Below are 142,956 nucleotides of genomic sequence, written 5' to 3' on the forward strand. Positions count from 1 at the left end.
CCACAGGCTCCTCTGTGACAGGCCGCTTTAAATGTCACAAGCATGAAGTCTGCCGCGTGCAGACAAAAGGCACAACACAGAAGGCCCGTAAAGTCCGACTCCAAACACCTCCTGCAGATTGATATGTACTACGGTATTTTGGGAGGGAACTTTTATGAGGTGGAAAAATGTCCAAAGCCACGTTTGATGGGGGCCAGTAACATATAAATTGCTGCAGGCCGGGCTATAAAATGGCCATTGTGAGGCATCAAATGCACGTCAGGGCTTTCTTTTATTTAGCTCCTTTACATTAAAAGCTTGCTTAGTAACAAGAAAACAACATAATCGCTGTCTTAGTAGATAATAGTGCTGTCAAATACTGCGACACAAACAGAACACAAGTGTTTTCTATTCAAAGGATGAGTGCATCCTGGTGTCCTGCACCTGTCAGGGAGAAGACGCTGAGCTCTGTGTGATGTAGTGCTCACATTAACCAACCCCCCGCGGGTCACGATGCAACCCCCCCCCCCCCCCCCCCCCCCCCCCCCCCCCCCCCCCCCCCCCCCCCCCGCGCTCTGGTGGGGCAGCAATCTGCCAAGCAGAGACGCATGTAATCAAGCGGTCAATAAATACGCCCAGGAAAGCACGGCAGGAATGTTCACACAGCTAATGTGGATACCGCAGCGGGCCAACAGCTCCGCCGGGCCTCGCTGGGGATCGGGGGGCGAGGGCGCGAGGAGACGGCCGCCATCCGGAGAGTCCGCGCGGACCCTCGGCCTCTTGGCGGCACGTCTGAACCCGCGTGTTACTGCATGAGGTTAGCCGTAAGCACAAGGCGAAGGGGAGTAACCGTGGCGTGTTTGCGGAGGCGTGGGCTTAATTGCTTAAGGCCTTGATTTAAGCCCTCTGATTTCATTACGTTGCACAAGCAAACGCAAAACTACCCAGAGACCCGAAGCGCTCGCGCTCCACACACTGTGTCACGTACAGTATGTGAGAGGCCTGAACTTCAGCAAACCTCCTAATTAGCCCAGACACCGAGGTGAATGAAGACACGCCGCTGTGGGCTCTCACGTCAGCTCCAACGCCCCGCGTCGCAGATCTTTGAGTCTCTGCGTCGCAGGAGCAGCAACTCCATCGCGCTCGGTTTATTAGTCCCTGTAAACATAATTCTTTCCCATGTGATAAGACGACTACAAAACCTTTCCAAGGAAATGACGCTGACATTAAGTTATGCTTGGTCTTTTTTTTTTTCAGCTACTCTAATGACAACATCAGCATTTCGTGAGGAACAACTGCCAGTAACAACAGCAGTAACCTCTAACACACTAGTGGAAACACTAAGGGCATCTTTTGCTTTATTATCAATATTCACACGAAAGATTAGCCAGAATCGTCTTTACATGAGCTGATTTGTGTCCGAGCGAGCGCCCGGGACGGCTGCGCTGTAACATCTGTTCCAGGACACAAAACAACAAGGTCTTAACCCAGTGGAAAAATTCACAGCCTTGTCCATGTCCACTGGTCCAGACCGATGCCCGTTCTTGACAGTTTCACTTTGGTCTTTTTCAGCCGTGTTATTGTGATCCGTGCATGCGCTGCTCAATGCAGAGTTAGCCTGAGAGGAACCAAACCCCGGGAACCCGAGACCTCATCCAGCTCAGTTTGTTGTTACAGTCGCGTCGCGTACCCAAACACCCAAACATTACCAGTTCCTGCTCAAAGCATCTCAGCCTGGCACTTCTGCGAGTTTCCATTCTCCACATCCATCACTCAGTGTTTACAGTCGCATTCACAGCCTTTTCTGATAAGCAGTTGTCAAATGAGTGCAATAAAACGAAGCTAATTGAAACTTTGACCTCAAGTTATTCAAATTAAAAGCTAAAGCCGCTCAGATCTGTGCACCACAGGTCTCTACTATTCTTTCAAATGTCACTGTGAGGAAACATATAAGTTCCTCCTCACGGTTCACCGCCGGTGTCACCAAAGTACTGCTCAATTACCAGTGTTAGTGGCAGGGGAAGCGCCCAACCATGAAAGCAACCACAAAGGAACCAGGTAGCATTCAACAGGAAACATCACTTCAGCCAATTACCCATGAGCTCATGTGTTGCCACAACAGCCATTAATCCACGCGGCGAGCACAAAGGGGAGCTGCGGCGGCGTCATCGGGCCTCGGCCAAGAGCGAGAGGACCGACGGGCTGAAGGACAAAGGAGGAGGAGACAGGGTGCGTGAGAAGCCAAACAAATGAGCCGATCGCTTATCAAGGGCTGCCGGGACACTAATTCAGATGTTTCTTCCACCATGTGATGAAACAGTGCAGAGAAGCATTCAGCCTTTTGGGAGATTTACAGCTTTTCCAAGAGGCGGCGTTGATGAAATTCTCCTTCTCTACTTTAAATAGACTCCCCAGAACATCCCAGCATCGTCTGTCTCTGAGCCGCTGTCATATTAAAGCCTAAATAATACAAAGCAGCTACTAGAAGAGAGCGTGACATGCGAACGCTTCCGAAGGTATGCGCACAGAGTGATGAGCTGGGCTCACGCTCGGCGCACGGGAACGGGAACGCCGGCCGTGTCACAAATCTCCCCGGAGCCACGTGTCCCGTCATCGCGGAACGCCTGAGGGTGTGACCGCCAGACAGGCCAATAGGTGTCCTGTCGGAGCGAGAGAGAGAGAGGCTCGTGTTCACGTCAAAACTCAAAATTCTGATTCAAAATGAGAGGAGACGTGGAGGGAGCGAGACTCAGCAGCAGGTTCAGCATCACAGCCCCCGTGTGTCGCAGGGAGTTTTGTGGCCTAGGAACACACGGCTGCTTCCAGTCCAGCCGCCAGAGAGAGCCCTGCTGTCGCTGCAGTCGCTCGATGGGGTGGATCTTAAACGCTCCGAGCTGCGGCTAATTCGCCCGAGCCCGACTTTCAATTAAACAAAGCTCGATGGCCTGTTTACATCAGGCCGGGGTGTCCACCAAACAAACAGCACCGCCGCACTGCTGACAGATAAATGTTTGTTTTGTGGTGTTTAGGACGGGATGCACAAACATATATGATCGGCCCCAGCAACAGTGCATACACACACGGCAGACGCGTCCAAGCACTGGCAATTTAGCGCAGTATATATGAAAAGGCAAAGTGTTTATGCGAATGCGATTAGCAAATCAGTCAGCGAATATTGACGGGGGGGACATCTGCCCGACGCGTGAGGTCATCGCATTCCTTCCGGAGAGGCCGCGTTACGACACCCAGGGCGCGATCGCTAACCACCAGCGCCGCCACCAGCGCAGTCCTAGGAAGCTGGAGGCCCGTCGCTCCGCCGCGTCCCCTCAGAGCGAGCGCGAACCCCCCGACGGGTGAGGTCAGCGTCTGAACGCGGCCTCGCTCGCCGGGCGCTATTGTAAACACGGCGCGCGTCGATAGCCATCGGCGCAGCGTGTGTAACCGTGGCCAGATGCTCGGGCACATTCCTGTGACAGCAGATTTTAAACACTTACAATTACAAGTACAAGTGCATTAGAGTGGAAAGGCAATATCATCACACTGATCTGCTCTTAAGTTTAAGACAAAAAAAAAAAAAAAGCGATTTAATCATTATGCCAAATATGCTTTTAGGCAACGCTGAAGCAGCTTCACTGTCTGATGCTGCGAGGCCTTTTTAAATATTAAAATATTGTTAGATTAAGTATCAAACAGATTTACCTACAGCAAGATGGCTGCTTTAAAGGTATAGTTCACCGTTTGTCTTTATTGAATTCCGCCCCCCCGTCCGACGCCTCGAGATCAACTCAAGACACGGGGAAGGATCTGCACGGGGGGGGGGGGCGTGCGGCGGAAGGCTAAAAAGGACGTGGAGCGAGCATCGGGTCTGAACCTGGATTACGCCTCGCGTCCTCAATCCCTCTAAGCCATGTCACTAATTCACCTAAGTATGAGGCAGATCCCGCCGCAGGGATTCCTTATGACATCTTAAAACCATTTTGCGCACAGCAGCAGAATAAACTCATTAAAGTTTGCTAAGGTGTTGCTCAACCTGCCAGATTTGTCCGTAACCTTATCTCCTGAGCTTTTTGATGCTTCATTCCGATTCTTTTTTTTTTTTTTTTATTTAGTACATGAAAATCTGACCTATTACAGGGAAAGCCAGTGCCCATATTAGGCTGGAAGGACACTGCTCTTCCAACCATTTGAACAGAGGAGAGGACCCATGTCATGGGTTACGAGCATCACAGACGTACCTGAATCCACAAACATCTGGCCGTCGTCTTCTTTCCTTGCTTTAGGCTCCTTGTCGCGGATCATATATTTCCACTCGGGTGCTTTCACGTGACCTTCACTGTCCTCTGCGCCCTGTGCTCCTACTGTACACACTGTAGCGTGACGCCTCGCTAACACATCTAAAACCCTGATCTCCGCTAACAGCCTCGTGGTCATTAAGAAGCACAATAATGCTCCTGTGTGACTCCATCGTGCTCCATGCACTCCCTGCTTTACATGGCACAACGCAGCTTCGGGGCGCTTTGAATTTACAATGCGCCCGTATGGAAGGCAGAAGAGAGACGGGACTTTTGGACTCATGCATATTCTCCGGCGGCCTTAAAATTTACATGAGAGATATGAAGGAACATGACAGCAGCTATCAAGGGGCCATGTAAAATAACAGAGGGAGACAAAACAGGTGGTGTTGTACATCTGGACCATGTGTGCGAGTCAATTCAGTTCACTGAGGCTGGGAATAAGTGGGCCCATGTGGTGCGATGTGTTCAAGTACTCGATCATGAGCAGACCGGCCCAGCAACATGCATTTAGGTTCTCTCTACTGACTTTTTAGCCTAAAACACATCCACTCATTCCAAAACAATGGAAGTGAGTGGAATTAAAGCGCTGGAACCAGGATGCAGATATCTGGATTGGTACAAGACGCGCTAATCGGGCCCAAACAGCCGTCTGGTTATGCTTATCTACGCCTTCAGTGCACATCCTACAGCCGCACGCCGCCACGCTAATGCACAGAAACAGGGAAAACATCAACACATGTGAGTGTTAAGTGAATTTGAGCATCTCAAAGGGAACTCACAGAGAGCGTGTTATCGGGGGGGAAGATAACGTCGCTGGGCTTTTTGTCATAAAGCAGCCGAGACACACAGCAGCTGGGAAAGACTACAGGACGAGAGAATGAAGCTTATGGTGCAAAGCTGCTGTGACTGAATCTCATAATTCAGCCAACAGGACTGGACTTTTATCTGCATTTTAATAAGTTGTGGTTTTATTTTGAAATTTGAAACCAGATCCATTTATTACAAATCCAAAAAACTTAAAGTCTGTGAAGTCAGCGTTAGCTTCTCATGTTAGTCTCCAACAGCCCCTCAGAGTGATCAAAATCAGGCCTTTGAGCAAGAGCAATCCAGAACCATCAGCTATGCTAAAAATTGAGTGCTAATAAAGCACGTGAGAGTTTTTTTTTTAAATTTTTTAATTCGGGAAAAGTCTCATACTCGTCATTTAGCTGCAACACTTTGCCTCATGCCCACAATAGCAATCACACGAGTTCCAAATCCATGAAGACATATGAAAAGGCCGAGCTGCGGCCTTGGCTCACACTGCCACGCTGCCGCCTGGTTATTAATGGAAGAAACCAGATTGTTTGGATATCATATCCCCGCGATAATTAAATCCAAATGTTTAGAAAGGAAAGCCTATCCAGGACATGACTGCTGGCCGTGTCGCAGATGAATTGATTCACTGTACGTAAATAAACACGTGGATAAGAGCGTTTGAATGTGGCGGAGAGCAAACACTGACCTTGTTTTTCTGTAAATCCGCAGAGGCAGGTTATCGTCGCTGTGACATCAGGAGGCCCTCGCTGAGTCAGCGCTCACGCCGGGCGCCCGACGCTCGGCACCCACGGTCGGCCTCATCCAGCGGCTTTCCATAAACAGTAATCGGGCCCACTTGTTTTAATTTGCGCCACTACTGTAGGCTCTGTGTCACATACGTGATCACTTCAACATTTTACTCCAAACTCCCTTTGCAGTAATGACCCGGAGGAGGGCGAGTGAGAAGGTGCCACCCCGCTGCTCTGAACGCTGCAGACCTGATAGTGTCAGAGTTGGTGGAAGCAGCCGACGGGAGAGGACACACGTGCTGCTTGATACCATTTGGGATTTGGCCCTAACATGGAGCCCAGTGTGGCCTGATTATTCTTATCCATTTTGCACTAATAGCACTAAAGTGTGGCTTCCTGGTGTGATAGAGCGCCGTGCATGGATCAACTTGCATATTACATATACATACATGTTACAGGAGCAGTTTTGCCTGTGCTTTGCCTTTGACCAGCATCAGACATGGAAGCATGAGCACATTATTAATATGTACTGTACATACAAATACCGATTAGTATGATCTCACTATACAAATTTATCTGTGTTGCTTTCGCTGACCAGTGACTTGCTTGGAAAACACGTAATGACGCTGGAATGAAAAGTGATTTCAGAAACACTGTCCCTTTTCAGACTTTTGTATAATGATAACGACTTTCAGGCACCAACACAAACAACCGAGGGGCTCCGCAGGGCTGCGCTGACTCACGGTGCACATCTACTATTCCCAGAGTTTACAAGTGAGAAACGACTGTAAACATGCCACGCAAATGAAGTAGAATTCCACAACTCGAAGAGCTCATCACTGTGGGGTCGCCCAGTGGACATTGTGGAGTCACCGGTCTAATTCTGTGTTGTTGGATTATGGGGGAAAACCAGAGGAAACCCAAAAAAAACCAAAAAAAAACAACAACACACCAGAGGAACGGGAGGTCGGTCCCCTCCGTGTTAAATAAGCATCACATTAAAAACAGCTAAAGTGGGAGTTCTCGCTCCATGAAATCTGGTGGACAGAGTTACATGACTTAGCATCGTTAGCACGTTAGCATAATTCATAATTGTTGCCGTTACAGTATCTTAATAATTTGGCTTGAGTCTGTTTATTTAGAGATACCGTTCTGTGTGACGCAATAAAAGATTCCCCTTTAATGTTAATGTCTTTGGAGCTTAAAGCAGTGTAGATAAGTGAATTTAGCCTCTTTACTCCAAAAAAGCAGCTTTTCAGTCACCGAGGACGAGAAACAACCAATTTTCATGGACTCCAGACTTTGGGCCTGGATCATACAAGTATTAAAACCCATGCTCATAGGTACAATTACATCACTTGCATCTCTGAAAATAGAATGCTATGAGTCTACGCATGTTGAGTGTTTTATCTCAAATCCTTTGAGTTGGTCCATGAGCAGAGTTGCTCCTAATTAGTCCTAGTGCTGACGTCTGGCCAGTGTCAGACAACTGAACTAAGTAAAGGTTTGAACTAATGCAGCCAGTGGATCTGAGTACTGTAACACAAGTTAGTGACTTCAGCAGAGTCAGTTTGCTCATATTTCACTCTCCTACTGTAGTTTAGCAGTTTAGCAAAAAAAAAACTGACTGATATCAAAGGCTTCTGTGTGGAGATATATGTATGTCAGGTATCTCTTTTTCTGACCCCAGACAGAAAAACAAAGCCCTGACGACTCTAGGAGCTGCTGCCAGAGGAGCTTCAAGCGGGGAATTCGTTAAGTTTTATAGCCACTTGTTCAGACACGTTTTATAGTCTCGCCTTTGATGCTTACGTCTTTTACCTCCTTTCGTTTCACATTTATATTCTGAAACAGATCGATCTCCTTTAATCCGTCCTCCTCATGCTCAGCTTTTATTATGTGAGTTTTTACAAATGCACTAAAATGTTATTTTTTAATGGAAGTGCTGTCAAAAGCAGCGAGAAAGTCCCAAACATAAAACAAGCTTCTCTGAGCGAACGGCTTGATTTTTACCTGTACGAAGCCAACGTGAAAGCACGCGTTTCCTGCGGGTGGGTTTGATCGAATCAGGTCGATGAGCTAAACGAGTCTGTGATCAGAACACGGGGGCGGATGGTTCGGGGTAACGTCACCACATTCTCCGCGGTGAGTCATCCGCTGGAGGACCGCAGGCTGGAAAACGGGGGGTACGGCATGACCTTACGATGCTGTAATTCAACGTGGACCATGTCGCTTTTTCTAAAAATAACAGCCAGCGCCGACTGAAATAGCAGCTCTATTCCTGCGCGATGTTTCTTTTGGACGCGGTCGGTGTTCTCTCCCCGGGGCGTTCATGCTAGCGAGGCGGAGGAAGGAGGAAGGAGGAGAGTGTGTTGTTTTGTTTTTCATTCTTATCCCCCTCCTCTCGAAACGCAGGAGGGTAAAACTGGAGGGGAACCAAGAGACGAAAGGGAGCTGCCGGAACCTTTTCAATCATTCCTGTGAACTCGCAGTCGCCTTCAACCATGAGACTCTGGGCCCGGATGAGTCTCCGGTTCCAGTGGCAACGCTGTGGTTTGATTCAAGGCCGGAGTCCCAGAAAGCTGTGTTCTACACCATCTCGCCCCCGGTTCACGGCGTGTTCCGATGACTGGGGGAAAATGAATACCATTTGTCTCACAAAGCTTCCCTTGGCCCGAAACACAGGGTTTACAACTTAGCTCTGCGTGTGTTATGCGATTACGATGAAGGTCAAGACTTATACTGCTCCTCACCGAGAGCTGTGAATCATTAGAGTGTGAAAATATTACTCATTCCCTCTAAACTGACAAGATGTAGCCTATTCAGTCTCTCTCACACACACACACACACACACACACTCACACACACACACACACACACACACACCCTCAAACAGAGGTTAAAGCTGTGAGGACCGGCCAAAATGTCCTCACGGTGTCAAAATGTCCTAATTTTTTTTTTGGAAAATACGTTTTTTGGTTCACACACACACACACACACACACACACACACACACACACACACACACACACACACACACACACACACACTGATCTGTAAAGGAAACCCTGTTTAGGCTGACTTTCCTCCAGCAACTTCCTCGAACCTTTTTCTGTCCCAAACACAGACAGAGGAATGTATGTTTTACCCAAAACAGACTAAATCCACCGCGGAGGCTGTGAACACAACACAGACGGCCAATCGCTGTGCATCTGCCAGACAGAACCCGAACCACATACATGTTCTAGCTTTCATTACCATAAGAATCCGAGCTCGGACCCCAGCTGTCTGAGCGACAGGTGGGTTCAGCCCGTTCAGGTCGCCGGGTCTGTCGCGGGGCCGCGACCACATCCACAGCTGTGAGGAATATCAACAAGTGATTACGTTGTCAGCTGGGGCCTTGTGTTCTTGTACACATGCTCCTAATTAAAGCAGCCTGTAGGAACGAGGCAGCCGGTAGCCTCTTACGATCTCATATTTGTGCTTCCATCAGTCTTTTGACGTCTCTTATTAACATGTGGTTTTCTATGACACACTGGAATATGGAGTAAATTCCAGAAATTCCGCTTTAAACAGTGTCAAACTATTAAGTGGTCGATGGCTTCAGCTGCGGTTTCATTAGATCAGCTCAAATAAACAGCAAGTGTCTGGCCTGAGGATCTGCACGGCCCCGCTCTGTTATGGGCTGCGTGGAATCTCATCCTTCACGCTCCCGCCTCGTTTCAAATCCCGAATTCTTCCCATCCCTTCTGTCTCGGGATGTTTCCACAACGTTAATAAAGTGTTCAGGTGAGAAAATAAAGTTCTTCTTCGGCAGTAACGCCATCCACACTATCCAAAGCAGCTGCGGGTCCATCTTGTGATTATTTAGTCTGTTTCATAAGAAATATTGACGTGAAACTCCATCACCTGGTTTAGATATGAAGGCCCGTCCGTCGTTGCCAGTGCCTGTTTGAAAGAAAAACCTCGGGATGCCAATTGAATGAGGAACTCCCTGTTGAAACGGTCTGATGACAGGATTAGATGGACTTGAAAGCTTGGAGAGGCTCACGTCTGGGCTTTGCCTTTGCCAAAAATGCGATATTGCCAGACATGTGATCACTGTATGGATGTGGGCACTGGGTCAGCGCTGTACAATTGGACCTGGAGACGTGAGGCGGCCTATGGGTGATGTCATCGCTAATGATAACTGACTCGAGTCCAAACACACGCAGCGAAAGCACTGCGAGGCGGCTGCAGCGCAACAGGTCGGTGATGTAGTATCGGGGCGAGGGCGACGCACGCGAAAACCCGTGGCCAATTGGAAACAGATCGGACCGGACAAGTGTGCTCGTAGCTTGTTGTTTCAAGGCGAGCGTGCGCGATCAAAAGGAGAGCGAGGGCCCCGCGGAGGTCGCGGTTCCTTTCCGCCGTCCAACCGAATCCGCCAACGGAGCAGCCATGGGAGTCTTAAGAGATAAGGGGATGAGCCCGGAGGTGCGGGCTGACGAACACGCGGGGAGCGGCCAAGCAACATAAAACGAGAGCCCCGCGCGGCCGCTGGAGGGAATTTTCGACCAGTTGTTTCTAATTAGGTCTGGCTCCCGAGATCATCCTCGCAGATACGTTCCCCCCTCAAACGTCTGCTACTATAAACAAGCCTCCTCTGGCTCTTGAACCGACTGTGGCCTCCGACTTGGCCCCCGATGCTCATCTCCACCACAAATCCTCCTGGGCCCTCGCTACTTGATCCCTCTTTGACTAATGCTAATCACACCTGGAATAATCCTTCCAGTCCAACTGTATAACTGCACTGCTTATTTTAAATTAGTCCGTTATCATATCATATCGCTTCTCCTCCCCCGTCCTTCCCTCTTTGACATCAGGTCTAATTGTCACCTCTCCACCTACTATAAGCCAGAATTAAACAAATAACTGTTCACCTTTGCGTTATCGGCCCAAACGTCTGCTCCAGCTCCTCTCATCATCTTCAGTTACCTATCCGAGGCGCGCAGTTATGAATCTTAATACTTGGTGCCTTTGAAGCCGGTACGATGATGCATACTTGGGTGAAATATCTTCATCCTCTCCTACCACACTTTGATCAGCGATGTAGGAGTGAAGCACAGGAACTGTTACGGGAGCTCCAAATTGGACAAGTCAAGCAGAGGACAGACAGGCTTTGCAATCCTTTATGAATGACACAGCACAATATTATTTCACCACAATTTATGCTCCGGGTTCTGTTATTCCAGATTGCTTCGCTTTGGAAAACAGAAGTTCTGAATAAAAAGAAGCCGAAGACGTACAGCCTTCTAATTTTGTTATAAATTAGCTCTAGTCGGCTGCTGACGGGGGGGGGGGGGGTGACAGAAGATGTATTGCTCAACTCACGCTGGTCGGTGGATTCTTGACGGGACGGCGGAGGAATCCCGATCCAGCGAGCGGACGTCCTCGCCGCTCCGCTCCGAGGAACGCGTTCCCTCTCCCCCCGGAGCCTCTCTCTTTTAATCAGGGCTGTTGTTTGCACTCCGGGTTGTTACCTCCACTTACGTATCTCTCCCGGCTACTGGACAGAGCAGTGAGGTCACTGGATGAGAGCGATTTCCAGCAAAGTGAATGCGCGGCGGCTGGTAATGGATGAGTTCCAGTGGCTCAGGGGCTCGGCGATCCTTCACACTGGCTCAGCCTCTGCTTTACTCTAACCTGCCTTCAAGCTTCAATCAGGTTCAGAGATGGGGGAAACAACACTCTTTTATTGTTAGCTTGATTGTAGCTGTGATAGCACACAAATAGATACAGATCACATTAGCATTAACTTTTGTGCTAGTGATAATTTTATTCCGTTACTTCTATTCAGCATTTGCCAAAAAGAAATTTGCAAGACTGTGGACTGTCTCCAAACGCGCGTTCCCTCCTTTGAAAGACACCACTTTGATTGACAGCTCAGGTCCTGGGAAAAAGTGGCGCGGCCGCATTAAGAGCTCTCAGCGACGCCCAGAGGCAGGCTCATGTGATACCCCGTAAAAGAGGGGGCTAATAGTCTGCAGTTCGCCTCAGATCAAGCCCCGAGTATGAAAACACGGTGAAGATGAACAGGGTTCAGCTGCAGGCCGCGTGCGCTCCGCACAGAAACGCGTCCACGTTTTAGCGCTGGATGACGTCGACGCTGCGCCTCTAAAATGTGACACCGCCGCACTCTCTGCCCACGAGCCGAGTGATGTAATCTATGATACACGGCAATGAAATGCAGAAAATGCACTTTTCGCAAAACATGAGAGGGAGAAGTCGACTCGTTTGACTGATGGAATTGTTACAGAGTCTACTTAACAATCCACTAAATTTAGACCTGGCTTTGCGCTCTCGCGGCTGAGCTCATGCCTGGCTCGCGGAGCTCGGAGTGAGCGCGCGCGCGCATCCGCGGCGGCGTATCCCTCCGCCAAACGGAGGGCGCGCGCATGCTCGAGCCGGGAGGTAAAGGGGGGAACCGGCGCGGCCAGGCGGTCTGGGTTTCCTCAGAGCCTCTCCTTCACCCACACGCCTTCATTCGCCGCTTGACAGGCGCTGCCGTGCGGCGGACGTTACGAGCTGCGGGCCGACGCGAGAGAGGGGGAAAGATGACGACGCGCGTCTTCGCGGGGCCCGAATGCGGGATTTAAGGGGCAACGCGGTCGCTTTACCTGCGCGTCTATTAACGTGTCAGTTTCAAATCCTAAATACGGCTCGCTCCTTCACACGTCGGGCCGCTAAACGTCCTGTCTCCCCACATCTCATTGGTTCCCTCGGTCCGAATGATGATATCATAACAGATGGCGACCAAAACTATTTAAATAATACCAAAGCTGCAATAAATCAGAATTAGGCTTCAACTGCGAGGGCCTGGATCCCCGGTGCGCTTCCTTTCGCCGACAGAACCACGCTGCCCCCCCCCCCACGAGCGTGACCCAAACCCACTAACTGAACACAGATGCCAGAGTGCGTCCACAGTGTATATTAATACCTTAAACAGGGACTGAAAGCAGCATTTACGGGGCTGGCAGAGAAACGTAAGGACATTCCTGAAGAAGCCAAACTCTTTCAATATCAAAATGATATAATTCTCCAGGGACTCGTCTCTGTTGGAGCAGCGGTGAGTTTAGAACCTTCAGAACCGCACGGGTCACTTACTGCGATGTGACGCGGCCGCAGGATGAAATGCATACGCTAATATGTTCTTCCAGTTCGACACAAAACACGCCTTTCGTCCTCCCCAGACACGCACGCGCGGGAGGCCGCTTCCACAATAAAAGCATGTTTTCACGTCATTAAATGAGATTTATGAGCGTGTAATCAGAGCATTGTCAGCTTCTATAATATTCGACACGCGAGGTGCTGCTCTGCAAAGTTTCATCGTTCCGCTGGATCGCGTTTATTGCATTTAACACTCGAAACGCTTCGCCGTGGACGTGCGCGTCGCGGCCGTGTTTATGTTAAGAGCACCGTGAGGCTCCAGTCGTGTAATTAAAGGAAACACGGGGAAAATTAATTGCCCCACGCATTCCGCAAAATGACGTGCACATCTCAGCGGGCGATTTGCATAACGAGAAAGAGGGGACGGAGCGCGGCCGCACGTCAGGCGTGACTTTCAAAATAAGACGTGGACGCGGGGGGAGAGTTTGTGCAGGGTTGTGTATCAGACGCGCCGGCAGCCAGAGGATTACTCATCTGAACGTCCCTGATAATATGACAAAGTTATCGGGAATCGTGGAGCAGCGCGGCCGAGTTCTTCATTTCACCTCGCTTTGCTTTCATCTGGGCTCGGGCTTCGCTTTTAGGAGCGCCGACATCAAACGGGGACAAAATAAAAGAGCTTTCACCTGCGCGTGTAAACAACATTCAGCAGTGTCTTTAAGACGTCAGATCAAGTTTGATGCATGCGCCTCAAACAGCCAACGTAAACACGGCACCGCTGCTTATGAATCTAGGAGGACATCTTGGGACATTCTGCCAGGCTGTGGAGACACAGGTTCTGACTCACTATCACTGTACTGCATCATCACTTAACCTTCGTTAACGGATCACTAGGCCTCTTAATTAAACCCCAACCCCCACTGCCATTGTTTAACATCCAGTCAGGAGTGACAACAGGCAGATCCACGTGGGATTTCGGGCCAACAACATCAAGTATAGTATTCTCGCTCCATTAATCGTGTTCTGGCCTCCACCGGCGCCTGAAAACAATATCTGGCCCTGCGACGGCAGCAGCCTGAAACTCCAATCGGCCGAATTTGCCAATAGGAAAACAGAAGGAGATGAATAGAAGGGGCTGAAAGCTCCAGGATGTGGTCTGGGTGGACGAGCTGCACAAGTTCTTCAGAACTTCACCATCGTGGAATGCAGCCTGTGTTATTTACTGTAAGTGTTGGAAACAAGGTAGAAATACTCAGACGTAGTGTATCAGTGATGGGACAGTGTCGTGAAATAAGACATCTGCCACACACGCACGCACGCACACGCACGCACGCACACACACACACACACACACACACGCACATGCACACGCACGCACGCACCCCCCCCCACACACACACACACACACACACGCTCTGCACCTTTAGGACAAGCGCTCGTCATCCAGCAGGTTTTCGCCGAGCGGAGACGGTTGAGGGAAATGATCCATCAGTCAGCGTAAACTGTAAACAGCCTAATGACACGTGGCAATATAAAATGGAAAATTCAAATAAACAGCGTGTCAAATAAACAGTGGGCCTGTTTGGAGGCACTCCTGGTACAATCTCCCAAACACTGGGCATTTGAGTAATCATTACTAGTCATAACTCAGGCCGGTGGAGATGTTAAATAAACAGTATACTTCTCGAAGGCATATACAACAAGGCCCAAATTTACTTTAGCCGTATCACAGGAATCTGTGAGGTGAGGGACACTCGCCAGGCTCTGCTAACGCCACGCCGCGTCTCCTCGGGCCTCGAAGGCCTCTGAGCTGATCGGAGCTGTTACGGCAGGTGACGTAACGGGCGACCTTCAAACGACGGGCTGCGTTCGCCCGCAGCCCGTCGGATCGACGGCAGCCCAACAGCGCTTTACCTCTGGACTTTAGCTCTGCAGAAAATCCTCCTCAGAGATGATTTATAAGAGCGGGAGCTGGGGGCCGTCCAGGAACAACGCGGACGCTGACCTCACGGGTGACGGCCCTGCCTCTAGCCGGCCTTTAATGGGACGCGATTATGTGGTAATTAAATAGAGCTCTCCATCCACGGCCAGCGGGGTTCAGCGGGGGTGCCAGATACTGTCACGAAGCCCAGGTGAGGCGTCGACGCCGGGCTAAAACCCCCACTTAGGCTCAAAATTGAGGCTATTACATTACCCTGATCTTTGAATGGGATTTTGTGCCTTTTAAAGGGGGGGAAGTTGTAATAATACTGTTCTTAAAGGATTAATGAGCGGTCGCGTCAAGCTGTAGAACAGTAGCCTCATCTCATCAGTCAGGCGCAAACAGCACAACAAGTCAAAGCGGTCCTCGGTCATTTCTTAGTCACAAGAATAATGTGGGAGCTGATTTGTTTATTTGTCATATCTGGTGGAAAACAGTTTACTTTAGCAGATGGAGTTAGTGCAACGTGTGTCTTCAGGCATTGAATGATGCTAAAATCAACATAATGAGAATAATTCAAATAAGTACCTGCTTGTGTTACATACATAGGGCTGATTTAGCTCACATTACTATGTGTGAAAAAGTCATTTTGCTGCTCCCCCGATGGCCATTACCAACTTAATATCCTGTTTCAAAGAGAGAGAGAGAGCAAAAGAGAGAGAGCGAGACTCCATCGTGTTGCTTTTGGCCTCGGTCCAAATCGCTAAACTATGAAAATGACCCATCCACTCACGGCGCGCGGCTCTTTAAAAGTCATGAGCGCTCCTCCTGACAGCTCGGAGGCCGCAGGAGGGAGGGGGGGGGGCGCAGCTCGCCATCAGCCACCAGGGTTCTCACCCCCCCCCCGCGGGGGAGCGGAGCGGCCCGGGGGTTCGGCTGCATTATTCAGCAAACCGTAGCGTCCAGATAAACGCCAGCGGCTTCCTCTCGCGCGCTTATCAGCGCTCTCCGCCTCGGCTCTGCCCGAACCTCTGGAGCGCCGGGGTCCAGAAATAGCCCGACGCGTCGTCTCCGGGTGCGAGGAGGCCACGGTCGCACGCGGGGGGCGCGTCTTTCACTGCAGCGAGGCCCCACTTGTGCGTCGCGAGCTGCGCTGCGATGTGTTTGTCGCTGAGGTTCGCCGAAGCTTGAAACAGAAGCCGCTCCGTCTGACATCTAACAACTACAAGGGGGAAAAAACAGTGCGGGAGGTTAAGTTGGACACCCGAAGAAATAAATGTTTTCTCATCTGAATTTACTAAAGGAGAAAGTTCGGCCCTTGCTTAAGGCCGAGTCAAGTATGATTAATGGCGCTGCTCCTGACACCAAGTGAAACAATGAATCAAGCCGCATCCAGGGCGAGAAAGAAACGCATCATTCAGGAGCGTTCGGGATTACTGGCATTCCCGACGGGCTGAGCTGTTCGCCGGATTCCTGCAGCACATTCATGCGGGACCGGCGTCAGGTGTCAGGTGCTGCGCGCGGCCCCTGCCAGCGGACCGGACCGGACCGGACCGGACCGGACCGGGCGCTGGCAGCTCCCCACGCGGGCCTTTATGAACCGCGCTAGACTTTGCGTCACGCCGTTGCCAGGAACGACTTGGAGCCGGCGCGCGCGCTCCACGCACAGGGAGAAGCGTGCGCGTGCGTTTGGAGCGGCAGATGCAACGCGTTGAGGCAGCCGGGTCGCATTCTCCACGTCCACTCGTGGACATCTGCGCGGCGTTTGGCGTTTTCCAGCGTTCCGCTTCCTTTGAAATCAAATAGTCCCACTTGTGTTTAACTGCATTTAATTATCCTCATTGTTCTTGGCGTCCCGCCAGCTCGAGTATGAAGTCACGCTCAGACGCGGGCGCTAAAACTCCGTTGATCTCCCGGGCGCGTGTGTTGCGCTGCATCACCCTCCCGCGGCCGCTGACGTCACCGCCGGTGCGGCCGCTCATCATGTGCCGCGGCCAGAGGAATTCGGACGAAAGGCCGCAGCTTCAGGAAGGCTGGCTGACAACTGCGAGCACGAGAATCAAGCTGAAACCGAAGCATCTGCTCGGTTAGTGGCAGAATAAAGTCATTCTAGCTCAAATGAGAGATCCAGGAAGTAACTGTTTGCTCCCGGAGGAATGCGAGGTTCAAACCAGGCATCGGGGACATGCATCAGAGGCTTCAGTTAGACGTACAGGAATGTCTGCAGAGTCCCAGACTGTTGACATTATATGAGTGAGCTGACAAGAGTAGTAATACATAAGTGACTCACTATTTTGTTCATGTTCCCTCTTTCAATAGTTGACCGTGATCCAGGCCGTGAACACGCTTTAGCCTTGTTTCAGAAGAATGAGGAGGCGTCGATTGATAGCTTAGGACAAATACCAACACTATTAGTTCTCCTGGACCGAGTCCAGATGAGTTCTGTCAGGCCGCTGCTGCCGCTGCACTGCTGAGAGCGACAAAGTGAAGGAAAGACAACTGCATCTGCTCTAAAAGGAATAAGAGCCCAGAAAGGAAGGAGTCTGTCATTAACACAGGGCTCTAATAGCTTCACTGACTCTCAATTGGTGTAGACTTGGTGTTTTAGAATCAATATTCATTCAGCTGCCTTGTTGAGAAAGTTAAATGCCAGTCGGTATTTTGTGGCCAGATAGTTTTCTGGAACTACTGGTGCTTTTTCAAAGGACACAGCACTCAGAGGAAAATCATTTATTACCCATAAAGATTTATGTCAGCTGGGAACCAAACTCAAGCAGCCGAGGCTTTAGAAGAGCTTTACTGACCTCTGTTGGTGGAAGCTGTGAACTACATGCACAGTCAGGTCAAGAGTCAAGTGTATAAATCACTTGTTTCTGGTGTATCACAGACGTGCCCTTTAACCAGCCTTCACCCCTGATCACGCTCAGCCCACTGCTAGACGTCAAAGCCACTTTGAATTCCATCTGGTTACATTATACTTCAAATGAACTATGTTGTTGTACTCTAATAATGGGGAAAAAGCAAATGTACTTATACTAGTTTATTTTACTGAGTTTTTTTGCTGGTGTAAGTTGATGTCACCAGTTGAAGATCTTCAACTCTGAAAATAATATAACTGCTTATATTGATGGACTCTTCACTGATCACACCTCCAGCTGCTCTCTACTGTGCGGAAGCAGCGTTTCTTTGATGCTCCACACGGATCAAGAGGTCCTGGCAAACAGACATTCCCCAGTTCATGAAGGCTGGATGTAGCGAGCAGCTCCGTCCTCTCAGTGACCAGGCGGCCTGTTTGATTCTGTCATCTTTATCTTCAAAGTTATTCAGAGGCGCTGAGCCTCCTCAGCTGTCGCTTCTGACTCACACCTTCCAGTCTGCAAACATGTAGATACTCATTCGCACGCGCACGCACACACGCGCACGCACGCACACACACACACACACACACACACACACACACACACACACACACACACACACACACACACACACACACACACACACACACACATACCTTGGAGGTCTATCACACGCCACCACAATGTCCACCTACATAAGACAAGATGCATCAGACATTTGATGTCATCTTCCTGATCCAGTTTCACATACTGAACATCCTACACACTCAGTGTTTTTACTGCAGCCAAATTCATCAAACAGCTTCACAGGGGTGAACACAGACTTGTGCGGTTTGATCATTTTTCACACGGAAAAAATAAAGGATCCCAAAAGCATGTGTCTGATCCAATAAGAAGACTTATTACTGTAAACTTTCCAGATGATTTCTCTGAGGAAAATTACAATCTGTTTGGTTTAATCATGTAGATAAGCACGCCTTTGAAAAGGCCTCTAAATGTTTATGCTACATTGGCGCCACCTTGTGGCAAATACTTGAACTTGACCCAGAGAAATAAAAGCACAGAGAAATATAGAGTACTGTATGATGGCTTATCAAACCATATGTGACACCCAGGGCTATCGAAGAACAAATACTTCCAACAAAGCACATACAGTAAACACAACAGTCAGTCTTATTAGCTGTAGGTAGTAATTAATCAATAAACCCATTAAAGGCAAAAACTAAATACCTAACACAGCAAAGAAACCTGTGGTGGAGTTCTGATGCTCATGTGCCCACGAGCTAAGTTTACAGTATATAAAAGTGTTCAGTGGGTTTATAAATGAAACATTTACAGTTTAATTGCTGCCTATGAGTTAATGATCAGTGTTGTGGCACATGTGTTTGAGTTCTTACAACCATGGTTCCAAAACAGTTCGGTCATAAACGTTTTTATGTTTCTAAACTGTTTACTCTTAAAGAATAAAAAGATATGATTTAATGATGGGAAACGCGGTTTAATGAAACTGATTTAGCGGAACTTTTTATGACCCGTCCGGAGGGAACATTTAACTGTTGCACGTAAAGTGTCCCCAACTTCACTAAACCGCGTTTGTACTTCTGAAGGTTCCACGTTAACCTTGTGGCAGCTGCGTATTAGACCATTAAAGAGGGAAGCTTCTATGGCTTGTTTGTAGTCGTCACACTTACACAACAATTGTGACAATAGGTGTCAATCAGCAGACGGAGAACAGAGGTGCCGTGAACCCGGCAACGACCCGATTAAAGCAAACACCGCGTTGCCATGGAGACGGGGACACAAATCACTCCATCCACTCTCCGCGGGTCTGAGGCGAATATGGAGGACGCACCTGCCGAGGACAAGCGGCTCGACTTCATAGCGGACTACGTCCAGAGGACGCTGCGAGTCAAAGCGGACAAGTGGCACAAATGCGTGTCGGCCGAGGAGAACCGCCGGGTGCTGCGGGACTTCCTGGACAAGGCCGAGCGCAGGACCCTGCTGGTGGGCTCCAACGGCGCCGGGCTCCTGCAGCCCGCCTCCGCCTTCGGCGCCTTCCGGAGCAAGGCGGCGTACCTGGTGAAGCGGAGCCCGGCGGCGCTGAGCGCGGACGCCGTGGGGGCGGCGCTGCTGTGCGGGGACGTGTCCGACGCGCCCCTGGAGCAGTTCTCCGCTCTGGTGGAGGAGGTGAGCAACGGCCGGTAACGGCTTCCTGTTGCGCGTCACCGTCACAATAAGGAAGCACGCGCTGCTGTACGTAAAAATCCACAGTCACTTCTAATGTTTCAATAACTCATCCGATGATGTGAACTGCTCCAGGTTCTGGTGCCGTTGCTGTCTAACAGTGGGAACCACGCTGAGTGGCCACAGGTGGTGGCTCAGGATGTCTCGCGCCACGTCCACTCCCTCAAGACCGACGTGTTCGTGGTGTCGGGCCGGGTCCAAGGCAAGACCCTGCTGCCGCTCCCCGTGGGTTTAGAGAGAGTGGAGCGAGCCGCCGTGGAGATGGAGAAACGGTAAGCGCGTGCTGCCGCCTGCTCGTGCCTATACTGTGCTGCAGCGGTTGACCCGTGGAATATCGCAGGGGCCAAGTAGCGGACCGGGGCATCATCCACTCCCTGGAGTCTGCGGTGATTCAGTGGAGCCACCAGATCCGCGCCGTCCTGAAGAAAGACTCCTCCGAGGCGCTGGTGGAGGGCAGAAACCCCACGCCTCACACCGAGCTGCTCTTCTGGGAGAACAGGTCGGCAATTCTCTTTGGGAAAAAAAAAAAAAAAAAAAAGCAGGACTAATTGTGCTCTTTGCTCATGTATTAGATCCATAAGTAGCTCCACCATGCAAACATGCAGTCTCGCGCTTTATGTCCTACTGTATATTTTCTATACTCTCTGTATTCAGATGTACAGATTTGGAGTGCATCCACTCCCAGCTGAAGTCGTCCAAGGTGAATAAGATGGCGATGGTGCTGGGAGCCGTGGAGAGCATCTATTCCCCGGCTTTTATGACCATGCAGCAGGACGTCCTTGCAGGTAAAACCACTGTCGGATCCAGCCCACGTGGCTGATTAAAGGGCTAATATGTAACTTGTGGTTAGACTAAGTGCACGCGTCTCCACCTGCCAGCCTTAGACGAAGCAAGGGACATTTGCACCTACTTGAGGCCTCTACAGCGCCTGTTTGAGGACATGGAGAACGTGGAGTTTTCCGACGTCCGGAGCCGAATCGGCCCCCTGATGCACACGGTGTGCCTGGTGTGGGCCAACTCCACATATTACAACACGCCAGCGCGCCTCATTGTTCTGTTGCAGGAGACCTGCAACCTCCTCATACAGCAGGTCAGCCACCGTTTCTTCTGTTTCACGTTTCATTTATTTTACAAGCTCCATCAGCCACTGTAACCCTTTAACAAACACCAGCACCGTAGAGTTATTATATTGTTAGTCATCAATGTAAAGAAGTGAGGAGCCGAACCTCCAGGCGAAGCTGTGAAAAATGAAAACCAAGTGTGCAATATTAAGATTAGAAGATGAAAAGGGAAGGAAATTTATCTTTATTATTTCAAACCCAGCGGCGGGTACGGTTTGTCGTCATTGATGCTGTACTGCATGTGTTCCGATGCCAGGCCCGGATGTATCTCGCTCCAGAGGAGGTTCTGCGGGAGGAAATTTCCGAAAGTCTGCTGAAAGTGCAGACGAGCCTGGAGATCCTGCAGCTCTTCAGGAGCACCTACGACGAGCGGCGAGCGAATCTGAGCCGGTACCAAGGGAACGGTGGCCCGGTCCGGCCATGGGACTTCCCCCCAGTTTTGATTTTCTCCGGATTGGACTGTTTCATTAACAGAGTCAAGATCATTCAGGTGTGTATGTAAACAGACTCAATATGAAGAATCGGACCTTTTTTGCAGTGTTAGGATTGACTGCGGCCCAATTTCTCCTTACAGGACGTCCTGCTGACAGCTGTAGACCTGCTGAAGCTGGAGAAACTGGAGATCGGGGGCGTCCGAGGCCGAGCCCTCAACCAGCAAGTCCAGCTGCTTCACCAAGAGTTTGTGGACACTTATAAGCTGTTCACAGAGAAGCCCTGCGACTGTTTGGACCTCACCAACACGGTACAGTGAACTGTCCCGATTTTGCAGAAAGGATTTTTTTTTTGTTTAAGAATTTTTTTTTTTCACAAAACACAGAGCCGCTTTAGTTGGTTGGCGAACAATATGTTCCTCCGTCGTGTGAGGAAAGCAATTTGCTCTGCTCGCCAGGCCTGGTCAGTGCTCCCTCCAGCGTGGCTTTGAGTCACGGTGGTGTGAAGCACGCCTCCGCATCCGGCCCGCCGTGCTTTGTGCTGTGGAGACCGCGGGCCTGTCTGAGCTGCTGTTTCTGCCCTGCAGGACTTTGAAGACGATGTGAGGGAGTTCAAACTGAAGGTGGACGACACGGACCGACGACTGGGCGCCATCTTCTGCCAGGCCTTTGATGATGCCTCGGGGCTGGAGCACGCCTTCAAGGTCCCGAGCTTCACGTTGTTGTCTCATACGGTGCACAAACACAGCCACACGCGCGCATTAATGCCCTTTTACAGTAACTTATCTGACCTTGCAGGTGCTGGATATGTTCGGCAGCCTGCTGGACAGACCCTTGGTGGCCGCAGATGTTCTGGAGCGATACCCCAAGCTTGTCTTCATGTTTGGCCATGAGCTGGACTGCTGTAAAGTCCTGTACAACAAACGCATCCAAACTGCAGAGGCACTCGGTGAGCTTTTGGAGCGCATCCTCATTGTCAAACCGATGCACTGATGCTGTAATACTGAAAATATCTGTGTCATCCTACAGTGAATAATGACTTAACCTCCGCAGGTTCGGCACCAGTGAATAAGAATATGCCTGCAGTGGCTGGGGGGCTGAGATGGGCCCAGGAGCTGCAGCAGCGCATTCAGACGCCCTTCTCCAAATTCAGACACCTCACCCACCCGTGAGCCTCCTTTCTCGTCTCCAGCAGATCGGTGGGACTGGGGCCGTGATTTACGCTACTCTGTGTGCTGCTTTAAGGGCCTCAGAACTGATATTTGGATAAGGCTGAAAATAAGCGTGGGCTTTAAAGTTTCATCTCTCGCAGGTGCCTAGAGTGTGCTGAAGGAGCCAGGGTCATCCAGAAGTATGAGGAGATGATGCAACTGTTGGACAGGTGCGTGTGGGGCTAATCTCAATGTGTTTCACTTGGTGTCGTCATGCTTGGATGTATGTATTGCTGATAAAAGACAGGAGGGAGATTAAACAGAATATCCTGTGACAGAATCGGGGGTCATTTTATTGGACTGTAAAAATCACAAAGCCCGTAACATGAATTAAATATTATCTCCGCTCCTTTCTCTAATTTAACGTCAACGTTGTTTCCCACTGAGTTTATGATTTCTTTCGTCTCATTGTGCGACGTGTGTGAAGCGGTCCTTTTTGGATGTGCAGCGTTCCCGATCCTAGAGAATAACGTAGTCCATAAGTAGAATAAATCATTCATAGAATTATATGTTAATGGGAAATTGATTCAGCAGATTAGTGCAAATAGTGATTTTAGAATTACAGTGACGCAGGTACTTGAAAGTTACCTCTACGTGACCTTCATACTTTTTTTTTAGGTGTGACTGCAGTGCACGTCGTAAGTGAGCACACTGTGATGCGCTTAGTCAGCAGTTCTGTATGCTTTGTATGCTTAGTATCACCCCTTTACTTCATGGCTTCCACCCAGAGTAATGGAATTTGGAGCATCGGCTCTTTATCCTCAGTCTACTCCCATCAGAAATTAGAGCCCTTGTTATGCTGCAATAATCATTGCTGCTGCCTTGAATGAACACCGCCATTATTATATATATTCCACAGTGTGATGCCCATACTGAGGAGTATGGGCATCCTCACTCTTTACCCCCAAAGACAAAAGGCGCCGTGATTTATGGCTGTGACCAAGGCTTTTGATTGCTTCTGTGTCTGCAGTGCCACTATCAGGAAATGAAGCTCACAGCAGAAATCCAATAAAGAGCACGCTGTGTGCACTAAAGTTCTCATCATAATCATGGCTATTTACAGATTGATATAGCTGTGCAGAGCCCTGACATATTGTCTGTTCCCAGCCTCTCACTGATGAATCAGCGTTTATGCCCATATTACCCCTCCCTCCCACATCAAACTTATCGTCAGGGCAACCTCTCCCCGTGCTCTTATTGTCTGCACTTCTCATTCCTCTCGCTCCGTTTACAGCCTCGGAGAATTGGGAAAACGGCTCAATCATATGGCTTTTACTGTAGCCGCTTGTTTTGTTGCTTATGTTGATTTCGATTATGTGAGCCGTATTCACGCCTGCGGGCCTTGTGCAATAAAAGCGCCGGCCTCCTTAGTGGGCATGTGAAACTTTGTTATAACCGCCGTAACTGTCCAAATAGTTTTTCCGTGATAAGTCGTTTTTGAATGTGATCGCACATTGTGTTCTTTTTCGGTGTTGTAGGTACTCCGGCAGCCTGTACGACACGTGGACAGAGACTGTGGCAGAGAGTTCCCAGTACAACCTCAGCCTGCCCTTAATCAGCAGAGATCCAACCACTCAGCTCATATCTGTCAACTTTAACCCTCAGGTTTTCACAATAAAAGCCCACACGCTAGAAAAACTGATGCAAGAAAGACTGTGTATTGTGCCACTGCTTGTGAAGCCTTTTGAGTAACTGAGTCATTGGACAATCTGTGGGGGTGATCTAATAGTTTTGTTGTATATGAAACTGATCAATAGCTGCTAACGTCATCACATTAGAGTTCTAGATAAGATTTCTGCTATTGACAACAGCATTTTAAAATCTTTCACGATTATTAGCATAAAAATAAAGCTTATGCTAATCGTGTACTAATCAGAAACTATCCTGTCAGTCTACATTATTGTGTTTTCCACTCCCTGCATGCATAGCTGGCGTCCGTGCTGAGGGAAGTGAAGTACCTGGAGGTCAGACAGACGGAGGCTATCCCAGAAACCGCCATGCAGATCTACACCACCAGGGGGCAGCTGTGGCAGTACGTGGCCAACCTGGAGCTGACCGAAGCCAGATACAACAAGGTTTGTGTAGACTAGGTTGCAAACAAGACAGGGCCATAAAGAAGCCGGTGGGAGCATGTGTTGGATTTACAGCTGGTAGTTGATGGCACAGCATCTGACAAGCTATTGCTGGCTATAAAGCTTCAGTTCTCTGCCTTCTTAATAGTATAGATATGCTTTAATACAAGACAGGTATTCTTATTGAGTCATTTCTTCCTAATGTTTGTGATGTCCTTGTGGCCCTTATATTGTCAGACATTTCAAAATAAATGGTACAGATTATTGTGGCAATTCTTCTAAGGAAAACATCAATGCTTGATGTTGAGATGTCACATTAAATATATATTCAAATTCTACTTCTGTAGAAAAAATAAAGGTTTTTGCTTATGTATAAATGGAGTAAAATTATGGGACAGTCTCAAGGAGGATATACAGCAAAGTACCAACATGAAACATTTTAAATATAGATGCAAAATGGACATTTATCAGAAGTATAGTGATAATGAGGGCTTAGTATAGACAATGGATATTGAGTGTTCAAGAAGACAGCATTACTGATTAACAGGCAAAGTTACTTTATGGATTTAGTTTTAGTCTTACAGCACATTGTCAAATAAAAATTGGACTAGAACTTATGCTATCAATATCAGTGCCCAATGTTACAGGGCCCTATACATTGTATTAGTTGAAGATATATTGGTATTGATATTGTAAGGGTTATTGCGTCATTTTGGTATGGGCAATGTCCTCATACCATTAATGTATGGGAAGATAAAATGTAATATTGAAGGTGATAGGACAATACACATAGAAAGAAAAGAAAGTCGATTTTCCGGACTTTGTTACTCACATGTTTTCCTGGTCGCCCTTTCCTCTCTCCCACCCCCTGCAGGTGATGCAGTCAGTGCTCGACGTGGAGCTTCCCCTGGTTCAGGGCCAGCTCAGGGACATTGATGCTCAGCTCAAAAAGGCTGAGGAAACCCTGAACTGGAACAGCCAAGGTCTGTACACATACTGATAGCTTTCACATACAGCTCCCCACAAATGGAATTTCTCACTGTTTGTTTTTCTACTTTATTTTCTGAGAGTCACTCCGCCTACTTTGCAAAAGAATAGACAGAGTAGGGAAGAAAACTTAAAATGCACATCTGAGTAGTTAATATTGTTTTTTTCTACTAACATTATCTGTTACCTGCACATATTTGTAGGCGTTTGGCTGTACATCCAGGAGGTGCGAGACGCTGTCTGTGACCTGGAGAGCCGGCTCCAAAGAACCAAAGACAACATTGAGGAGATCCAAAGCTGCTTGAAGTCTTGGGCCAGTCCTGTATTTGACAGAAAGGAGGGCAAAAAAGACACACTGCTCAGTCTGGACGACAAAACAGAGAGGCTGGAGAGGTTTTACAGTCTGATACAGTCTTCAGGAGAAAAGATCCACTTCCTGCTTAAGGTGGTTCAATAGAGATAATATAAAACTGCGACTGCACTCAAATGTGATCATTTATCACGACTTTTTGTTCTTTGAATTTCCTAATAATCTTTAAATGTGGCTGAGACTCTCTTGTGTCACCCTTCCGTGCCTTAGAGCAACTTAATGCTGTTCAGAGCCGAGCCGTCGTCCGAGGAGTGGAAGGCCTATGTGGAGTACATCGACGACATGGTCATAGACGGCTTCTTCAATAGCATCGAGTGTTCCCTCCGCTTCTTCCTGGATAACACGGGTACAGTAAAATATTCTAGATCAAAAAGGATAATCAAGTTGCAAAAATCAGCACTCATGCTATTTGGAATGCTGAACTGAAGTTTACTCTTGAAAGCTGCCATCAACCCTAAATGTAATTTCAGAAGCCGCACTAAGCTACAAACATTGTCCTCCAGCCAGAACTGACTTGGACAGCTTCTTAGCACATCTTCAGACCTTATAATGTCAATTGGTTTAGGCCTGTGTTGGCTGTGCACTTGAAATAGTTCTGAACTTGCCCGCTGGCATAAGTTTTGTCAAACCAGTGTAGATGAACTGGGATGTGTTTCAAGACGCGGTGGATTGTTGCCAGGCTGCTACTGTGTCCAATTGTTCTCCTTGCTTGTTCACTTCCCATTCCACCATCCCCCCTCTCTCTCTCTCTCTCTCTCTCTCTCTCTCTCTCTGTATGTGTGGGTTTAAAATGACTTTTATGATTGGAGGCTTTGTGACACAGTGTGATCACCCTCAAATATCTCAGGGGAAGCAGTTATAAGAGCAGGCGCTATAAATCCTACTGAATAAAGCCTTAGGACTTGGAGAGTGCTGTACATTTAGAGAAATCCAAAGCGGCACAAATCATTTTTAATATTAGAAATAGTAGACTAGAGGAAGAATTACTTTTCATGATGCCCTCAGAATTATTGCCAGACTCTGGTTGTAGTCAAGTTCTATCACAGTTTCTCAGAAATAGCTCCACTGAAAAAAAATATTTGTGCATGTTTAATTGCAAAATTGATAAAATAACGCTTTCCAATTCTATCTTCTACATGAAGACAAGAGAGCGGTGGTGGCTCCTCTATTTGAAGCTCACCTGGACCTGAAGGTCCCGGATATGGTGTTTACTCCGTCTTTGGAGTTTGGGGCAGGGGACACGTTCTTTGATTTGGTGGAAGGCCTCATCAACGACGTCTTCAGAATCTCCTCCCTGGTGCCGCGCCTCGCCCAGCACAGCCCCTGCTCCAATTACCAGGTGATGTACTGTAGCACAGCGGCGTTTCAGATGCAGGTCACCCGTGCCACGGTCGAGCCAATTAAAGCTCTGCGTCCAACTCTTTCCCCTCAGACTGACATGGAGGACATGGCTGACCTGGCCGACATGCGCCACCTCCTCATGGAGCGCGTTCACGTAGTCATGGCGACGTGCTGTGAGTTTCGCAACTCTCTGGAGCGCTACAGCTACCTGTACGTAGACGACAGGAAGGAGTTCATGCGTCAGTTCCTCCTGTACGGCCACATCCTCACCAGCCAGGAGATAGAGGTTTATGCGGACGAGACGGTCCCAGAGAGTCCTCCATCACTGGACAGCTTTAGGGAGCAGGTCGACAGGTGGGTAAAGTGTGCACGTGTTTCTGTGTCTACCCTCATTTCCGCCTTTTACACTCTTATTGGAAGTAATGTGAGGTTGAAGTTGGAGAACAGCTTCATCGTCTCTATCTAACTGTACTCTAGGTATGAGAAAATCTACGAGGAGGTACAGGGTCTGGATCCAGTGCAGGTGTTCCACGGCTGGATGAGAGTAGATGGACGCGGCATGAAGAATGCTCTGCTTAATATCATCAAAAAGTGGAGCTTCATGTTCAAACAGCATCTCATCGACCACGTAACCACCAGGTGAGGTGTTATTTTAGAGCTCATACTGCCTATTATGACTTGACACTAAGTGCCTCCTGTCGTGGTCTGTGCCCAGTCTGTCAGATTTGGAGGCCTTCATAAATGTGGCTGAGGCTGGCCTTGGCCAGCAGGTGCAGGAGGGCGACTACAGTGGCATAGTGGGTGTCATGGGTCACCTGTTGGCAGTAAAAGAGAGACAGAACAACACGGACGCAATGTTTGAGCCGCTGAAGCAAACCATTGCTCTGCTCAAGGTGTACGAGCAGGAGCTCTCCGACGTGGTCTACAAGCAGCTGGAGGTGAGGCCTGATGTTCGTGGGTCCTGTCAAGTGACACCACGTCCAGTAATGCCCTTTCTGTGTCACTCCTGCCCGCCTTGTTTTTATTGGCGCCGCTGCAGTACGTTGGCAATCCTCTATCTCGCAGGTTTTACCGGAAAAGTGGAACAACCTGAAAAAGCAAGCGACGCTGGTGAAACAGCAGGTGGCACCGCTGCAGGCCATCGAGGTGGCTAGCCTGCGTAGGAAGTGTGCCTCATTCGACGTGGAACAGTACGGCTTCAGAGAGCACTTTCGTAACAATGGACCATTCAGGTAGAAACAACGAGAACTGGAAACTATTTTATTTTCTGCTGCAGTATTTTTCAGCCGTACATCTGTAACATTGATTGTAAGCAAAAACAAGGACTAAATATCAAGTATTATTGAATCAGGGGTAATTAATTTTCAATTGCTTTATGCTTCTATTGGATGTACTGTAGCCTGGAGGAAGGTGGTTGTAGTTGGTGGTTGATCAACAATGCCATCAATACTGGACACGGGGCTAATTGAATCTTGGCATAATGATAATTAATTCAAAGGTAGAGATGCTTCATCATAATCTAATTGTCACATTAGTTATGTGTGTAATTGGTCTCTTAATAACCTGGTGATTATTTTCTCATTAATGTCATGGAAGTCATTGTTAATTGCCACAGTGTGCCGTTACAGTGAGCCTCATTATGCTGCGGCCGCATCGTACCTGGCAGCGCGGCACCTTTTCACTGCCTACCCCCCCTGGATAATACTGGGATTGAGATAATTGTGCCTCTGTTTTGATGTCTGCGTCTGCCCAGGTTTGAAAATGAGTCTCCCCACCAGATGTTGGACGCGTTCCACCAGCAGATCCAGGAGCGGGAGGCGGTGATGGCCTCCCTGGTGGAGTCTGCCAGCCTGTTTGAGGTCATCATCCCGGAGTACAAACAGCTCCACCAGTGCAGGTAATGCCCAGAGCTGGAAGGAGGAAATACCAATAGCCTGTTCCAACTCCAGACTAATGAGCCAGTGTAGTAGAGGTTGTTTTCTATTCACTATTAGTATCTGAAGTGTGCAAATTTCTCTTCTGGCTTGATTTACTTTGACTGCTCGTCTGTATTCCCCAGGCGTGAGGTGGGCCTGCTGAAGGAGCTGTGGGACATGATCGGCGTGGTGGAATCCAGCATGGCTGCCTGGAGGACAACTCCATGGAGAGAGATCCACGTGGAAGACATGGAACTCGAGTGCAAACGCTTCTCCAAAGATATACGGGGGCTGGATAAAGAGGTGAGGACTGAATGAGTGTGTGTGTGTGTGTGTGTGTGTGTGTGTGTGTGTGTGTGTGTGTGTGTGTGTGTGTGTGTGTGTGTGGGATGGGGAGGGCACAGTCACATTCAGGTGACCCCAAAGCGACATGAATGCCACCAATTCGATTGATCATCAAGTTTTTAGTGTTTTTATCCACTTTGTTGCCTCAACCTGCATCAGCTTATCGTCGTATGTCAGCCCATCTGTTCCCAACCACTCTAATTAAACTATTGCAGCTTTCATCTCCCTGCTGACATCTAGGTGTTGTGTTGTGTAGGTGAGAGCGTGGGAGGCCTTCACAGGCTTGGACACCAGGGTAAAGAACCTCCTCACGTCCCTCCGGGCTGTAGCGGAACTCCAAAACCCGGCTATACGAGCCCGACACTGGCACCAGCTGATGGCTGCCACCGGAGTCCGCTTCACCATGGATCAGGTCTCCATTCCGTTATACATGAAAGAAATATGAGCTCTCTTTTAGACCTATGGTGAATGTTTTTATATTGCAGTGTGCATGTACAGCACAGTGCTGGAGGCTGTCATTTTTAATTTGACAAGAAGTGGTGTTAATAGTGTGCCACCAATTTAGGGCTAGAGCTTTAAAAGAGGACACACGCACACACACACACACACACACACACACACACACACACACACACACACACACACACACACACACCAAGGCATTTGTGTCATGATCAGTGTCTTTGTCTCTAGTTGTTCCCTGTTTTCACGTCATGTCCTCCTTGTCTTATTTTGGTTCCAGGTTCCAGTTCCGGTTTTATTTTGGTAGCACTCCCAGTTTCTGTTTCCGTTCTTGCTTTACTTCCTGTTATCAGTTGTTCTCCCTAGTTCATTACCCACACCTGTCGGTAATCAGTTAATCAAATCACTGTATTTAACCACCACCTGTGTCCTTAGTTCGCCGCCAGATTGTCGTATTCTAGTTCCCTGAGTGTTCGTGTTTCCCGTGTCCTGTTCCTGCCCGTATCATGTATCCTGCCCGACCTTGGATTACCTACTTACCGTGAGTTTTTGCCTGTTCCCTGTCTGTACTTTCGCCGAGCCTTTTCTGTGTATGACCTGGACCGTCTGACCGTGCCTTTGAGAATAAACCCTTTTGTGGATTATAATATCGCCTCCGTGCTGTGCATGTGGGTTCGCCGTCTGCCTGCTTCGAGTTCCTGACAGAACAATCTGGCCAAACTTGGACCCAGCCAGCACTTAGCCTCCGGTCAGGTCAGTGACTGTTTTTCCTTGTTTTTTTTTACGGCGAATATAACTCTCCCGCGGAAGTATGGAGTTTACCTGTGCCGAGCTACCCAGCGACCTACATAAATATTTCGAGATCCTTGCGGAGGATTACCGACGGGCGAGTAACTCGGAGGATCAGCGCAGCGCCGTAGAGGTGGCAATAGTGACGCTGGAGGACGATGACACCGCGTTAGATCACCCCAGCGTTCATCGCCTCTACGAGCGACTATGCGCGAAGTTTGATGAATTAAGCGACACGCTCTGTACCACGCCAGCGCCAGTCGCACCGCCTATGGTTTCGGTTTCCTCCTCCCCGCCCCGTCGGATCGTCGTGCCTACACCAACCTGCCCAGCTCCATGGTTGTTTCCCTGGGAGGATTTCCTGCTCTCACGCGGTCCTCAGTCTCCAGTTCAGCCGCGCGCTGCTCAGTCCCCAGTTCAGCCGCGCGCTGCTCAGTCTCCAGTTCAGCCGCGCGCTGCTCAGTCTCCAGTTCAGCCGCGCGCTGCTCAGTCTCCAGTTCAGCCGCGCGCTGCTCAGTCTCCAGTTCAGCCGCGCGCTGCTCAGTCTCCAAGTCAGCCGCGCGCTGCTCAGCCTCCAAGTCAGCCGCGCGCTGCTCAGCCTCCAAGTCAGCCGCGCGCTGCTCAGCCTCCAAGTCAGCCGCGCGCTGCTCAGTTTCCAGTTCAGCCGCGCGCTGCTCAGTTTCCAAGTCAGCCGCGCGCTGCTCAGTCTCCAAGTCAGCCGCGCGCTGCTCAGTTTCCAGTTCAGCCGCGCGCTGCTCAGTTTCCAAGTCAGCCGCGCGCTGCTCAGTTTCCAAGTCAGCCGCGCGCTGCTCAGTTTCCAAGTCAGCCGCGCGCTGCTCAGTTTCCAAGTCAGCCGCGCGCTGCCCAGACCCCAGTTCAGCCGCGCGCTGCCCAGGCCCCAGTTCAGCCGCGCGCTGCCCAGGCCCCAGTTCAGCCGCGCGTTGCCCAGGCCCCAGTTCAGCCGCGCGTTGCCCAGGCCCCAGTTAAACCGTGTTTTACTCATGCCCCGGTGCAGCCCTGTCGTCTCCAGGCCCCAGCCCAGTCAAACCTAGTCCAGACCCCAGATCAGCCGTGTGTTGCCCAGACCCCAGATCAGCCGTGTGTTGCCCAGACCCCAGATCAGCCGTGTGTTGCCCAGACCCCAGATCAGCCGTGTGTTGCCCAGACCCCAGATCAGCCGTGTGTTGCCCAGACCCCTGATCAGCCGTGTGTTGCCCAGACCCCTGATCAGCCGTGTGTTGCCCAGACCCCTGATCAGCCGTGTGTTGCCCAGACCCCAGATCAGTCGTGTGTTGCCCTGACCCCAGTTCCGTCCTTGTCCCCGTCAGAGGGCGCTGTCCGTCTGACGACTGTTAACCCCACCCAATCAGGCCCGACGTCTCCCCCATCGAGCTCGGCAGCTGTAAGCTGTCATGCCAGCTCCGGAGGGGACGCCGCTCCAGTCCCTGTCGGCCATGTTGCGGCCGTTCTAGTTCCTGTCGGCTCCTCAGAGGAGGACGCCGTTCCTGTTCCCGTCGGCCATATTGAGGCCGTTCTAGTTCCAGTTCCTGTCGGCTCCTCAGAGGAGGACGCCGTTCTAGTCCCTGTCGGCCATATTGAGGCCGTTCTAGTTCCAGTTCCTGTCGGCTCCTCAGAGGAGGACGCCGTTCTAGTTCCTGTCGGCCAAGCAGAGGCCGTTCCAGTTCCTGTCGGCCAAGTTGAGGTCGTTCCAGTTCCTGTTCCTGTCGGCCATGTTGAGGTCGTTCCAGTTCCTGTCCCTGTCGACCAAGTTGAGGTCGTTCCAGTTCCTGTCCCTGTCGGCCAAGTTGAGGTCGTTCCAGTTCCTGTCCCTGTCGGCCAAGTTGAGGTCGTTCCAGTTCCTGTCCCTGTCGACCAAGTTGAGGTCGTTCCAGTTCCTGTCCCTGTCGACCAAGTTGAGGTCGTTCCAGCTCCTGTCCCTGTCGACCAAGTTGAGGGCGTTCCCGTAGGCCAAGTAGAGGGCGTTCCCGTAGGCCAAGTAGAGGGCGTTCCCGTAGGCCAAGTAGAGGGCGTTCCCGTAGGCCAAGTAGAGGGCGTTCCCGTAGGCCAAGTAGAGGGCGTTCCCGTAGGCCAAGTAGAGGGCGTTCCCGTAGGCCAAGTAGAGGTCACCCCGGTCTCTGACCCCGTTCCCGTCGGCCCTGTAGCGGTCGTTCCAGTCCCCGTCACCCTTGGAGCCGCAGCGCCCGCCGGCCTCCAGGAGGAGGCAGCACCTGCAGTTCCTGCGCACCTCCAGGAGGAGGTCGCGCTAGCCGCAGTTCCTGCGCACCTCCAGGAGGAGGTCGCGCTAGCCGCAGTTCCTGCGCACCCCCAGGAGGAGGTCGCGCTAGTCGCAGTTCCTGCGCACCTCCAGGAGGAGGTCGCGCCAGCCGCAGTTCCTGCGCACCTCCAGGAGGAGGTCGCGCTAGCCGCAGTTCCTGCGCACCTCCAGGAGGAGGTCGCGCTAGCTACATCTCCTGCGCACCTCCAGGAGGAGGTCGCGCCAGCCGCAGTTCCTGCGCACCTCCAGGAGGAGGTCGCGCTAGTCGCAGTTCCTGCGCACCTCCAGGAGGAGGTCGCACTAGTCGCAGTTCCTGCGCACCTCCAGGAGGAGGCCGCGCCAGTCGCAGTTCCTGCGCACCTCCAGGAGGAGGTCGCGCCAGTCGCAGTTCCTGCGCACCTCCAGGAGGAGGTCGCGCCAGTCGCAGTTCCTGCGCACCTCCAGGAGGAGGTCGCGCCAGTCGCAGTTCCTGCGCACCTCCAGGAGGAGGTCGCGCCAGTCGCAGTTCCTGCGCACCTCCAGGAGGAGGTCGCGCCAGTCGCAGTTCCTGCGCACCTCCAGGAGGAGGTCGCGCCAGTCGCAGTTCCTGCGCACCTCCAGGAGGAGGTTGCGCCAGCCGCAGTTCCTGCGCACCTCCAGGAGGAGGTTGCGCCAGCCGCAGTTCCTGCGCACCTCCAGGAGGAGGTTGCGCCAGCCGCAGTCCCGGCGCACCTCCAGGAGGGGGTCGCGCCAGCCGCAGTCCCGGCGGACCTCCAGGAGGGGGTCGCGCCAGCCGCAGTCCCGGCGGACCCCCAGGAGGGGGTCGCGCCCGCCGCAGTCCCGGCGGACCCCCAGGAGGGGGTCGCGCCCGCCGCAGTCCCGGCGGACCCCCAGGAGGGGGTCGCGCCCGCCGCAGTCCCGGCGGACCCCCAGGAGGGGGTCGCGCCCGTTATAGTTCCTGCCGACCTCCAGGAGGGGTCGCTCCCGTCATAGTTCCTGCCGACCTCCAGGAGGGGGTCGCTCCCGTCATAGTTCCTGCCGACCTCCAGGAGGGGGTCGCTCCCGTCGCAGCTCCGGCGGACCTCCAGGAGGGGGTCGCGCCCGTCGCAGCTCCGGCGGACCTCCAGGAGGGGGTCGCGCCCGTCGTAGTTCCTGCCGACCTCCAGGAGGGGGTCGCTCCCGCCGTAGTTCCTGCCGACCTCCAGGAGGGGGTCGCTCCCGCCGTAGTTCCTGCCGACCTCCAGGAGGGGGTCGCTCCCGCCGTAGTTCCTGCCGACCTCCAGGAGGGGGTCGCTCCCGCCGTAGTTCCTGCCGACCTCCAGGAGGGGGTCGCTCCCGCCGTAGTTCCTGCCGACCTCCAGGAGGGGGTCGCTCCCGCCGTAGTTCCGGCGGACCTCCAGGAGGGGGTCGCGCCCGTCCCGGCTCCGGCCGCACCAGCATCGGTTCCTGGCGGCCCGGCTCCGGCCGCACCTGCATCGGTTCCTGGCGGCCCGGCTCCGGCCGCACCTGCATCGGTTCCTGGCGGCCCGGCTCCGGCCGCACCTGCATCGGTTCCTGGCGGCCCGGCTCCGGCCGCACCTGCATCGGTTCCTGGCGGCCCGGCTCCGGCCGCACCTGCATCGGTTCCTGGCGGCCCGGCTCCGGCCGCACCTGCATCGGTTCCTGTTTCTCGTCGCGGTGGTCCAAGGAGGACGCCGCTGGTTCCCGGCTCTCGTCGCGGTGGTCCAAGGAGGACGCCGCTGGTTCCCGTCTCTCGTCGCGGTGGTCCAAGGAGGACGCCGCTGGTTCCCGCCTCTCGTCGCGGTGGTCCAAGGAGGACGCCGCTGGTCCCTGCCTCGTCCTTGTCTCGGCCGCCGGACTGGTGGCCTTGCCCTCGGCGCCTCCTGCTGCCCGGATGGCGCTGCCTCCTGCGGCGACGCCCGCCTCGACTCCTCAGCCCTTCGGATCAGCGTCCGCCTGGAGGACGTTGCCATTCGGGGTGGTCCCCGGGGACATCGGTCCAGCCCAAGGGCACTAAGAGTGCCACCCTGGCTCAGCGGCTGCTGAGCAGGATCTCGCCACGCCGTCACCCTCCGTGACGGAATCCCTGAACTTCATGTTTTCTTGGTCATGGACTTTTGTAGTGTTGTGGACTCTTGTTTTGGCCCTCCTCCGGTCCTCCCTCCACCCACCCTGCTCATGTACCTTGAGGGGTAGGGATTCGGTCCCTCCGCCTGGGACCACCCTCCGCCCGCCCTGGTTTGGGGGGGGAGGCTTCCGTAGGCGCCGTGGAAGGCGCCATAGGGGGGGGGGTACTGTCATGATCAGTGTCTTTGTCTCTAGTTGTTCCCTGTTTTCACGTCATGTCCTCCTTGTCTTATTTTGGTTCCAGGTTCCAGTTCCGGTTTTATTTTGGTAGCACTCCCAGTTTCTGTTTCCGTTCTTGCTTTACTTCCTGTTATCAGTTGTTCTCCCTAGTTCATTACCCACACCTGTCGGTAATCAGTTAATCAAATCACTGTATTTAACCACCACCTGTGTCCTTAGTTCGCCGCCAGATTGTCGTATTCTAGTTCCCTGAGTGTTCGTGTTTCCCGTGTCCTGTTCCTGCCCGTATCATGTATCCTGCCCGACCTTGGATTACCTACTTACCGTGAGTTTTTGCCTGTTCCCTGTCTGTACTTTCGCCGAGCCTTTTCTGTGTATGACCTGGACCGTCTGACCGTGCCTTTGAGAATAAACCCTTTTGTGGATTATAATATCGCCTCCGTGCTGTGCATGTGGGTTCGCCGTCTGCCTGCTTCGAGTTCCTGACAATTTGTCTTCAGTTGTTTTCCTCCTTTCTTGCCCAGCTCTGTCCGTATCCTCAGCGGGCTTGTTTGTGTTGCGCGAGAAAGATCAGATGAGAATTGTTTGTGCTTAAGCACATTAGTTTGTGTAAAAACGGGTTGTTTCGACTTACAGACTGTGTTTCAAAGAGTCCAGGGTCTGCCGATGCAGGCTCTCCGCATCGGAAAGCGGTTTGATCGTTCACAGATATGTTTAGGCCGCTTACAGGGGAGGAAATCAGCAGCAGCACATTTCAGTGCCCGCAGCATGAGACAATTAAAGTTGTTACAGTTATAATCTTTCTCCAGCAACGTTAATGTTCAGGGTGAACACATAAATAATAAAAGGGTTTTCTTCAATCTCACTATTAATATTCATGTAATATTTATAAGGAATATAGTTGGGAATACCTTATTTTTTATGCTAAGGGATTATTTTGATTACTTGTTTTCTCTTGAAAATATACATTTTCAAGGTTAATTGTTAATTTGTGTAGCAAGATCCAAAAGTAAAGAAGCACAGCATTAATTATGACTTTAATTAGCAGTGTACTAACACACGTTAGCACGTAAACAGTGGTTAGTACAAACACATTTAACTGCAGTTTAATATACAGAACATTCTAATCACAAAGTTGATCAACCCACCACAGCATCGCTCTCTGTCCCACTCTTTGTGGAGGTGTTAGGCCCCGCATTGGTTTGTCAAGGGGTCGGAGACATTAAGTATTTAGAGTTTTGGGAACACAAAGGGGAATTGGTCTCAGGTGTGAGGCGCTGAAACAGTACAGAGTCTAGGGCAACACAAAGCACCTACAGGTAATTGCATTTTAAATCGTTCTCAGAGCGGAGGTCTACAGCCCATACCTACTGTAACCAGTGCTTACCTTTAATACGCTATCACATCCATTCATCCATCATTCAGCATGCGCGGAGTGTGAGTAAATTATTGATTCTCGATATCTGTGCGCAGGAGACCACGCTGGCTGACCTGCTGCAGCTCAATCTGCACTGCTTCGAGGACGAGGTGAGAGCGATCGTGGACAAGGCCGTCAAAGAGATGGGGATGGAGAAAGTCCTGTCTGAGCTCAACTCCACGTGGACAGGTGCGTTTTCCTCAAGCGCCGCCATCTTGCCACCAGGAGTTCGCGAGCTGATGGTCGAGCGCTTGAACCCTGTCCGCCGCAGGTATGCAGTTCCAGTACGAGCCCCACCACCGCAGCCAGTTGCCGCTGCTGCGCACGGACGAGGAGCTGATCGAGACCCTGGAGGACAACCAGGTCCAGCTGCAGAATCTCATGTCGTCCAAGTACATCGCCCATTTCCTGGATGAGGTGTCGTCGTGGCAGAGCAAGCTATCGGTCGCCGACTCGGTCATCTCCATCTGGTTTGAGGTGCAGCGGACGTGGACCCACCTGGAAAGCATCTTCATCGGCTCGGAGGACATCCGATCACAGCTGCCCGAGGTTCCATGCACAATATAATTACGTACATGCGCACACACACACACACACACACACACACACACACACACACACACACACACACACACACACACACACACACACACACAGGCAGCTACACCTCTGTGTACCAGTTCTATATCAAGCTCATTTACATGGAGGCCTTGTCATTGACTGGTAAAGCTGTTAATTAAGAATTCATTAATTACCAGACTTCTAGTAGCAAGATTACATGTCTTAATTGCTCCTGCAGCAGGTCAGCCAGCGTTGCTCCTGCGCAGTTTAGACTGTGCCTAAATCCAGATGTTTGTGATTAAACCTCTGCTTTTTCCTCCCCCCTCCCCTCTCTTAATCTAAATCTCCTCAATTGTGAAATCCCGTGAAGGACTCAAGGCGCTTTGAGGGGATTGATGCCGATTTCAAAGAGCTGGCAAATGCCATGCATCAAACGCCCAACGTAGTGGAGGCCACCAATAAACCAGGCCTCTTTGGTAAGCTGGAGGACATCCAGAGCAGGTGAGACCGCTGCGTTTGTACTCGCCATCAGAACTTTAGTTTCTCCACAGTTCAGACGCACTCAAACACACACACACCTGACTCTTTATTGCGCTGCAGGCTTTCTCTATGTGAAAAAGCTCTGGCAGAGTACCTGGACACCAAGCGCCTCGCCTTCCCAAGATTTTATTTCATCTCTTCAGCTGATCTGTTGGATATCCTATCTAACGGAACCAACCCCCACCAGGTGGCTTCACTAATTCTGCTTACAGAGGATAAATACATTTTTGCTTTAGTGTGTTTGTTTTTAGTATGTTTTCGCGTTTATCTATATGCAGCACTTTTTACTTTCTTTTTTAATAGTTAGTTTGTTGCTTATGCTGACTGCTGTTGACTTCTGCAGTATCCTCACTGCCCATAAAGAGGCAATGTTGCTCATAGTTTCCAGCCTGCTCTGAACTTCCTCAGGTCTCTGTCACATGCATTTCTCCCTTTAGCAGACACGCTGCTGAATGCGGGACCTGCCCTTTTAATAACCCTTCTGTAGCACAGTAATAGGACGTCACTTACAATATTTGAGAAAATAATACTCTGGGAATGAAATGAGTCTTAATTGACTGAATGAATCGATTGTGGCCCTGAATGTGTTTGTGTGTTTCCTCAGGTTCAGAAGCATCTGTCTAAGCTGTTTGACAATATGGCTAAGATGCGATTTGAGGCAGATGAAATGGGGAACCCATGTAAGACTGGACTGGGAATGTACAGCAAAGAGGAGGAGTATGTCCCATTTAATGAGTCCTGTGACTGCACTGGACAGGTAATAGAGGGGCATATATATGTATATACACAAGAAAAAGATATCATATGTCCTGTAGCCATGACGACCATCGATGCATTTGGAGGAAGACAGGGAAAGCTTGTGAGGCACAGTGGTGGCAGCATGATGTCATGAGGGTGATTTACTGTAGGAGGGACTGGTGCCCTTCACAAAATAGATGCATCTCCAGGAAAAAACATTACTGTACAGTTTGTGAAATATTAAAGCAACGCCCCAAAACAGAAGCTAGAAGGTTAGGGGTCCTCCAAATGGATAATAGCCCGAAGCATACAATACAAAAGTAGCTTCCCAAACCAAAATACAGGGGCAGAAAATGTCTGTTTTTCCTCCTGGGGTTTCACATATCAAAGCCCATTAATTTTCCATTACATCCTATAGTATTTGCCTGACTCCACTTCCACTTTAATGCTTATTAATGACCTCATTAAGGACCATTGATAAGAGAGCCGGTTGGTTTTCACGTGACAGACATTTCAATGCTTGCTTTTGTTTTCACACTCACGCCGCCGCGTGTGCAAGGTGGAGGTGTGGCTGAACCGCGTGCTGGACACCATGCGCTCCACTGTGCGACACGAGATGACTGAAGCAGTGGTGGCCTACGAGGACAAGCCCAGGGAGCAGTGGTTGTTCGACTATCCGGCTCAGGTAAGCAGGCTTGGCGCGATGCACTCAGTGCATTGCTGTTGTCCCCCCCCCCCCCCCCCCCCCCACACCAAGGTAATGTTTCCCATTAATCACCTCGTCTAGCATCTGATGAAATAGAACCCAAATCGTTTTGGACACTCGCATATTTTAGTCCAGTGCTCAGGCTCCACACCACTAATGCTTTACATAAACTGATTGCCACCGGAATCAGCGGAGTACTGCCAACAGTGAGAGTGTATGATGGGGAGGTGATAACAAACACAGGTGTGTGCTTGTGATAGTAAAACACTTATTTTTACCTGGTATTGCTTGCATTTCCTGAGAGTAAGCCTCGCTAGCAGTGCATTACTGTACTTAAACCTAAAATAAATCAGACTTACTTCATTTCCTAAAATTTCTTATTCAATTGAATGGCAGGAGTGCAAATCATCCTTTTAAACTGTTTTAATTATACTGCTTGCTGACTACAGTATATTGAAATATATTTATGCATTTAATGATCCGTTGTGTCAGATTGGCACAAGTCTCAGAACTTAGAACTTTGCACTTCCAGCATGTGCTGCTACTGTACATGTATCATCCTCTCTTTACTCGCACACAGTCACATGCTGAGGAAATTTCAAAAGCATTAATCTGTTGTAGCCGGTTGGAAATTAAAGCCCGAGGCCCGTGTCTCCTCTCTTGCTCGCTGCTTCTTTCACTAGAAAAGATGATCACAACTTCACATTCATATTCGTTTCTTATAGGCAGTTACATTTCACAGACTGCTTTAACAAGATCCCGTGTTCACCGCATAGTCTGTCGCTTTTAACGCCGGTCTTAAAAGCTTTTTTTAAATTTTATTTGCTAACAAAGTGCAACAGAGTGATGCTGCCTCTGAAAATGACAGTGGGCATGTTGTAAACCGCTCTTAAGCAGGTATTTACAGTACATCCTTCAGATTCTTCTTGGGATTCATTTCACCGTCTGTTATTCAGGTAGCGCTGACCTGCACCCAGATCTGGTGGACGTCTGACGTGGGCATGGCTTTCGCTCGCCTGGAGGAAGGCTATGACAGCGCTATGAAAGAGTACTACAAGAAGCAGGTGTCCCAGCTCAACACCCTCATCTCTATGCTGATTGGCCAGCTCACACCGGGCGATCGACAGAAGGTCATGACCATCTGCACCATTGACGTCCATGCCAGAGACGTGGTGGCCAAGATGATCGCTCAGAAGGTAAGGAGGGGGTGGAGAGGCATTTAAAGTAGATAAATCTGACCAATACCTACGCAGACGCCACAATTGCTGCTCTATTATTTGAGAGGCTATTACCAGTGAGTAATGCACTCAGCATATTCAAGCGACGTATTTCATTACCATAATTAGAGGGTAGAAAATTATAGACATTTCTCAAGTCTGGCTTCATCTCGAGCTTTCTGTTTAACTTTGTTTTTTTTTTTTTTCTTTAAGGTGGAAAACTCTCAGGCATTCGTGTGGCTCTCTCAGCTGAGGCACCGCTGGAGTGAGAACGAGAAGCATTGTTTCGCCAACATCTGCGACGCCCAGTTTCTCTACTCCTATGAATACCTGGGGAACACGCCGCGATTAGTCATCACTCCTCTGACAGACAGGTATCACAAACTTGATGCATAGCATTTGCTTAGTACTTTACATTCTCTTCTCCTACCTGTAAATATTGTAATAGCTGCTCATCGGTTGAAGACAGAATCAGACAAATAGGTTTTTCCAGCTGGCAAATCTCAAATCACTGATGGGCCTCATCAGCTGTTCCTACTGTAGTTAGTAACATACTGTATTCTAGTTTTCTTACTAGAGTATGTCATTCAACAGAGCAAGAACAGTTGCTGTATGTTGAAGAACGACTCCTTCTTTATTCTAGTTCACATGTTTAAATGGGGGCAGTTCCACTATACTCTACATTTACTATAAATTTATTTATTTAAATGATAATTGTGCTTTTTTCGCTGAGCAGAGGCTACAAGCACCTCTATTATGTGATAATAACCAGGAGCATCTTGATTTGAATAATTATGTACACCCACCACAAGCAGAACCTTTAGGAAAGAGTCAGCTCGGGCACGTTGCCAGCACATTGTTTGCGCAACCCTCCATGTTTCCTGCACGACTCCTGCTAAAGTTGAAGCCACACAAAGAAAAATACCTGCCTCTCCAGGTCCTTTGGCAAACTGCAGCATTTGACTGCGTGGACCGGCATTCCCTTTGAAGCCCGAACAAAGCGGGAACAATGGGCTTTGATGGTCCGATCAGCCGCCGTGCAGCAAGTCTTCACCATATGGTGCATGCCCTCGCTGCAGCCCGCTATGACTCACACGGTCTGCCTCTGGCTTTCATTTCAATAGTGGACCATGGATCAGAGGGCAAGGTGTTAAATCCTTTAATCCGCGACTTGAGAAAACAGCTAAAAGCATCATTTTTATTGTGCAACTTTCTTCACGAATGAGTTAGCAAGAAAGGAAATAAGAGGAAAAGGTGACATAAGTAAACATTATAGAATGTGAAACAGCAAACCGAATTTTTAGCCACAGTCGATATCTAAGGAATGTGAATTTCAGATTATGAATATTTTCTTTTATAATATTTTGGATTTTGGAATATCTAAAGTACTAGTTGATATATGACAGCAGATACAGTACTCATCTCACATTTTATATATTTCATAAGTAGTAAAATAGCTTTTAAATTGAAAGTGTATTTACAACCGAAGCTGCTGTGAAAGCATTCATAGAACAGTAAACGCAGGCCTGTGCTGCATGTGCTTGTGTTCAGTATCTCAGCGTTCACCTTCTGCAGCAGTATAATTAGGCTAAAAGAATCGCTATCGCAAATCTATAACAGCAGGGATGTTATCAGCCCAGCGTTAGCATTTGCTCAATACTTACTGCAGGATTTCTGAAGCTGCACCATTACGCAAAATGTCAGGAATATTAGCCAGTTGACAAAATACACACACACACATACACACTAACATGCACATGCATACGCACACTGCCAGACCACAGGGAGAGAAGAATGAGGGGAGAATAGGGCAGAGAAACAGAAGGATGGGTATTTTTATTTTCAATAATTGTCACAGCCGCACAGTTTACTTTCTCTTTCTCATCTTGTTTCGGAGTTTAGTTATTCTATGCAGGACATCCTTATCGAGGCACCTTGACAGTCGATTGTGAGATTTTTAGCCATAATTCAGGAAAGAGCCGTAAAGCTTTCCGCCACTGGTATCCACATGATACACTGGATACAGATGGGATCATTTATCTCCCCTAAGCTTCAGTTTGTCGTTATGCCTTCCAATTCACCCTTCGGGTATCATCCATTAAGTGACAAGTCATTAAAATCAATGCTGTATTGGTATTCAAGACAAACCATGTGTTTATTGCCATGATCAATAAAATCCTGATTGTTCCCATCAGTTGACGTCCATAATGCGGCTGCCTTTTATTGATACTAGATGGGCCCGGCTGTTTGTTAGTCCTGACAGATCCTGCAGGAGAAGCAATCGCTGGTGTCACTAATCAGCCTGCATGATAATCAAAGCGCAGGAGCAGATTATATTATCATATAATGAGGTTATGTATGATGACAACTGAGCGTGCACCAAGACACAACCAGCACTAACGTCAACGACGCTGTGATACTTAACACTGCGGCAGAATTGAGTCTTTCCTGTGGTTTGTGATGCGAACGTGCCCGGCTTCCTCTGAACACACGGAGGGAAGGGGCTTCGTCCTGATGAATATCTCTCACTGTTCAGGTGCTACATCACCCTGACCCAGTCCCTCCACCTGACAATGAGTGGAGCCCCCGCTGGGCCCGCGGGCACAGGCAAGACCGAAACTACCAAAGACTTGGGTCGAGCCCTGGGCATCATGGTCTATGTATTTAACTGCTCGGAGCAGATGGACTACAAGGTGAGCCGGGGCACATGAATCCGTGCATCTGCATTCGAGATGCTCGTGTATATTTGCATTTACAGCCCGTAATCTCCCCATTTTGTTTCATGTTTGGCTTTGTCAGCAACACGGCTTGCATTTATCGTTAAAGTTGTTAAAGTTCACCTTTCTGTTCTTTTCCTTTTTAGCTTTTTTTTTCCCCCTTTCATCTTCTGTTGCCTGTTTCCTCCTTGAAAATGAGCTGATCAGTTCAACTCTGTTATTACCTTAGTAAACCTTGACAAACTGCCCTCCACCTTGCTTTGTTACACACTTCAGCATACTCTTTCTGCATATAGAGTGGTCAAGGGAGACATAAACATAATCTTGTCATTCTGCTTGCTCCAGTCTCACCCAGACAAGCGCGTCATTACTATATAGAGGCGTAAAGCACCTCCGGCAATACAGTACACACCACAGCAAGATGTGGGAGAGAAGTGCTAATACAGTCCAGGAGGAACACGGCGGAATATGGCTTCACATTCCCACGCTGTTACTCGCATTCAGACACACACACACACACACACATGCACACACAAGTAAAATCAATCCTCCAGTCACCTCTGGTTTGCGTCAGAGAAGATTTCCTGGGTGTTGTAATTGGAGAGAAAAAAGTTAGCTGCTTCATCCTGGTCCAGCTGCTCTTCAGAGGGCTGTTACCTGTTCTCCTGCTGATCCCGGGGAATCTAAAATGTGGGTGGTAGATGTTGTAGCCTTTCTCTTTTTTTGCCATCAGTGCATCCTTTTATTAGTGTAACCTTGTTTATGTATCATCCTCTAAACTGCCTCCTCCTCTCAGCCTGCTGCATTGCAATGGATGTAGATCCATATATTGCGTGGTTAATTGGTAATACATCTGTCTGCCGGGCCACAGGCCTTATTAGTCAGTCAGAGGGGGTTTCCACCTGTGAGTCTGCCTGGCTGACTTCCTGTCCCGCTGGATCTGTCTAAATAGCTGTTTCTGTCTGTGTCCACCAGTCCTGTGGGAACATCTATAAAGGCCTGGCTCAAACGGGAGCATGGGGCTGCTTTGACGAATTTAACCGGATCTCAGTGGAGGTGCTGTCTGTGGTGGCTGTACAGGTAGGACTTAAGCCTTGTATACAGTACGTGTGTGTGTGTGTGTGTGTGTGTGTGTGTGTGTGTGTGTGTGTGTGTGTGTGTGTGTGTGTGTGTGTGTGTGTGTGTGTGTGTGTGTGTGTGTGTGGTGCAGTATTTCCACCTATTCCACCTAATTTGAGCCAAATGTTCTTACATTTTTGAGGAGGTTTTTCCAAATCAAGTTGCGGTGAAAATAAGCAGAAGTAAACGGCCTCTTCATGATTTATAGCAAGCAATTTCAGCTATAACACTAATCCACCAAAGCCGACACCTTTGCTCCGTGGAGCTTCTTCCTAATTGGATCCCTCTCTGATCTGATTTGAGAGTTGACGAGAGAAAGCGGTCCACTTTGCTCACCCCCCCCCCCTTGGTGTTGGTGATGATGCTCACGTCTTGGAGCAGGAACACAACAACACTCTGCAAACACAATCTAAACTCTGGCTGCTACACTTAATCAGCCAATTCGTAAATGTGTACATGTAGCAAGTGATTTGTACTTATGATTACTGTGGGAGCATCGGAGTAACGAGCTTCCCATTAAGGTTCGTTGAATTTGACCATACGAGGTGTATAAACGATTAGGACGCATCACCTTAAAGGCATCGGTGACTGAGAATCGTCCTAACGACGTGACCTTGGGAAGAGCGGGGCTCTGCTACAGCCAGCCCTCGGCTTGCTTCAGTGGAGCCAACGCCGAGCCATCTCTCACCGCAGCGCACGCACCTGTTCCATAGGGACATAGTAGCGCAGTGCAGTGACACGCTCGGCTGGCGCTAAGGTGTGCTTACACAGGTGGGCCGACAAAATCCATGTTAAATAAGCTGCCTAGAACAACATGGAGCTACAAGGACAATGCTTAAAAGCCCTATAGTACTGTATGTGGATACAAAAAGATGCATACTGGAGCCAATTCCCTTTACAGTGTATCACATGTTCCACGGCAGTGTTTTAAAAACATGTTTTCACTGTACCGCTATTCCTGCAGGACGCCAGTGGTCGACCCTGATGTTGTCACAAAAATGAGACTAAAACCATTTTTTCGCCTGGCAGCTGCTCTGTTGTTGTTTGCATTCTTTCCGTTCCTCTCCCGGTTGTGTTAGTATGACTGAGTGATCTGTAGCCAAGTACTCATCCATGAAGAGATGTTCCTCATCTTTCCAGCTGTCGACCCCGCCACGCTCTTTTTGCCACACGCATGTTAAATTCATAAAGGCTCTCACAGGCTGGGACTCTTGAGTTCTAGGTCAAGACTCAAACCGACGCGCGTAGACGCACACACACACACACACAGGGAAATTCCATTTGTGATAACTCATTCAATCATAATGTTGACAAGCGGCACCTTGGCAGTTCATCCATCCAGCAAACCCTGGCTGATAGCATGCTCATTGGAGAAAGGCTTGACAGCCTGGTGCGCATTATCTCTGCTTTGTGCTTTGTGATAATCATGGTATGTTAATGAGTGACGGCAAACTTCCCTCAAACTGTATCTCATGCTATGACTGTGCTACTGGGAATGCTAAACCAGCTCAGAGTCTGCATGCTGTTGGTCACTAAAGAAACAACAACACACTTACCACAATGATTCATACTGCATTCTGCCGTGTTTGTGCAGGTCAAAAGTATCCAGGATGCCATTCGCGACAAAAAGCAGAGGTTTAACTTCATGGGGGAGGAGGTGAATCTCTGCCCTTCTGTCGGCATTTTCATCACAATGAACCCGGGCTATGCTGGTAGGACTGAGCTCCCTGAGAACCTCAAGGCTCTGTTCAGGTTGGTCAAAGAGTCAAACGCGTCTGCTGCACCGCGCCGCCATGAATGTAAACCCCCCGTTCCTCCACAGACCATGTGCAATGGTGGTGCCGGACTTTGAGCTGATCTGTGAGATCATGCTGGTGGCTGAGGGCTTCATTAATGCCAGAGTCCTCGCCAGGAAGTTCATCACGCTCTACACACTGTGTAAAGAGCTGTTGTCCAAACAGGTACTGTTCTTCAGTATTACACATCTGAAATGAAATGATTGTTTGGTGACTCAAAGGCAGCAAACAAAAGCCGACTATCTAATTTAAATGTCTGTCTGACTGAAATGTTACAGTTCAGTTGTATGATTAAAAAGCTCCAGGGACTTTGGATGTTATTATTATTATTACTATACAGTGCATCCTGTTTTATGTCACATTATTAAAACAGCACTGAGATCACTTACAGTTCTAAAAGGAGCTGTGGAGTTTTTTGAAGATCTTCTGGAGTTGCTTTGCTGCAAGTTCTCCAATATTAGCAAATTGGTGGTAATGAAATCAAACGATAATGAGTAGAGTGCTTCCGCAAGCTTTGTTTACAACAGCTGAGAGGTTGAATCAGCATGAAGTGTTGAATCAGAGGACGACCACAAGTAAACTTGTGGAATATTAAAAACTGGTCTTTTAAATAATACATAATGATTCATTTCTGTCAGCAGCTGGGGGTTTATTTCACTTGTTTACTGAGATTTCTCTGACTGTCACCAAAGGATCATTATGACTGGGGCCTGCGTGCCATCAAGTCCGTCCTGGTGGTGGCTGGCTCTTTGAAGAGAGGTGACCCTGGGAGAGCAGAGGACCAGGTCCTGATGCGTGCTCTGAGAGACTTCAACATCCCCAAGATTGTGACTGAGGACATGCCCGTGTTCATGGGGTTGATCGGAGACCTTTTCCCCGCACTGGATGTCCCCAGGAAGAGAGACCTGGACTTCGAGAAGCATGTGAGAGAGTCCATTCTGGACTTAAAACTACAGGCAGAGGACAACTTTGTACTCAAGGTAGAGTAAAAATTCCACCTCACAGACTCCACAGTCGTCTGGTGCAGTTTATCAAATTATGTTTGGATTAGAACTAAAAAATATATATATATATAACTCTCAAGCCTGGCCAAGCTCAGCGCGCAGCAAATGCTATCACAACTTGTCTGGGAAGTAGGAGCAAAGGGGGGTTTCATCTTTAGCAATTTAGACAGATATTACAGTTGTAGCACTTTCATTTAGATTTATCTCAGCTCTTTCCAAAAGCTATTTACCCCACGTCCTAATGTTCTCCTGGGAAATACACATTAGTGTCAAACTGCAGGATCTGGATGAATCGTGCAAATATTGTAGAAAGCCTACGATGAGTGTTCAGGTGTCCAAACCGCTGACCTGATTCTAGTCATTATATTACATACAGATACACACACACACTATATGTCAGAGACAGATGAAAGCAGAACCAAGGGAAATAAGTGCAATCTGCCTTAGGTCAAATAGACACGGGAACCACATAATAACACTCCATCAATGCAGGCTGACGCTCTACCATGCCACTTAACCCTGACATTGTGAGAGACAGGCCCCTGAAATAAAGAGGAGGAGAAACGGAGCGAGAGAGGGCGAGAGAATGGCCGCGCGATCAATAACAACCATCCACCCCAGAGCCTGAACTTTTACTGTCTTTGTTTGTGAGCCCAACCTTTTGATTTCTAACAGTGAGGGGGGGCAGAGGAGGCGAGGGAAACCGCACACCTTTGGCGTTAGCCCGTGCTAGCATTACCCCCATCGCACACACACGCACACACACCAAAGCAATAATCAGTCAGGGCCTTTGAGAGTCTAAAGCTGCCTGCACTCGGGCTGAATGGATGGGGAGTGGGAGCCAGCTAGGAGCTCTGTCAATGGTATTGATTAATCTCACCATCTGTATGTTTGAGTGGAAGTGGGGAGAAACTTTCCCCACCCCTCTGTCTCTCCCTCTTACTCTGTGCTGAGTGAACTCATATTCATGAATGAACCGAAAATGTCAAGACCAGAATAATTAGCCGATAGAAGAATGTGTACATTTGTACAGTCCCGTGTAATAAATACAAATTGATATATTCACAGACACTTTATTAGGTTCAATATATTTGTCGATATATTCACAGAGGGGTTAGCTGTTAAGCAAATTGTAAGAAAAGTGCTCCTTTAATTGTGGAACTAGGAATAATAAAGGTACAGATTCATGGTCATTTATTTTATTCAGTATAAACTAGAGGATGTAGAAGGCTGCTGTGCTGCAGTGCAGTACATCACACCTCTCTGTCACTCTGCATCACATTATGTTCACTGTAAACCACAGCATTAAGGCTGAGATATAATGGATATAATGGGTTGGATTTGGAGCTGTGCAATGCCATAATACCATAAAAAACTCGACGTATGTTGTCAGACAGTGTCATCATTCATTGTGCAACTTTTATTGCGCCTCAGGTGGTGCAGTTGGAGGAGCTACTAGCCGTGCGTCACTCCGTGTTTGTGATTGGGAACGCCGGCACCGGAAAGAGTCAGGTGATGAGATCCCTTCAAAGGACCTACCAGAACACGAAGCGCAGACCCGTGTGGGCCGACCTCAACCCAAAGGCCGTGACCAACGATGAGCTTTTTGGCATCATTAACCCAGCGACCAGAGAGTGGAAAGACGGTACTGAGCTCCACGGGAACATTTGGTTAAGGAGTATCTGACCCACTGATGCTAAATGCGTCTGCTTCATCCTTCCAGGCCTGTTCTCCAATATAATGCGAGAACTGGCCAACGTCACTCACAGTGGGCCCAAGTGGATTGTTCTGGACGGAGACATCGACCCAATGTGGATTGAGTCACTCAACACCGTCATGGATGACAATAAGGTGAGAGCAATACAGGATACTGTAAACGCGTTGAATAAAGCTTTCAGTATGACAGACTAAACCTGTGAAATGAACAGGAGAATGTCGCTGACTCGTCACAGATGGGAAAGAATGGTGATCCGTAGAGCAGAGAATAACTCAGTTGAGTGCTAATAATAATAAGAGCTGAGAGCAGGTGACATAATCCAGGCTGTGTGAAATGGACATAAACAGCACAAGCGATCTCCATGTCTGCATGTGCTGCGCGTGAATGTGCTCTCTCTCCTATTAGGTGCTGACTCTGGCCAGTAATGAGCGCATCCCTTTGAATCCCACCATGAGGCTTGTGTTCGAGATCAGCCACCTTCGCACCGCTACCCCAGCTACCGTGTCCAGAGCAGGTCGGCTTGTTTTGATTTCCCCTTTTCCACGCTTCCCATTCTGCTCGGGCGATTTTACCAATGTCGTAGGCGTATGTTTTTAACGCTGATGAACATATGTACAGCGGGATTGACGGTACCTTCTGGGCTGCTGTGCTCCTCAGGTATCTTGTACATAAACCCCGCAGACCTCGGCTGGAACCCCCAAGTGTCCAGCTGGATCGACAAGAGGGAGGTTCAGTCGGAGAAGGCCAACCTGACCATACTGTTCGACAAATACCTCCCCTCCTGCCTCGACGCCCTTCGATCGAGGTACCTCCCAACCCCAGCGGCGCCGCGCCGCCGCGGCGCGTGTCGTGCCGAGTTGACGCAGGACGTCGGGGAGTCGCATAACATGGGAGAGGGGTTGTGCTAAAGTGGGCGCGTTGGACAACGGCAAACAGGGAGTGAGTCAGAAGAACTGGATGCGGTCCTGCATTCTATTGTGCCGGACCACTCGCCTCCTCCAACACCTCCATCACTGCCATTGTACGCAGTCGACAGGAAGCAGAGGAGGGAGACACCGAGGAGGAATATAGTGTCCTCAGTGTGAAGCCGAATTTTGAAGAATTATGCAGTTTGTTGAAAATAAACAATTATTATTAGTTATTTGCTTAAATGAAGCGATTGTTTCTCTTGACGTACTTTAATGACGTTAAACACCATATGGCGAAATGTTTTTTTAGTACTGTACTGCGTTCCCTAACTGATTGAAAAACAGAAGTCGGTGCCGGTGTCTAAATCCGATATTGAAATGCACGTCTCCGCTCAGGTTCAAGAAGATCATCCCCATCCCTGAGCAGAGCATGGTGCAGATGCTGTGCTACCTGTTGGAATGTCTGCTGACTCCAGACAACACCCCGCCAGACTGCGCCAAGGAGCTCTACGAGCTCTACTTTGTCTTCGCTGCTGTCTGGGCCTTCGGGGGAGCCTTGTTCCAGGACCAGGTACCGTCTGAGCTTCCCCACTGTGTGCGGCTGGATGTTAGATGCTTTCTGATGGGGCTTAGATTGCTTCATGGCCTTCTGGATATTCTTTGACAGCTTTCATGTCCTGATGTGTCTACACATAAGAAGTCATTTTCAAAGTTAATTTCAGCTGAAGAAATGGCAGGGTTTTTTTTTTAAAGTACAGATCTTCATCTCAATATGAAGTGGACTCCGTTTTCGCTCAATAGCTTACAGCCTGGCTGAATTTAAATCAGCAGGAGAGCTGTGGCGAGCAGTTGCTAAGCAATCCAGTTAGCGCCATACAATAAGTGCGTCCGTGTACTGTAAGTTATGGGGGAGCAGAAAAAAACCTGTTCTCCCCTTGGTACAAATGTACTCCACTTTATTTTCCCATCACAGATACATTTAAATGCTAAGTGGTTTTATTGACTAGAGAGTTGGGACGTGAATAGAGGAGACAGGTGGCATGGAGCTGCTAAGCAGCAGGTGATGAGGCTACTTCACTGTCTGGATCAGATAGATGGGTAGATACGTTTGTCATCACTCATTTTCCACCCTTCAACTGCTGTGGCTGTATTTCTATGCTGTTGCCAGTTATTTGTCCACTAGTTTGTAGTCACGCCATTGTGACTCAAACACACCGATCTATAGCTACTGTGTGAAAAATCATTCTCAAGGTCTGGACTGCTTTGCCTACCGTCTGCTCCTGTCCATGTGTCCTCTGTGTGAGTGTAGCTGGTTGACTACAGAGTGGAGTTCAGCAAGTGGTGGGTGGCTGAGTTCAAAACAATCAAGTTCCCATCCCAGGGCACCGTGTTTGATTACTACATCGACCCCGAGAGCAAGAAGTTTGAACCCTGGTCTAAAATGGTGCCCAAGTTTGAGATGGACTCTGATACACCACTTCAGGTACTATACTGTACAATGGCTTAGTTTGGATTAGGTGGAGCCACAATACCAGTGGTTGTGCAGATGCATTTAGGTTTGTGTACCTACTGTATGTTTGTATATGTGCGTGTGTCCTGTCTGCAGGCGTGCCTGGTCCAAACAACTGAGACCATTCGAGTCCGTTACTTTATGGATCGCCTCCTGGAGCATCGTCGCCCTGTTATGTTGGTGGGGAATGCCGGGACTGGGAAGTCTGTGCTGGTTGGCGACAAACTGGACTCAATAGATGCAGAGAAATATATGATTAAGAACGTCCCATTCAACTATTACACCACATCTGCCATGCTCCAAGGTAAGGGCTTTAGATACAGTAACTGCTTTATACATATAATTGAATTTAAATCATGTCTTAATATCACAAAACTAACAAAAACACTTCACTTTTCATTCACTGGTAGTTTTTAAAGGGATTGTTGAATTTCTGTGCATGTAGTAGCACACACTGGGTTGTCAGTAACTGTAGAAGATGAACAGTGGAGCACCTTTATCGTGACTTTTTTTAAAATTCAGTATCAACAGGCAAATAGTGCAGAGGCAGAAACAAATCCATCATGTTATAAATAAAGTCCACATTATGTATTCCAATCTGAATCCAAACTACTGACTGATCATATAGTGCGAAGGACACTCTGTGAGGTTCACTTCTACAGACGGGTTTCAGAAAAAAAAACATTGCTGACAAAACAGCAAAAAGTGTCGACAACCTTGCCAAAAGAACATGAAAAGAAGCCTGATGAATACTGGCAGCGCGGTCTTCGGTCAGATGAAACCCAAATAAAGGAGCCTGGCTCAGATGGGACGCAGCATGCTTGGCGCGGACCTGGCCAAGCACATGGCGGTGGGAGGGTGCTCAGACGGGTGTTGAGATCACATTTATAGATGTGACTGTGCAGGTCCGCAGACCCATTTATGGAATGACCCAAACCATCAAGTCAGTTCATTCACGCATCTGAAGACAAAGCAAGCAAGCAAACTATCGTCTCCAATCCTTCTTATTCATATATTTGCACTCATTGTTTCGATCGTTCCCTTTCTCACACAGCGGTGATGGAGAAGCCCCTTGAGAAGAAAGCCGGGCGTAACTACGGACCTCCAGGCAGCAGGAGGCTCATCTACTTCATAGACGACATGAACATGCCTGAGGTGGACGCGTACGGCACAGTGCAGCCGCACACGCTCATACGTCAACACTTGGACTACAACCACTGGTAACGGCTCTGTGATCAGCACGTTGATATGTAATATATACATGAGTGCCGACTGAGGAACATTGCGCCTAGTGGAACTGTTTGTCACATTAATTGCCTGAATGGTGGACGCTTTTAGACGATCTCTCCGTGTATTAACATTGGAAAAGGATCATTTAGATAATAGAGTGCCAGGAGCTGATGGTGTAATATCCTAATAATTCTCACAAACAGCTTTTCCACGGCTTTCATTTGAGATCCCCGCCTCTGTAACAATACGCCGCTGCATCTTTTATGAAGCCAATATGCCCCGAATCGAGTCAAAAGTCAAATGCGGGAGCAGGGTTGTATGATTCTCCTTAAAAGGGGTTGTGTTGCTCATCTTTCTGACACGGTGAGGCCATTCTGAACATGGTTCCACTGTGTCAGACACAGGCTGACTGGCTTAGACACGGTCAGCCCATTAAAGATATGCTGGGAGGATTTCAGGTATGAAATTGAGAGGAAGGGGGATGCTACTGAGCCACGGCAGCTTAAGTAAGAGCTGAGGCGTCCGTATCGGCAGAACCACGAGGAAGGAGCGTGTGCGTGTTGGCTGCCTCCTCAATGATTTTGTGTGTGTGTGTGTGTGTGTGTGTGTGTGTGTGTGTGTGTGTGTGTGTGTGTGTGTGTGTGTGTGTGTGTGTGTGTGTGTGTGTGTGTGTGTGTGTGTGTGTGTGTGTGTGTGTGTGTGCGCGTGTACTCCCAGGTATGACCGTAATAAGCTGCTTTTGAAGGAAATACACAGTGTTCAATACGTGTCCTGCATGAACCCCACAGCCGGCAGCTTCACCATCAATCCACGTCTGCAGGTACAAGCACAAACAAACACACCCGACGTGTTCATAGAACTGTGCTCTGCTTTCTTCTAGGAACATGTTTCCCTGCGTTTACAGCCAAATGGAGTTTGTATGACTTAAAAGGATGCACTAAATGTGCTCAGACACAGCTGTGACTATCTGGAGCTTTCTTTGCTAACTGAAAAACTCCCATAGAGCTGACTCAGCGTTTTCCGCCGGGGGGGAAGTTAGAGGGCTTCACCTTCTCCAGCCATCATACATGGCTGACTGGCTTTCTGCACTGTCCAGAGGGGAGGGCTTGGGTTACTGTGGGCTGCACACGGGCCGAGGGAAACAGGATTTTCTGCCTCCATGAGCCGAAACTAATGCTACGTTTAGATTTATAGAAATTTTAGTATTTTTTCATTTTGTTTTAGATTCAAACCAAGCAACCAACGTACTGTTTACAGTTGCTTCGTCTCTCTCCGTAGCGCCACTTCTCCGTGTTCGCCCTGTCCTTCCCCGGAGCCGAGGCGCTGAGCACCATCTACACCTCCATTCTGTCCCAGCACTTACGAGGGGAGGGTTTCGTCGCCAGCTTGCAGAAGAGCTGCCCAACGCTGGTCCAGTTGGCCCTGGCTCTGCACCAGAGCATCTCCTCCACCTTCCTGCCCACGGCCGTCAAGTTCCACTACATCTTTAATTTGCGAGACCTCTCCAACATATTCCAGGTGAAGCGCAGTAAATACATTTTCAGCAGAGCATCGGGGTTATTTTCTCTGTTTCATCCGTTTTCTCTGATTCTCCGTTTGTTTTCACTGCTCTGTTTCCCATATGGAAAGAGCCAGGCTTCTGTCACTAATTTCTCATCTAAATGATTATTGATTTAAGAGCTGGGTATGAAATACGACTGAAATAAGTGTAACAGAAAATAGAATGGATTAGCCCTTCCACGGGTATTAGTGATGATTTAATGTGTTTAAATGAATAGAATATCGGAGAGCAAAGGCTGTCAGGGGAGAAGCTTTGGGGGCAATATTTCTGTCAGATTCTGCCATGGTTTCATGGAGAACTGGCTCTCTCATTTAACGCACTTCGTTGTATAATTAATGTTTTAAGCCATTCAACTGTAAGAACTTCATTTTTCATACTTCCGTCTTTTAGTTTTTAACAAAGGCAGCTAAGTTTCCACTATACCGGAGAATCGTGCTTCATATAAATCACTTTAAATAAGAACTAATCATGATAAGAAGGTAACTAATGGCCCCACGGCCGTATCACCTACTGCAAAATACAACACTGCAACACTTTCGAAGAGTCGGGCTTGTCAAGGTCTGTTTCCAGGAGTCTGTGGCTAGATGTCCGGTGAGCACAGAGGAGAAAACAGTGTCAAAGCGTTCGCACTGTTCCTCCCCGCAACAACGGGGAGAATGCAGAGAAAGCCGAGGAGAGGGCTTGTTTGAAGTTTCACTCCCTGGCTTTTTCTCAGCTCTAATACCTCAGGACAGGTGGGAGGAGGTGAGCAGCCTTCTCAGCTCAAAGCGCCGCCCGAGTTGTAATTCTCCCATCACACTTCTGAGCTTTAGTACCTGCAGTGCTGGCGGAAAAGTCGGCGTGACAGTACAAACGCTTCCTTTAATTTCGGGGGGGCGAGGTCCTAAATGGTTGTCGCTCTGTTTTTCCCGGCTTGACGTTTCAGTTGTTTTCCGCGGCGGAAATAATTGGGAAGACTCTTTGTGACCCCCACCAACCCCCCCTCCCATCCCCTATTTTTCCCCCTAAACTTTGAAACCCAGTGATGTAGCCAAAGGCAACCGTCTCATTATGATCAACTCTAATGAGCCAGAAAGAGGAGCTCAGAGACTCCGTTCGCTCGCAGCCGTCCTTGTAAAGGTGTTTTTAAACGTGACAAAAGGAGCGGGTCCAGACAGCACTCAAGGCTGCATCTTTGAGAGTATTGTTCATATTATTTGCTGACAAAATTCCCAGGTTAGAGTTTTTATACTGAATAGTAAATGGGAGCTAATGTCAGCAAATCCTTTCTTCCTCTCTTCTGCCCTATGTCCTTTTACATTTTGCTCCTTCCTACTTTCTTACCTTGTTTTTATAGTAATTCTTCTCCATACTGTCTCCATACAGTACTTTTCGTGTTTATCAATGCACTGGGGCAATCATTAAATCCCATAGATGTTAATTAAGATGTGCTGTAAGTTAGGTACAGCAGCCAAATTTCACTAATAGGCCAAGACAAACACTTTGGAGTGTTGTCAAACAGCCGTGTTTGTTCTCTGCCATGACCAGCGGGCGTATCTGCCGGCCTGTCTCCTTCACGTCAGCCCAAATGAGCTCCTCGAAGCCTATGAGACTACGGGGAACGCCGTGGAGAGACGGCCTGAGTGAAAGAACGGGACAGAGACGGAGTGCGCGAGACTCCGATGCCGAGCTGCGCTCGCCGCACAATATGTCTGGATGATGATGCGCGGACGCTCAGCTGGGTGCATTTGTTAGCGGGGGGAAGCATTGTTTGCGGCTCGGAGCAGCTGTCAGGCTGAAGGGGGGGGGGGGCGGAGCCGCCGCAGACAGCCGACAAACCGACAGATACGTGCCGACACCCAGGACTCTCTAATCCCTTCCTCTGAGTTGAACAAAGAAATGAGAGATCAGGCGAAGGCAGAGGATGAGGTGGTCCGTCGGAGACAGTACAAAGTTGTGCTCTCGTTTCTTTGTTAGCACTTTGCTGTTTGTCAGATTTGTTAGTACAGGTAGGATGTGTGAGTGGAGCTGTCAGAACTGCCCATATGGTGTTTTGTTTTGCTCAGTGACACCATTAAGTAGTGCAATGGAGTAGAAAGCTACAGATCTATTAAAAGTCAAAGTATCCAATCAGTCACACGTACTGATGTAAACATATTAACTGTTGTAATAATTCTGGCTCACTTCGAGTCTTTCCTACACACAAGCGTGCACAACACCGCACTCACAGCATCCAGTGCCTCCCAACTGCACCATTACACAGTGGATTGAACAGCCAATTGTCGCATTCAGTGGGCTCGGATAGGAAGGCAGATCAGATTCAGCTGGCTTCATCCCCGGAGATGATTCTGTTGATTAGAATAAGTTCTAGGGCTGGAAAAACACACAACATCTGCCTGTGCCTTCTGGGTGGCGTGCGCAGAGGGGAATAAACAGAGCCTGAGCGTCTCTCCCTGTCCCCTCACTCATTCTATATGGCACCTGCTATATGAGGCACATCACCTTTCCAACAGCGCCAGCTTAAAAACTAGAGCCACTGTAAAAGTAGGATTAATGGCAAATGTGCTGCATGGGATTGAATTGGACTGATTCATAATAGGAATTTGACTAAAGACTGATTTATTCCTCCTTGGTTTGTCATTGTTGTCAGGGTTGATGTGTTACCCAGATCTGCCAGATTTCTGATGGAGCTCCATTCATCATTTATTGTAAACATCGTGTCTCATGTCTTGCTTTACGTCGAAGGATAATAGCGATTTTTCGAAAAAGCAAGCGGATCAGTTTTGTTTGAAAGAAACTTTGCAGGCTTATGCTTCATTTTTCACAATGGACTTGTGTGAATTCAGCACCTGCCCACAGAATTTATCTCCACATGCGGCAATACTTCAGAGACAGCGAGGAGAAAGAAAAGCGCTGCCATTATAGTTTTGTGATATACCTAATAAGAGCTTGCCCACTCAATATCCATTGATTCACCCACAGTGGCTGTACTGTATTTCTTTCCTCTTTGTTGTGTAAATTGGCCGAAGCAGCCTCTGGAATGACACCAAGCCTCCGTTTCCCCTCTTTGCCCAGGGCATTCTCTACTGTACTGGCGAGTGTCTGAAAGCCCCTCAGGACCTGCTGAAAGTCTACCTGCACGAGTCCTGCCGGGTCTACAGAGACAAGCTGCTGGAGGAGCAGGACTTCCAGGTCTTTGATAAACTGCAGGCGGACACGGTGAAAAAGTTCTACGAGGTGAGAGTTTTTCTGCAAAGTTCAGCGGAGGCGGGGCGAGAACGGGAGGCTGGCGATCGGAGGGGGGGGTTCAGGGTGGGAAATCATTAAGCCGCCTGCTCCGAGTCTGGACCTGGACATCGGTGGCCACCGCGGAGAGGAGGATGAGGAGGGGAGAGAAGGGAACGTCGGGGCGGCGGGAGGAAGACAGAGGGCTGGGGAGAATGTTAATGAGTGTGTGGTGGAGGCCCGGCTGTCAGGGAGAACACTGTCAGCCTGGCAAATTGGAAAACATTTTAATGGTTTTCTGTCCACTTCTTCCCTCCCCAGCCTGTGTGGCTCACGCACACTAGTCATGCCACAATGAAGAACCTGACAAGTCTATGTGTGCACACACCCACAGGAGGAGAGAGAATCATCCTGCCCACTCCGGAATGTATTATTCAGAGCTGGCACCTTCTGTAAACTTAGGACAGTTTGCCCCCGTGCCACAGCAACGTGCAGCGTGTTCTCCTGCTATTTTTACATGCAAACAAGCTGCTCCTCAGACACTGCCGCGCTGCGAGAAAAGTCCTCTTGGTTTTATGAAAATGAAAAAAAAAAACGGCATCAGATCTTAATGCAGACGTGAACTTGCGCGAACGCTCCTTATTTGAGGCTCATGCTTAGTTGGTGGGAGGTGCACGCGTCCTAAGGAGACGGACAAAACCTCTGGGGTGAAATACTCGAAGCCCAGCAGTTGCCGAGGGTGAAAGTGAACTAGGTCACCCTCTGTACAGCTGTGAGATTCAGCTGTGTCCCTGTCCAGACGGCTTAAGCTTAACAATAATGTTATGCTGACAGCGGCAGTGTGCTCCTGTATATTTATCCTGTGTGTGTGTGTGTGTGTGTGTGTGTGTGTGTGTGCGTGTGTGTGTGTGTGTGTGTGTGTGTGTGTGTGTGTGTGCTCCCCTTCCTCAGGACGCGGAGGAAACGGTGATGCAGGCCAGGGGGATGAACCTGTACTGCCACTTTGCCCGTGGGCTTGGGGAAGCGAGGTACATAGCTGTAGAGTCTTGGAGCAGCCTCAGTAAAACCCTGCTGGAGGTGTTGGACAGCTACAATGAGGTCAATGCCACCCTAAACCTGGTGCTGTTTGAGGATGCCATGGCACACATGTAAGTGTGTGTGTGTGTGTTTGGGGGGGGGGGGGGGGGGGGGCGTCAGGAAACTGTGTTGGTGTCATTTTTTTTTTTTTTTGTGTCTGTCAAGGAAATCAACTTGAGTCCCAGGTATTTTAGGATTAACAGTTCTATTTTACAGTCTGTCAAATGCCGGGAAAGGCAAATACGTAAGACATCATGACAGCGTGACAAAAAGCAGGAGAAGTGCAGGTTCAGTCTATAAAAAGTGTTTGGGCTCAGACAGCCTGCCTCCGTCGTACTGGGTAAACAAAAGCAATGTATCACATTCAGAAGGTTCGACCTACAAACGTTCCCATGTTTTCTATTTAGCTAATTGTCAACACATAAATTGAAAATAACAAGAAATAAATACTTGTGGGTTAAAAATGTCAAGGATGCCACAGTAGTTTGTTCCACGTGTCAGCTTCAAATTAAGCAATTAAAGTGGAATTGTTTCATCTGAGAGATGAGGAACATTTATCTCACATATATATGTATATGAATAAAAGCATAAAGGTTTGAAGCAGGAGACAAGCTGCCTGTTTGTTTGTCTTTTGCTGTTCATGCTGTGAGTCAGAGATGGTTCTTACCCACCTTGTCTCCCTCTGCCTTCTATTTCACCCCCTCCGACGGCGTCTCCTCCGCCGCCGCGGTCCTCCCTCCTCCGACCGTCTGCGCCTCCGCACGTAGCTGCCGTATAAACCGAATCCTGGAGTCTCCGCGGGGCAACGCGCTGCTGGTGGGAGTGGGCGGCAGCGGCAAGCAGAGTCTGACCCGACTGGCTGCCTTCATCTCCAATCTGGAGGTTTTCCAGATCACCTTGAGAAAAGGCTACGGCATCGCTGACCTGAAGGTGTGAGAGGGTTTAAACTAACATTGCCTCTACGAGTTTCCCAGACAGATTACACCATTAAAGTTAAATCACTATGCTAATTTGCCTGTAAATGTCATTATATGGACAATATGACCACACTGTGCTGGGAATCCTCATACTTCTGCTGTATCTCCGTCATCCAGGTCGACCTGGCATCCCTCTACATCAAAGCTGGCGTAAAGAATATTGGCACAGTGTTCCTAATGACTGATGCCCAGGTGGCGGATGAGAAGTTCCTCGTTCTGGTCAACGACCTGTTGGCATCAGGTAACAGTGGACTTCACTAATTAATTCATGTTTTTTCTTTTTTATGGTGAGGGAAATATCGTGAAAAATGTATTGTGCAGGTGTGAAAGCAGAGGCAAAGATAAGTGGATGCTGTGCAATACTGGGGCTCATTATTGGGGCTCCTCGGCCCATAACTTGTCATACCTCGGCACTGGTGTACATTCTCAGCACCTGTCAATATCCTGATTATCTAAACCAGAAACATACTAATTAGTTAAAAGATTTATAGCCATTCCATATAACAGTATTGTTCATATTCGTCTTTACTAAAGTGCTTTGCATCTTTTCTGGGTAAATAGGTAGGCATTTGTATTTATGACACACACACATATATGAATTAAAAGAGAGGCCAAGCATAATATTGGCACAGCGGCATCACTCCATTAATTACTTGCATCTTGGCGACAGGATCAGTTTGCATCATTAGCTGGTTTTCTCATGAGAAAACACAGGCACAAACAGGAACCATTTAATATTACAGCAAAATTCCTAATGCTAAAACATTACCTTAATAATTAATTATGATTTGGTTCTGCACTCTTCTCATTCATTTTGATAAACTTTCTAGGAGAGATTCCCGACCTATTCCCAGATGACGAGGTGGACGGCATCATCGGCAGCGTGAGGACAGAGGTCCGCAGCTCAGGGCTGATGGATACGAGGGAGAACTGCTGGAAATTCTTCATCGACCGCGTTCGCAGGCAGCTCAAGGTGAACCAGTCCAATACCCGCACACGTGGAAGAAAAACAACCTGAATCTGACTGCTAATCGCACAGGGCGTGTTCTTCTCAGACTGTCCTGTGGGAGGATGTTTGCTATTAATCCCTTTCATTATAGACGTGCATCTGTATTTCAGCTTCAGCTTCGCCTAATGTAACACTATGATGCTGCCTCACACTCCGTTTATCATTCCAATATAAATGTATAAACATCTGGCTTCACGATGAAGCCTCGGCCCCTTGACGATTCTCTTGTCTGACATGTTGGCGTGATCCTGAATCGCAGGCTAGTAGTGGACACGGTCAGGAGTCCCCGGCGCAAGCAGAAAAGCTGCTGATTGACTGTTGATCATCATCTCGCCACCGTGTGTCGGCTTTGTTTCCCCCCGGAGAGACGGGGATTCACGGAAGGTTGCTCATCCCGTCATTACTCCAGCGTGCGCCCCCTCCACCACCTCAGTCACGGCTCACGCTCCCTCTGAGTTGGGGAGCGAATAAATGAGCCGGTCCCGTAGGCACGAGCTTTTAAACAGTGCATTTCCAACTGTTTTGTCATAATTGTCCATATGGATGAAAAGAGGCGCTTTGCAGGATGTTGGTAATTCCAATCAGATTAACATTTATGACTCGCATATATAATGTGTTGGTACACAAGTCAGTTTGCTAAAGAGTTCCATTAAAAATGAACGTTATTACTGATCCTGTTTCTGAAACAATTCAGGCTGATTTCCCCACTTAATGGTAAGAAGTCGTCATGTTCAGTAAATTTATGTGTGCAGATCTCTTTTGGATCATCGTAATCTGAAAAGTAACATAATATAAAATGAGTATGAAGCTATTTCTGTCTTTACGGTTGATTATCATCTGTAGGTTTATCCATTGGTACGAGACATCTGGCTGAGCTTCTCCGGGAGCCAGCTGTTTCCAGCTGTGAAAATGAGTCTGACGTAGCCCTCAACACGCCACACTTTTAATTCACATGCTTGCTGGCGGCTTTATTTGCTTAATGATGTAGTCGCAAATAATTAATTCAGATTTTCATTCTCCCTCTTGACCGTGAAGAAATGCTAATTAGGGCAGGAATTCCCTGTCTGTCTGTGTCGTCTTCTTCCTCAGTCTGACTGTTGCAGATAAAAAATAACATGACTGTTCTCCTGCGGCCCAGTCAAACTTCATGCCTGGTTTGACCTTGCTGTGTGTCCGTGCCCTACAGGTGGCGCTGTGTTTCTCTCCAGTGGGCAGTAAGCTGAGGGTTCGCAGCAGGAAGTTCCCTGCAGTGGTGAACTGCACGGCCATCGACTGGTTCCACGAGTGGCCACAGGAGGCGCTAGAGTCAGTGAGCTTCAGGTTCCTGCAGGAGGTGGAGAACATCGAAGTGAGTCCAGCTCACGCTTTAAATATGCAGGGATGCAGCCACCCACAAAAGTCCTCTTAATATCAAACTATTACTTTTTACAGCCTCAAGTGAAGGAGTCGGTCAGCAAATTCATGGCGTACGTCCACATGAGCGTCAACCGGACGTCCAAGGAGTACCTGTCCAACGAGCGGCGCTACAACTACACCACGCCCAAGTCCTTCCTGGAGCAGATCAAGCTGTATCGCAGTCTGCTGGGTCAGAAGAGCAAAGACCTCGCCACAAAGATGGAGCGGCTGGAAAATGGCCTGCAGAAGCTCAATAGCACCTCTGCTCAGGTACGGTCTATTCATGAGACCGGGTCATTAGGGTGCCGGTTCAAATCCCAGGAGTCACGGGGCTCACGCACAACCATGTGCTGTGTGTGGCAGCAGAAGTGCTCGTTATCCATAGCTTCACTCACTTGACTTTTTGTCCTCCTCATTTTGTTATGTGAAATGTTTATTTCCACCGGTTCATGTTTCCATCTTTATTATCGACACCTGGATCCATTTGGACAAATGTTTATCATCTCCACTCTTTTGGAGAACGGGCTGCATGAATAATGCAGCGCGAGGTCCGCGTGTGAAGCAGCTTTAATTATAGTGGGTCTCCTACACTATGCAGGTGAAGGTAAAACCACACAATTTCCCTCTTACGCGCCGCGCTCTGCATAAACATACCCACACACGGCCGCCCGCGCAAACTCGCGCGTACGTCAGCGGCCCCGGGTCGCGGCAGCGCGTCCTGCGCCTGCGTTCGCCGCCGCCCGTTCACCGGGGGGGGGGGGGGGGGAAGCTGAGCCAACACACAAATATAGGATCGCTGTGGTAAATGAGGCTCCTTTCTAATTACAGAGAACACCCTCTCCAGCAGCAGGCTGGCATTAATGCTCCCCGTGTTTGTTAGCACACCCGCGCTGATGGCTGCGCTGCTGTAAGTGCCGTTATTTAACATTCTGTGCAAATAGATGCGTGGGGCTCACCGGGGGTTCCTGTGGTCATGATGAATGAAGAACGGCAGGGTGAGAGCAAAGGACTTGTGTGTGTGTGTGTGTGTGTGTGTGTGTGTGGGGGGGGGGGGGGGTCTAGGAGATGCTGATGCTGTTGAGGTGCTTGAGTCATCCGCTTCCCAGAGGACACATTAGTTCCATGTGTTGTTTCCCTTTCATTGTGTGGAGGTACTGTAGTGTCCTGCCTCCTTGGCTGCTTTAATTTTGAATAATGATGTGTATTTATGGATTCAGCAAACCTACAGAAAGCATGCTGTTTGGTAAATGACTGTAATAGTTGTACTAGTAGCAGTGTAGTAGTAGTTCTTAGTACTATTACTAAGCGTAATAATAGTAGCAGGAGTCTAGTACCTGATAGTTATAGCTAATACTTCACACACCAGTTGTACAAGTGCGATTAGTTGTAGCTGGGAATTGTAATATTGGTAATAAAGTAGTGTTGCAGCAGAAGTAGTAGTGGTAGGAAGTAAGTAGTACATGTAGTATTGTCAGTAGGCAGATACAGTAGCAGTTAGTACTGTACCTCCTCTTGAAGGGAAATCTCTTCAGCCCAAACCACCTTCCTCCTGACAGCAGCTTGCGTCGGGAGAAAGAGAATTGACAGGTTTTCCTCAAAAATGGGATAAACTGGAAACACAAGAACCCACCACACACACGCATGCATGCACACGCACACGCACACACACGCGCGCACACACAGATGTCTCTTTGTTGCATGAATGAAAGCTATACTTGTAAGGCGAGCTCGAAGTCGAGTCCCTCTAAGCCGCCGCGCGCACGCGTGCCTCGCTGTCAAATCTCATCTTGCCTTTAGAAGCAGTTGTTCTAATTTACATTTACAGCAGCACAGAGGGCGAGTGGGCTGTTTTGTGGGAGAGAGAGAGAGAGAGAGAGACGCGTTTGCCCACTTGGATTTTCATCTGCAGCAGATAAATAAGGAGCCGCTAAGATGCATTGAACGTCACCCGTCTCTCCCACCAGTTAGTTTGTCCCTCTTCTTCTTCTCTGCCCACCTCCTCCCCCTCTCGCCTCTGCACCCCCCCCCCCATTCATCACGTTGATGGCTCACTTGGTGCTCGTCTAATGTTCGACTGCATCTTGCAGCGCGGAATTGTCGCAACCCAAAAGGGCCGTCTTCCCCCCGGCCTGATTTTCTGTTTGTTAATTAGCTGAAAGACAAGTATGAAAAACAGTCTGTTTTTATTTCCCCAGTGCAGCCTCTTCATGAAGTCGGACAGGGAAGCAAAGCCTTGTTTGTCAGGGAGTTATGACGAGTTTGTAACAACTTTAACTTATCTCTACTTGGATTTCTCTGTGTCTTTGTTTGTGCTAATAGCAGCTCTTGCTCCAAATCTTTTTCTTTTTTTTTCTGGATACTCACGTCGTTCCTCTTTTGTAGCTCCTTTATCTGCTCAGACAGGGCAGATATTTTTTTAGTAATGGATTAAAGGTCACCTGCGTGGTCCATGGCTCAATCCTGCAGAGAACGGGATGTTATCTGCAAAGGTTTATGCCCTTTTGTGATGCCTGTTTGTTTGTCCGACTTTTCCGAGTCACTGAATCCTCGTTGGTTTCGCTTCCACAAAAAGCAGCGATGTTTAGGTGTCGATTTAAATTCCAATCTAGCGATGAAATAATCAGCTCCCCGGGATCACCTGATACATTCAATTAGCTGATGTCATTAAAATGTATGATAAACACACTGATTGCCACTTACATCAGTTAATGAGACAAAAAAAACGATTATTGTTTGCAGCTTGCCCTTTTGCTTTATTGATCACTCCCTCATATTAATGCTATGGAGATTGAAGTGCCATCATTTATCATTTGTGGGGTTTTGACATAAATAAAATTAGTTTTTTTTCCTGTCTAATAGTGACTAGAGGCAAATCACATTAACAACATTTGCAGCCTTCTGGGTTTTAAAAACCATGCAATATTCTAACCTGTTGAACCCATATGCTACATGCGTTTGGTGTTGTGTGGCTTGGTTACGCCCGTATTTCATTCTTCTCATCTCAACGAAATGCACTCGATCTTCAAATGGTTCGACGGTGTATTTATAGATCCCCTTGGAGTCGGTGACGTAAAGCAACACTGCCGAGGAGTTCTGGTGTCTCGCCAACTGCAGCGGGTGGTTTTGCAAATAGAGCAGCGCACACAAGCCATTAAACATGATAAAGCGTATGAATAACAGCCTTCCATTCAAATTACCCACTTTAACTGTCACATTACAAAGGTTTTTATATTTGTGAAAGAACCACGTAACGTTCCCCTGCTACTTTTGTTTCTATTAACTTACAGTTGAAGAGGGCAATTTAGCAAGAAAAGAAATGGAGATTTATAGCAAGTCTAGACAAAGACATAAACTATGCAAGAAGGTTTTGTTACCGAGTATATTACGAGGTTTTGTATTGCAACAATGTGCAATCAGCGTTAAAGCGATGAAGCGTGCCAAGGGACTGGGTCTGACTGTACTTGTACTGTACTGTATGTTCATCATCATCATCCACGTCTGCTCCTCTGATAGGTGGACGACCTCAAGGCCAAGCTGGCTGCTCAGGAGGTGGAGCTCAAGCAGAAGAACGAGGACGCCGACAAGCTGATCCAGGCGAGAACACGCGTTGACGTTCAAGGCGTTTGAGACGTAGGCCGCCTCTGGCGGAGCGCTGATTCGGCCTGTTTTTTGTGGGATATCTGTCTGTCGGCCCTTTCGGTAATGATGGAGGCGATTTTCGCTTTCCGCGCTCAAAAAGCCTCGGAACAAACAGCGTTCCCATAAGCCAGGATGGACAGAAACTGCTCATTACAGCAGAAACACAAATCCTAGAAAGGGCTTAAAGTAAGCCTGTGATCTTTTTGTGCCAGATTGATCTCTCCTAGGTCAGAGGGGTTAGCATTAGCATGCTGTAGCATGTTTGTCAGCATATTCAACTGCTAATTGCATATGACGTCTGAGTTCTAGTAAACATGCACCATTATAATACTATATACTCCTCCTTGCTCGCCTTAGGTAGTCGGTGTAGAAACTGAGAAAGTGTCCAAGGAGAAGGCTGTGGCTGATGCAGAAGAAGAGAAGGTGGCGGCCATTGCTGTGGTTGTGAGTGGCAAACAGAGGGACTGTGAGGAGGATCTGGCCAAGGCTGAACCAGCTCTTCTAGCAGCTCAGGATGCCCTAAACACACTCAATAAGGTCAGTTACTCTCCATCGTTCTGTACAGTGTTTCTTTTTTTTTTCCTGCCTTCAGTCAAATAAGTTATGTCCACACACTCTTACTCTTAAAGCTTCCTGAATCACAGCGTTCAGCTAAAGTAATGTCATCCTCACACGCCTTGTATGTTTCTGAGCAGCCTGTGGGATTTTTAAAAACATCCTCTGTGTTTAAAAGGTGCTCCCTGTTCAAACAAGCCGAACTGACAGTTCAATCACAGCTTAAAGCTCTCTAAAGATGCCCTAATTAAAATTCTCTGTTGTCTCCTCAAAGTCAGCACAGGTTCCTCTTCCTTTATTCTAATCCCCTTACTTCTTCCGAACATTGTTGGAACTCAATGAAATCACAGGCCTTTGATTTCCCGTCCATTCTTCCCTCTATCGCCGCCGTTTTAGAACAACCTGACGGAGCTGAAGTCGTTCGGCTCTCCCGTGGCGGCCGTCACCAACGTCACCGCCGCCGTCATGGTCCTGATGGCCCCCGGCGGCAAGGTCCCGAAGGACCGCAGCTGGAAAGCCGCAAAGGTGATGATGGCCAAAGTGGACGCGTTCCTTGACTCTCTGATAAACTTCAACAAAGAGAACATCCCGGAGGCCTGCCTCAAAGCCATCCGGCCCTACCTGCAGGTGAGCCTTTCAATTAGCCCTTATTAATTAAAGTCAGCGCTAACGACACGCAGCGTGCGGCGTCCACCCTCCGTTCAGCGACTAAGTCGTAAATTTAGCGGGGCCGCGATCACAGAGGCAGAGGCGTATTTTGGCTGCCAAGTATCCGAACGACAGGCAGAGGAAATCAGCCAGTTAATTAGGCGTCACAAATTTAACAACCGCCCCGATTATGAGGTTCAGTGAAGCGGACACTAGGTATGACAGGGCAGCAGACAAAATTCACTAAGTTACAGTGTGACGGGACCGAAATACAGTAAGGCTTTATATGTTGTATTTTAGGAGAATAATTGAACCTCATGATGTGCATTGATTGAACAGTTACTTTTGAACAAAGACTCTACAGGAGTGAAACGTAAATGAGTTGTTGCTTCAAACGTGAGCTTCTCTGCTCCGGTCTCGTCCAGGACCCCGAGTTCCAGCCGGACCTGGTGGCCTCCAAGTCGTACGCGGCGGCGGGCTTGTGCTCCTGGGTCCTGAACATCGTCAAGTTCTACGAGGTGTACTGCGAGGTGGAGCCCAAGCGCCAGGCGCTGAGCAAGGCCAACGCGGAGCTGGCCGCCGCTCAGGAGAAGCTCGCCGCCATCAAGAGCAAGATCAATGTAAGCCATTGCGTCAGGCGGCGGACACGGGGAATGAGAAAAAACGTATTTGAGGATAGAGGATAGATTCTGTTACTGTTTTATTAAAGACTACGGTTCTTTGAAGACCTGTTTTTTTTGACGCAGACATTGAAGAGGGTTGTGAAGCTTTAGTTGGAATGACTTTAGAGCCAAATATGGGCCGCAAAATAATTTGTGAAAGCCAGACATCCTAGCACCTAGGCATAAAATATTTTATAGACATCAGTATAGATCAACAAGTCTATATTACCCCAAGGATATGCAGCATAATGACAATTTGATGCTAGAGAAAAGAGAACATCAACCAGCGGCTCTATGCTGGAGCCAAATTCAGGATATGAATTATTTTATCAAGGCTTGAGTGACAGTTGATAGATGAGCTCTGCCAGAAATGATATACCACAAGCATTTCTTCAATACAAAGCTGGTCCAAGTGCAGTTAAAAGATTTCACTCTTCATTAATCCCAAACCGAATCCATCAGCCTAAAAACCCTATCGATAAGAGCAGCTGTAAATGAGTGTTTCTCAGCGGCGCCTGGCTTTCAGCGCGTCGGACGCGGCTGCTCACGTCGCACCCCGCGGAGTGCAGGGCGCCGACTCTTAATGAGATCCGGCGTGACTCCTCGCTGTCGTTTTTCAGCCCTCGGTCCGCTCGCTAGAACGGAGACCGAGCGCGGAGCCGGGGGGAATTAGCAATCCTCAAACTAATCTACTCAACCTGTGCCTCTCCACCAATTAATCCAGTTTGTCCTTGTCCTAATTGCTTCCATATGCCAAATAAATCCATAGCGAAGCCACTGTTGGTTCAGACCGACTTTTCACGTTCTCTCAAAGACTTTGATGATTCTTAATGACCGCGTGTATTTAAAAAAAAAAAGGTGCCCATGTTTCCGTTTCTGCATTTGTTTTTGAGCAGCACCTGAATGAGAACCTGGCCAAGCTGACAGCCAAGTTTGAGAAGGCCACGGCGGAGAAGCTAAAGTGCCAGCAGGAGGCCGAGTCCACGGCGCGCACAATCTCCCTGGCCAACCGCCTGGTAAGGAGCGCCAGGGTCACACACAGCACCCTGGGATGTGCACATGTGCACCAGAACCTGTCGGATAGACACACATGTCTACACGTGTAATGGAGCACCCTCAAAGGTTTCTGACTTTAATTGGTTTGCTTGAACTGAGCATCCAATATCCATGTAAATTAATGACACATAATCTGAATATATGAATATAGGGTTGTAAATAGGATATAAAGTTTAACTTGAACTTGATAAGGACTAAAGATTTTCTGATTTTCATGACTCTGCATTAATAAAAAGGATGGATTGTAGCCTACCTGGTGTCCCGCGGGCACTGTGTGCACTGCGTTTCATCTGTCTTGGGGTTTCAGGTGGGAGGTTTGGCGTCGGAGAATGTCCGCTGGGCAGAGGCTGTGGAAAACTTCAAGAAACAGGAAAGGACTTTGTGTGGGGATGTGCTCCTCATCACTGCCTTCGTCTCCTACCTGGGGTACTTCACCAAACGCTACAGGCTCCATCTTATGGACAACACCTGGAGGCCGTACCTCAGCCAGCTGCAAGTGGGTGTCCTTGAGTAACTTTACTGCTCTGCATGTCGGGCTTACACTGACTAGGCATATGTGATGGCGAAGACAAAGTAAAACAAACTGAACAAATTATCCGTGATGGAAAAATAATGATGATGACGATGATGAACACAGCAGCTGCAGAAATATGTAACTGGCACAAGCTTGATTATGATGGATGCATCAGTCTAGTGTTGTGATGCAGTGACAAGGCTCCCTGCAAATACACTTAGATTCAAGTATACTTCGAATCCACCCTGATGAGAAAATGTCCCAGACCTCACCTGTACCATTCATCATTCGTAAGGTTCCAATCCCAGTGACCCCGGACTTGGACCCTTTGACCATGCTGACGGACGACGCTGACATCGCAGCTTGGCAGAATGAGGGATTGCCTGCCGACAGGATGTCCACCGAAAACGCCACCATCCTCACCTCCTGCCAGCGCTGGCCGCTCATGGTGGATCCGCAGCTGCAAGGCATTAAGTGGATCAAAAACAAATACGGCGAGAACCTGCGTGTAATTCGCATCGGACAGAGGGGGTAAGAGGGTGGGGGGCTAAATGTGCACATGGCGCAGTGTCGTTTTACATGGGGGTTCTTGTTTTTTCCCCAAAGGTACCTGGATGCTGTAGAGAGAGCTCTGGCTACAGGGGATGTGGTTCTGATAGAGAACTTGGAGGAAACACTGGATCCTGTTTTAGGACCTTTGCTGGGTAGAGAAACCATTAAAAAGGGCAGGTATGACTCTAATTCTTCGATCTCTCTGGTTATGATTTGAAAGCAATACAGTATATACAGTACTGTATATTATTCTGACAGGCTTGTCTCTTAGACCGAAGTGCATATAAACATGAAAACAGCACTGCAGGTTTCAGTTTCACACTGTGATCTGCTGTGTTTTTGGAAGCCTTTTTATTTGTACATAATAAAACCTAATCAATAAACATTGATTAATTGCACTTTCCAACTTTCAAAGTAAAATGTAAAGATCAGAAACTAACACGAGATATTATGAACTTTGTAAAAGCACTTTCCATAAGAACAAAGCAGCAGCAAACAATAGGTTAATATTAGTTCTATTCATTTTGTTAATTGCTTTTTATTCTTTTTTTTTCATCAATAATATGAGACATGGGCATTTGTAAAACCAATAATTCACTACCAGCGATTTAGCATTTCCCAAAATGCTCTTCCTCACAGGTACATAAAGATCGGAGACCGGGAGTGCGAGTACAACCCGAGCTTCCGCCTCATCCTGCACACCAAGCTCGCCAGCCCTCATTACCAGCCGGAGCTGCAGGCGCAGTGCACTTTAATAAATTTCACGGTGACCAGAGACGGCCTGGAGGACCAGCTGCTGGCCGCCGTGGTCAGCATCGAGAGGCCCGACTTGGAAGAGCTGAAGGTGAGGAAGACTGTGCTCCTGGTGCTGAAGCTAAACCCACATAAAAGAGAGAGAGAGAATCTGTCACTCTCCTGCTATCAGAGAACACCTGTTCCTCGTGGGACTCTTTGAGCTCCGTGCCCAACATCTTGTCTATGTAGGTATAATTAAAAGAAACAGTTGGAGGAGTCAGGGGCCTCCAGATACTCGGTGTAGCACTCACTTATTATTATCTGACTTTAAACATCACAACAAACAGCAGGTCCAATCTCTTTAATTCCAGGACAATCAGCTGATGCCTTTGATTAATGGCAAACAAAGGGGATTTGTGGTAATTACGGGGCATTGGGTCCCACAATTAGGGAGACTGGGAGCGGCTTGGTTATGTGTGTCTGGGTTTGCCTACAGTTCATGTGAAGTAGTTCCAGAAATTAGATTACCATTTAAATGTGCTCTGTTGAATTAAATGCAAATGTCTTTTCTCACTTATTTCAAATCAGTATTTCAATTACTTGAACTAGTTATACATGACTTCACAATTCTTAACAGTGGCAAATTGCTGTGAACCCCTTCTCTTGTGGGAGCTGTTGTGATTAACTCTGTTGACTCGTATAGAAATAATGGAGCATATGCATTTGCCCAAAGCAAATTTCTAAATTATAAATGTTCGCATGCACAAATACTGAAGATTTCCTCGCTTACGCAGATATCACACTGCAGAGAATTCATTGTAAATGCATTAAGGTCCGTCTGCGCTCTGGTTCTGCTACAAGTGGTTTTGATAATGAATTGCTAAACTTTAATTTAATTCATAAATTACGTTTACCTGGTTTGTTTGCTCTATAATTGTGTTCACACTGTCCCTGCAAGTAATAATATTACAGGAACTGCAAGTGTGGATAATCTAAGAAGAAATAGTGTTGACCCACTGATTCCTACTGTAGCTCAAGTCCTGGTCGAGAAAGACTCTGCATCGTGGTCATTTGCTTATGAAGATCCTAATTATTTCTCTATCTTGATACATTCCTATGGGAGCAGTCTAGCTTATGTTTACACAGCCGTCTCTCTGACATCAAAGAGGCGTGCGTTGTACTTTTTAATATAAGCGGCTGTCTTTGTTATGTGACCCTGGACTGGTAGGAGGAGGAAGCTGTGGTTCCACTGTGTTGATCAGTGCTGCTGTCACCAGCTGTAGCTCCAAGCTCTTATTGCCGGTCACAGTTAATGGGCGTCCTGGTGAATAGTGTACAGTACAGCAGCTTCTTGGCAGCCGGCTTTCAAGGATTAATAAACATCAGATAGCTACTGTTATCGCGAGGACGGTCCGCGGTGTGAATGTAAATCTTCGTAATGAAGTGACAATTGACTTGATCAAAGCGGCAGCGCCTAATGATGCCTCGGCGCTCATCTCATTGACAATCTGCTCGTTTTCGTGTCAGCAGTTTGAAACGAATTTGCCGATGGCGCCAGTGTATCACAGCAATTAGACAACACATCGACACACTTCCGCTGTTCCTTAAATGCATCTCGGCTTTAGTGGAGGGAGAGGGAACCCAGAAATGGTGCTTTGGCTGGCAGCGGTGTCTCCGAGAGATCGCAATGGAAGATAATGTGCAAACTCTGTTAACAGGTCAGGCAGTTTTACTCCAACATCGCCCTATTTGCATTTTGATGGTTTTCTGGAGGCGTCCTTGTTTGCGTTGGGCCTCTGGGTAGCACTTTTTCCAGAACTGTAGGCTTTCATCTATAGACAAATCAACATTAATAAATGTATGGAGGGGAAAAAAATGCCAAAGTGTCAAAATTTCAAGGCTTATGTCCCCTCAGCAAAATCCAATAGAGAAGACGTGAAATGTGATTTAATGAAGCTTGTTTAATTAGCATTTTTCTGAGATTGGGGGGAGAGAAAAAAAAAAACAAGCTCTGGAAGGCTTTTATTATTTGAATTAACACTGAAAGTTGCGGGTGGGGCGGCGGTGGGCGCCCACACAGGACCCGCGCTCATCGGCCTTTTGTTTGCGGGTAAACAACCCGGACTGATAACGATCGCCGCCGCGCTGATGGCGGAGCGCAAATTGACCGTACCTGCTCGTATTCCTCCCAACGACTCCGCGCCATTATACCTTTAATGAGGTTAGCGACGCCGCTGAGCCGTGGGATCGCTACCGGGCGGAGGAGCTCTCATTTAACCGAGTCAAAGACGGGCTAAGGAGCTTAAAATGTCAAGTTGCCTTTTTGGAGTGTGCACGCGGGGATCAGTCGACAACCTTTTACCACTCCAACTGCCTCGTCTAGTCCTCCCCCAGTGCATGCGAGAGTGCTTAGTGCATCCTTTTGTGCATTTGCTCCAGCACAATTCTTACTCAGGCTTTTGGCATTAATGAGAGCTAAAATGCTTCACTTCCCAAATTACCTTAAGAGGCCTGCTCTGTGGCACTCTTTAATCATTTGCCTAAAAATGATAGATGTAATATCTCATTTTAATCCCAATTAGGGTGTTCTGCTGACTGGTTAATTGTTTGTTTTTCTCAAGCAAGGGTAATTACAAGTACAATGTGCCAGAGGAAAGCTAATCATTTAAAACTGACTCATTACGGGATCCAGTTGGGAATGTTAGCGAGGATCGCCCTCAAGAACGTGGCGTCACAGTTGAGTCACGGGAAAATCAGATCAGCTCTCCGCCGTGCAGCGGTGGCAGAGGAGAGAGCGGATGTCAGATTTAGAGCATGTGAGTTTTAACAAGGCCAAGGCTCAATTAGTTGGAACAATAGTGTAAATTATCTCTCATCGCCACAATAGGAAATGCTGTCATAAAGAGAGTAATTAAGCAGCGTGATCCCTTTAACTGCGCGCTCCCCCAGCGCGATCTGAGCTTAGCGTGTCTTTTGTCATCGTGCCACAGGAAGGAGGAGCGGGGGTCCCACCTTCTTCCCCCCCCAGCAGCCTCCCAGCGCCTGCGATGATTACAGGGGGGGGGGGGCAGACGCCGCTCCGCCGCAAAAACGCATTAACGCCGCCCGTCAGGGATCGTGCCACTCAAAAATCCTCCGTTATTATCAGTCAGTGGGCAAATCTCACCGCGGCCCACCTCTCCTTTAATAACAACAATTCGGAGGTCGCGGAGGTTTCCATTAAGGGAAACTTCAATAAAGCAAAGTCATTATCAAGCAGAAACAAGGAGCCCCGCAACAGACTATAATGAGAGACAAAGCAGGATGAAATAACAAAGGGAGGCACCCATGCCACAGCGACTTTGTTCCCCCAGTGCCTCTCATCCGTCACACTTTGAAAAAGTTAAGGTTCGTCTCGCACCATTTTGTTTCTTCTGCCGGAAACAAAACAAAACAAAAAAAGCCAGCTACACATCAGGCATTATTAGAAAGCAGAGGTTGCTCCTAATTAAATCCAAGATGTCTTGTAATGTGTGTGTGTGTGTGTGTGTGTGTGTGTGTGTGTGTGTGTGTGTGTGTGTGTGTGTGTGTGTGTGTGTGTGTGTGTGGGTGTGTGTGTGTGTGTGTGTAGTTCACCATCTTCACCATCAAAGCTCTTCCCTTCATGCTCGAATCGACAGCCTCCTCAGACTGTGGGTGAGGTTCCTCTGCAGAGTTCTGATGTTAGCAGTCAGATTGAAGCGGGTTAATCCAGCCCAGAGTTCTCCCTTCATGGGTCCTTGTAGCCGATGCAGAGCAGATTGATTAGTTCTGCCTTTGAGGTGTCCTTCACTATTTATGTGCTCCTACTGACCCAGATATTGACATTTCCCAGCTCTTTAGATTATGATGATGAGGCCACAACAAGCCAGACACTGAAGTACTAAGAAACTCTTAGTTTGTGGGGCTTTTGTGTTTTGTGTTTCTTAGTCGGACCTGACGAAGCAGCAGAACGGGTTCAAAATCACCCTAAAGACGCTGGAGGACAACCTGCTGTCACGTCTGTCCTCGGCTTCGGGCAACTTCCTGGGAGATACGGAGCTGGTGGAAAACCTGGAGACGACCAAACGCACGGCCGCGGAGATAGAAGTGAAGGTCCTGTTCCCGTTTGAGTCTTAATGAAACATAATGATGAAACTGTAAACTCAGCTCTATTACCTGCACATCTCTGGTCAGCAGATCAGGTCACGCCAACTCTTCCAGAGCAGGTTCACCCATGTTTCTGACACTTGAGCGCACTCCTGAGAGGGAGCTGGGTGACGATGTGAATGTGTGTATTGTGTCAGGGAGGAGATGAGCTCTGCTTTTGCAGATGTTCATTCTTAAGCATAATTGCTTCTCCCTTTTGCTGGTGGGGGGAAAAAAAAAACAACACTCATAATTGTCGTATTCTATGCAGTGTGCGAACATTTCTGCTGGAACCGTGAAATTGGAATAGCTCTGCTCTTCACTGGAGGGTGCTTTATTGGATGGTGCACAATTTCATCATTAGCTGATTTATGAAGCCTGATTTTATGCATATCTGTGCGGACGCGGGCTTGTGTCTGCGTGTGCGATTCAATTTGTGTTTGCACTTCTCCGTCTGTAGGTAAAAGAAGCCAAGGTGACAGAGGCCAAAATCAATGAGGCCCGTGAGCACTACCGACCAGCCGCAGCCCGAGCTTCCTTATTGTACTTCATAATGAACGACCTCAATAAAATCCACCCTATGTACCAGTTCTCTCTCAAGGTAGCTTGTCTATTGACCCGCCGTGTTTCCTCCCTGCCTCACAGGCTCCCAGAGAGACCTCTCTTTACACTCGCCGCGCGGGTGCTCCCCTCCTCCTTCCATTTGCGCGCCATGTTTTATGTTCTTTGGCCTGCTTTTATTGTGTTTGTGGCTCCCTAATGTGGTTATGTAGAGCGTAATGTCTTTCATATTGTCAGCCAGCAAGCGCTGAGAAGAGGAAGGCTGAGATATGGTTTGCAATCACTCCTGACTCTGCAGGTAGCTGCCCGAGCCCCAGTCATTTCCCAGCATAATGAAATGAAAACACTTTCCGTATACTGTATGTACCTTTGACCTTGTGAATGAAATGGAATGGAGTATAATGTTAGCTCTTCACTATGCAAGGAATAAGTAATTGATGACAGTGGAGTGCAACATGATGAAACTATCTCTAAATTACTTTCCTCAAGAAATATACAGTAGTTCGATCTATACTTTAGTAATCGAAAAGTTAAATCTTATTGAATACATTTCAAGGGTGACGTTGTTTATGAAATTCACACAAATTCAGCCATTCACACTGCAGCTGTTCGTATAAGCCTAAGTGTCATGTGTCGGCACTGTCAGACTCCCGTACGACTAAGCTGTGCGACTAAGCTCCTGGTTAATGTAGTTTTCAGCAGCCGTCATTCAAACAGAAGGAAACGGCACTTTTTCGAGGTCAGATACACAGTGTGGTGACTATTTCTGGCAGGTTGATGGTTCAGTATCCACTACACGGGGTCGAATGGCACGGCACCGTAAGAAGGAGGATGTCAGCCAGTGCAGCTGTGGCTTACTGATATTAATGTATGTTATTATAAGCCTTTGGAGCTGCGTCGAAAAGATAAATACGATCTTGAATGTCAAGCGTTGGATGCATTGTTCAGTTTAGACACTTGGATCCACAGCTCACACTGTGATTATTTATTTGAAAAACAAGGCCATTTCTCATTCATCGAGCGGATTCTCGTTGATATTCCGCTTTTGTTGCTTTTCTAATTCTCGGGCTTTGATGTCATAACTCGCTGGGCTCTGAGCGTTGTACCTGCTCCTGTGTGTCCCCAGGCGTTCAGTGTAGTCTTCCAGAAAGCGATCGTGAAGGCCGAGCCGGATGAGGCTCTGAAGCAGCGGTTGTCCAACCTAATTGACAGCATCACCTCCTCTGTGTACCAGTACACGACCAGAGGCCTGTTTGAGTGTGACAAGCTCACGTACACGGCTCAGCTCGCCTTCCAGGTACGCTACAAAGCTAAACTTGTTCTTTCTGGACGCTTAGTTTGTGCTGAAATAATATATTTCAAAGTCCTTGCTCTTTGTCGTGGACCCAGATCCTGCTGATGAATAAAGAAATAAACCCTGCAGAGCTGGACTTCCTTCTGAGATACCCTGTTCAACCAGGTGTGACGTCACCAGTGGATTTTCTATCCAGCCACTCCTGGGGAGGGATCAAGGTAACACAGGGGAAAAGGCTAATCTGCCTGTCTGTGTATAAATAGCAGCATAATTTACATAGAGAAAATCATAGAGTTAAATGAATGGTAATAACATTTGCATGCAAATATTTTGCATAAATCAGTGAGGTTGAAAATGAAAACTATCTCCAATAACACTGTATTGCAGAGCTTCTGGAGATTAAAAAGATGCTAAAGTTGATGCCTATAGCAGTAAAATTAATATTTGACATGAAGCTTGTGATTCTCCAGGCTCACCCCAGTTTGTGGTTTTTCGTTTTCTCTTTTGCATCATGGGCCGGTGGACCGGTTCCTTCAGAGGAGTAGGCGTCGGGCATTGCGGGTCCCACGCGCATCAAGCAGCAGAGGTTCCCTCTCTTGTCACATCAGTTTAGCAACAAGCTAAACTCTTAACGGCAGCCTTTTTTTTTTTTCTTTTTTTTTTTTTTCGGGGCCCTTGTGCTCATGAATTGTTCAGCACGTATCGCCCAGAATATTAACTTAACCCATCTCTCTGCGGTTTCCTGCTTCACACACCATGTTTAAGATTCTGTCACTCATCGCGGTTACGAACAAAAGTTGGAAAGTTCCAAAGGTGGATATGATCTTGCGATTGCTTGGCCCTCTTGATTATATTAGCAGATCAGGAATCCCACGAGACCCTGAACATTCTCATCTCACCGGGGATGAGCGGCTGCCAGCTGTCGGTGGTAATTAAACAGACACTTCGAGGCACGATCTACCACCTTATGCCAAGTGGTGAGGGGTTGTAAAATAGAAATCATGGCCTCATAAGAATATTATTTTTCATGACACCTTGTAGTGTTTGGAAGTTTTTCAGCAGACTTCTCAGTCTGTGAAGTACAGCAGCGTGACACTGTGTACTGTTCACGGCTGTGCTGCTTCACTCCCCTGATGAGAGGAGGTTTCTGTCGGCTGCAGCATCACAATAACGTCTCCTGGTTTTTGCAATGAATGCATATTTTATCCTTCCTCCAGCCTCTGTCCCATTATGAAAGAGATTGTGCTTACTCAGCATTTCCTTTTGAATAAATATTATTTATAAAGGTGTGAGGGAAGATAAGCACGCTTGTCTCATTTTTTGCAAAGTTAGTCTTTTTTTGCGGTGTATTGTGATAGTGATCAAAAAAACTTTAATGCACATCACTGGTCACAGTAGCAGCGGTGACTCACCTTTCGTTTCAGTCCCTGTGCTCCATGGAAGAGTTCAGGAACCTGGACCGGGACATCGAAGGCTCAGCCAAGCGCTGGAAGAAATTCGTGGAGTCCGAGTGTCCGGAGAAGGAGAAATTCCCCCAGGAGTGGAAGAACAAGAGCTCACTTCAGAGACTGTGCATGATGAGGGCCCTGAGGCCCGATCGCATGACGTACGCTGTCAGGTAATAGTCGATAATCGTAGTTTGGCCTTTGCTCTGTGAGTCAGTCAAGGATCTGACTGACCTGTGCTGTTCGGTGGAAGACTAAAGGTTAAACTGACTAACCTTTGGCTTCTAGTATGAGTTGACAGGACCTCTGGTAGACATGTCTGTTGGTCGGACATAGACGTTTTTCTAGGAATATTGTTTAAAAATTATTATTAAGGTTACACTCCTCAATAATTCCATTAACAAATGATATGATAAACAAAAGAAACCAAATATGTACATGTATACCTTGATATAGGCACAATGTATTAGGAACCAGACTTTTTAAAGCTTTAGAAAGTCTGTATAAAAAAAAAACCATCATTTAGAATAAGTCATCACAATGAAATGTGCTGTTTAATGTCTCTCTTTAAAACTTAAAGATTAGGTAGAATAGCAGTGTGAAAGCCACGATGTCTGAAAAGCCAAAGGATTTAGAGGTTAAAAAGAGTCACAGCCGACGCAGCCGTGACTCGACTCGAAATTTTCCTATAAGCAGCAGTCTCTCCGGTGCACTGTACTACAGAAAACCCGGCTCTTCAAGTAATTCGGCTTGTCAGTCAAAGATAATAAAAAGTGTCGGGGAGAACTGAGTCATATTCTGCCTACAGAGACTTTGTGGAGGAGAAGCTGGGGAGCAAGTACGTGATTGGCAGATCACTGGACTTCGCGGTCTCCTTTGAAGAATCGGGTCCGGCTACGCCCATGTTCTTCATCCTCTCTCCTGGAGTTGACCCTTTGAAGGATGTGGAGAGACACGGTAATGCGCCCGCTTCAAAGTGGGCTCCGGACTTTAATCAGAGGACATTATTGCCGACGTATGTACGAGTTCTTTGTTGTATTGAAGTCAGCTGCAGACAGACCTACTGTACTGCCTATGTGGGACCCCCGGCGTGATCCCTCCTGCATAGGATTATCATGGAGTAGTAGTCAGACCAAGACATCTGCTGTGAGTCTCTGCTGCAATATCAGCCATTACCAGCCAATGCACCACAGGCTCTGGGCAGATTGAAAAGATTATACTAAAGGTCACAAATATATAAGACAACACCACTGGTGTATTAGGGGCAGCAGAAAGTAAATGTCATTGGTTTTAGAGTTACTTTGGATTCATGTATGAATAATGCGCTTGGCAGCAGGAGGAGCTGGTTTGAATTTGGACCAGCAATATGCCAGAAGTTGAGGCTTTACCGCTGACCTGGAACGGGCCACCAGCGCAGCCCGAGTCCACTGCCAAATAATTCCGTGGGATCTGAATTCAACTCCATGAAACATTCAGATTGCGGGGATTTGATCAGCCCGGGCGAAGCAACGAATTTCCGCGCCGCTTTCGACCTGTTTGATTTGATCGTTTCAGTTCGTGCCAGATCGGCATTATCGAGAACACACGGCGGCGTTGCCGCGCGTTTTAGAGCGTTTGTTTTGAAGAATTGAATCCCGAGCAGCAGCTGGTTCTTAAATCAGCGGCGGAGCAGTTGTAGACGGATCTGTGACCCAATGTGAATTTCACTATATTCCCATAATATGATAGGAGAGATCACATTTACTGGAACTGCCTTTAGGGAGTGTGGTTATTGATTATCAACCCTTCCTATGAGCAAAGCTGAAGCCAGCCAATGGCTGCGCTGCAGCGGGAGCAGCCGCCGCCGCCTGAAAAAGGTGCTTTCGCTTTATAGCTGTATCTATTGGCTTTCTCATTGTTATTAGGCTTGAATTAGATTTTCATTAGATAGCTAATGTGATTTTGTATGCTCTGCGGGGGACTAATATCCCTGGGACAAGCCCTCGCTATCAGCTGAGTTTCAGGTTGGACTTTTAATGAAACAGACAGAGGTAATTGTGTTGTTGGAGTAAAGTCTCGGGGAAGGACGCCTGAGTCACTCGCTCACTGCTCGCTGTCAAACGGAACGCAGCGCCTGGCTTTGGGGAGAATTAGCTCGCTGAGAGCTCGGGGAAGCAGAGGGATCCTTTTCGCTGTCATCCCGAAACATTTCCAGTGTTAAGCCCCGTTTCTAAGCTAAGCAAACCCATCAGCGTCCGCGTCTCTGCCCCTTGTTTATAACTCGAAAGCGGGGACACTGAGGATTTAGCTCAAATGGTGGTTTGTAGATACATGTGTCTATGGAGCAGAAAGTGCAGCTTCCTTGTTTGTGTTAATGCAACATGACATCAAAAACTAATTTATTAATGATGTCAAACAAGGTCAGTCGTAATTGAGTGGAACCCAAGTTGCATAAGATGATGCATATTTGTTTACGTAATATTATTAAGTAACAACTCATGTTGTGGCTGTTGAGGATTTTATTGTGAAATGCTAATCGTTAGTTTCCTTTCAGGAAAGAAGCTGGGCTACACGTTCGACAACAGGAACTTCCACAACGTGTCTCTGGGTCAGGGTCAGGAGGTCGTGGCCGAGCAAGCCCTGGATCTGGCAGCCAGGAAGGGCCACTGGGTCATACTGCAGGTACGGCGTCGCGCTGGCCCGCAGCGGCGGCGTCTCATTTGGTATTCGCCGCGTACGCGCCACATTTGTTGCGACAAACAAGGCCAGGCTCTGTTGAGCGCTAACACAAAACGCACGGCTGTTCAAACACTCCTCCGCGGTAACGACTTAGCTCACCCGAAACATGCTTATCTAACAAAATGTTACACATCCAAAAAAAAAAAAGAAGGCAAACACTCGTATCTACGGTACAACTCATAACAAATGAACATGGGATTTGTTTATGTCAAGGATTTCTTTCGTCAGGACTGATTGAAGGTGGCATTTCTTTAATCTGACTGTTTTGCAGATGGTGTTTATTATCACATTGTTTTTCCAGTCATGCACAATAAGATGATTACTTTCCTCGCAGGTCTGTCAGCATGAAAAAGTGAAATTAATTTTTTGTAGTATATTTACTAGCTGAAAGGGCTGCAGGATTATACTATACAATATCTATGGTGTCTGGTCTGTTCCTGCTTGGAGGGCAAGGCTGCTGTTTGCATTTTAAGTGGGAACCTTAGTGGAATTCTAATGGGGAGTATCGACAGATATGAACCGCAGACCAGGAACTGCAGGCTGTGCTTTTCTTTTAAATCACACAGCTGGTAGGAAAAGAGGGGGGGGGGGGGGGGTCGCCATCATTGTCTTCTCCAGACCCGGGATGCCACGGACGCGCAGTTGTTTAATTACCTTTGCATAAGAATCCCGATCGATGGGCTTAAAAAGGCCCTGTCCCCCTGGCAACAAACCTCCCACTCGCCTCATCACTGGCTGTCCGATTCTCCCCCGACTGAGAGCCACCCCCATAGCAGCAGCAGGGGAGGGAGAGGAAAGCGGAGGGGGGGGGGGGTATCACATTCTCATCTCTCTTCTGTTTCTCCAACACTGTCTCCTCCCAATATAACACTCCATCTCGTCCGTTCTATTCCACTTCCCACCCTCTCGTTCTTAGCCCTTTCACTTTCTCCTCTCGCCCCTCATATTAACCTGCTATTTTTCTCCCTCCTCCCCTTTTCGCCTCGGCTATGCCTCTACCTGTCTGCCCTCCCCTTTGGTCCCCAGCTGCCTGGCCCGGCTCCATCAACAGGGGCCAGACCTGTGTCGGGTTCCCCTCCACCGGTGGGTAATCATAGCGCAGAATATCAGCTTCCGCTCAGATGGGCATGGAAGACAGAGATGCAGAAACTTTGAAAGCAGCCCATTGGGGTGGAGGGTGCGGGGAGGGGAGAGGCAATCAATCGGGCAGATTGGAGCCGAATATCCTACATCGGCCAGGCAGTGGAAATGAAATGCCCTAAACCCACCAGCCTCTTTGCACATTATTGCTAAAGCCTCCCCATTTGCAGCCAGTGGCGGACAGAAGAGGAGGCAGCGGAGACAGTTTGACTAAAATGCTCCCCCTCAATATTCTCTCTTCACTTGACTTAGCGAGGAAAACCCAGACAGCTCTGGTAGAGTCAAAATGTAGCCATGAACCTTTTTGACCTGCAAGGATGGCAGGAGTCTGCAGCATCAGCCACTGAGAATAGAAATATGTCCAGTTTTAATGATTTAATCTTCATGGGACTATTAACCAAATGTGTTTATATTGTTAAACTCTGATTCTGATTATGCAGAATCTTCATGGTGAACTATAACTTGGAGGATTTTGAAAAGAAATGAGAAAACCTTCCACAGCTTTTCTGCCTACTCTAAAATGGAAGGATGCCATTTGATCACGGAGCCGTCTCAGCAAAAATACACAACACGTTAACCCGCGCGTTTGTGGACCTCCCTGACTTTATTTTTTAAAAACCCCAGACTCCGCAGTCTGTCCCGCTGCCGCCGCCCGCCGCGCCTCGGCTCTGTTTGCTGTTTTCCCTACGTCCGTCTGGAGTCTGACTGCTGCTCCGCTGCAATTCCGCCTCCTCAGACCCGGAGCCCAGCTGTGCAGCCGTCCTTCCCGGTGCTCCTTGATGAATGTGTTTGTGCGCGCGTGTGTGCGCGCGTGTCAGTCAGTTGGACGAGCCATTTTGCGTCGCCTTGGGTCGTATTTGATAGCAATGCTTGAAAAACCTCCGCCGGTGGTGTCTTCTAATGGGTTTTAGATTCAACGTTTCTATTATTATTATTATGTAAATAGGTGACTCTTTGATGCAGTATCAGCGCCGTCATCACAGGGGCTGGAAGGCCCTTATCAAGAAGACATTGAGAGAACAAAAAATGTTGCACCTGAAAGTTAATTAAAAAGCCATAAAGAAGTGGCTGCTCCTCTGTCTTGTTTGTTCGTCTCTCGGCCTCCTGGCCCGTCTCTGCCTCTCTCCTTCCATCTATCTGTTTTCCCCACTCTTCTCCCCCAGGAGCCAGAGTATGTATGGTGTCATTACACTGACAAGTTCCCAGGCAGTCTGTCACTTATTCTGTTGGCTCTCTTTATTACCCAACTATATACATGCCAAGAGGTAGGTAGGGTTGTGCCATTGCTTAATTAAAACCTTTTTATTTGTATACCATCCATTATTCTCCGGGGCATCAGGAGGCAATCTAATTTATTCCCATCTCGGCTTGTAGCTCCACTTGGAGATCTAAAATGTTTCTCTCCTCTCTTTTCTTTTTTTTTTTTTTTTTTTTTCAACAACTCCAAAAATTGACGCGTAAGTCCCCGTCGCATCCCACCGCTCGGAAAGAGGGCTAACTTCAGCCATCTTAAGGAAGATTAAACATGAAGAGCAAAGGGAAATGAGAAAGTAAAGAGGCTTATGAATTAATGACTGGAGTTATTAGTGCTGTAATTAGATTTAGGGAATGGGCAGCGCGGCATGGTGAGACGTAAGGGGGGTGACTCCTTATCATTCACGGGGTGCCCTGTAAGTGTCAGGACAGTTGAGATGGAAAATTGAGCTCATCCATGCTTGTGTGATAGTACAAGTCAGCTCGGCTGCTCGCGCCGCGCCGAAAGATGAATATGCAGAAAAGTGAGTGGGAAGTTACATGGGGGAGAACAGCCCCTTAATGTCAGCAACCTGGAAATTGGTTTCAAGTGCTTTGTACCATTTAATTTGCTGCCACATCAAAGTCGCAGGGAAGAGAGTAGAATATGCAACATTTTAATTGCTTCTTTTTGCTAGTTGTCATTGAAAATATAAATGATACAAGCAATTCCAGCATTAAGTACCTTATTAAGCTATTATGTGTTATGCATTAAACCCCAGACTTTTACAGATATCCAACATGTAGATTAGGTTCTTTGCTCTCACAGAAGAATTCACTTTGCCTGCTGTCTAACCTGCCCCTCACAGCAACGCCTTCCCTGTTTTAACCCTTCACTTGCTGGCTCCTCTGCCCTGTAGAACATCCACTTAGTGGCTCGCTGGCTGGGCACTCTGGAAAAGCTCCTGGAGCAGCACGCGGAGGGGAGCCACGGCCACTTCAGGGTGTTCGTGAGCGCGGAGCCCTCCTCCACGCCCGAGGGCCACATCATCCCGCAGGGCATCCTGGAGAACTCCATCAAGATCACCAACGAGCCGCCCACCGGCATGCACGCCAACCTGCACAAGGCCCTGGATAACTTCAGTCAGGTAACCACGCGGGCAATTCATAGGCTGCATAATAAAATGAACAGTGGAGCCAGTCAGCGTCAGGAGGCTCACTTTTAGAATCACTACGAGAAGCAGTCTGCAACATTACGGCTTGGATTCATTCACGCCACCTCCATCTACAGTCTTTTCAGCAGTTGCTTTTTTTTGGTTTTTAAATATAACGGAGAACCTGTAGCCCCTGAAGAGAGAGGCTTTTCTTAAGACGCTGATGGAAACAATAGAGTATTGAAATTAATATTGGTAGTTATTTGTTGCCAAATGTGGGACAAACATATATTTTAGAGTTGAGCCATGGAGGACACATGCCTTGTGCAGAGGAGGCAGCATGTGAATACAGATCACTACAAAGTTGATTCTCCTCTTTGGGCCTTTATCAGAAAGGCCAGACAATATAATGCTGAGCTTGATTAGCCCCCGTAGCTGGAATGGATCAGCTTCCTGCGGTGGGTCCCTGCCAGCTGTCTTTATCTTATCAGCTCTTTGTCTTCAAGCCTCGCTGTTTCCCCAGCTGATTTCCGTGATCCCGAGTTTGACGATGCCTCTTTAGCTGATAAGCGCGACATGGGCCTCATAGAGGGCCACAGAGAGGTCAGCTGGGGAAAGGACGGAGTAAGTGAGTGTCCCGGGTGTGTGGACACATTGAAAGCCAGTAAATGTTAGGCTAAGACTTGAATCCGGGGATAAGTCCCAGAAATTAGTTTCTTTCCTCTTGACCTTTTTCTCAGAGATGTACACAACTGTTCCACTCTGTGTCCAACCTGAGGAGTCTAGGTGGGATGAACTGAAAATCTGGTTTAGGTGTCAAATAGTGTTTTACTGTAAAGGCTAATCTCAGACATCGTTCATCTGGTAGATGTTCAACGTGTTTTTCAGTCATTGCACACATGCATTTGTCTTCCCCTCTGCTATCTGACTGCCTTCGCTTCCCTCCAGTCCACAGGTCATGAATAGGGAGGCTTTGCATCTCTCTCAGCTGTGTTGAGCAGAGACGCACCGTGCAGAATATTAACTAGCTCTCCGAAAGCGCGCGTGTGTGTGTGTGTGTAAGAGTCGGTCCTCACTGTACGCGTGCGTCGCCGGAGTCGGCTCCCCAGGGCACTGCGGCAGGAGGGGGGGGGGGCACGCGCTGGAATAAAGAGAATTTAGGCTTCCCATTTCCATAGGGGTTATTGGCATGCCCATTTAACTGTCTCTCCCCCAAGAGATTACAATGCCATTTACACACCGTTTTTTATTTGCCTGTCTGGAGTAATGAGCCCCAGAGACAGTTGGAGGCTGAAAGCGCCTGACAAGTTGTGACAATTAAAAGGGAATCTCATCGTTGCGTTTATTGCCATCCAGTCATCTCATTGTCTGTCTGTTAGTGCACTGCACCGCTGGGGACTTGACAAAATAAGACAGATCACAGGGCTGCCTGTCACAACTTTTTACCTGTAACACACAAACAGGGCTCTGTTAATGCAGCTGTGCAGTTTAGGGAGTGTTTTCATTTTTTTTATTTTTTATAAATATGTCACTCTGTGTTTCATTTGTTCCTCCAGGACACGTTGGAAATGTGCGCGAAGGAGAATGAATTCAAGAGCATTCTCTTTGCCCTGTGCTACTTCCATGCGGTGGTGGCGGAGAGGAGGAAGTTCGGTCCTCAAGGCTGGAACAGATCGTACCCCTTCAACACCGGAGACCTCACCATTTCCATTAACGTCCTCTATAACTACCTGGAAGCTAATCCTAAGGTACACGCCGCTGCCTTTGTTGTGGTATAAAAGGTTACAAAGCCCGCTGTTTGTAATCTTAATTGAAAATCTAAACACACGTGACCTCGGCTAAACATCCCATCCGTCTCCAATTCCCCAGGTGCCGTACGATGATCTGCGCTACCTGTTCGGTGAGATCATGTACGGAGGTCACATCACAGACGACTGGGACCGCCGTCTGTGTCGGACGTATCTGGAGGAGTTTATAAAGCCCGAGATGATGGAGGGAGAGCTGTACCTGGCCCCCGGCTTCCCTGTGCCTGGAAACATGGACTATAACGGCTATCACCAGGTGAGGCGGACACACGAGACCTCTATGAAGTCATTTTCAGAGCCTGTGAGGATTCAGTATATAGTACATTTGCATAAGCACGGATGCAGGCTTTTGTTGTGTTGTCCATTCTTAGAAATTAATAAGTGAGCAACACCAAGTTTATGGCGATCGAGTGGAATTCAGATGGGTTGTTCTTTCAGGTTGGATCTCTTCAACTCCCCAGCCGGGAACCAGCTTTGCTGGCGCGCCTTAATAAAAACTGATAACTGCCAACATTTATATAAATACCAGTGGTTCAGGGAGCGTGTTCTTGCTGGAAGTCTCGATTCCTCCCATGAGCATCCTCAGGAGGCAGGGGGAGACGGAGTACAGCTTGTATTTAATTGTCTCTCGGTCTGGGAGCCGCTCGTCGGGCGCGTCCTGGCTGTCGGGGAGTGTCCGCAGCGGGAGCGGGCTTTACACAGTGCTTGGCTGTGGACGCACACCAGACTGAGGGCTGAGCCGTTTAGATTTGGCCAGAGAACAGTGGCAGTAAAGGCCTGTGGGTCCCCGCGGGTCCCCGTGGGTCTGTTAGGCCATCGCCCCCCCCACACGCAGCCATCTGGTGCTAACTTAGAGTGTTTAGGAGGGACAGAAATCAAGTAGAATCCAGTGACTCAGCAGTTTTACTCCCCTTTTAACGCTGTACAGGTGTGCTCAATCAGCAAAAGTTATCCAGGAAGTACAGAGAAGATCAAACAACCTGACTACAAAGTGGTTCTTTATTAAAGGCCAATATATTTTCCATCAAAACTTTCACCGGGACATTATGATTAGAAGGACTTTTTGATTTACTGTAAGTGCCCCACGAAAACAGCCTTTCCCCACCGAGCCTCCACTTTCATCTGCACTAACTTAAAAGCATGTTGAGATTCATTATGGACCAGCAGATGGAAATGCCACATTTCTCTCCCCTTGTTATAGTCATTAGCAGCCTGTCAGTTGATCCTTGCGTGTTTGAATCTCACCCAGAAATATCTCGACATCCACACGGTCCCCGTTCTTCGGCGTCTCGGTCGCCAAGGTTCAAATAATCTGGGTGAAAATGAGGGGAAAACCAACAAAACCTTGCATTGAGTGAGTAACATGGATCATCACATTGATGTGTGTGTTTTTTTTTCTTCGTCCAGTACATTGATGACACCCTACCGGGAGAGTCTCCCTACCTGTACGGCCTTCATCCCAACGCTGAGATCGGCTTCCTCACGCAGACCTCGGAGAAGCTCTTCCGCACGGTGCTGGAGATGCAGCCCAGGGACGGGGGAGGGGGTGAGGGCAGCAGGACCACGCGCGAGGAGAAGGTAAAGGCGATGCTTCGACGTCAGACCCGCGCTCCGCGCCGCGAGGCGGTCCGCGGTGAGTCCGGAAGCACCAGCTTTAATCTGGGTTTGCTTTACAACGCTCCAACGTCGCTGCAGGGATTTGTTCATTGTTCCCTCTTTTCTAGGTCAGAGCTCTGCGCGGCTCGGTCTGGTCTTTCCACTCTAAGAAATGTTTAACCAGTTTAATGACCCTGGATCTGCCACTGGATTTCCACTGCCTGCAAATATTGAGCTCTAACATTATTTAGGTGTTAAATGATAATCGTCTCTCTCTCGAAAAAGCCAAACTCTCGCGCGCGGGAGACGCCACGAACTGGCGACTGGCGGAGAAGATCGCCAAATATCAAATGCGATGGCAACAGGTGACGTTTCCTGTGGCGGAGCAGCCGCACGCCGAATCGAAAAAACAAATTGAAGACCCACCGTTCGGCGCTTCTGACGGCACCCGGGGTAGCTTTTTTACGAGAATGGCATTTTCCGGTTCAGTGCGGCTCTGAAATAAAGCTTATTTGAGTGTAAGAGCTCCAACAAATACTCTGTCAGAGAGTGTGCAGCCGCGCGCACTCCTGCAGAGGAGCATGTGTCACTTTTTAAATAACATAAATATGGGTCTTGCTTGTCTGAGTGCGGGTTTTGTTTAAAGGTAATTCCTGATTACTCTTGCTTGAAACAAGCTGCAAGACACGCAACAGTAACCTGATACTATATCACCATCAACCACATTTCTCTTCACAAAAAGAGCATTTTTTACTTTTACTTCTTAACGATCAGGTTCTTCAATATTGGTTTAATAGCATTTCTTTTATTAAAAGGAGCTTTGTGAAGATGTTTAGCTCTTGTTTGTTGCTTTTCACCGAGCCTGTCTAAATGAAGAACATTTCAGCTGGCGCCGTTACTTTATCTGACGCCCCTCCAGTATCGTCCTCGCTTCGCCATGTTGTGGGTTGTGTGCGTGTTGCTTTCCATTCTTCAATGCAATATGATGTGTGACCTTTTCTGGCTCCGGAGCTCGGACACTCCTGTCGTAACTGATGACGGCCGCGCGCAGCTTACCAATGAGGGCCGCTTTGTATTCAGCGTGCTCAGCGTCCGCCAAACCCACATCAGATACTTCAGCTGGAGGATCCATACAGATATAATGACCTCATATCCTGTGTGACCTAATCTGTTGATTGACTGCTAATGCAGGTTGCCATGGGAAACTGTTGACGGACGTTAGCTTTTTATTGCTTGCCCACCATGAATATTCACAGGGGAATCCTCTACATTTCCTTGTGATCCATGTGATCAGGTGCGCGCAGTCTTGGAGGACATCATGGAGAAACTCCCAGAGGACTTCAACATGACGGAGCTGCTGGGCAAAGCGGAGGAGCGGACTCCCTACCAGGTGGTGGCGCTGCAGGAGTGTGAGCGGATGAACGTTCTCACCCAGGAGATCAGACGGTCCCTCCGAGAGCTCGGGCTGGGACTGAAGGTGAGGGAGACCCTAGATGTCAGATTCTAGCTGTGGTTCTTAGAACTCCCTGGGTTCTTTAGTGTTACTCACAGACAACCCATAATCAAACTGCATCATCCGTCTTGGGAACCACTGGAGCAGCAGGGATCGTCCTCTGTGCCTGAAATGTAGAATAAATGGACCTTAAATGAACTGTCTGTTGAAATCCACAGCGACGCTTTAATTACCCTGAATACGTATGATTCACTCCACGTTACCATGGATGCTGTTGACACTAAAGGGCTGCTGCGTTCATTTTCCTGCGCAGCTAAATCTTCCTCTCTTAAGAGTGACTCAGAGCTCTCGCCCGCAGAGGAACAGAACGGGACGACGTGTCTGCGCTCCGCGCTTCAAGCCCGACTGAGTTGTGTGTTAACAACAAACACGCAGGAAAAGAGGGGAGAAAAATGCGAATCAATAAATCGCTTTGCTGCCTTAAAAGCGATGTAGACAAGTGTTACATCGGACGGATCCGTTTTTGTTTTACGATAGGAATTTTCAGAGTGCCGGCCTCCGTGAGGTAGAGCAGCTTCACGGGGCAGCGATGCATCAAGTGATGCGGGATCGGGATTGTTTTCAACGGGGGTGAGAGGTTCAGGGAAAAAAATGCACCCATGTAGATAAATCTGTAGAATCCACTCGGCTTCATGAAGAATTGTTACAAATAAATGCCTCGGTATCAGCGAATCCATCAACTCTGGTATCAGCGGCTAAAAGGAACCGGCGTTTTCATTTGTGTGCTGTCTCATTACCGGGGGTGCCGTCTTCATATCGCGTTTCATTGTCAGGCGTCGCATACAGTGCCTCCTGTATCTGGATGTTTACGTATGCGCCGGGAGGTTCCATTCAGCTTGACTCGTTGCCTTTCAGCGTGTCGCGTGCTTAACGGGACGTGACGCGTCGAGCTCCTGGATCCTGTAATAAAAAATAACCAAAGGAGGAGAGAGCGTTTTGTAGGAGGCGCAGCATGTGACAGGCCTCATTAACACAGATGTGAGGTGACACTGGATTCTGAACATACTGTACAACAGCAGTTTACAGCAAACACAGGGACAGCATTAAAATGTGTCTGCTTCACCCTCCAGGGAGAGCTGACCATGACGGGGGACATGGAGAACCTACAGAACGCCTTGTTCCTGGACGTGGTGCCGGACAGCTGGACCAGGCGGGCCTACCCCTCCATGTGCGGCCTGGCCCTGTGGTTCAGCGACCTGCTGGCCCGGATCAAGGAGCTGGAGGCCTGGTCGGCCGACTTCGCGCTGCCCTCGGCGGTGTGGCTCGCCGGCTTCTTCAACCCCCAGTCCTTCCTCACGGCCATCATGCAGGCCATGGCGCGAAGGTAGAGGCCGAGGGCGGGTTGAAATGCGACGGAGGCCGTCCGGGGCTGACGTTGGTCTGTGTGTTGGGGCCGACAGGAACGAGTGGCCGCTGGACAGCATGGTTCTGCAGTGTGACGTCACCAAGAAGAACCGGGAGGACTTCGCTTCTCCGCCGCGGGAAGGCGCCTACGTGCACGGGCTCTACATGGAGGGCGCCCGGTGGGACGCACAGGTACAGTGCAGTCGCATGTGTTGCCATGAGCCATGGAAGGTGCAGATGTAAAGTCACCAGCAAAGTTTTATTCACAAAAGCACATTTAACCCAGGTTGAGAATCAGGCACATATTTAAACTGAGTCGAATAAAGTTACTTTGGCATTTTTTCCCCTAAAGAGCTTCTTGGTTCCCTTTTGTGGTTTAATTTTCTACTTTGCATCCTGCCAGCGTCGAACCCTCGGCGCATTACTCAGCATCCCAGGGCTCTATCTATCTACATACATACAGCTCCTGTATATGCATCCCGCTTTCAAGGAGCATCCCCCCAAGACTTCTTAATTAGCGAATGTGCAGCGTGTGCACTTGAACGCTTACATCGCCCTTTGGAGGAGTGGCTCCTTTTCTCTTCATTAAAGTCGGCGGCGCGGGCGAATAGACAGGCGGACGCACGGGCCCGGGTAGCGGCTCCTCCACTCCACTCCGCTCCAGCTTCCCCGCGCTCGGCCCCCGGGGCTTGTCGTGCGCCCCTGGCGGAGACCAGCCGCTTTAATGGGAGAGAACGCAGCGCTCCATCTGGACGCCGCTCTGCGCAGCAGTAAAAGGCTACGCTTTATCATAAATCTACTCATCTATAATAATCAACCCATATTGTTCAGGCAGAGCTTGGACGTAATGTAGATGATAAACATTGTGTGCACGGTGAAAGGAGCAAGAAGCAGGATGTGTGTGCGTCATCATTTAATAATTATAAACACTATTTCCAGAATAGCATAACTTGTAAATATCCACACTGACAAAGTTATTGGCACTAAACACCCGCTTTAAAGCTTTGTACTGTAGCAATGGCAGACGCAATTAGGGCTTTGTCCCCTGAGCTTTCCAAAGTCACCAGGATTTCCATTTCTCCCTGAAAGTCGGCGCGCATGCATGAAGAACCCCGTGTTTGTCAGGCACTAAGTGTTGGAGGATTAATTAATGAGACGGGCCGCTCTGTTTCAGCGTGTTTAGAGAGTCTGAGGCAGGGCAGCCTGACTTCCACTCAGCCTCCGCTGACTTTCACCACTTTCCAAGGGTATCGCCATATCGTGTGCTCCAGACCGAGATTAGTCAAGCATTCTGTTATTGCTCCCACAAAAACACTTTGCTATTTGAATCCTTAATGGCAAGTACAGTGTCTGAATTGGTGCTAATTTCTAACTTCCCCTGTCTCTGTGAAATGGGTTTTGACACAAACACACACACACACACACACACACACACACACACACACACACACACACACACACACACACACACACACACACACACACACACACATTCTCTCTCGTCTCCATTTATTTTTGCAGTCTCTCCATCGTCCCCTTCCCATATTATCTTTCTCTTTCAGACTGGCATGATCGTAGATGCCCGTCTGAAGGAACTCACCCCAGCCATGCCGGTCATCTTCGTCAGGGCCGTCCCCGTGGACAAACAGGAGGGCAGGAACGTCTATCAGTGCCCGGTGTACAAAACCCGGCAAAGGGGCCCCACATACGTATGGACCTTTAACCTCAAGACCAAAGACATCGCCTCTAAGTGGACCTTAGCTGGTGTGGCTTTGCTTCTGCAGATCTAGCGGGTGTTTAGCATGAGTGTGCTGAAGGTGCCAACAGGGTTTATAGTTAAGATTCTCATCTAGATGGAATGTTAAAAATCCAATTATATAATATGAAAAATGTATTCCTTATGCCACAAATACAGCAATGAGAAAACCCTCATTTGTTTATCTTGCCTTATTTCTCTTGTTTATCTTGCTTATTTTATCAGACTATTTTTACAAAGAAGCCTCTTATATTGGTGCAAGACGTTTTAATGATTCAAAGTGACTCAGACTAGTATTGTAGGAAACCAGTGTCTCTGTGTCTTAATTAGGACATTGTTGTTTTTGTAGTATACAAAAGTATACATAAAATTGCAACATCTACAGCAACAGAATTTGACAAGATCTCTTTTCCAGCGTGTCTTGGACTCTATTATCACAGAATTCACTTTTCATATTGTGGTGTTGTCCGAATGACTTTCCGGTGTCATGTCTAGTGGCAGGAATTCTCTTCTCACCCACCCACAGGATGTGACACGTGGAATCTCGAGGATGAAATTCCAAAAGTCTCAGGAACAGCGGTGAGTAAACACCACTCACAGTCCTCACAAAGAACCAGCAAAGTCCCTTTTGTCCTGTACAGTAGGTCAAGGTTTTATTTAGCAGATACCAGTGCATGAAATCATTTTTACATCTAATCCTTCAAAATAGCATCTGCATAATAAGTCAACTGTTGTTTCCAGAAAGAAATGCTCATTATTTGCATGTGTTTGAGAAGAGAATGTAGGAATGTCATGAATCCGTGAGTCACTTTACGAGGAGGTGTTGCATGAATCTGTAGTTGGTTGGGGAACATCACCGAATAAATTTAACTATTGGATGAATTCACAGCTTTTAGCTAAATCCAAATCTGCAAAGCTACCTCCACACTTGATTGATTATTTATATTTTATAATTTCTACTTAAACTATCTAGTATTTGCAGCCTGTGCATTTGTTTTTATTTTCTCACACTGTAATAAATCCCACTCCAGCGCCAATATTCATATTTTCCTATCTCCAGCTTTCAGTCTCCTAGTCCTGCCTCCTCTCTTTCAAGTCTTTAGACCAACTTTCTCCCCACTCCCCTTTTCTGCCCTCCGCCCCACATGAGATTAAAAAAAAACCCTGTCCAAAGCAGAAAGTGTGGCGTCTTACAGAGATATCCTTCAACACCACGTACAGTGGAGGTGCGTGCACACATAGTCTCGCTCTAAAAATCTCTCACTTCCAACCCCCCATTGCTGTCTCAGCCCAAGTTCCCTGGTGTCTCCTTTATCTGGTTATTGGAGAGCCTCAGCCGCCTTAACAATGAGTTCAGAGACGGGCAGGCGTGAGGAGAAGGGGGGGGGGGCGCGAGTTGAGGCAGGAGGAGGAACGCAATAATGCAGGACGAGTCAATTTGCATAGATCTCTAAGTGTACGCCTTCGGGGAGCATTATGAATATAGTTCCAGCCTATGAACACATGTTCGGTGCCCAACTCTGTGGTGTTATTGCACAGGAGAAGTGATGTAGCAGTCATGATACCATTTACTGTACTGGATTAATGCTGTGCCCATCAAGGGCCTTCTACCGCCCAAACGGGGAGTTTTATTTTTTATTTTTTAGTGCAACTATGGCCTCGAGGCTTGCTAAATATTCACTGTGATTCCTCTGTGGGGAAGGCGAGCAGAGAAGCAAAGATCCTATAAAGTTAACGTAAAGCCCTGGTCTCTAGGAAACACTCCAGAGGTAAAAATGAAGCTATGTTCCAGGATAGAGGTAAAAACAGTTGGGAAAGTAGCTAGCAAAAAAAAAAAAACACTAATGTCAATAGAATTCTTGCAATAGGCATGTGCATGACTCATGACTCGTCCAACCGCCCCTTCAGGTTACCGTTGTCCTGGTTTCCCATGAAAAGCTGCGTGCATAGCTGTCCGGGTAATGGTGGCACTTTGCAGACGATGGCGGACACAGAGTCCTCGGCTCAAAGGCCAAAAATCAGCGTGACAATTGGTATTTCACATTTGCGGGTAGTTCCTCGCGCGCTATTGAGGAGGGAGCTGGGGGGCATCCATCAAAGGGGTCCGTGCTCAGAGTGGAGGAGACGGCACCTTTAATCATCTGCTTGTGGGAGAATTTAGGCGGTTGCTAGGTGACAGGTCAGCGAGCGGATGCTAGGGAGATGCCTCTGTGTCCGAGTGTGTAAACACGGCAAGTGCTAATTTCAGTGAGATGTGGCAATGCCACTGCAGGGTTTCACAATGGGTAGAAACCATGGAGATGATGTCTGTTTTATTCTCTACATTCCTCAGTCTCATTATTCTGGGGCTGTATAGTTAAAGAGAGGCTGCTGCCGCTATCTTTTAAGTCTGTTTACGCCTGATGCTAGGTCAGTGCTACACTTCCTAGAAACCATTAGTCAGCGCAAAGTCTGTTTTAGGATGTACATCACGATCCCGGATGCGAGGAGCGCGCTGCCGTGACGACCCAATGTACTAAACGACAGTGTTGCTATAAGCAGCAGCTAACTGTGCCCGTCCCGTCCCACACGACTCGCTGCTCTGGACCGCCGGAGTCGGAGCTGAAGCCGGCACGTTCAAGCCGCCGCACCGCCCAGCAGCGCGAGGAGCGCTTTTTTGGCTGGGGCTGGAGACTGGGGCTAATTAGCTCTGACAGAGCTGATGAGTTGCTAATTAAATGTTTATCGGAAACCGGCATCTGTCGTAAAACAAATGTCTGTTTGCCGCCTGCAATCTGTGGATTATCGCATACCGTAGGAGCTGCGGTGGGGTCCTGCGTGCGGCGAGATAAGCTGGGAGAGGGGGCTGCAATTTGGGGCCACGTTTGGAGGCAGTCAGGCGGAAAGTAGTTACAGCCCGAGCACCTACTGTGTGCAAGTTAGCTCGCTGTGACTCATAATGGCAGCGATTATCTCCATCCACCTTCAAGTGGCAGTTTGATTGTGGACGTGCACTACCACTGAAGTCCAGTGAGGTTGATTTAGTAGCATTTATTATTTTATGTTGGAGCTATCCACACACACACACACACTGTCATTGGGATTCTGTAATCATGTATACAGTATTTACCTGCTCCTCTAGTGTAAAGCAGCTAATGTAGACATGGCAGTGACTGACTTCAGGGAACAAAGCAACAAAAGAAGCCTCTGCCTTCAGATTGTTTCTGCATGAACGCTGAAGGAAAACGTGGGCTGCGTGACCACCGCTAATTATTTAATGGACACGCTCATTTACAGTCGCCATCTTACCTTCAGGTGATCTCTCATAGATTGATTCTTTTTGATTGCGCAACCGTATCTCCATGTGAATGTTGATGCTTGAAGATCGGCGTAAATTGGAAAAGTCGTTCAGGCCGTTTGTTTGCTGTGAGAACCGCCGCTCGGCCCCTCGGATTTCCATGAATTTAAAGGAGGCCTGAAATTGCACCGAGCAGAATTAAAATCAGCCATATTAATTGGGCCGTGATGCTGTAGTATTGTGGGGGCTCCGGCCATACATCAGTTAGGGACGAGGCTGTGGCTGTGACATACCGTCAGATAAGGCGTTTGACCCTCATCCCTGTGAAATCAAACCTTTCAGCTGGCAGATTGGAGTTGTAATTACGCAGCCATTTTTCAGGGCCAGCGCTGCTCTGGAGGCAGAAGTAATGCGATTAGTTGTGTCACACCTCAGTGGGCAGGGACAACAAGAGCGTTTGCAAAGTCACAAGCTCATTTACTGGAAGTTAGGGAGATAGATTTGTGGTTTTATAGCTTCAAACCAGACGGTAGCCTCGTGATATATTTCCATTTCCTCCTCGTCCCAGTGAGTTGAGCACATACTACACTTCCCATAATGCCTCCTGATTGACGTCTGTGTTTATTGATCCACTTGCTCGTGTCCCCTGTGTGTTGTAGCAGCGCATTTACACAGAGTCTGACTCCTCTGTTTGTGGGAAAGTCCTTCCTGTTGTTGACGCTTCCATCAAATATTGACACCTCCTGATTGTTACTGGAGTCGACTGACGTACGTGTGTGTGTGTGTGTGTGTGTGTGTGTGTGTGTGTGTGTGTGTGTGTGTGTGTGTGTGTGTGTGTGTGTGTGTGTGTGTGTGTGTGTGTGTCATACTAAGGAATCCATCTACCTTCAGCATCACCATGACACAACAAAGCACTCGCCGAGCGTTATTATCTATCATTATCTATGACAGTCGGCTGGAAAATCACCGGCACGGTGCTGACACATTCAGGATCGTAAATCCAGAGTGAAAACTCGAACGGGTTTCTGACTTTTAATGCCATCATTCGGGCTCCAGCCATAATTGTGAAGATTTCACTTGATAAACAATCGTATGGGCGTGTGTGTTGCACAATTCCTTTTAACAAGCAGAAACTCTTCCACAGCACAATGTCAAATGTTTAGAAAAATATGGATAGTTTATTTAATCCTACTTTGACAAGCATTGTAATCCATTTCCATGATGTTTAACTCCCCAGAAGTCAATGGAACACAGTCTACATCCAAATATGAACAGTGGTATATCTGTTATCAACAACACATTCATCCACTTCTCGTCCTACACACAGTTGCAAAGACACACAGAGTATAGTATTAATTGATCCTGTCAAATACTTGGTTAAGTGGGCTTCTATTCGGAACTCACGAAACAGTAATGATTTATAGTTGTTTTTTTTAAGAATCTATTGAAAACAGACAGTCTAATACAAAGTCCATCCAGTACAGACTTGTCCATAGTACTGACCCTAGAATAGCTTATTTACAGTCGTCTACTGAAGCAACAAAATGAAAACCTGCCATTGCTTGACGAACAAAACCATCACTATTTAAACTCCAAAACCAAAAAAAAAAACAACAGAAGAGAACAATTTTTATTGATTGTGCTTTGTAACCCACGAAACCGCTTTGTGTTTGGAAACGGGACGTCTGTCGGAGGCACCGCTTCAGAAGCGCTGGTCACATCCGTGTCGGCTTCTCTCGTCGAGGCTCTCTGGCCTAGAGTAGGACGGGGCGTACAAATGGATGCTTCCTTTTTATTTATATATTTATAAAGTTACTACAGGCGTCGTCCTAGTTGACCGCGTGTGGCGTGGCACGACAGGCGTCATGGAGGAATCTCGTGTTTAACCATGCAAAGCCCTTAAAGATTTGCCAGAAAAGGTCACAGAATAGATCTGGTGGACGGAGGGGACCGATGAACTAAAAACAGACGCTATCCGTGTGTTCTCAGTAAACCATGTACATAACGAGGCCGCAGCCTGTGGCTAAATAGAGTGATCAAGACAGTGGAAATAATAGTTGGCAAGTTACTGGCTACTCCCCCACGACCCCCATCCACAGTCGACTCTGGCTTCAGATCTAGCGCGGCCCCATGTGTGTGGTGTACAGTGTAGCTCATATTTCCGGTCTCTCGGCGAGTGTAAGTGAATGTTCTTGGTCTTGGGATCTCTGACTTTGCAGGAACCACGGTAACAGAGGCGACATGGCCACCGTCCACGTATCTCCGTACCCCCCCACAACCCCCCAGACGCACGCCGGCGCTTCCTTCCGCGGGTCCCCTTCTCCTACACAGTCACTTCAGTCTTGCTGCCCGTGCGGTAGTGCTGCGGCTGTTGCTGCTGCTGCTGCTGCTGCTGGTGGTGCTGTGGAATGTAGTGAAGCTGTTCCACAGTGTGAGTCCGTCTGGAGGCGAACGCCTGCCTCTTAGTTGCTGTCTGGTTCATGGCTAAAGTGTTGGAGTGCCCAGTGTTTCCTGCCCCCTGTGCCCCGCCTCCACCACCGCCGCCGCCGCCGTTGTTAGAGGCACTGGGATGGGAGTGCATTTTGGTCATCTTGTAGCGATCCATTAGAGGCGTGGTCGGTATGAACACATCGGTGTGCGAGATGGCGCGCGACATGGACTTGTCGCTGCCGTAGAAACCGCCAGAGACGCTGCTGACCATGCCGCGCTTCAGGGACAGCATCAGCTTGTCTGGCGACAGCAGGGGGTCCTGGGACAGGAGGCGATCTTGTGAGTACAGGCGCTCTTGTGAATAGAGGCGGTCTTGGGAGTAGTGGCGGTCTTTCGAGTAGAGGTGCTCCTGCGACAGTAGCCGGTCTTTCGAGTACATGTAGTCCTTGGAGTACAGGCGGTCCTGGGAGGTGTGGCGGTCTTTGGGGAGAAGGCGCTCCTGGGATCGTAGACGTTCGGCAGACAGGAGCTGTTCATCGGAAAGGATCCTGCCTCCGTACGGGGAAATGCTATTGGGTGAAATGCTGTAATCCTGTGGCGGCGCCCTGTTCGGGGACAGAACGCGGTCCTGGGACATGGCTCTCTGAACGCGCCGCGGCCTCTGCCTTTGCTGAGACTGTTGCTGAGAAGACTGCGCCTGGGGAGGTGCCTGGGAAATGGAGGACTGCGGGGGCTGACTCTGGTGCTGCGGCTGTTCCCGGTGCTGTTGAGCAAAAGATGAATGAGGCGAGATTATTCAGAAGCTGAGGGGTAAAAGGCTCCGCCACCCACTACTGCAGAGCCGAGAGAGAGAGAGACTGCAGCGTCATCCACACATTCAAATGTGGAGATGCTTCGGCTCGTCGCTGCATGAAAAGCAGAGAACCACAGCCTGTTTGTGATTCGTGTACCCACCTGGTCTTGAGTCATTTTGAGAACATGCAAGGGAAGAGTGCCTCTTGCCGCCAGGTCGGGCAGGTGGCGCTTACGAGTGTAGTAGTCTTCCACTTCTTTATCCGCTGCAGAGGACACGAGACACAAAAAAAAAAAAAAACAGGCAATAGGGTGAGAAGGACATTCAAGGAAGCGAAAGCACCAGACGCGGGTGGATTTTGAAATGCATGGGGAGAAATCTGATAAAGTGGAACTGGAGAACATTGCACACAATGCAGAGAATAGTGTTGGCAGGCCCATCTGGATTTCACCTTTGGGAGCTCAGGGAGGGGAATAGAGGGAGACAGGATCACAGTCAGACAGTAATACATGCTGGACACATAACATCTAAGCATCCAGTGCTCCATCAGGGATCAGCTCTGGCTGTGGGGTGAAGCCTTTCAAAGGTCAAGTGAAAGTCTATAAAGCAACATTGTGAAATTACACAAATACAGAGGCAGGCACCTCATACAGTACAGTACACACATGCTGGAAAGCTCATTACATCATCACAAACAGCGTCCTCAAGTGGATGTTTAATCTTTATTTTGTGCGTAGAAACAATCAGGACATGCATTTAGAAGCAGATCAAGAAGAAAATGTTTTCGAGACAGTGGGGGGAGAGTAGGTGTGAATGTAGCATCAGTCTCATGCCACACAACACAGATCCATGCAGGAAGACTGCTCCTAGCGTAGGTAACCACACACACGGTGACTCACGTTTACAGAAAACCTTTTTTTTTTTTTTTTTTAAACGAAAGAGGAAAAAATTGAGCAAAATGCAACTCCACTGCTATAACGTGTCCACCCAGTAATCACATTTTTTTTTTCATTGTCCATCAACGGGTACAGCCGTTTTCACGCCGCCTCAAATCAATTCATTCTGAGAGATAATAAAAGCAAGTTGCTCCTTTCTGGTGGATAATAGTCCCCAGGATGTGGGAAGGGCATCGCAAACTCGTCAGCCGCGTCGCCACGGAGCGAATGAATCACTCGTCGTGTACAGCTGACCGTCCTGCGCTGAGATGGAGCCAATGCTTGATACCAATTTGCATTAATAAGCGATGGCGTTCGTCCCTTTTATTATTCTGACAATGGGAACGCCGCTCCGTCGTACTTGCAGCACAATCAGGGCACGGGGCGGACAGGGAGTTGGATGGACTCAAGGACGCCGCCGGAGGGGATTCTTTTCCAGTCTGTTACCTTTTGCACAACACTGTTATGTTAATCCTCACGGGCATTTATAAAGCGATGTTTTTATTCCCGCACCCTCGTGGTGACGGAGGACCAGTAAATAACGCAGCGTCCGGCCGGAGCATGCGGAGTGGAGCCCTGATGGGATGAGTTGTAGACCGTCATCCTTCACTTTGACTGCGAGCCAGCGGTGGAGCGGGGCGGTCATGATGAAATTACACCAGCCTTGAGCAATATTTGCATTTGGCTTAGAGAATATCATGAGACCAGACCTCATTACGCAGCAGAAATCCAGAGTGCTACCTCTAAATCAATACGGAGTCAGATCAGGCACGAGGAGCCGCCTAATGTTCTTCTACGCTCCAAGAGAAATAGTGGCCACTGCCTTTAAGTGGAGATGAGGGAAGCGTGGAATATCAATGACTCGGAGTTTCTTGAGAAGACTAGACTAATTTAATTTGGGATCAGACTCTGGGAATTGGTATTTTCTGAGGCCTTTTCCATCCACTCAACAGTTGGGAGCTGCAAAAATGACTTATTTTTCGTGTTCGATGCTCCGGACAAACCATTTTACCAGAGAAAACGCTCCAAGCCCCAGTCGGGAGCCCGGGAGGAAGGCGGTGACTTTCTCATGCAGGGCGTCATGGCAGAGAGCCTGCTCTAGCGTTAGTGCGGTGAGCTTGAACCTACTGAGTTTCTTCAGGGAGGAGAAGCGGCTGAGGTCGGCTTTGACGGCCGCCTCGTAGGAGGGCGGCAGGTGCGACAGGCTCTGGAAGGAGCGCGAGAAAGACAGGTCGTAGGGCTCCGTCTGCGAGGTCAGGATACCGCTTATCCGATTGTTGTCTGGAGACACATACATACATATACAGACACAGAGAAGGGTCAAGTGGGCGGGCTGGCCTCTCGATCCGGCCACGGCCCCAGTCCCGGGATGAGGCACCTGCTCAAGTAGGGAAGCGGGGATTGAGCTACCAGGCAGGCTGGAGTTTTAGCTTTCTGGAGGCAGAGCATTAATCCTGCTGGTTTAATATAAGGATGCTGATCATTGGGATTCAGTAGGCTGCCGGTGTAGGTGTGTTCACTGCAGCCCTGGAAGGTGTTAATAATTTATTGCTGTTGCCAGAAACAGAGGGCGTGACCTTGGTATTGTCTCTGCATTTGAAGGTCAACGCAGCACATTTATTTCGTACAAATGAGCCGGTCACATTGTTGATAATCACCTTCTCTCCTCACATTGTTTATGATCTACTACTGAAATGCTAGGACACAAAAACACGCATATTTCGGCCTCTAACCCCTCTCTCAGCTGCACCGCGGCCGCTCTGGGCCTGGGAGGACTACTCCGCCTGCCTTAAAACTCCAACTTGCTCGTGGCGGCGACACGGGCGGTCGCACCGGACACTCGGCGAGCATTTGGTGGCCGACCGGCTTGACAGGTGACGGGTGATGGTGGCCGGAGGCAACAGCGGTCGGGGTCCACAAAGGGAGGAGGGGGGGGGACAACACGCCAAACAACAGATGTGTGCTGGAGAGTGACCCTGCTCATGACAGCGCTGTCGTGTGATCGAGGGGACAGGGAGCAAGGTCTGGACAGGCTGTCGTTGATGCGATGTGATATGATGCCAGGGAGACGCGCGGGGAGGGAGGGGAGGAGGGGGGGCGACTGGGCCGAAGCTCTTTGTTATTCCTACTCTAGTCTTCCTCCTTATCTCGCCCTCTCGCACAAACACCCGTAGTCTGTCCCGTCCTCTTTGCTCCGTCAGCCTTATCTGTCCTACCACGCTGCCACCCACTCTCCTTTGGCTCTTTAATTCTTCCATGTCCATTCACTATTTCCTTTCTCGCCGCTTTATCTCGCCCCCCCCCCCCCCCCTCCGTGAGCGGCGCAGAGCAGCGGGCACTGGGTGCGGCTCCGGACCGGCCTCTAATGGGCAGATAAAAATATGACTTCCCTTCCTGCTGCATGACGGGCAGAAAGACGGGAAAGAGGAGTAGCGATGCAGATAAGAGAATTTGAAGGGGGACGAGACGGGAGGGGAGAAAATCGAAGGGCAGGTAGAGAGGGTTCGATGTGGGCTGGACAACAGCGGGGGAGTGTGTGTTAACCATGATTAGAGTGATGATGTGTGAGTGGGCTGCGCCAATATGGCACAATGCCCTGTTACAATGTTGTTCTAGATTTTTTAATGTAGATTTTATAGTCAAAATGGCAAAGTTTCAAAAGCTCCAACAGCATAAAAGTGGAATGTCTGTGTCACTCACAGCGTACAGTGAGGGATGGTTCATGATGCATGTGTGCACACACATAATGAGTGAGAGGTTACACAAAATCAAGGGTGTGTATGTATGTATGACTTACCACGCCTCAATGATCGGTGAGCTACCAAACCCAAGTGAAAAACAAATACTTCAGAAACATGTTGATGAGGAGCAAAAACAGAACCCACATAGCCACGCTGTCCACATTCAGCACTTCTCTCCTTTTTAGAAATTATTTAAATCCAATCAGCTTTTGCTTCCCGAGGCCTGTGATGTTCGCTTGTACGTACGATTGCAAATTTTCTGCCCGCGATTTGCGGCTGTATCTCCTGGCTGTTGCGTTGGTGGCCTGCTGTGTGTGTGTGTGTGTGTGGGGGGGGGCTTTATCAGAAAAAGCTGCGCGCTGAAACGTTCAGGGGGCCTGTGATCAAAGTCTCGGCGTTGGGTGTGTTGTTGAAATGGATTTTTCATGTTTTCTATAGATCTCCCAGGCATTTCTACCAAAGTTGCGGTTTGCTTATCTGTCTGTATGAGGGAGTGTGTGTGTGTGTGTGTGTGTGTGTGTGTGTGTGTGTGTGTGTGTGTGTGTGTGTGTGTGTGTGTGTGAGAACAGACCCATGTGGACGGTCGTGTGTGTAAAGAGCTGCAGAATTCAAGCCCAGGCCCTACAGCGAGTGCAGGTCATGGTTGAAACAATTACAACAATTCAACCAAAACATATTCAGCGAATGTTACTTTTTTTGCTTGGGTTTCATGGCATATTTGATCCTTGGCCAATTTGTTTTTCCTCAGCTATCAACAGCTACTGATTCCTGATCGCTGACGTGGCAAATCAGTGAGCGGCTTCAGGCTTCTAAAGCTACAGACGTGGATTCACTTTGAATATGCCCCTGTCCCTCTACTTCTTCTTACCATTCTTAGGTGTGCGTGTGGGGCTACCTAGAGCCACATGGTTATAGTTGTGCTGATGGGTACCTGCAATGACAAAAGCAATGAAATATTTGTTCAGTGCCCACGAGGAAGCTCAAATACACACTGTTAGTAGTATGCGGGTGACAATTAAAGAGATGATTCACACTGGAGCAAAGGATTCTTCAGGAGGTGCGTGTGGCACTATTTAAGTATTTTTCATATAAGTATTAGATATGTTTTCATGTTTAAATGGACTTTAAACACATTGAGGTGCCAAAGCTTCGTTTTTTTAATTGCTGGCTTCCTTTTGAGCGGGTGAAAGATCTCTTTAATTTCCTGAAAGTGAAGTAATGGACATAAAAAAGTGATGATTGTGGAATGAGTGGAGTGTCCCTGAAATGTACTGTAGGTGCTATTCTGCAAACGTGGCTTCAACAACAAACCGCATCCAGTCAAGAAGCTTTAGCCGAGGACATTACTGAGCAAAAAAAAAAGGTGTTTGCAGTGTTTGCATACACTATTTATCACATCTTGCCCTGGTACACTCAGGCACTGACATTATTTGGAATGAGGCTACATTCATCATTAAAACCATCATGGCCGATGTGAGAAAACCACCAGCGAACAGCCCAAAAATCAACAAGCTGAGGAAAACGTATTCAGCAATTTGATACACAAAAACCCTAAAAAGAAAAACATGACAGAAAACACAACAGGACACAAGACAAGACAGACGTTGTGGGGTTAGGTTGTGTTTACGTCACGTGGTGCCTTCAAGTGCTTGCAGGTTTAAATCGAACCTCACCTGGAGCTTTCAACCTCAACATTCCTCCCGCACAGCTGCTTGTAATAAATGTTTTAGTGCGAAGTGTCGTGGCTTCATTTAAGGGACGAAGAACACGAGATGACTCTTAAAGTGGCAAAGTGTCTGTATTTAGCGTTTGTTCCACTGCGGTTCTGCATCTGCAGCGTAGACTTTGTCAACCTATTTGTCCTATGTGGCTGCAGTCCTTGAACGTCTTTTTAAAATTCACCCAGCGTTCGCACGCGCCAGCCCAGCTCTGTTCCCGGTGTCTCTTTGCGCGCGCGCGCGATGACGGTGGACTCAGCAGCGATAGTCTCGCGCCGTTTTCGTGCTCATAGTCGTCTATCCGGCCCAGCGCGCGGTGAGTGTTGGGGGGCGGTGATGCATCGGCGCGGCAGGTGCTTCGGCTGAGAGATGGGACCTTTACTGAGCCCATTGTGCTGGGAGGGTTGATGAACGGCGGCCGTTTCCGGCGCGGCCGGTGTTTGCGCGCGACGCCGAGGCTGCCGTAGACCCGACGCGTTGCTTTGCTGTCCGCTGCTGTGCCTGTTTAAAAATGCATTAGCGCCAACTGCTGAAACATCCATTTACATCTGTCACACAAGTGGAGGAGGAGTGGGGGGGGCGGCTCTCACATGGTGGGTTTCAATATTTGCTCGAGCTATGGAGATAGATGGGATGTGCCTCAGGTTTCTTGCTAAGGAGACGATGTGTTTTTGTTCATTGAGGGACTTCATTAACCGTCCTCCATTAAACTACAGCTGCTAAACAAGGTGCGGTCCATCGCATCTGACGGCTCCGTCCTGGGAACCATCCCATGCGAACACCCAAAGGTCAGTTCAGACAGAGCGGGAGGAATAAAGATCTACTTGACCTCACTTCAGGTACAGCTCTTTCTTACATACAGTGCATTCATACATACGTTTTGCAGACAGCAGTAACTATGGAAGAGTTTGACCCACATGTTGAAGTGTACTTGAACTAGACGCCGATCGCCCACCATAGGTTTCATCGTCAGGGGGATAGTAAGTTCCCAGTCTTCCACTTAAAAAGTGCAGTCCGAGAGCCCGGACACAGGGTGAAACGTGCAACGTTCCTGATCTCGGAGAAGCTTCGTCTCAATCTGGTAATTTCCACTAAAAGCCCGGCCTGAAAGGTCCGGGGAGACGGGCCGAGCCGAGCAGCCCTCGGAGAAGAGGCGGGATTCTGTAGCTCATTAAGAGCCTGCACAGCCGGACACCCATGTTCAGTGGTCCGTCAGTAATCAGGGGACCAATTAAGCAGATTGGAGAAGTCCCAACATGGCCGCCCTCCCCCCTCGCGCGCCCCCACGTCGCCCTCTTTAACTCTTTGATCCGACTTCGCAAAGTCGCAGAGGAGCAACAGTTTGTGGGTGAAGGCAGCCAGGAGCCCAGCCAGATGTGCCGCTGTCTGCTACTCATCGCCTTCAGTCTTGAATTAGCACATTACTAAGTCGGTGATGCTTTCTAATGATCCATCGGCGGGATTATTTAGAGTTTGAGTGACGCGGGCTGCAGATCGCTGGGTTAATCTGAGTCAAATTGCCAAATGGATGTTATTCTGTCAGTGTGTTGATGATGCAGCTGTGGATTTGTCACATGGCTGAATCCAACCACATAAACCCGTGATGACTGGGCTGCAGGCGCCGGTAATAAACAGTTTTTTTTTTTCTGAATGGTCCCCTTCACCTCCATGAGATGATTACTCACTTTAAATGCGTCTCTCGCTTATGACTGATGGGAGAATACCTCCTTGGCGAGTTTGCATAATTGCATCCAGATGGCGCACGAGTGACTCAGTAATCTGACATTTGGCGTGGCATTTGCGCGGCGCCTCGTACTTCCGAGCCTTCGCGTCCAAATAACGCGGACGGGGGGCGCCGAGGGAAGGCGTGAACCCCCCCCCCCACGTCAAGGTTAAATAAGCATTTCCACGTCTGATAGTTCTCTGGAAACGCGGGGTAATAATAACATAGTGCACAGTCTGTTAAACAGCTGAACAGGGAGGTCATCGCGTCCCGTTGGCTCTGTGTTGACTTGGGCCAGAGATGGTTTGAATGGGACGCTGCCAATCAGTCTAGTGTGTGTGTGTGTGTGTGTGTGTGTGTGTGTGTGTGTGTGTGTGTGTGAGAGAGAGAGAATGACAGCGAAATAAAAAATAGCTGACAAACAAACAAGGTCAGGGACTGTAGAGCCTCTAGAGGTGAGCTTGCCTCACACCAGTAGTAATGAGCTTGAACCAGCGCTGGATATGAATAAGACAAGCGTCTCTCCACTGTTTTTTAAAATGAAAACACAGTAGACACGGCAGCACACACAGCAGACCCACTTCCTAATGGATGCTTGATAAACCCTGAAGGCTTAGGATCTCGCTACAGAGACAGAAATGCAGTGGGAGCATGTGATGAGGTACTGGGATAAAAAAAAAAAAGAGGAGAGAAACAGCAACATGGCTCAGTGATCACAAGGCAGCTCTCCATCCCTGCACCCAATCAACCCAACGCCGCCCACCTCAGGTCTATTAGAGAGTCGTCCTTAGCTCTCTGCTCCACTCTCCTCACGACATCCCTCTCTAAAACCGGCAGCTCTGCCGTCCCATTAGCCCCGCAAAGTGGAGCTGGCGGCTCCGAGGGGCAGGGAGGGGGGGGGGGGGGGGGGGGTGCAGTGTCCACGGTGCATGTGTGCGCTGAGCGTGGCAGCTATGAATGCGGATGCCTTTCCCAGCGAAGGAAGGAGGCGACAGGGAAGTTTTACGCTTAACAACTACAAAAGGTGTTCACATTTAAATCGACTGCTACGACGGCCCCACTTCACTCCGCGAGACCCCTGGATAGAACCTCCATTACCTGGAAGTTCCACACGAGTATAGAACAGCGCGGCTAATTGAGTTATTTCTGACTTTAGACCTTCATGTAAAACACGCGTCCCTTTTATTAAATATCTGCTTTTGTTGCCGTCAGTGAAGCTAAAATTATATAAAAAAAAAAAAAAAGAAAAACCTGTGTGCTCGGCATCATTAGACGTAGCTCCATTACCATAACAACGACATGAGTCATCCACGCAAAGGGATAAGAAACAAGAGCAGATCTGATAAAAGTTAAGCATCTATGGAAAATGCTTCCTAGTCCAAGACCACAGACTTGTTCAGGCTAGACTCGCTCTGCAGCTGCTCAGACCAGCTTTAGTACAGACACCAGCACCCTTGTGTGTTTGACAGGCAGCCATGTTTCCTAATGAGCAGAAAAGTGATTAAAGCGAGTTCTGAATGCAAATAACTGGGCTGAATTAACACTTATGCATTTATATGTACAGTGACTCAATTAATGGGCAGATTGTAAAGCTCCTTGGCGAGGTCCCCGTCCAGACAGTTTCCATTCACAACACTCGTTTTTATCTCATAACTCACTATCACCCCCAAGACACCAAAGGCCAAGTATCAGCTTGAGACGTCAGCGACTCTCCAGCTTGACAAATGTGCCCTGATCGTCTCAGGGGCCGCGGAGGAGGGCGGCAGGTTGAGGTGGACTTCATATCCGAACCCTTTGATGGACCGCTGTGACCCCGCGTGTTAAAACACAATAAGATCCATTTTATTGAAGCGGCCCCTTCGTGATGTACCTACAGAACAAAGCTGTGGTGACTCACCGGCTTTAAAGCTACGGTAATAATCTCCCCCCAAACTCACGCAGTGTGGCATCGGCTGCTGGTGTCGCCTCGCAGGAATTACGCTCCAGTAGAAAAGCCATTTTTCTCAACAAGTGAATGACATACCCATCGACTCCATTTGTGGGCTGGTGAAAAGCAGACTTCCTTTGAGAGGAGGCGGAGGGTGAGGAAGAGGTAGAGGAGGAAGAGGAGGGTCCGTATATTGTAAGCAAGGATAAGCACAGATTTTTCTGATGTCTTCTTCGAATAAAAGAAGTAACATCATCAAAACTGCCTTTATCCATGCCTTTATAGACCAGCCCTCCTCTCCACCGAGATGAACAGAGTCGAAGACCACACACCATAAAGGTTAGGACGCCCGTTTACAGCAAGTAAAGTGGACAGCACATAAAAACACAGCTTCAGTGAAACAGGAAAGCATACATTTCAGAGGGGAAGGGATTAGTACAGAGTAAAGGGCTGAAGGTCATCGATCAGAAATACAAACAAACAAGAAAACAATGTGGGCCCGCTGCAACAAACATCAAGAGGCACGGAGGGTTCTTCTGTGACCTAGTTCGGTCCACGTTAGTCACAAATTTGGCCCCGAGTCCAGTAATAGAATGAGCAGGAAACAAAAACTGTGCAGCTGGAGAAGCCTCTCTGGAATGTTTCTGTGCAGATGAGCCCACATCAACACATCGATTGGAACAGAAACAGGGGTGTAACGGACGCTTGGTTCACCTAACATGATGACAACATCAAATAATAACCGTAACTATATAATGTACTGTTTGATTTGGTGACTTATCTAAATGAAGCTGTTTAGGCTCAAGGAAACAAGATCGAGTCTTCTAATACCTTGTTTTTCTGCTGCGTTTGCACCGTTACACCCCTAAAAGCAGCACAGAGTGGAAAACACATGGACTCACACACAATAGGACAGTAAAGCTGGACGTCAGGGGGGAAAGTCAACAGGTTAGATACACGGAGGTCAACAGGGAGGCGCTGCACAATTAAACTCCAGGTATAAGCTGCCTCCAAACACCTGATGTTAATTCATATTAGCGCTGTGACTCATTAGGTCAAGAAGTGGTTAGAGGCAACTTTAACCCTTTATTTAAAAAAAAACAACCATCCCTACCATGGTGGCTCTGGGAGCGGACCGGCCAATGTTTTTCTCCTAGAAAAAAGAACCGAGTTGTTATTAGCGTGTGCTAATTCTATGCTAATGCAACAGAGTCAAATATCACAGCCTCCAGATATTAAAGCGGACATGTGGTGGTGCCTCCCGACAGCGCGACGTAAAGCATCGGGTCACGCTAGAACCCGAACTCACTCAGAGACACACACATGAATAAGTGAGCCAGAGCTCGGACTGCGGTAGAGAGAGAGAGGTGTAGAGTGTAGAGTTCCCCTTGTTCCCCTACCCCCTCGTACCGCGGGGCTCCAGCCATGCGGCGCTTTGATCCATCACAATCGATTTCCATCAGCTTCTCATCCCCCCTCTGCATTATGCAGCTGCAGTGACATGAAGGCCCCCCCCCCCCCCCCCCCCCCCCATCTAGCTCCATCGTTGACCTTAAACCCACCGGCCCAATGAACCTGTATTATTCCGAGTTCATCAAAGAAACACAGTGTAGACACTGCCACAAGTCGTTATCAGCGGGGGGGGATTACATGTAATCCGCCGGGAGAGTATGTAAACAGCGTATCTCGGTTCTAAAAGGCCGAACGCGCAGTAGGACGACGCTGCTGCTTTATTCATTGTCACAGCACAGACATCTGGAAGAGCCTTGAAACAGATCTCGGATTATGTCTCCGGCATTTAATGTGATTCTATTGAATAAAACCCCACACCCACCAACACAGTAGACAAGTACTGCCTGTTTAGTTCAAGGCAGTCCCACTACTAAAGGTCTGATAAATACTCAGACGCCTGATAAGTCCATCACATGTGACTATTGATGGCTGGAGAGCATTTTCCCAGAGGACCCATTTTATCTCCAGCATCCTTTGTTTGGTCCCTATCTGATTCTTTATGCTGGTCGAGGAGGGCAGTGCAGATGCATTGCTGTGGCGGCGGACTGCAAAGAGGCATGACCTTAATATTTTCACAATCTACTTCCTCCACTTTGCTCAAAGTATCGCGGGTACTTCATCCTTCTGTGAACCCAAGCGAGCTGCGAAAAATCGAACTGACCCACGTTTAGGCCCTCACGCCCTCTGTTTGTCGGTATTTAGAAGCGAATTGTGCAGCTCTCTATTCCATCAGTTCAAATGTAATGTGCTAACGCTAAGCTAACTTATTCTATTACTGCTCAGCAATGTTAATATTACTGAAAGAGTTCGTCGGTGTCCAGCAGCTGGATACAACTTCCAAGCCAACTGTAGACAACAATTATATACAATTATATATTACAATTATTATCACCACAAACAACAAAGAGCGAGCAAAACACGAGGCGGTAATTACGTCCACATAGAAGATGTCTGCGCTCGTTCTCGGTGCGTATGCGGGGAGTCTGCGCTTTCATGTCGCGAGTTTTAATTAAATTCTGCATTTCAAACTGATACCGAGCGCGCTCGTGTGAAGATAAGGTCGCAAAGAAACACAGGCTGTGAGCTAATCAGACAAGCCCTAAGCTAGCCCAACTCATTTGTAGACGAAAACGACACTGATTGATAAAAATGATTATTCGCTTGAATCCACGGAACGAGTCGGGGGATTAGAAGCCCGTGTTTGGTTGAGTTCGATGAGGCTTTTTTATCCCAAATGAGCTATAGCTCGATACAGTAGCTAAACTGCTAGATCACCTGTTGCATGGGTTTCGTGGTTGTTTAGATAATGATGCTGTGTTTGAAGTAGTGGTTGTAATGAGAGCCGTCGTCGTCGGAGGGTTTGTTATTCTGGATGTTGAATATTTTAGCCGAATCAGCGTATTTGCAACTTTCCATTTGCATTAGCTGTCAGCGTTGCATTAATGTGAATTCTGTCTTCCTTCGCTCTCACCTCCGTTGACTCCTTTCAATCAACACCTCGCTGAGCGGAGAGAGAGAGCGAGCGAGAGCGAACGAGCGAGAGAGGCGCTCGCTTCCTCCGCCTCGCCAGTCTCCCGGCATTAGCATATTAACAAAATCGCTTTGGCAGGAAGGAGTGAATCTCCGTGTACTTGTGGCAAAACACTGGGTGCAATATTATGAAGCACGCTGAACGTGCGAGCCGCCTTGCGCCGCCTCTCCCCACGCCCCCCCCCCGCTCACGCGCTGCCCCCCTGCTGGGCTCGCTATCGGTCCCCGAGCAGGCCCGCTTACATAAGCACGCTGCCAGCGCCGGCCCACGTCGGCCTCCGTATTAGGCGATAGCATCTTTAATGGCTTTTTGACAATGTTGCATCTCACTTACAGCGGAGGGAGGCGAGGTTCTGCTTCTCGAGTGCGTGAGAGTGAGAGCGGGGGGGGGGGGTGACTGCTGCTTTGCCTGTAAGTGGTGTCAAACAAGATGTTGGGTAATGGAAATGGGGGGGGGGGAGGAGGATGGTGTCACCGGGGCTGTTTCACTGAGAAGCTGTTCAGGCCGGAGCGATGGATTTCTTTTGTGTGGCTGCTTATGTAATAGTTGATGACATATGTGAAAATAACAATGTTTAATATTTATGCTGAACTGGTTCAGGGGGTGGGATTGGGAAGCATGAAAGCCGATCGTGACATGATTAACAAAAACTTAAGTATAAAGTTGCCATGGTTTACTAGTCTACTTGCAGGAGGAGGAGGAGGAGGGGGCTTTCTTCATTAACTCTCCATCTCATAAAGCAATCCCCCCAAGCAGAGCTAGAGCAGGGCGAGCGAGCAGGGGGGAAGATTAAGGCAGGGAGAGGGAGAGGAGAGTGGGGTGTGGGGGGGGGGGTCTTATTTCAGTGCTTCACACGCTGCCGGATGATCAAAGTACAAAATGCTGTTTTAATTCCACAAATCATATCTCGTCTGCTGTCTACAAGCTCATTATAGTAAATGATGCTGCAGGACAGGAGGGGAGGGGGGGGGGGCGAGAACGCACTCGAAACAACTCAAAGTCCAGCTCGTCTCGTACACTTCCACTAGAGCCCGTTCCTCCATTAAGCGCTGATGTTCCACTGGCCCTGTTGACCTGTTACTGATGCAGACGGGGGAGTGACGTCTATTTCCCGACCCCGACGCATAAATAATCTTGTTTATTACCAGGATTGGATTCATGGTGTCTGGCATCGTTTTGTTTTCTTTCATGTGTGCCGCTGGAAAACAGAAGCACGGGGATCATCCGGGTCGGGTTAGAATAAGGAAGGTTTGCACGTAAACATCTTTTCCATTGTCTGTTTCATCAGCGATGTGAAAAGCTGGAGCTCTTAATAAGGACTAGGCTGCAGGTGAATGGCCACAGTCTGAGGTCTCAGGTGTGACTACGCGGGACCCCTCCCCCTCAAATGAATAAGCAACGCAACACAAATTCCTGCACCCCAAGCGCACATCCATCCATACTGTACATTACTCCTCCGAATAACCGCCGAACAGCACGCTGAGGCTCAGCAGGGGCTCCCATCTCCAGTCATTACAGGCAGTTCATTCTACGCTCATTAACAATGGAGCCGTAACAATGGTGCACATGAAAGCAGAAGGTGTGGGTGGACGGGGGGGGAAAGAAAAAGAAATGCTGGGTTTTCACAATCAGCTGTCACTCATTTGTTAAGATAAAGGCTTCTTTAGGTCTGCATAAGGGACAGAAGCCCACAATTAGCATTTTGCTAGAGTCTTACAAAAGAAATATAAGTATGCAGTGTCATGACTACGGAGGATTGGCTTCATGAATAGAAATGTGTTTCTACAAAAGACAGAGGAGAGAGTTGAGAAAACCCTGACATATTCATTGAAAGTTAGTTTTTTTTCCCATTTCCTCTGGCCTACTGGTTGAATAAGTAAGGAATGAAAAACTAAAGAGCTGTATGAATATTAATGGGTTTCTTTCTGTATAGGGGGGGAAGTCTCGGTGACCTTTAACGCCCCCTAGGATTTTCTTCCTTTAAGTCATTTCATGTTGTATGTTATGCATTTGGTAATTTTTCAATTACCATAAGTTAAAAAGGGTCGATATATTTTTTTTTAGAAAATGTATTAAAATTTCATATAAAACCTTCAGTGCGTCGCATTCTTGGATGTGACAAAAAGAATTTCCCGCGTTCCGCCCGCGCAGCCCCGAGCGCGAAGAGCCGACAGTACTTGACAAGGTGCGCGCGATTGGCTCCGGGCGCGAGGTGGTGCCGAGACAAATCTGAATATTGATTGAGGCCATTTAATCCACCTCGGCGCCCATTGATATGTCAATCATCCCGCTAAATCTAGTAAAGCGGATCGGTCTCGCGCGCAGAACAATGGCCCAAGGACAGAATCCTTTTCCGTCGCGTTTTAATTGCCGCCGGCGCGACGCGCCGTGACTCATGTTGATGAGTTAATGAAGTCATTGAGATTTTGGGCGCAGCCACGGGTTTACGGGCTCCCCGCTGAGGACAGTGGACGGTTCAATGTGGCTTTATTAGCGTTTCAGGAAAAGGCGCCACTAGTCACATTGGCAACACTGATCACGGCATATTGTGATTCATTTCACGGCCTGCCAGATGAGAGCGGAGGGAGCTGGGAAACGGTTTCGGGCAGCGCGTGCAGATGTTTTATTATTTGAGGAGGTCGTTCATACCGCAGCATATGGTAGAAATAGATGCATACGCGTTACTGAGCTATAGAAACGCCTCACGGCTCACCTGTCACGCAGCAGCAGGAGCCGCGCGCGAGGTTCTGTTCACGTTATTGCGCGCCAGCCTAATTATTCATAATTATAAATGAACCCGCGCGGGCAGAGGGGAGCGCTCGTTGCCGCTCCATCAGGCTGGGCTCCGGGTGAGAATGAGGAGATTGTTCGTTTGGCAACAGAAAATCTAAACTGGTCATCTAGTTGAGTCCGTGCCTCAGTAGGTCAGAGGCACCAATGCAATATTAGGCAGGTGGCCATGATGTTGAATGTAAAACTAACATCTGCTGTAGGATGAGTCTATTGCAAATGATAAAGTCTCTATGCGTTAAAGTAATAATTCTGCCAAAAGAAAACCACAATGTGCCAAAAAGAAAATCTTTAGAATTCATCTCCAGGGACGCGGAAGCAATTTGTTTCAGAATGACAACGTTGTATTTGTTAAATGTACACAAGCATAAATCATCTTCGGATTCAGCTGACAGGGTCTCGGACATACTGTTTTTCGTCTTCTTTGCTAAACTGGCACATTGGCAGCATTGAATGGAAAACTCTCCCGCCTGTTTCCATCTCGCGGCTCGTCGCGTGAAATCGAGGGCCTCGTGATTGTGTCGTTGCGCCACTTGGACAAATAACGGAGGAAGGAGACGCCAGTCTGCAGGTTGCGAGGTGACGGGCGCCCAGGACTCGCGTGGAAAAATTCCATGCTGAGTGAGATTACTCGCACGCGGGCGGGGGGGCGGGGCTGCAAAACAAACAGATTTATGTCGCCTATTTATAATCTAAAGCATCAAAAAGCTTCCTTCGCCACGGATTCAGGCTCGTGGCTTTTGTTTGAGTGAAACACATCAAACTCCGACAAACAGTAATTTGATGATGTGCAGACGAAGCATTTATTTCCTCTGTTGATATCATGTGGGGAAACAAATTGAAAGATGACTGAAGTGGAAAATGATTGTGAGGATACTGTAAGTCTGTATAAACCAGCGAAGCGTCGTAATTAGCAGTGGGGGCGAGCGTGAAATATTTACCTGGGGAACAGCTCCGCGCGTGTCAGCCGGTAAAATACGGCGGCTCTTTACGGGTGCGTTTAATTATTACATCCTGCCGCTCCGGAGCCGACGCGCTTCCTCCGCCTCGCGACAAAGCGCCGTATTTCACGTCGGCGTGCCTTTCAGTCAAATGTGAGCAAGTCGCCTTGATGGATGGACGGGACGGGAGAGATGATGCATTTCCCTCGCGATTGCTTTCATTGCCATTACTCACGGCACACGGTGATTAGTAGGCGGGCGGCTGACACCTCCGCGCGCGCCCCGCGCGTCGGAGCCATCTCCTAGGAGGGCCCCGCGTTACCTGGGCTTTGATTGCCGGGCTCAATCAATGCGACAAAATAATGGATTATGTGCATAACTATCAATCAAACGCCAGCGGGATGAAAGTCGTGAAGGACAGCCAGCAGCCGTAATATTTATGAAAGGGGCAGGAGGACTTTTAGAAATATGACTCAAAGTCTGTCCCCTGGACGTGGTTGTGGTACCTGTCAAGGGTATTTTGGGAGAAATGTATCTGTGCTGACCGTGGCCGTCCTCTTTATTGGAGGAGCGAGAGAGACAGTGATAAACCGGTAGCTTGACCTTTACCTCAGGTAACGGTCATTGACCGAGAACTGTTTTTATCCATAAATATCCAGTCGCTCTAAAGCCTTTTTTTAATGAAATCAGGGTAAAATGCTCTCAAGTCTAAAGGCCTATAGTGATTTCAATCATTTTTACCAATATACAGTAGCTGTAACTCATTAAAGATTTCATTGGACCCGTGACTCCATCAAAAGACGTTTCACTCTGTCTCACATACCATCAGAGCTCGTGTCCTGATGTTACTGGCCCCTTTTTTTTAAATTCATGATTTATTCAGTCTAGTCATCCAAACCCCAGATGGCGTCGCGTTATGATCATCTACTCAACCTGGCGCGCTTCCACTGTTTTCTATTAACAAAGAGAATGTTAAAAGCCTGATTTTTTTTTTTTTTTTTTTTTGAAGCAGCAGGTCATACAATCAGTGTGATTGAACACGGTCACGGTCTGCTGCACTTATATGTAGACTGTAATTCAGACAGATGATCATTGAAGCGATTCATAAACATGCACTGTGTTATGAATATATTATTTCACTAAGTATCCAGCTTTCTTTCAGTCCTTAACAACTGAACTGAGTGTGAAGAAACATTGACATATTGCTTCGCTTTATAACTTCATCAAGTGCTTGTGCCACTGCTTGATACTCTATTATGTGGCTTAGCTGGACGCATTAAATCGCAATAAGTGCGGAGAGGAGCAACTTCACTTTGTTTGTTGCCCATTTAGTCTAAAGAAATACTTTGACCAGTGAAGATGCAGCACTTGACTCTTAGCAAGAAAAGCAACTTAGATGATGAATGATTGAAAACACTCAAAGCCAAAGGTCTGAGGGCTTTTATCCCTGATTCACAGTTCAAGCCCTCATCCACAATGACTTTTATTGCAATTAAATAGATCATAGTATTTAAAAGAAGTTTTTCTTTGTGGCATCTGTTCCAGTTAAAATAGCACAGTCAAATTCAATTAGGACAAATTAGAGTACATTAGTGATGCCCTATTAAATTATTGGGGGTGTGTTACTTCAAAGAACACTTACATAAGGCTGCTTTTTTGGTAAATAAATATAGACTTTAGATGTAATGCTATGCAAATGTGTGGCCTGTTAAATTGGGCGGGCGAGGAAATGACACTTCCTCAATTAGCGTTCAAAAATAGTTCCCAAGATGGCAGCTTGGGCTAAATGCATGGAATGAGGCTGTTCCCCCGCCCAGTCACAACCAAGATGCTCAACCACATGCATCGCCACCATCACGCCACCAGAAAGTCATTTCTAGCTAACTGGCTAATGAGCTAGCTCAACTCTGGACGTCAATGAGGTGCCAGCTCTGTGTATAGATAATATATATGATCTCATGGACACACTTTGCGTTTTCACTCTATTTCCCAGGGGGCATTGTGACAGCTGCACGGCTGATTCCTCATGGTTTAATTTAAAATCCTCATGTTCCTGCAGATTGCGGTGTCGGCCAGATAAACCGCCGCGGCCGTGAGAGCGGCGCGGAGCAACGGCGATAAAAGCCAGATGGAGACGTGGCCCGAGTGCGGTCCAGAGCAGAGTCCTCCCTACGCTGCTCTGGTGGCTCTGAACCTCTAAAGTCAGCCCCGAGACAATCCACTTTCGCTCCCAGCAGGTTCGTCTCGCCTCACTTGCTCGTAAACATTTAAGCTTTTCACAGCGGCTGATTCTGTTGTACGAAAGGACCAAATACTAATTAAAATGAGAGATGATTAATATTGTAAAAGCCGTTTCATGACCTCACGTCTGTTTTAAAGCCGCGTTTTAATCACTTTTTCTCTGTAGAAACATAAGCTATGAGAATCTCCACTCGGATTGGAGGCAGGCGTGATTTTTTTTATCTCCCCCCATGAAGTGCAAAAGAGTGTTTAGGCTGAAGCTGAAGGCACGTTGATGGCGCTGGTCGGCCGGGTGCAGAAGATGCCCCGGGAAGACGGATCAATGCAGTGTCGAAGGAGGACACGCGTTAGTGAGACGAGCGAAACTGAAGGGGGGGGCTTTGCATTGTGGTGCCTGATGGACACCGGCGTACGTAGCGAAGTCAGAATGATGAGACTGAGCCCCCACCAATGATCACGTACAACGTAGCTGGGAACTCTAGGTAAGAAAAGAAGCGGTTCTATGTTGATGATGTACACAGGCGGGAGGAGAGCACACAGGGGTCAGAGGTCAAAGGAGACGAAGCAGCACGTCCGGTGTATCTTTATAAAAAACTCAGCAGGACAGTGGAAATGAAAATAGAAACACTGTTAGGAGACGTGGAATCTAATGCGGATTAGCCCAAGGTTTCCTTTCTTGCCTCATGTTCCTTTGGATCCAAACAAAAACCAATAACCTGCCAGAGAGCCTCACACCTTCAGTGGAAGCAGTGCTGCGGCGCTGCAGCTGAGACGCCCCCATCGGGCCCATTGGATGTGTTTATGAAGAGGCCTAGGGGGACGAAAACACACTCGCTCTTGCAAGTTGAGACAAAGAGGTCCACCCGGGGAACGGCCGGACAGGCGGTTCGTGACTCTCCCAGAGTTGCAACCACGCGCTGACCGGCGCCGCGCTTTTAAAAACATCCGCGTCTCGCCTCCACCGCTGTCAGTCGCCCCGAGGGACTCGGATCAGCCGGCGTCTCCGAAGGAAGAGAGAGGAGAGCGAGAGCAGCGATGCACTGAGCGTCTTGTGTTTCACGCTAGCATATGGATGTTTTAATTCTGCCATACGTGCCTGAGGGGAGTCCTCCCTTGAGCTAGCGCTAGCGCTTTCTTCTGCTCCCCCATGGGGCCCCGGGGGGCCCGCGCCACCGCCGCCCGCCGCCACTTCTGTCGTCCCAGGCCTTCTAACTAGGAGCCTGTTCCTCAGCTGCGTTCTCCCCCGGCTTCTGTCACCAGCCGGGTTTTCTGTCTCCCCACGGCTCCCGCTAGCGCCGCGGCGCGCTGTGCCAAATGTGAGGTAATTAAGACCTCCGAAAACTCCCCTGCTCGGTCGGGGAGAGGATTGAGAAGCCCGTATCTGTCGGGAGCGGCGGCGTGCGGCTAATTTGGCTTGATTTGAGCGCTCGGAGGGCGTGCGGCGGGCGCGGCGGGCGCGGCGGGCGCGGCGGGCGCGACGTGCGTTCCAGCCCGCGGGAAGAGTTTGGTGGACGGGAAAGTAAGCAAGTAAACAGGCCTTGGTGCAATGTGGATTATATAAAGCAATGTGAAGAAATGTTGCAGCTCATTTACAATGAAGCTGTGTTCTCACACCTGCGTCATATTCCCTCCATGCCTCTCTCAGCGGGGGGTTAAAAGCCAGGCTCAGTAGAAGTCAGAGGGAAGGAGGTGCTCCTTCCCTCCTCCGGCCCCCGGCGGTCCCCGGGGAGGTTTCATTATTTAATGCTATAGACGGGGTCTTTCAATTACACTGCTTCAGCCCCTTGTCTTCACCACCACAGTCTGGGCCGCTAGATTAAATGGGATGTTGTAGCTTCCGTGAGCAATAATTCAAGCCCTCTGTCATGTGAAAGGCTCACGCAACCTGCACCAGGAGCCACGTGTTGGTTGGAGAGGGGCGTCGGGGAATGGTCCGGCAACATGAGCCCCGACGGGACCGCTCGTCCTCCAACCGGAGCCTGGATCCCTCGCCCTAAGGCCCAGCAACATGGCCGCCTGCTTCGGGCCCCGTTGTTAAATATATTGGCCGGATAATAAAAAAGCCGGTATTTTAAAAGGTCTGGCTGGCCCAGTTCAGCAGATTCAATTACCGCCGCTCTAATTCCATAAACGCTACAAACTGGAGGTGTCTCATAATGCTTCATCATCTGCGAATGAGGAATTAGCAAATTGTTTGGGCGCTCGGCAAACAATCGCCCACTGTAAATTGATAATGGTTACCGATTATTACGACGGCAGCAGTCATTCATTAGCCCTGACCGGCGCTGCGGAGCAGAGCTGTTTACATCCGCAGGTGCAGATTGTTCAACTCGCACTATTAAAAGAGTGTATTTATGGGGACTTGCGATCCACATAGAGGCTCACACTGCAGACATAGAGTTTGTGGTTGTTCGTTTTAAATTTTTGCCCAATTCAAGCGAAAGGGACTGGTTTAAAAGCCCCACCTCTGTCCCAACGGGTTGGATACAGACTGTTAACATTTAACCAGAATCAATGACAAACAACAAAGAACGACTCGGTGAATTAACACACGCTCCCCTTTTCCTTTTCAATTTTTCATGGGCTAGAAATGCATTTGGAAACGGATCCCAACGCAGAGCTGATAAATATAAATTCAATCCCTCCCGTGCTGTAGTATTTGCACACGGGCGGCCGTGGACCGTGTGCTCTGAATGGCAAGACCGCGTTCGGGTTTAGCACAGAATACAAAAATTCTCCTGCTCCGGCACAACAAAAGGCGGTCGCTCCATTTGTTTTTTTTGAACACAATGGCCTCTGGATAATGGTAAAACAAGGGTGGGGGCGGATGAAGGAGAGAGCGACCAACTTATCTGCCTTTCCCAGTCTTCGTTATGAATAATAGATTACAGACGGGAGCCGGCGTTGGCCTGGCGGGGGGGCGGGAGGCGGGTTGGAGCTGCTGGAGGTCAACGCGGCCGCAGCAGTAAAACGCGCCGCGGCGTCCTTCACGTCGCCGCTCACATCAGCTGTTTCACCTGTGTCATGCGTTGCAGCATGACAAACAGAACGTGCAGCTATTTCGGGCGCCTCCCGTGTTAAATATTTACGAACCCGCTTTGCTGCTTGTTGGGGATGGAGGGCGACGGATCACCACGTTGGAGGAGTTCAATAAACCCACGATTGGCAGAAGGCCGGCCGTCGACTCATTAGATCATACGAATGCAACTTTAAATGTGATGATGAAAAATAGGAAGACGCTTCTTCAGAGGATCAATGCTCCCTTTTAACATCACACTCCTCTAATTTGATCCTAATCTGGCTGGAAAGCGAAGAGGTTGTTTATTTTTATCTATTATGTGCTTTCGTTAAAGACAAATGAAAGTCCCGAGCTTCCAGAATGAACTTCACAGTGCTGCCCGATTCATTAGCTGCACGCCGCTTCGTCTGTGTACAGGACCCCCCCCCCCCCCCCACCACCACCACCACCCCCCCCAATTGATCAAAGATGATGAATAACAAACTTAAAGGAGGGAAAGTGGCGTGAAAAACCCTCCTCGCGCTCCAGCTGATGCGTAAAATAAGAGCACTTACATTAATAAGCGGCCATGTGTGCTTTAGAAGCATCATGGCGGCCTCGTCGGCCCTTTGCACCCCCAGCTTCCACCATTCACCAGACTCGCTTCCCACCTCGCAGCGCACCTCGCCACCAGACAAATAGCTCCACTCGTCTCAGAAGTGGCCGCGACAGTGGGACCGTGATGAGAGAGCTGCCTCCCGACTGTCACTCCCTCCGTCTGCCCCCGCATCTCACATCACTGTAATTGACTGCGGTGTATCTGGAAGTGCTATTGTTCCTGGGGATAGCCGAGGCGCTTGTCAGGACGTGTAGGGTGCCTTGTCATTCACTGACCTCAAAATATTTATGCTCTGGTGGTATTTAGAAAATAAAAAAAGAATAAAAAAAAAACAGAAAATGCCACGGGGTGTTAATTTCTCAGCGACGAGAGTCACTCGGTTGCATCAGTCCTCGGCTAAAGGAGGATTGGTAATGAAGGCTGGAGAAAGCTTCCTGGCTAAAAGGCTCAGCAAGTCGCTCTCTGCTTTTATATGTGATCCCTCTCTGCTCCCGCTGCAGCACAAGGCGCGTGATAAAAGTGATGTCACACTCTTACCTCATCCACAAACGCCCCGTTGACCCCTGACCTAGCGGAGACTCACCACTAAAAAAAGTCCATCTCAGCTTTTTAAGCGCACGGAGCCGCAGCGTTGCGCTTCTTTCCTCATCCTGGAATCTCGTGCATATTCATCAGGAGAAGCTCCCGAGACGGGCTGAAGCGTCCAGTCGGCCGCCCTCATGGCGTGTGAGGGAAATCTGTCTTGATCTCTCCTCCTGCTAATGAGTGTCACTGCCCGGCCTCGCCCCGGCCATGACCCTATTAACGCCTCCTTCCTGCTTGTTCCACAGAGTGCTTAGCCAGCAGGTCACCCGTGCCACCTCCCCTGAACCTGGTCATCCATTTGTATGAGGCGGAGCGCCGGAGCCCCGCACGGCGGCCCCGTCAATCAAGGGGAGACGGTGAGTGAAGTGGAAGTTGTGTTCAAACGATCCGTCAGTGTAGGAAAAAAGGACGCTTCACACAAAATGACTTTTATAGCTAACTGTGTTTATATGCTTTTAATTTGAAGGTCACAGTGTTGAAAGGCACTACTTTAGACTCTGGTCTCACTACGGTGATTTTACTCTACAAAGTAATAGTCGCGAGGCAAACCATGATGCTTCACTTTGTTCACTACTTTAGCTAATATCTAATATATTTTGGATGATGCGCTTAATGTCTGGCAGGGAACCTGTGTGTTGTGGGCATCGCAGGCTGCTTTTGTGAATCGGAGGAGGCAGCTTATCAACCGTGTCTAAATGTGTGTGGGCTGTTGTTACAAAGCAATGACATAATGACATAAATCAGCTGATAGGTGACTTTTTGTAGAAGGGGTTCTTGCTTTCGCTGCTGAGCTAATGTCACCACCGACTCTAATGATCTTTTTTTCACCGTCTGTGCGAGTCAAGTGAACAGTGTATGTGCAGCAGCTTGTTTTACTGAGAACAGCTGCTCCCGCTGAAACAACACAGACAAAGAATAATAATTAGAATAAAGAAAGCACTTTGTCTTTTTTAGGTTTGTCCAATTTTTTCCAATGTTACTATACAGTAAACGTTCTCTTTCGTTCTTAGTTCTCTTATTTATTCTACAACTACGGGTCTCTTGGGCTTTTAACACTGGGCAAGGCAGCGTAGTTCTGTGCTAATGGTACTTTAATTCCCAAGCTTTCATTTACAGTCGTTATCTTGGAATCAACAGAAATGACCTAAGCTGCAACAGCAGTATTTGAGACTAGAGTGAGTTTTAAAAGGAAACAGTGTTTTCTAGTCCGATCACGGTGACTGCTTACTTTTACTATAAATACATACAGACGTGGTGATTAGAATCCTGCTTTAATAGCTCATTGTCATAGTAACATGGGGTGAGGGTGTGTTTCTATAATTACACAGGAGGGTTTAATGGCTGAGCCTCTGCAATCGACATTATATCTGATAACGAAGGATCCTGGAACCATTTACGATTCAGACGTTTCGTTTCCTGACGACGGGAGAAAGATACTGACAATAACGCCGATGCACCAGCTGATGATTCACTGAATCTGTCCATTTCCATTCTAATGAGACGTTGGAGGAGCCGCGCAGGGTTAATCCCAGCAGTAAGCACCATGTAGCCTTAGGTTTGTGCCGCAGCCATTTAACAACCACCATCTGTCTTGTGACCCCTGCAGCCGTCCCTTGAGATTCTCCTATATTTTTCTACAAGATACCTTTAATGGAGTTAATAGAGCTTGTTACAGTGTATATGTGCTTATATTTCATAGATGTTTGTTTGCCTTAAGACAGAGAAAAGGCTTCGGGGGTCTCACTGAATACACTGGTTTGCAAAGAAGAAATCATTACGTCTGACAAATTGGGCCGACGCGAGCGATTGTTCTACTGTTTGATTTACTTGAAAAATGGATGTTTGCAGGTGAGATCACGTTCCGTCTCCGTCCTATAGGTAAGTTGAAGCTTTTCTCGGTTGCCGCATGAATCAGTTCCTGTCTGGCTGCTTTTTTTTTCTTTCCCGGGCACCTTTAAACAACAGCAGAGGTTCTCACGGGCGGATGTTTTCATCTTCTTGCCTCGTCAGCCCCGAGTGTTGATTACACAGGCTGGAAATGATGATTCCGTCTGTGGGCTTGTTGTTCCACCGCATCTGATTCACCGAGAGGAACAGGAGATGACTGTTTCACAATCAGAGGGAAGTAGTGAGACGCAGAGAGGGGCTTTTATACCCCGTCATCAACTTCTCCACAAAAAGGTAAACAGGACGGACAAATTAGCCACTAACAGCTGTACCAGCAGGACCAAATAATTGGAGTTTGCTTTCCAAAACTACTTCCCCTACGGTGTCTCAGCTCTGCCCCGTTCAGTAAAGTACGACTTACTACATAAGGCGCAAACCAATTAGTGGCTCGTTTCCCATTTATGTGCGGAAATTGCACCGTAAATAAAAGTTCAGTGAAAACGCCCCTCGCTTATTCCTCCACTACATCATCATATCCACCCTTCCAGACGTGTCCTATTCATAAAAAAAAACAATAATTGCCTGCCATGAAAACCAATTTGACTTCTTCCACCAGGAAGAATTAAAAGTTGGGCTTAGCAAGGTAATGAAGTATAGCAACACGCGAAGTCAAGTACGGGGGCTTTGTCTCGCGTAATCGCTTCTCCGGGTGCCGTGGCTCAGCCGCGGTTCGTATCAACAAGGCCGGCACATGGGGGGAAATAATTAAAACGGACACAGTCAACCAACAACAGCTCGCGTCTAATTCGCTGTCACATCTGCATCCTTGCTGTCAATCCGCTCCCCTGTTCCAGGCAAGGTGCAGCGTTAATGGCGGGGATGAGGCTCGGCCGCCCCCCATCCCCCCTCTCTCTCTCTCCAACGCACGTGCGACAACGTGAGTCAGCTGCCGGGTGAATGGAGAAAAGTTGGGGGTAGTTCTATTGTGATGTGGTGCAGCGTTGCATCAGCGCCGCCGCCAAACGAGACAAAGCCAAGTCGCTGTGGCTCCCTGTTATCTGTCTCCTGAGAACCTTTATACAATTACTAGCGAGTCTCAGACGTTTCAAACTGAGTCCTGCAGTTTTTTACAATCCAGGCGGTGTAATAGTGCACTTTAATCTGACAGTAGCGCACACACACGGTCTGGGGGCTCGATCATCTGGTCGGCTTCCGTGACAGAAGGCCCCAACCTCGCCCCTCCTGGATCCGCGGGAGGGGGGGAATGTTTAAGGTGGGGGCATCGATCTGGACAGATGGCTGAGGAGACGGGAGCAAGGTGCAATGAAGGTAGCGCAGTCACATTCAGGCAGCGATAGACCGGCGCGAGACATTCCGGACAATCTCTGACCAAGTAAGAGAAGCTGGTGTTTGTAGGACTTTAGATCTGGGGGCTCGTTCGGGGGCCAGATGGATGCCCACCCTCCCTGCACCGGACTCTGCCTAGTAGCAGGCTAACACAAAAGGCTCCTCTCTGCTAGCGTTTTTTCTGCTTGGATGAGAGCCCCCAAAGTTAGGGACGTGAATGGTCTGTAAAACCGTGGAGGATCGTAAACAGCTGCAGCGCGCGGCCTCCGCCGTTACGCCACGTTGCACAAACTGCCATGAATCATTCAGCTAGCAGCAGAGCAGGGCGCTAATGTGGCGCAGCGCTGCGGCTTGACTACTTCTGACACGAGTGAGAGTGGAACATGGAGTTCATGGCGTGTGAATCCACTGGACGGAGGAGGAATCCTAGGGGTCAAATGGCGCTGGGTTTGTTGTGACGCGGAATCAACGCAGAGGGACTGGGGTCAAACGTTCATGACCTCGCTGTGAAGGTGGCTGAAAGGCATTCTGGGAAATGTGGGACGACGCTAAGGGGTGCAGACTGAGCTGAGGGGAAGGTTGCGCACCAGGAAAGGTAGAGTGCACCGACATAAGTGTGTTCGGGACCCAGGCCCCCTCCCCGGCGATCGTGGCTGCTCTCATTTAGAGTTCGGGGGTTGTTTTTGTACCCCAGCGCACAGATGTGAAGCATTCCAGCTGCTCCGTCGCTCAGCAACACCCCCTGACCTCACCTGTCCTCCCCCAGGGCTGCGCTTGGCATATAATTAAGCAGCAAACGCTCATTCCGCCCGTATAATTAGGCAGCGTAACAGACGCGGCGCTTACCCGGGCCAGAGGACCGCATCCCGACTCCTAAGCCTCATTCTGTCAGCAAAGCGAAGCGCACACACACCAGCAAACCAAGGCAACATCTGTTACCGGACTTTAGCACCGGCTGACCACTTGCCTTCACTTTCCACACCCAGAACAAACCAAGCTGTGCTCAACCCCTTAACAAATCGTTTTACTTGCTGGTAACTTGACCCCGCATCGGCTCAGCATCGCACGATTCATTAATATGGACGTTGATTTACTTTGAAATGTGTCAACATCTGTTCATCGTAAATGTGCTCACTCCCCCCGTGGAGAAAGAGATAGTAAATGTGAAACACAAGCAGGAGAAACGTATTTGGAGAGCCGCCATTTTGTTTTTGGGCAGTTGGCCGACCGGAGGAGTGCTTTTGCCAAAACCTAAAGACTTGGTTATTGGAACAGACTGTAAACGCACCAGTCGATACAGTAGCTCAGCTCCGGCGCTTCCCCCCTTTCGTTTTGCAGATTGTTTGTCTGTGCCGTGGTTTAAAGTGACGTCCTCGTCGAGTCGAGCGTCGGCTCAGCTTTGTGGAGAAGGAGAGTGCCTTTAAGAGGCTGCGAGAGAGAGAGCGGGCGATTGTTTCCCAGTCAAATGCCGAAGATGCCGAACGGCAACAATGGCTCATTCAAACGTCAGAGCAGCGTTTCATCGATCTTAGGTTCCTCTTCACAGCAGCACCTGCCTCTGGGCACGAGGCTGCTGAACGGAGACAGCTGAGGGAAGAACGCTGTGAGCGGAGGCTCCTGCACAGGCTTCACATGCTTTTCTGTGGCTTTTTTTCCTTTTTTTTGTCTCTCCCTGAAGAAACGATAGCGTCAGCAGACCTTTCCAAGATCTCAATCTGTCACGTTTCATTTGTTTTCGCAGCAAAGTAATCAAAGGCTACCCACTGCAAGAAAACACAGATTTCTGGTTGCACACATTGCGAAGCGCTGCCTCGTACCCCATGCTGTTGTTGTGACATTGTGATATTTGTATGAAAAGGGGAGGAGGGGGAGGAGGAACCATTTAAAAGAATCAGGATTCATAAAACCTAATCATTTTGTTCCTCACGTCTGGTAGATGAGTAGGGGGGCAACTACAAAGAATATGAGCTTTTTTTTCCCCCCCGTCGTGTGGAAGTGGACCCCCTCCGGGGATGAAAACAAACAGAACAGAGGAGCACAGAGAGAAACAGCTAATTTCATGTAAACAGAAATATGACGGTTCCTCGTTAGAAAGACGAGAGGAGAAGCAGTTTTTGTCCACTAGGAATCAAAGTGACCATGTTTTTTTTTGTTTTTTTTCCCAACGATCCGTTTCCACGCACGGCTGCCTGGCAACGCGTGAACCCGGCCTGTTCCTTCAAAGCCATCACAGGTCATCAGCTGCTGCGGCCGTGATGACGGAGGGGGACTAGATCAGCAGGTCGTCGTACAGATGAGGCAGCGGAAGGCCTCCCCCGAAGCGCTGCACGCGTCCTCGCTTCAGACCACACGCGTTGCCGGTCAAGAGTTGGGAGGACGCGTTTAACGGAGCGGGAGATAGAAACTAAAGAAGCTTTACCTTTTTGATGACTTCGACCCAGCGTCACGAAGCCAGAGGAGATGAAGTTGTGAAGGTCGGCGCCTCCGCTGCTCCGGACGCTTTCTTTTCCGTAATGGAGACCTGGTCACACACGCGCACACACACACACACACACACACACACACACACACACACACACACACACACACACACACGCACACACACGCACACGCACACACGGCGAGAGACAGAAGCAGGCTCACAAATATAGTCAGACTACAATGGTTCTGATCAGTTATTAACAGTCTGGGGTCGGGTCAAGAAGAGGAGCGAAGCCGTAATCGTTGTAAAATCACCTCTGAGGCTCCAGGGGCCAAACACCCGAGCTGCTCTACAGTGACACGAAGCTCCGGGCGACCTTTGGGTCCTTCCATCACGACCCCCCATGGCTTCGCTCGCCTGTCAAACGTCGACCGGAGAACGAGGACGAGCGGTGCAAACGTGAAACAGGCGAGCAAACGCGATCTCCAGCCGTGAAAGTAATATGTCCCCGTCACCCGCGCAGCCGTGCACTTTGACCCCAATCACGCCTCGAGTTATTCTCGCGCTCCATCACGGCGGCACTCGTGTGTCGTCCCCCTCTGTCGCCGCTGCCAGTCCTTCAGCTCCCTCTGCTCCCGGTCTCGTCTCATTAAGGTGAGGTGGCACGAGGAGCCCATAGGGGGGGGGGGTAGTAGAGAGGCTGTACATTGTGAATTTATCATCCTCCACGGAGGGAAATCGTGACTTTTTCGCAGGAACGGCGCGCGGAGGAAACGAGCGGCAGCTAACGGGCGCCGAGGATTCATATGCTAATCATTTTTTTAATCAGACTCCTTGGTGGGACACCTCCACGTCTGAATCACCCCCGGCAGTGGGGAAACGCGGATAATAAGATAATTATGTTATGAAGCGAGCGGGATCGGGCGTGCGGCTGGCGTCGGCAGCGTTCGCCTGCTTCAAGGTCGATGGAACTTAATGTAGCCGAGCAGAGGTCGTTTACACGCTTTACTGCTTTTACGGCTTTATTAGATACTTCCACTTCATATTGAGGAAGCTGCACCAGAACCTTGGTGCGTGTTTCCTCAACGCACACCTTTACATTTCTCCTCCTCCGTTCTTTTGTTTTCCAAACTGCGCAGGCTGAAAGCATTGACCTTTTCCATTCTTAAACGGATCCCTAACTTTTTTTGCGTCCGTCGTTCAGCTTTTCCCCTTTGGCTTCACACGCAACACGTCCTCTCGAGCCGCGTGCACACGCGTGTCATATGACGAGAAAACACAGGAGTCACTAAGTCCTGCATGCTTCCCACTCTGGCTGGCAGGTGATGCTGATGGACACACACACACACACACACACACACACACACACACACACACACACACACACACACACACACACACACACACGCACGCACACACACACGCGCATGCAGACTCTATTTACACTCAGGGGGCCAAAGGTCCCACTGTATAATTGGAGGCATTAATGAGATGTAGGGCAGAAGACAATTAGGCGGGGTCTCTCAGATGCTGAGCTCTAACACAGGTGCACACAGGAGGAAGCTTCTATTAAAGTTGTTGATGCAGGCAGCGTAGAAATGTTGCTTTTAACATGTGGGGAACGATTACGTGGCCGATGGGGAGCCAGCCGGGTCCCAGTGGAGATGTTAGAGCTGCACTTTAAGCATTAATTGGAAGGAGGCTGTGGGCGAAAGGGAGGTAGCGTGCACGTGTGTGTGTGTCTCATTATAAAATTGCCTATTGGCGAATAATTAGAGTAATTAAATCACGGTTTTGTCATTTAGGCAAAACTTGTTTGAGTAGTTGAGAAAACGCAGGCAAACTGAGCCACGTGCTCGGAAACGTCTAAAGTTCACGTCAGGATTACTAAATATCCGCCAATATTATTCAGCCGCAGCGACCCGGCGTCGTCCGCAGCGTCTGACCTTTAAGCTTGGGAGGTTGCTCATCTCCGGCAAAATTAAACTCGCCGCCCAAGTCCTCTGAGAGCCGGAGAAGCACGTGTGGCGCCGGCATTTATTTGTTTATTTCATTATTTTCTTGCCCAGCTTCGACGTGAGACTAATCGTTTGCCTTCGCTTTGCGTGGAGCACCTGAGAACTATATTTCATCCTTTTTTTGCACATTGAGAAAATGTCAGAGGGGAGGAAAAAAAAACAAAAAGAGGCCAAATCTTCGCCTGTAGTCTGGAGTAAATAAATCAAACTTTGTGAAGGGAGCGCTGGGCCGAAGCTGTAATTGTTTACTTTGACTAAAGGCAAACTTCTGTAAAGGTGTCTCATCCTTTCTGGACGTCTGCTTCGTGTTGTAGCTGCAGGGCGCTCTGTGTTTACACCCAAAATGATTTGGGCCCCACTACAATGCAGAGCGAATAATCATCATCATATTCCAGTTTTAGCTTTAGGGAGGTATCACTCTAAAATGCAGTCTGGGAAAAAAACGGATTCAAATTAGCCTAAACAAACTTCTGAGGGTGAGAAAAGCTTGTGTGAGAAGTGATTAGAAGTAATGCAGTTGGAAACAGCTGCACGTCGGTGGATCAAAGCAGAAATGGCTGCTGTTCCCACTCTCCATGTGGGCTGATAGCGTCCTCGCGGGCCCTTCAGCCACTTGCTTCATGAGGTCTCTCCACCTGATGTGAATGTGTCCTGAAACGCCGGTGGGGGAGAGGAGCCGCTCGGAGCCAAATGCCCGTTTAGGCGCACATGAATATGCGTTTTCTACGCGAGCGACTTCCCCCCCTCCTCCCCCCTTTAAGTCACCCCCCCAGCTTCCCCCCCATCCACACGCGCACATTAGCCACGTTTCACCTCGGCTGTCGCCTGCCTTTCATGTCCGGCCCCTTTCAGGGCCGGCGTCGTCCCTGATGGGGAGTGGTGATGAGACGGGGGGGGGGTTGTTTTGGCGCGGAGCCGAGTCGTGTTCTCCTCGTAGCGTAGAGTCGCCCGAGTTGCCAAGCGGCGACAGACAGACGGGCAGACGAGACCGAGGCCTGAGACGGGAACGCAGTCAAGGTCGAACCGGGGGCCACACACACACACACACACACACACACACACACACACACACACAAACACGCTGCTATGTTCCTAGTGAGAGAGTGATCGATGCAGAGGTGGCAGAAAGAGGCCGTGTTGACATGAGACAGAGCACAGCATGAACTCAAATAAACCTGAAAGTAGACACGACCTCAGAGCCAAAGGCTTCAGCTGAGCATCAGGAGTCAATAAAGGCCACGGCGTCGGACTGAGCACCGATGCACTCCTGTGTATGAATATTCACATTCAGCTTTAGTGATGTGCTTCGAATGAGTCTATCAGTGAATTGAACTGTAAAGCTACAGGCGAGGGCGTTTACCCTGTGCTTCTGTCAACCCGTCCTGCCTCAGCTGTGATTGGCGGATGGATGGATGGATGGATGGATGGATGGATGGATGGATGGATATTTAGATGGATGGATGGATGTTTGGATGGATGGATATTTAGATGGATGGATGGATGGATGGATGGATGGATGGATGGATGGATGGATGGATGGATGGATGGATGGATGGATGGATGGATGGATGGATGGATGGATGGACGGATGGATGGACGGACGGATGGATGGATAAATGGATGGATGGATGGATGGATGGATGGATGGATGGATGGCTGGATGGCTGATGGTGGATATTGGCTGGCTTTTTGGCTGGATGGCTCTGGCTGGATGGATGGCTGGCTGGCTGCTGGCTGGATGGATGGCTGGTAATGGCTGGACTGTGGCTGGCTGGCTGGCTGGCTGGCTGGCTGGCTGGCTGGCTGGCTGGCTGGCTGGCTGGCTCCCTGGCTGGCTGGCTGGATGGCTGATGGCTGGCTAATGGATGGATGGATAAATGGATGGATGGATATTTGGATGGATGGATGGATGGATGGATGGATGGATGGATGGATGGATATTTGGATGGATGGATGGAGCTGTGGCTTCATCAGCTGCCTGAATGTGTTTCTGTTTTCCTTTCCACGCGAGCGCCTCCTTTCTGTTTGGACCGCGTCATTCTTTTCCATCTGCGGCCCTCTCCCCGCGTGTCCCCTTCTCTCTCTCCGCCCGCCCCCGCCGGTCCTCCCCGGCCTCCACCTCACCCGTCCGTCCCGGTGACTCGCGGGCCCGAGTCGCCTGCTGATTCACCCTCCGGCCGGCGACAGGTCACCGCTCCGGCCTGAGCGTCGGACGCCGCCAGCCTGTAATTATCTCCAACCAGCAGACCCTCCTCCGCCCGCTCCCCCGCGCGCGCTCCTGCTCAAATCGGATGATTAGCGGATGTTAACACAGGAGATTACGCCGGCGAGCGGCTGGAGATGAATGCGTGTGTGCGGCGGGGATAATAGAGGCGCGTAGTGAAGCTGGCTGCGTTCAGGGCGGCGTGCGGCGCTGTAGGTGTCTGGGTGGGAAGAACAGACGGAGCTCTTACCGTGGTTTGATTTGGAGGCGTGAACGGGCGTGTAGTGGTTCTTGGAGGAGGATCTGACGGGCGTGTTGTCTTTGGGGGAGCCGTTCATCGCCGCGAAGTTCTCGCAGTCGTACTGCGATATGGGGATGGGCCCCTGCTGCCTCAGGATGTCTGCAAGGGCCCTGGAAGCCGAATACAAGAAGAGCACAAGCGTTAGAGCTCAACCTGCGAGATCCTCTTTTGTTTCTCCTCTCTCTCTCCCTCTCTCTCTCTCTCTCTCTCTCGCTCTCTGTGCAGCTGAGCCGAAGACGAAGCGAGTGAACGTCTGTTCCTCTCGCTCGTCGAACGGCTGCTAATTGTTCAGACAGCGCTGTGGGTAATTCAGAGCCGTCTCTACTTCTGTTTTTTTTTTTTTTTTTTTCCTCCTCTTCTACGAACACAACGAACGAAGGGAACCGACGCTGCATGTGCGAGCGTCGTTTTTGCTTTCTGAGCGCACCAGGTGCGTGTTGGAAGGCTCCAGGCCCTCGAGGGGAACGTGTGGAAGAAGGGGGAGAAGCGATTGTGATGAAAGAAAGTTCAAATAGTGTTTGTTTGCCTTTTTCTTCTTCTCTGGCATCTTTTTGGGAAAAGAAAATCTAATTACTTATGCCGTGTTGCAGCCGCTCAAAGCTTTTGTATGAAAAATGCATCACCAATGTAACCTTTGCTTTAAAAATTCATATAAACCCCCCCTTTATCACACCCTCCATCTCCTGGTTCTGAATGTGCAGCAACGCATGTGTGTCACTCGACCTTGATACACCCTCAACATTAACACCATCCATTATTCACAGTCTTAATTTTGCTGGAGCGTTGAATAATGCATCCAATTAGAAACAGTTCAATCCTGAGGAAGAAGTAAGTGTGTCAGCGTTGCCTCGCTGACGTGGGTCCATGTCATCGCCCCATGTGTGATCACTCGTATGCGGTGGAAGCGGGAGGCAGCTGAGGCCGGACACGCTGCCCCGCGTCCCATGAGCAAAAAGAGTGGACGATGCTCAACACCTGCTTTGGGTTCATGTGCTGTAGTTACACTCATGTTAAAGGCAATGATTTTTTCATTTCAGCATGAACCGGCAAACATCCATTTTGAATGCTGGCCAGTGCTGCTCTCTCCCACACCTAACAGACGCACACACACACACACACACACACACACACACACACACACACACACACACACACACACACACACACCAGCCTACCACAATCGCTGCAATAGTTCTCTTTCAACTCCTCCGTAATTATTTCAGGCTTTGCCTCTGTGGGATTAGATCTGACAAGGTTCTCATCAGTTTGGCTTTAGATGAGAATCTGTTCATTAATTCTGGCGCACGCTGCACGGAGGAAGCATCCCGGCCCCAGGGGGAAAGGATCAGGTGTATTGGGCGGCAACTGTGACATCACTGTAAGTGTGTGTCATGAGGCCTGACCTTTAACCTCTTTAACCTCTGCAGAGGGTTTAGTGAGCTTTAATGACTATGATTGTGATCTTAGTACGGGACAGGCAGGTTTCTAGTTTACTGCCACACACACACACACACACACACACACACACACACACACACACACACACACACACACACACACACACACACATTATTATTATTTTAATATTATTTTAAACCCTCAAATACATGTGCTTCCTAACACTCACCTGTGTATGTTCATTTCCTGAGGCGGCTCCGTGGCTTTATCATACGCAACTTTGGCCGACACCCCCAACACCAAGATGAAGGCTATGATCCCGCTGGTGATATACACCGCCGTGTTGGTCTGATCCATGCTGGGGTTGTACGTGTCGCCGGTCGGGATGGGGGACGGCGCCGCCGTCTGCACCCACGTCGGCGTGTTGTAGTTATTGCAGGCTTTCTGGTCCAGCCGGTCCTTCTTGTACTCGCAGCAGAAGCGCAGGTAGCACGTCCCGCAGCAGTAGCGGTGGTCCGTGTTGTTGCACTCGAACATCTTGTCGTACTGTCCGCTCACGTCGTAGTAGCCGCGGCAGGTGTCGTGGTTGCTGGCGGGCGGCGGCGGCGGCGGCGTCTTCGGCGGCGGGACGGCCGTGGGCGCCGCGGTGGCTTTGGGCGCTTTCCTGGGCAGTTGCTTGGGTTTCTTGGCGCCCGTCGCGGCGCCCAGCGCGCCCAGCGGGTCCAGGTAGATGAGCAGCAGCAGGAGGTGCCTCGTCCCCATGGTCGCGCGGGGAACTCTTCCACTCGTGTGTCGCGGCGGAGACGCTTTAGCGGCGGTTGAACGCGCGGAGGTTCTGGGTTCTTGCGTAAGTTTCGCCGCCGAGTCTTCCCCCGCTCCTCTCGTCCGCAGCCGTCATGTTGAATGCAACTCCGTGCAGACTGTTGTCAAGGGCATTTCTCTGCTTATTGTTACGCAACAGATAAACTAAAGCCCATCGCGACCCGGCGCTGAGCGGCGGCTGGAGCGCGGCATATCCTGGCCGCGGCGGATGCGGCGGATGCGGCGGGCGCGCGCTCTCTGCGCAGTCGCTCCGAAGCCGAGCGTCGCGGCGCGTCTCTGTCCGAGGTGCTGATTCCTGGGGTCCCGGTCCGCTCTGGTCGAGCCAAAGTTAGGCTGAAGACACAAATAAGGCAAATCTGCTCATTAGGTATTATCCGCACGTCAGAGCTACGTCATTAATGAAGTGCCGGGCTTCTAACTTGGAGCGTTCTAGCCAGGAGAACGTGCCCTGCTTCAAGTCAGGCTGCGCGACGCATTCAACTTGGCTACGTGACATCCACGCAGATGCGCCGGATGCGCTCTGCTCGCGTTAAACAGCGTTGCCTTTGATCAGCGGCTGTCCGTGCGGGAGCATTACTGTTAGCGCTGCGAAGGAAATGCCATTGAGTGATGTTTATTTGATTTGGTGGGAGTGTGAGCGGAAGCCTACCTCTGCGAGGATTCCCGCTGGGGAGTTGCTGTGTGTCTGGGTCTCGAAAAGTGAGCAGAATATCAGCGCACTGAACACTCCTCACACACACACGCGCGCGCGCACACACACCACCTCTCTCTCTCTCTCTCTCTCGACTTCTCTTCCTTCGCGACTCTCCCCCCTCCCTCCGCCTCTTACATCACTTCGATGCTGGCGTCAGAAGTCAGCCAAGTATTGGTAAATTGCACCCCTCATGCTCCTCCTCTTTCTCCCCCCCCCCCCCCCCCCCCCCCCCTCCTCTCTCCCCCCTTCTTCAAGAAAACAAGAAAGCAAACCGTTGGCATTAACACTTTCAATTGAAATGGCTGCACAGACAGGACTCAGCTTGGTTCCACCTCCACCCAATGCACGCACGCACTTGCTCCCAGTGTGAACCAATTTGCAGGATCCCATCGAAATTGGGGTTTCTCTTAGTAAACGAACTCATTGCTCCAGGTGAAGCGGTGTAGTAAAGCCGTGGCACCTGAGCAATTACAGAGAATTGATGGCACTAAATAAACAGTGAAGTGTGTTTTAACTCTGTTGCAGCAAAATGAACTGAACTCCCACACGCGGCTCCGTCTGCCTTTTATCCCTCTTCTGTAGCTGCCCGTGCTCACGCACGCCGGTGAAACAGCGGCTCCCACTAATTGACACACTTCAACCAGCCGCATCAGCAGCCGCGGCGCGGCGCGGCGCTCGCTCGTGACGGTCTGACGATCTGGCGCACGCGGCGTGCGTTCCGCACCGAAAGTGTGCACGCGACGCGTCGCAAAGCACCGAGGGCGCCTCGACATCAGCAGCTACAGCGAGGCGTGGAGGCTGCAGCGCGAGAGCGGGACCCTCAATCACAGTTATCCACCTTGGTTGGGGGGCGCGTGCAACGTGATGGGAATGCGGCACATTGTTTCTGGCAGCCAGCGGGCTGTAATGATGTGGGCTAAAGGAGCTCCGGCGAAGATCAGAGGAGAGGAGGAGTGCGGTGAGACCCGTGGAGGGGCCGCTGCTCCTTACTCTGCACCCTCTGCACATTTCATGGTAATTTCACAATAAAAGAAGTGTCATGATTGATCATCAGTCTACATTTAACCACTAACAGCCTTATTTGCCACCGTACACAGTTTAAAATAAAATTATTTGGAATCACTCTGAGCTGAATTTAGATCAGTTTTGGTTGATTTCAAACAGTTTCCCGTTTACAGGTTGTGTGTTCTTGAGGCCCTTAGCATGAGTTTCTAGCTACTGGACCCTCCTATTGATGAACCGGGCATCATCTGTGTGTGCGTTTACTTTCCAGAGTTTCCAGATTGTGCACGGAAGCCGGTTTGCAGCATGAGAACTGGACAGCCTGCACTCAGCAGGTCGGGAGGTGAGAACACACTAATTAAAGCTGCTATGTGCCAAATGCCCGTGATGACCTGACCTGTTTTGGGTTCTTTTTTTTCTTTAGCTGGGCAATTTAGGGCTGATAAGCTCTGCATCACGTAGTGCATCACTGCGCTAAGTAATAATGGAGGTTTAGCCAACACCAGTACAGCAACACATGGACAAGCCAGAATTGTGAGGATGTAAAGCTTAATATATCATAAACACATGAAAACATCATAGTTTTTTCAACCTGCCCAGCATTTGGCAGGTTCTCGCTCAAAAATTGTTTCCTTCTGCCCAATTAGTGTAGTGTAATGTACAGAGGTCGGCAACTTAACCTTTGGTAGTGTTCACGAGCGAGGTTCATGCAGTCAAATGTCAAACTGCATAAGACTTGCTCACGTAGCCTCTGGAGCGGATGGAGGAAGCGGGCGGTGCTCAGCCACCGTGTGGTTCAGCTGCAGTTCAGCCGCCAGGAAAGGGGTCAGAGGAGGCGCGGCACCCAAACCCATTAGAGCCCGGCACACAGTATACTGCGTGCGGTGATATATGAATTGGAATTGCAAATCCGCCCTTCGTTGGCGCTGCGGAGTAAAAGTATTTAACCTGAAATTATGCAGAACATGGCTCATTTTAAAAAAGCGCATCAGCGCAACAAGGACCCACCCGTTCCTCCCGTTTCCTGTTTACTGAGCGGAGCTGTAATAATCCGGGGGACAATCGGATGTAACATGCACAGCGGTGTGTAGTGTGAACCCTACGTGATTCTGCAGCATTGTTGCCGTAGCTACACACGCGTGCCGTCCATGCGAATGGAGCGCGTCTGCGCGTCCGCGTGCATAATTCATGCGCCGGAGCCTATATCCCTCCATAACTAAAAGTAAAGCGACGGGACCTTTGGAAATGGCCCCGAATCCACTTCCATTTGCATTACTCGTCAAGGCTTGGCGCGAGCAGCCAGCGGTGCCAGATCAGATATCGGCGCCGCGGATGGAGGTCACGCAGCAGACGACCGCCGCCGCGCGATCGCATTACATTGTTTGGGAAACAGACAAATCTCCAGACCTGCGCGCAGCTTCCCCTCTAAGCTCAGAGCAAAAGGCTTTTCCTGACGGTGGCACTTTTGCTGCTGTCATAATTCTGTCACTAACCCCCCCTCACACACACACACACACACACACACACACACACACACACTCCTATCCCTGCTTCCTCTCCGGAGGAAATACTGAAGGAAGGTGGAATGCCAGCTCTCATTAGAAAGAGGATTTTAAATGCTCACCGACAGGAACAGTGTGGGGGGGGGGGGGGGGGCGCTTTGCATAAGCAACTTTTTTCAATAACTCCAGTGGTGTGATTGGCAGCAGGTTAAGGCAGCCAAAGATCCTAATTTAAAGTCTAAGCTTCCCCTATAAAACTTACAGTATCTCCTGAATGGTTAATACGCCCTCAGAACACGGGGCTGAAGCTGCTGGAGCGGCTCGGGAGATAGACTTGTCTTTCAGGAAGCTCGGCAGAAAGCCTCATTTGATCAAAAGCCCGGTGTTTTTCATTTGCTCCATATTAAAATAAACTCACTGAGTGACATGCAGAGGAGGAAAAGGGAGCGTGATGATATTTGTGTCTGAATCCCAAACCAACAACGCCGCTGATTGGCTGAGGAGCAGTTGCTTGGTAACCCCTGTTTTACGATGCCATCCATACTTGTTGTAATGAAAAATTTAAACTCCCGACTACTGAACTCTTCTCCGGGACTTGGGCGTGAGATATAGACGTGCTGTGAAAGATATGGATTAGAGCTGGAAGCCCTGCAACAAATAAAATCACACAGTAGAGTGAAACGTGTAAACACGCAGCAGGAGCACGGGGTCTTCATCCTGCTTCACGGTTCACGATTCATAGAGACTAAAGTGAATCTATGAGGAGCGATTATGCAGACATGAGGTAATTATCTTATCCTGCTCCTCGCTGTGGTTAGTGACGGACTGGGATTATGTTCAGTGAATGTTTCGCATCCATTTCTGCTGCTGCAGTAAACGGCACCGTTGCATCCTGCATGAGGCTGCATCTGTGTCATTATGGAGTTTCGCTGGTTTTTATCACACCGGAGACCGGCTCCTTCCAGAATTCGGCGCTATTCTAGGAACCGTTTTGTTTCTAACACTTATTTCCACTTATTCAGCGTTTATAACCAACCCGCTGTAAATAGTTTATAGCCTGCTGTAGTGCAGCTGTGTGGTGCTTTGGACTTGTTGGCTTCAACTGATTTACTAAGACAACATCCTCTCTCTCTCTCTCTCTCTCTCTCTCTCTCTCTCTCTCTCTCTCTCTCTCTCTGTCTCGCTCTCTCTCTCCTCTCCCTCTGCCACTCATCTGTGCTGATGGGTGCTGTGTGTAGCATAGCAAGTGCAATATGGGCTAACCACCGGCAAGACAGGATCAAATTAAATAATTGATCAGTCGTTCCAATCATTCCTCGTGCAGCTCTTCCTTCTAACCGTAACAGCAGTTCTATAAACGTCTGGAAAAATATAAGACTCTAAACAATAATGATAATACGTTTTACGCCTGTGCTCATTCTAAGTCACATGACAAGAGCGTGTAGTCTGTTGAAAGAACCACCAGCTCCATGTAAGTGTTTATGTGCACCCATGAATAATAAAAATGACCTCATCTTTATCCAGTTTTTCCCCAAGTGCCTGTCAGTTTTAAACACAACCAGCCGCTTTTAACATTATCTAAATTTATCATGAAGTGGAAAAGTACGATTTAAGGTTCCGCGAAAAAAAAAAGTTAAAAAGCTTGAGATTTTCTGTTTGTGAAGTAATAACTGTGAGTCAGACCAGCCGAGCAGAAGAAAGGCCTTTTAACCAGCTCCTGGAGTGCCTTGGATCTCCTGTTTTTTTTTTCCTTTCTGTAATTTTAAGCTCGCAATTATGACTAGCCATGCAGAATAAAGGCTTCGGAGACGTTTTTGGAGCGCCTCGGAGTTCTCCTTTTTTTTCACATGACCACCGAAAGACCCTCCTACGCCCAAAACGATCATTAGAGTCTGGGAAACCATGTAAGATCGTGCTGTGTTTATGCAATGACCCAGGATCAGCCTCACGTCCAGACTCTGCAAGGACAATGCACATTACCTGATGGGGGAGTGGGGGCGGTGTTAAGGCAGAGCGGAGGATGCCCGTCTTTCCAGCGGACTTTGCTGTTACAGCACTGACAGAGCAGTGAAGCGCGGCCGCGTCTGAGCCGCGCCACCATTGTCCCCCCCCCCCCCCCCCCCCCCGCCCGTCTCGCTCTCTCTCCAGGGGCCAATCCTTTATACATTCTTCTGCCATTACCGTGACCCAATTTCTTTTGAAAACTCCGTTTCCCGAAATGCAGAAAGAGCCCGGTCTGGTACGAGAGCTTTTAAGAAAAAAAAAAACTGTCCCCTTGAGTTTAACTATGCGTGCTGCTGAGTCCTGCTCCAGAAAGTGCTTTGTCAAGAATTTCTGACAATGCTCCCTTGTTTTTTATTTTTTGTTTTTTTTTTTTTTGTTGTTTTTTGCCCACAGGGCTACAAGTTGCAGCCATAGACTTGGATCTGGTGGAGAATTTAAAACGCATGCAGCTTCTCTAATAAAGACACGGAGCGGCGCTCCTCGGGAATCTGCGCCTCGTGCACAGTGAGTGAGTGAAGCGAGCGATGCGCACGCTGTGTTTTTTTTTTTTTTCCCGCGAGTCCTCGTTGGCTTCGAGCCGTTTCCCACTCCACTCCCGCGGACGGCCAGTGCGTCAGGTCACTTGCCAGCGTGCTGTCATCACATCCCATAACCGCCTCGTTAGTCTGATACCGTCCCCGCTCGCTTCCCTGGCACAGCCTGTAACGTCGCACTAATTTACACCAAGGCTCGCGACCGGAGGAGCCTGTGTGATGCTCAGCGTCTGCTTTTGATCAGGGTCATGTATTCAGAGGGCTATAAATGATTATTACCGTAGCGGCGCTTTGTAGACGGTAATGAACGGGGGCTGAGGGTGGGGCGTGCGCGCGCACACATGAACCGGAGACGCTCTCAGAGTGTCATCAGTTACAGATTATGATAATCTGCCGCAATCGTCGCCTGGGATCCTTGGGTTCCGCCGAACGCACGCTGTAAAAAATGACGCGCATATTTAGGGAATTATTTTAAAACCTTATACAAAATGGGAAATATAACATAAGTATTGTGTAAAATTACAACTTCGCAATCAGCCACAGTCATAATGAAAGAAAAAAAAAGCTTTTGTTGTACTTAATGATTTAATTACAGCGCGAGCAGCTCTGGCTGGTAAATACACTCAGATGTTCTTCATAGCGCAGTCTAACACATTCTGATACCATCCTGCCGCTATCGCGCGTGTTTGCTCGTGCAGGACTGCAGTTATATTAACTGAAAGACAGTTTATTTCTTAAATGTCAACCCCCCTTCTGCTTTATCAGCTGCGGTGACACTCCAGCAGCCTCTCTCCACACAAAGCCGCGCCGATAAACGTGTAATCTGCTCCTCTGCTCGTCACTGTGTATAAACAGCCGCATCGCTACCTCGCTGTGTTTGGCACATTAGGAAAATGCGAAAAAAAATACTGTGTGGAGTTTTTTTTTTAAGTGCCGGAGCTCCCCCGTGGACGGATCAGCGTGTGAAAACGCACTTTCAAATGGATAATTTATTCCCATTAAGACGCGGCGCTGACAAAGAGAAGCCGCTGCCGCGCGTCCTCGCGCGGAGCATCTGCGATCTGCGATGGTTCGCAGCCTTTCCCTGTGTTGAAAACCAGACTCAATTTACACATTTAAAATATATTTGGCTCCTTAAGTAACAATGACGCGTAGGGGGAGCTCAACCAGAACCACCGTCTCACTCATCTGAGGCCGCGGGGAACTTAAATGCCCCCCATCACTCCTGAGGAGACACTTAAGATAGAGTTAAACGTTAATGTGCAATTATTTATACATTGTGCCGCGTGCCTCCTTCCAGTGCAGTGGAGTACATTCCTCAGCTCCCTACTCCGGTCTGATTATGTGTTTCACTAAACTGCCGCGCGCCGCAGCGTGCGCTCTGGGAAGTCACCTCGCAGTGCGGCGGCGCTGCCGAAGTTCTGGGGGGGCGCAGAAAGCCCCCGCAAATCATGTCAATGCCTCCCCGAGGACTGCTCTTCCAGATGCCTCTGTTTTCCTCTCCACTGATGCGTTACGCCACGCGTGGGCGTGCGCGTGTGTGCGCGTGTGAGCGAGCGAGTAGCGCGTATAACGCCGGAGCCGGAGTATGAACGCGCAAAAGTGGGTCACGGCTGCCAAAGCAGGGCCGATCTGCGAAGCAGGGGCTTTCCTGGAGGAGCGCGAGGGGGAAGACGAGCGTCGACCTTCTCTCCCCCTTCCTGGAAGTGAGTCAAATGCGGACACGCTGCTGGAGCATCGGTTTTCCACGCGGGCTGTCACACTGACGCGTGGACGATCTCGCGCCTCTCAACTGTCCCTCTATTTCTCTTTGGTATCTGCTCTGCCGAGCCAATCTTGTTTTTGTTTTTTTTTCCAGGTTGGTCTTATCTTTGTTGTTGTTGAGGAAAATCCATTTTAGGGTCTTGCATTTTCAAACTTCTGCTCATGTATTCGTTGGCTGGAGGATAGTTTGCCTTGTGTGTTGGAGGAACACACAATCTGGGTCAGTTTCATTAGGAGCGGATCACAATCCACTGAAGGTGATGCTTTCTGCTTCACCACACAAGCATCAAAATGAAATAAGTTCAACAAGCCTCCTTTCCTGCCCCCCCCCCCTCCCCCCTCTGTCTATAAGCTTACATAATTAAACAGCCTCCTTGAGTTACCAACCATAGAGATGGTCAGTGGGAAGCACGGCCTCAAAATGGAGGCCTCACGTTACTTATCAGTGCAGCAAGTGGCGGTCAACAATCAATGCAGTTTTCCAGCTCATTACCCAGAGTTCCTTCAAACTCGACGCGTCTCCTGAGAGATGTTTTTCATGCGCTTTGGAGAATCTGTGGAGCTGCAGAAAAAGCCCAACACATGAATGAGGCAACGCTGTGGACATTGATAATGGAACAAAGAGAAAGCAAATGGATAGTCAGTGATCCACAGCGGCTGAGGCGGAGGGGGAGAAGCTCCCACTGTATGTGACGCGCTTCACGGGCCGCTAACGAGCGGCTGTTTGTGCATCATTCATAGGTTCTCTGTCACATTCACATGGTATAAACTGCACTGGTTGCTGTTGCTCCCGTCAGCTGTTACTGTCTCGCCGCGGGGACCGAGCGTAGCCCGAGGCCATAAAAAACAAAAGCCATTTCATCTCACATCTCGTCTGTGGATGATATGTTTTTCTTAAAGCCTCGGCTTGTCATGCAAAATCCTGTGACTCATCCGCCGTTGAAGGCGCGGTGTTTAACAGCGGACGCCTGCACAGTATAGATTCTCAGTAATCGGCTCATGACTTGCAAAGCAAACTATGCATATAAGTGAAATGGAAATTCTCAAGCCTGCGGTGCAGGGACAGGCCTGCTTTCATCAGAGTGTGGTGCTCAGAAAGGACACAGAGGAATATTTGGAAATTCAAAAAGGTATAAGGCTCTAATTTAATTACTGCTTTTGATTCTAATTTGTTTATAACAAGGGGAGACAAGGTTGGCTGGAGGTGACGCGTCATCATCCTGACTGCAGGTCAAACAAAACATGTGCACCTGAAATAACTTAAAATGAATAAATGTCTGATATTATAACTAATCTATGTATTAAAAGTAATGCACCTTATGAATTTGAGTGCAACATGTGGCATTTTATAGGTGTGAAAGTCACATAACAGCACACCTGTCACTTAGTTTCAGTGTATAATTTACTGCATTTTTTATGTCTATGCAAATTTTTTTATTTGTGGTGGATATAAAGCATTAGTGTCATCTATCAGAGGAAATCTTGTATTTTCATGAACCCTCCCATCTGACTGACATCACTACAGCTTCTATAGAGATCTGCTACGCTGTGTCTGGGCTCACCCCCTGACTTAGGTGTCAATCAAACCCAGTCTGAAACGTCCGGTCGAGACAAAGGGGATAAACGCTCGACGCCCTGCAGATGTTTTAAATATGTAACTCAACTGCTGCTTTACGATAGGAATGAATGACTGTTTTGTTTATCAGGCGACGGTGTGAAATCGGACGCAGACAGATCAAAGATTGTTCACTTGTGTGACGCTGGAGAGCGACTTCTTCTGCCTGGATGCTCCTTCTCACGTCAGACCAAGCCACAGCTGTGTCGGGCTCGCCGTGCGTCACCGGGAGGGCGCACATGTGCATCCGCGTTCCTTCCCAGGGTTTAATGATGGATATATGGTGTGGACGGTGTCTGTGTTTGTGTGTGGGGACAAACAGCAGCCTCCCTGCTCTTATTCCGGAGAGCAGCTCCACGTTGCCCTTGATTATGAAGCCATGTAAACAGGGCGTCTGTGTGCTGACACATGCCCAGTGGCACAGTTGTTCCACACCACAAAATCAATGTCATGACCCTATGCTGTGTCTGACATGTGCATAGAGCTCCGTGGGCCGAAAAATGAGGACGCTACGTAAATAGTGTCGTCAAATCGGTGAATTGAAGGAGCAGGAACATGCAGAAGTGCTGAAACATGAGGACCTGCTCACACATAAAGCTGATATTAGACTAAAGC

The 142,956-nt window shown here is 48.9% G+C and overlaps 2 protein-coding genes and 2 long non-coding RNA genes across 16 annotated transcripts; 2 read left to right on the forward strand and 2 right to left on the reverse strand.

Annotated features, from left to right (window-relative positions):
* Positions 1-15,231: 15,231 nt before the first annotated feature.
* On the reverse strand, positions 15,232-19,563 carry LOC129603386 (uncharacterized). The gene is made up of 3 exons (XR_008693187.1): positions 19,441-19,563; positions 17,182-18,265; positions 15,232-16,113 (listed from the first exon to the last, which is right to left on the reverse strand). It is a non-coding gene; the product is annotated as an uncharacterized LOC129603386 (long non-coding RNA).
* dnah9 (dynein, axonemal, heavy chain 9) lies at positions 18,732-92,244 on the forward strand. Its single transcript, XM_029133953.3, has 78 exons — positions 18,732-19,936; positions 20,069-20,265; positions 20,334-20,492; positions 20,648-20,778; positions 20,872-21,083; positions 21,371-21,604; positions 21,689-21,856; positions 22,133-22,249; positions 22,344-22,494; positions 22,599-22,713; positions 22,858-22,926; positions 24,235-24,361; positions 24,685-24,831; positions 25,703-25,811; positions 26,019-26,260; positions 26,396-26,531; positions 27,328-27,524; positions 27,618-27,880; positions 28,004-28,165; positions 28,242-28,464; positions 28,592-28,758; positions 29,280-29,423; positions 29,586-29,745; positions 30,044-30,199; positions 37,073-37,205; positions 37,288-37,565; positions 37,948-38,078; positions 38,178-38,304; positions 38,722-38,874; positions 39,415-39,540; positions 40,518-40,757; positions 40,992-41,152; positions 43,315-43,471; positions 44,471-44,575; positions 46,209-46,366; positions 46,437-46,575; positions 47,103-47,390; positions 48,849-49,059; positions 49,138-49,265; positions 49,537-49,645; positions 49,789-49,936; positions 50,436-50,610; positions 51,349-51,522; positions 51,646-51,853; positions 52,604-52,769; positions 53,497-53,599; positions 54,058-54,297; positions 57,395-57,556; positions 58,496-58,692; positions 59,389-59,551; positions 59,716-59,839; positions 60,429-60,571; positions 61,794-61,955; positions 62,039-62,272; positions 65,516-65,596; positions 65,999-66,178; positions 66,593-66,823; positions 67,270-67,464; positions 68,403-68,522; positions 68,870-69,058; positions 69,372-69,607; positions 69,683-69,805; positions 70,268-70,472; positions 74,312-74,476; positions 74,970-75,110; positions 76,197-76,367; positions 76,460-76,582; positions 77,789-77,982; positions 78,618-78,766; positions 80,343-80,470; positions 83,821-84,048; positions 85,611-85,802; positions 85,924-86,115; positions 87,267-87,437; positions 88,750-88,932; positions 90,039-90,292; positions 90,369-90,504; positions 91,875-92,244. Exons 1-78 carry the CDS (start codon positions 19,535-19,537, stop codon positions 92,100-92,102), a joined length of 13,446 nt encoding a protein of 4,481 aa, XP_028989786.1. The 5' UTR covers positions 18,732-19,534; the 3' UTR covers positions 92,103-92,244.
* A 4,255-nt stretch (positions 92,245-96,499) lies between these two features.
* Positions 96,500-134,022, reverse strand: LOC114845383 (protein shisa-6-like). 12 transcript variants are annotated; one of them, XM_029133309.3, is made up of 10 exons: positions 133,877-134,022; positions 132,635-133,560; positions 130,957-131,117; positions 126,483-126,584; positions 108,727-108,765; positions 103,113-103,175; positions 102,301-102,321; positions 100,632-100,784; positions 98,730-98,833; positions 96,500-98,538 (listed from the first exon to the last, which is right to left on the reverse strand). In XM_029133309.3, exons 2-10 carry the CDS (start codon positions 133,165-133,167, stop codon positions 97,669-97,671), a joined length of 2,046 nt encoding a protein of 681 aa, XP_028989142.1. In that variant the 5' UTR covers positions 133,168-133,560; positions 133,877-134,022; the 3' UTR covers positions 96,500-97,668. The 12 variants fall into 12 exon arrangements, with proteins under 12 accessions (XP_028989142.1, XP_028989145.1, XP_028989144.1 ...); XM_029133312.3 differs by lacking the exon at positions 108,727-108,765; XM_029133311.3 differs by lacking the exon at positions 102,301-102,321.
* On the forward strand, positions 104,554-135,463 carry LOC129603384 (uncharacterized). 2 transcript variants are annotated; one of them, XR_008693185.1, is made up of 5 exons: positions 104,554-104,801; positions 116,446-116,623; positions 121,075-121,185; positions 135,195-135,266; positions 135,348-135,463. It is a non-coding gene; the product is annotated as an uncharacterized LOC129603384 (long non-coding RNA). The 2 variants fall into 2 exon arrangements; XR_008693184.1 differs by having other exon boundaries at positions 135,195-135,422.
* Positions 135,464-142,956: the final 7,493 nt, after the last annotated feature.

The sequence above is a fragment of the Betta splendens genome, chromosome 19, assembly GCF_900634795.4.
Source record: "Betta splendens chromosome 19, fBetSpl5.4, whole genome shotgun sequence".
In the NCBI taxonomy this organism is placed as follows: domain Eukaryota; kingdom Metazoa; phylum Chordata; class Actinopteri; order Anabantiformes; family Osphronemidae; genus Betta; species Betta splendens.

Excerpts from the sequence above, each read along its gene's own strand:
- dnah9 (XM_029133953.3), top strand. The coding sequence starts at position 19,535 with ATGGAGACGGGGACACAAATCACTCCATCCACTCTCCGCGGGTCTGAG. Across the intron at positions 24,832-25,702 it reads CCGAAGCCAGATACAACAAG|GTGATGCAGTCAGTGCTCGA; the intron begins GTTTGTGTAGAC and ends CACCCCCTGCAG. Across the intron at positions 57,557-58,495 it reads CGGTGAAAAAGTTCTACGAG|GACGCGGAGGAAACGGTGAT; the intron begins GTGAGAGTTTTT and ends CCCCTTCCTCAG.
- LOC114845383 (XM_029133309.3), bottom strand. The coding sequence starts at position 133,167 with ATGGGGACGAGGCACCTCCTGCTGCTGCTCATCTACCTGGACCCGCTG. Across the intron at positions 108,766-126,482 it reads GGGTCGAAGTCATCAAAAAG|GAGAAAAACATTGGCCGGTC; the intron begins GTAAAGCTTCTT and ends TCTTTTTTCTAG. Across the intron at positions 102,322-103,112 it reads CACACGCACACCTAAGAATG|CTCACCGATCATTGAGGCGT; the intron begins GTAAGAAGAAGT and ends TGGGTTTGGTAG.